At 45.9% G+C, this 144179-nt stretch overlaps 3 protein-coding genes and 1 long non-coding RNA gene across 5 annotated transcripts; 1 reads left to right on the top strand and 3 right to left on the bottom strand.

Annotated features, from left to right (window-relative positions):
* The first annotated feature begins 40638 nt into the window (after positions 1–40638).
* LOC125759568 (uncharacterized) lies at positions 40639–42469 on the top strand. Its single transcript, XM_049418537.1, is given in 3 exon segments — positions 40639–40682; positions 40751–41212; positions 41215–42469. Coding segments are annotated over 2 exon segments (1704 nt in total). The 5' UTR covers positions 40639–40682; positions 40751–40755; the 3' UTR covers positions 42462–42469.
* Positions 42470–49463: 6994 nt separating this feature from the next.
* Positions 49464–60790, bottom strand: LOC119402196 (uncharacterized). 2 transcript variants are annotated; one of them, XR_005185669.1, is made up of 3 exons: positions 60548–60790; positions 57286–57416; positions 49464–49564 (listed from the first exon to the last, which is right to left on the bottom strand). It is a non-coding gene; the product is annotated as an uncharacterized LOC119402196 (long non-coding RNA). The 2 variants fall into 2 exon arrangements; XR_005185670.1 differs by lacking the exon at positions 57286–57416 and adding an exon at positions 51777–51826 and having other exon boundaries at positions 49479–49564.
* A 34016-nt stretch (positions 60791–94806) lies between these two features.
* On the bottom strand, positions 94807–116631 carry LOC119402195 (uncharacterized). Its single transcript, XM_037669308.1, has 5 exons — positions 116409–116631; positions 111267–111469; positions 101335–101444; positions 99799–99900; positions 94807–95006 (listed from the first exon to the last, which is right to left on the bottom strand). Exons 1-5 carry the CDS (start codon positions 116514–116516, stop codon positions 94819–94821), a joined length of 711 nt encoding a protein of 236 aa, XP_037525236.1. The 5' UTR covers positions 116517–116631; the 3' UTR covers positions 94807–94818.
* A 19191-nt stretch (positions 116632–135822) lies between these two features.
* On the bottom strand, positions 135823–136612 carry LOC119403362 (zinc finger protein 2). The gene is made up of 2 exons (XM_049418294.1): positions 136587–136612; positions 135823–136186 (listed from the first exon to the last, which is right to left on the bottom strand). Exons 1-2 carry the CDS (start codon positions 136610–136612, stop codon positions 135823–135825), a joined length of 390 nt encoding a protein of 129 aa, XP_049274251.1.
* Between the last annotated feature and the right edge of the window lie 7567 nt (positions 136613–144179).

Genomic DNA, 144179 nt, shown 5'->3' with positions numbered 1-144179 from the left:
ACAATCGCTGTTTGTTCATGTCTACAGTCATGTAAATACCAACGAACTGTACAACTCAAGTTTAAAAGCTCACTGTGAGCCCATTTCAGTACAAGGAATTTAGTCGTGCTCTTTATAGCGAAGTGCAGGTGGCCCGGCTGAAATGTGAGGCAAGTTGGCATCTTTAAAAATGATGGAAAAGTTCGCTCTTCTAATTTATTTTCCAGAAAGATCAAAGTGGTATACGAACGGACATTTCTGGAAACTGATGTCATGGGGCCTCTTTTATTATTGCGGTATAACTCGTTACCACTCCAAGTTAAACAGAATGGCTGATTAACAAGCGCATGTAAAGCGGGATCAACAACCAGCTCAAAGTGGGATCCTATTTATTCTGTTACCCCGCTCGATCTGAACGCTGTCGAAAATTTTCAATATCGCACACTGTGAGCATTAGCAGAAGAAATTGTATGTGATGCATTCTATGTTCTCCAGGTAAACTGAAGGGAGAGATGCCAGTTGCCCTGACAATGATTACTATTTAAATTTGAAAAACGCCTATTTTAAACAACATCGCCGAAACCATCTAGTTTAGAGAAAAGAACCGGTATTTTGAAGAACTTCAACGGCTAACCATCACGAAATGAACGAAAACTGAAAGAAAAACGCACAGCCAAGGCTGATGTTCAACTGCGACTTGAGGTTTATTCAGAAGATGCGTTCTTTTAAATGTCACACACCGCTTGGCAGGAAGCAGCTAATATTTAATAAGGAGCGCGTGGAATTTGGGCTGTCTTGACAGCAATGCAGCGATGCATCATTCTCCGTCTTTTCTTCTCCTTATGTACATCCAAGAAAAAAAAAGCAAAGAAACGGCAGCTGTCAAGGTGCCAAGTTGTCCCACTTCGACAAAGGAAGTGCGATAAGCGCGGTCATGTTTTGTTGTGATAGGAGTTTCGGCGCTGGCGTGAGGTTCTGCATAAAGTAGAAATCAGTAAATTCACTCCGCCCGTTCTATAATCTCGGGGTGAGTGACAAGCCGTGACGCTTGTCGACGACTGCAGCTCAAGCAGGGAAGAAACGCGGAGGCGGTGCCCTTCGCGCGAAAGCCCCATAAAGGGGTCCGGGCGAGGTGATGCGAATATCCTCCAGGAACTGTGTAGTTTGGCTGGCTGGACGTGGTCATCTGCGGTGCGGGCGCCATATCTTCACATGGATCAGCAGTCGGCTCAAACACCTGTAAGTACATTGTTCTAATCGCAGTTTGCGTTCAAGCCAGAGACAGCACGCAGAACGATTTGCTCGCTGCAGCGACCTTGTTTCCTAACGCCAGCGTTTTGTTGAGTTAAGACAGGTCCCATGCTAGAGGAGTGAGCTGCTATTCTTACTTCGTATAACATGGCAATTTGTTCATATTGTATGAATTGCTTCGTCGATGTGGCGTAACTGTCGCTTCATTACGACATGTTGCGGACATGGAATCACAGAATTTGTTTCCCGATCGGAACCATTTGTTGTTGCGCTCCTTACCGCTGTCTCATTGCCAACCTTGTGTATGGACCCCTTAGCTGTTATCTCCCCGGAATATATATAGCGGAGGCGTAGTGCCCATATTAAGTGAGATGCGGAACTTACTTTGGGCCATTATGTCGACCCAGCGTCGGGCTGGTTCAGCATAGTTGTAGAGCTTTGTAGTTCTGACCCATCTCTGACACCCTGGTCAATAATATTGCACTTGATTGCGGCGGCGAAGAAGGTGTCAGTCAAACCGGTAAATACGAAGCTCATCACTAGGTGAATTAGCGCCAAAATTAAGTGACAATCCTGTGTTTCCTTCTTCGCTGTAGCTTCTTTTATTCGTGCTCAAACTGAGCTGCGTTATACGAATAGGATATCACAATGCACCAACTTGCCCAATCTGCAGTACATGTATAGATTACCGTTGGCTAAATAGGATGACTCGCAAAGACGTCTACCCGCTGCCTCGCATAGATGACGCACTCGACTGCTTGCAAGCTGCAGAGCACTACTCATCTTTATATGTTCGCTGCGGCTGTTGGCAAGGCCTGATGGCTGAAGGTGACTGCGAGAAAACAGTTGTTTTAACACCCGATGGCTCATACAAATTTACCGTATTGCACTTTGGGCTCTGCAATGCTCCCGCTACTTTCGAGCGCATCATGGACACCATTCTTCGCAACTACAAGTGGAAAACATGTCTGTGCTATCTTGACGACATCGCCGTGTTTCCATCAGACTGTTGGGCGCACCATGTTCGCTGGCGTGCGATACTGACCTGCCTCACCTCTGCCAACCTTCAGATCAACATCGCAATTACCGTTTCGCTGCCTGCAAGCTAAATATAATGGAACACGTCCTTTCCAATGATGGTGTGCTTCCTAACCCAGGCAAGCTTCGCGCCGACGCCGACGCCGAGTTTCCCAATTCCAAAACTCGTAAGCTGCTCCGCAGCTTTTTAGGCATCTGCTCATATTTTCGACGCTTTGTACGCAACTTTGCGACCATCATAGCACCACTGACGAATTTGCTTACGGCTAGCAACAACTCTGGTGAACATCGTGTGATGAAGCCTTCAAGCAACTACGTCGCCTATTTACTTCACCGCCTATCCTTCGACATTACAATCCCACAGTGCTTACAGAGATCGATACTGACGCTAGCGGAATCGGATTTGGCGCGGTCCTAGCTCAGCAGAAAGGCGGCTACGACGAGTACATCATCAGGTATGAGAGGTGCACTTTGAAGCAGGCTGAGACGAACTATTCTCTGACGAAAAGGAGTGCTTGGCCGTCATTTGGGCTCTCGGCAAATTTTGTCGATATCTATATGGTCGTATTTTCAACGTTTCTACCGACCACCATACCCTTTGCTGGCTTTCTTTGTGAAATATCTGTGAGGTCGCCTGAGCCGATGAGCACGTGGCTTACAAGAATATAACATTCGCTGTGTATGAAAATCGTGCAGGAACACTGTGATGTGCTTTCTGGATCGCCGATACCTTCCGATATAGCTTCCCTACCATATTTCTTCACATCCATGTTACGCGTCGACGGCACGGCAGCGAACGCCGCAAGGATCCCCTGTTTTCAACTATGCTCAACTTCCTGCAGGATCGATTGGCCACACCTTCTTCTAGAACACTTCGTCGTCAAGGCGCCCACTTTACTGTGCGCGACAAGATCCTTTACGGCAGGAATTATATGCCTGATGGACGCAAATGGCTGCTCGTATTACCACGGCACATGCGTTCTGACATCCGCGCTTACTTCGATGCTGCACCTCACCATAGCCACGCCGGCGTTCTAACACGTATACTCGGATAAGGCAACGTTTCTACTTGCATGGAATGCACCACTTTGTCTGTCAGTACGTTCGCGCTTGCACGATATACCAGCGGCGGACAGTTTACCAGCGCCCTTCCAGCGTGTTACAGCCGCCTTTCTACTTTTCTCGTCCCTTTGATCGCGTCCGCATAGAGCTATACGACCCACTTACCTGCAATTCCCTGGATAGCAGATGGATAATTGTCGGTGTCGTACATTGATCGTGCTATGCGCAGACTGCAGCACTCCCAGCCGCCACCGCTCGCAAGGTTGCATTATTCATTCTGCGGAATTCATTCTTCGACATGGAGCACCACGCGAACTGCTCAGCGACCGAGGGCGCGTGTTCGTGTCCGACGTCATACAAGCCCTTCTCGCTGCATGCAGTATGGATCACCGTAAGTATACATCATACCACACGTAAACGAACTGCTTGAAAGAGATGTTCAACCACGCCCGCGGTTAGGTAATAACTATCTACGTCGCGTCATACTACAGTAACTGCGGCGCTGTTTTGCCATTTGTTTCTTACGCCTTTAATACTGCCACACAAACTACCACAGGCTATTCGCCTTTTTGTCTGCTGTAATCTTGTACCATGGACACGTTGCTTCCATACCGACTTGACGCTTCCGAATGCTCGCCGGTGTCTGAAGGGGCGAGATAGGTAGATGACTGTAGGAAGCTCGCTCGCCAAACTGATAACCGCCGCTGAAGGTCGCGAAAAAATGCGACATGACAATGGTGCATTTGCAAAAAAACTACACCATTTCCCGCTAAAGGGGACCATGAGGCGATGCGAAGCCGGAGCACTTGCCCGTTCGCGTTCCGTTGGCGTTCGTTGGGCATGCTACCGACCTCGCTTCGTGGAACGCGAAGAGGAACGCTACGCGCGTCTTCTCTTCTCTCTAGACTGGCCGTTAATTGTCACAGGGCGAGCGAGAAACGCGGTCGACAGGCGCGCGAGTTGGGGCAACGTACGAGAGGAGATGGAGGGGGAGGGGACGCGCATGCGCTGGGGCTCATTGCGGCGTTGCGCAGGAGAGAATTTCGGCACGTCTAGCCCGCGTTTCATAGGAAGAGTGGAGAGGGGGGAGAGAGAAAGGAGAGAGAGAAAGGGGAGAGGGTAAGGAGATATGGGAAGTGGAGAGGAGGAAATAGAAGTGCGGGAGTGGAGAAGAGGAGTTGTGAGGGGAGTCGAGAGGAGTTGCGTGGAGAGGGTATGCGCATAGCATGCTCAGTAAGGGTGGTCACGCCGCACACCACCACCACAACCAGTTTGAATTCTGCTATAAGATGCTTCGCATCTAAAAAATTTCCCGACAGGTTCTCTCGTTTGGTTATGGATCCCGCCGCATAGCCCTGGCCTTTCAAACAAGTTTCTTGTGCGCTATGATTGTCATTACTGCATCAAAGCCCGCACTTCCTTTGGCATCTACATAGTATAACTCGGGACGCCGTCCCACGACCTAAAATATCGTGGTCGTGCCACGGTTCATGTGAGTCGAGAGAAACCGTATTATGAAAACTTGATAGTGCATATGCCTTAACAAGCCAGGATAGCTCATCTTCTCTCCCGGGGCCAATTCTAGAGAAGATGAGGGAATTTTACCAGTGGTTGGCAGCAAAAGTTGAACTTGCACATGCACTTTGGGAGAACAATGTGGGTGCTGTGGAATAGCTCTCATTGTGTAGGTCCCACGAAAAAAATACAATATTGACTACCCATGTGCCTGCTTACGTCATGATTACATTTGATGAAAGACTAAAGATCAGGTACCCAAAGCAGCCTTTTTGAGGATACGTAAAGTAATCAAAACGAAATTTGTTGCACCATAGATTGCTCTTTATTGAGTTCGGTTTTCACACAGCAATGGATCATAGACTTCAACAGGGTAGGGCGTGTAGCACGATTGCGTGAAGAATTCTACGCAAGGGTTTTGATCAGTCCATTCATCCCTGTCGGGCTTTTTACCGAGTTCCGTTAACACCAAAAGTTCACACCTTGTGTCAACTACAGCAAAACAAAGAGGTGCAATAGTAAAGCACTGGATTTTTGCGACTCATTATTATTGTTCCGTTGTCGCAAGTAATACAATATCAATGACTATCCACAGTGTCTGCGCTGCATTTATTTCAACTAGCAGAACGCACATACCACTCGAAGAGGATAAAAACGTAACACGATCGATTTGACTCCCTCTTCTTCCTTATCCAAGTTACCTACAAATACGTACATGCTGAAGACAAAGATGTTTATTCGACTATCCCGTACTGAAAGATACATGCGGTACTATCATTGCAAAAATCGTTAAGAAAACAACTGTGGTGCCCAGAGAAATGTAGTGCAGCGGATCAAGAACGTACACTGCATATTGACCTAATGTCGAATGCTGCCTTGATATCCAGAAAAATGGCAATTGGTATGTGTCCTTGGGTAAGTTCTTCTTCAATTGATGAGATGAAGGCTATCACATTGTCAATAGCTGACCGGTGTTGCCTAAATCCATTCATTTCTTGGGGGTACAGTTTCCTGCTTTCAAGTAGCCATGTTAGTCTTTTGTGTACCATTTTCTCCATGAGTTTTCCGATGCATCCTTGAAGCCCTGGTTGCCATCGGTCTTGGAGGAAGAGTATACACATGGATTGCGAACTATTTGCAAGGGCGGCAACTGTTCATGAGCACTGCAGAAGGCCATACTGCATACTACGCTATAAAGAAGGGTGTACCACAGGGTGCGATGCTTAGCCCTTTATTGTTCAACCTCGTTCTTATTCACCTCAAGAAACAGTTACCACGTGGTGTCCACATTACAATGTATGCAGACGATATCTGCATATGGAGCGCATCACGTTCTCGCTGTGTCACTCAGCAGAGGTTACAGAAAGCGCTGGCAAACACCTCCCTCTATTTGACACACAGAGGTCTGCACCTATCTCCGGAAAAGAGCGTCGTCATGGCCTTCTCCCGGAAGAGCATGAAATAGTCAGTGGACGCGCTCTTCCTTATGTGCGATGCCAAAGGTTTCTTGGCGTAATCATTGACAGAAGCCTGTCTTGGTCACCACAGGTGAACAAACTTTGTGCAAGGATCTCTGCATTCTCACAAGTGCTCCGCTACATGGCAGGAGCACAATGGGGTAGCGGCTGCCACTCGATGATACTTCTACACAAAGCTTACGTCGACGGTATTTTGCGCTACAGTCTGCCAGTACTACAGCGAATATCATTGACCAGCAAAAAGAAACTTGATGCCGCACGCAACAACTCTCTACGGATATGCCTTGGCCTACCAAAAGGATCTTCGTGCGTCGGAACGGTAGCGGAAGCAAGATGCTTACCTCTTGACGTCCTCGGTAGACAAGAAGTCTTACGCATTCATCTCCGACACATCACCCAAAATGGAAAACACTTCCTTGGCCGCATTGCTAAAAGCTGCGCTAACTCAAGCTTTGGACAAGCAGTCCGAGAAATAACTGCCCCCATTCCTGTAATGATGCGGGAGCTCATGCCCTTGACTTTTCCACCTTGGACACTGTCATCTATGCAAGTCTGTTCACACATCCCCGGTATCAACTCGAAAAAGAATATGCCACAAGCTGAGATTTTGCAAATCACCCTAGAATACATCGCCAAGAAATACTCCAGTTCGGCTCACATCTTTACCGACGGGTCTTGCTCTTCCCATAGTTCGGCAAGTGGTTTATACATATCTTCAACGGACCAATGTTTCTCTTACCGCCTTGAACGACTAACAACAAGCACGTCAGCCGAACTGTACGCGATAAAGGAAGCCATTCTTTACATCCAGCGGCAACCTCCTGGACGATGGGTCATTTTAACAGATTCGAAAGCAGCCCTACAGAGCATGAGCAACATCAACGCCACTGTCAACAACATCCGGTGACCCGCGACATTGGTTACATCCACCATATGGCCACTGTGTCTGGTCACACTGTCATGTTCCAGTGGATTCCCGGACACTGCGGCATATACGGAAATGAAAATGCGGATCTAGCTGCACGTAGAGGTATATGCTTAAGGAAAATTCGACGGACACACTTCACTAAGTCAGATGCATCAGCAATGGCAAAGAAGAACGCCCACCGAGAGAGGGATCAGTTATGGAATCTTTCGCCTCAAGACCTCTTTCTCCGCTCCATGGATGGATGGTGGAACTTTATTAAATATAGTCCTGAGAGACGCGACTAGCGCGCAGTGGGCTTCTCCCACGTTGGGACGGGCAGGCTTAGCCTGACCGCCGCATCGTGGGCTCTCTGGACGGCCCAAAGCTGATCCCCCTTGTTGGGGCTTCTGATGGCGGAGCTCCACTTGGCTGGGTCGGCTTGTTCACTGCCCAGTAACGAGGGGCATCGCCAGAGCATATGCTCTAAGTCAGCTATTTCCCCACAAAGGGGACACGAGCTGCTAGTGTAAGTATCCGGGTAAATTTTGTGAAATAGACCCTGACTTAAAAACAAGACTTCCGCATCACCTTCCTCGTCACCTTCGAGACACTCTATCATCGTCTTCGCCTCAACGCAGCATTCACCAATAGCTACATGTGCCGCCTTGGTTTGACCACTGACCCATACTGTGATAACTGTGGTGCTCTAGAAACAATAGAACATATTTTATTAGATTGCCAGGCATACAGAGATGAAAGAACTTGTCTCGAAAGTAGTATATGCTCAACTTCCCAAGCACCGCTAGATCTCAGGAATATACTCGGACCTACGTCTTCTCCTTCTCAGCAACGTAAAATTTTAAAATTTCTGTTCCGATTCCTCGAGGACATTCACCGAATTGATAAACTGTAAATTAACTTACATCAGCATCATTACGTTGGGACATGTACATACCACGAGCATATTATCTTCTTTTTTTTTCTCCTTCTCCTTTTCTGCCCTCCTCCTCCTAGGGCCTTTCTGTCCTCACTCCCCTCCCCTATACAGAGTAGCATGTAGGCGCCATTAGGTACGCCGGCAGAATTCTCTGTTTTTCATTAAAGAGCTTTCTCTCTCTCTCTCTCTCTCTATTGACCTAACTTCATTCGAGGGCAATCACGAATGCTTATGCGTAGTATGGAACATTTGCAAACTACTCGCCCTTGCTATGCGCATAAAATCAGATCATACATGGTTGCTCCCACCGACCGTATTAAAACAATTCATCAAAGGCAAGGTGTCGTGCGCATAGGTGTAAATTGTGAAGAGTGAGCTCTTCGTTTTAAATGCCCAAGGGCAAATGTTAAACCCACGCAGTGTAGATATATGTCCATGGTAAATGACGCCTTCTCACTGCACGGCAAAAAGCTTGACTGAAACTCTACAAAGAAATGGGACGCAGAAATCTGTTTCATAAACTTGTTCGCGCCCAATTTCAGGAATAAAATGGCGGCACTTCCTGCGTTTCTGTGACCGGGTGACAACCTCCATAAGTGATTGCTAGCCTAATGCGCCACGGTACTTATTATAACACATCCCTTAATATTATAACGGCATCTAGCACTCAGACAGTCGGCCATATGGTTGCTCAAAAAGAACCCAAAAGAAGTTTTCGCCTTTTGAACTATAAGGTGGCCTATTGCAATTAGAGTTGCAAGTGCCCACTAAACAATAATGTAAATTTTTGCAAATTAGCGATAGAACCAATGCACTCGACAACACTAAGTGCGCTTGCTCAACTGCAGACTTGTTTCATATAGTCGCTGCGGCTGATGATGATTATTAATTATGCGTGGGCGTTTTGTAAAGTGTGGGCCTTTAAATCACTTAGTCATTGTTATATTCAGATAGTGTGAGGTCTTGTTCAATTTTGCGATTCTGCTACGCCATATCCCTGCGCCATTTGACACCTGTTAACGCGCCTCCTCGCCCTAAATGACACCTGCATAAGTATTTTCTCCAACTGTTTTAAGCTGTGGCATAGCTCTGTGGTAGGACTCCTACTTTTCGCGCAGAAAATATAGAATGATTCGGGCTTGTATCCATAATTGTTATCATTTCCATGTTTCAGAAGTTTAACATCAGAGCAGCTTAATATCTAGGGTTTAACGTCCCGAAACCACGATATGATTATGAGAAACGCAGTAGTGGAGGGCTCCAGAAACTTCCACCACCTGGGGTTCTTTAACGTGCACCTAAATCTAAGTCATCATCATCATCATCATCAGCCTGTCTACGCCCACTGCAGGGCAAAGGCCTCTCCCATGTTCCGCCAATCAACCCGGTCCTGTGCTTTCTGCGGCCACCTTATACCTACAAACTTCTTAATCTCATCTACCCACCTAATTTTCTGTCTCCCCCTCACGTGTTTGCCATCTCTTGGAATCCAGTCAGTTACCCTTAATGACCACCGGTTATCCTGCCGACGTGCTACGTGCCCGGCCCATCTCCATTTCACCTACTTGATTTCAACTATGATATCCTTAACGCCCGTTTGTTCCCTGACCCACTCTGCTCTCTTCCTGTCTCTTAAGGTTACACCTATCATTTTCCTTTCCATCGCTCGCTGCGTCGTCCTCAATTTAAGTTGAACCCTCTTTGTAAGTCTCCAGGTTTCTGCTCCGTAGGTAAGTACCGGTAAGATGCAGCTGTTATATACCTTCCTCTTGAGGGATAGTGGTAGACTACCATTCATGATTTGATAATGCTTGCCGAATGAGTCCCAACCCATCCTTATTCTTCTAATTATTTCACTCTCATGGTTCGGCTCCGCGGTTACTACCTGTCCTAAGTAGACGTACTCCTTTACAACTTCCAGTGTCTCGCCACCTATCGCAAAGCGCTGTTCTCTGCCAAGATTGTTCCACATTACTTTAGTTTTATGCATATTAATTTTCACACCTACTCGTCTACTTTTCGTATCCGCGGAATACAACCAACCCCTATACATAGCCTTCATAGATTACGAGAAGGCATTTGATTCGGTGGAGACATGAGCAGTCATGCAGGCACTGCGGAATCAGGGCATCGACGAAGCCTATATAAACATAAGGGAAGAAATCTACAGCGCATCCACAGCCACTATAGTTCTTAATAAAGAAAGCGGCAGAATCCCAATAAAGAAGGGCGTACGGCAAGGAGACACGATCTCTCCAATGATATTCACCGCGTGTTTACAGGAGGTTTTCAGGGCCCTAGATTGGGAAGAATTAGGGATAAGAGTTAATGGAGAGTATCTCAGTAACCTGCGATTCGCTGATGACATTGCATTGATGAGTAACGCGGGAGACGAATTACAGCTCATGATTACTGAAATCTAAGTACACGGGCCTCAAACATTTTCGCCTCTATCGAAAATGCAGCCTCCGCGGCCGGAATTCGATCCCGCGATCTTCGGGTCAGCAGTCGAGCGCCATATCTACTACACCACCTTGGCGGGGATCAGAGCTGTTTAAGCTTGGCGATCTATTGTTTGAAATTAACGAAAACTTTCATCATCATTAACAGCGAGCGCGCGCAACGCAGTGACTTCGCCGGGGCGAGCTATCTTCGTCCTCGTCTTCATCTTAGGATTCAATATAAATAAGGTCAGTTGGCTCATGGCGACGTACATACGAGCAATTATGATAGTTATAGGAAGTTTTTCGGTATCGTCTAGTAATTTGGTGGATAATAAGGCCTATAGCCAGCACATCAATTGCTGTTGACACAACAGATGTGCAATGTAGGCGTTTTTTAATGCGTGTGCCTTCTGAAGGAAACAAAATGAAACATATGTCTATCCGAATTCAGCTAAACATAAATAAGCCAAGTTAGACATTGTCGAAAATAATTAGGTCCAGGCTAACTAAACTGAACCCAATTTACCGAAGTTAAGCATAGTCAAGCTTCCCTAAGCTAAGACTAATTGTCATTTCTTAGTCTGATTAAGGTTATTAAAGCAAAGGCTAATTCAGCCTAAATTAGTGAGCACTCATTCAGACAAATCAGCCTATCCAAACCAAGCAACGCCTTAGCAAAACCTAGAAGGTAAATCATTGCATAGTATGGTATAGCAAAGGTGTGGGAACGGAAGGGAAGGGGAGGAAGAGAGAACAGAGGAGCGTAAGGCCACCAGCTCCACTGATTCCTCAGTCTTCGCAACAGTAACCCGTAGCTGCACCAATTTTTTTTCGCCCCCGGACCACGCGGATTTTTCCCTCACAACCTACGACAATGACACTGACGCTGATGCCGGAATTTATCAGAAGCGAGCCATTTACCCTATCGTGTTAATGTTAGGATGAATGCATGACGAGCGAATCATAAAATGTTTGATATTTAAAAACCCCCTGATGCCATAATTGTAACCTCGAGATGTTTCTGTTGTTCGATTGTCATATATACGTGGGCTTGCACTTTGGCCGAGTATTTGTGGCGGACTTCAGCTTTAGGATATCTTAATTTGGTTTAAAATAAGCCTAAATGTTCATATGAGTTGGCAGCACCTCGCGACATCGCCACCTGGTATGACGTAGATCGAGGCCCCGTGCGACGTTCCACGATTAAAGCGCACAATACCACGACTGTCATCCGGCAAGGGCTCTTGTTCCCCACAACCCTCGCTCTTGTTGTCGGGTACTTCTGGCACCTTAGGGCAGAAATGTTTCTTCTTTTTCCGAAGGGGAGACGCGCTTGACAGGCTTAACAAATCAAAGCACCTACACTGTTTCACCACGCGCGGATTCCCAATTTCAAAACTGTGCTTTCAACGACACCAAAGTTTAGTAGTGAACGTAATCTTAGGCAATATTCCTCTGTGGGGCGCTAGTTTCTTGCGGTTTTAGGCGGCCATTTCGAAGTGAAGCAAATTTGATTGCATGTAATCACGCTAGCATCAATTATACGATACGTTAGAGCACTTCTGTTTTAATTTCGGGATTCCCAGACACAAAGCTACAAATCATCGTAATATAGTCACGAATAAAATTTTCGCTGTGAAATGTCCTTTGCTCCTCTTCTTGTGGAGTTATTACCGTTATCATTCAAGATATTAAAAAAAAAAACACGAAAAGGTGGAACAATGAAGCGCTGCTAAATCAGCAGGCAACGAGGGCTTGCGTTTATTATGAACTTGCAATTTGTCAATCCTGCAATCGATCCCGTAGAACAATAAGGAGTTCATTTTGAACCAACGATAACGAAAACATGTTAGTTTATTTACGTACACGCGTCAGAGAGAACGGTATTTGAACGCAAATGCCTTTTTGTCAAATTCCTGTGGTCATTTATACAATGCTAGCTCATGGCAAATGGTTGTCAGATTGCGACAAACTGATAGCCGAAGAATCTTGATGCATGGGAAAAAGGCAAAAGTGGCTGAATGGGCATGGTGGTAGTATTCCACGTTAGGTGCATAGGGTATCGTTACACATGAAGTTTAAAAAAATCCAGCGGAACCCACACATTCTGGGAATCAATTTTATGCGAAGCACTCAGCTCGATTTTGTTTTTATATGCGACGCATTTCTTAGCGAAATTCTGTGACTTTGAGCTTATCTATCTATCTATCTATCTATCTATCTATCTATCTATCTATCTATCTATCTATCTATCTATCTATCTATCTATCTATCTATCTATCTATCTATCTATCTATCTATCTGTCTGTCTGTCTGTCTGTCTGTCTGTCTATCTATCTATCTATCTATCTATCTATCTATCTATCTATCTATCTATCTATCTATCTATCTATCTATCTATCTATCTATCTATCTATACTTCTGTGAATGCGTGTACCATAATGTTTGTAGACTCTTTAAACCCACTCCAGTAAATATCACTGACGACAATGACAGGATGGATTTCTGAATATCAGGTGCACCTGCACAGCTAGGTTTCTTGTGTTCTCCCAGGTGCGACGTGCTTCCTCATCTGGGCAGGAGCTGGTGTAGTACATTGGCGTAGTACTTGGCCACTTTTACCAAAATGATGCTCACAACTGAACATGTACCCTTAGACTCTAAACGTGGCAACCGACAAATGTGATTTTGTGCACCCATAATAAGGGTTACTAAGTTAAGATTTTATGCACTCAAAGATAAGGAGCACTTACTTTAAAGGTGCAGAAAATCACATTTATCGGTCACTACGTTTAGAGTGTAGTCTCCAGCGACTCTGGAACACTAGACCGCATGAGCCATCAGAATTGCAATGCATCAGTTGGTGCTCATAATGACTGGACGTGAACAGGTACCCATTTGAGACTGAGCCTGACAACTTTTAACGCACCTGCTATGTGATGTAAAGCGATGCTAACAAGGCTGCTCAAAGAGTTAGCGGCCACTAAATATGATATTGTTGGCCGATGTACTTTTAACAGGATTGCGGAAGTGCGTAGAGTGCTTGCTAATTGGCCGTGTGTGTTACACTGAGACACCTTAGGAAAGATTGCGTGCAGCGCGGTTTACAAGGAACAAAACAAAGCGGTTACCATCGATAAATTGTGCAGCAATGATGGAAGAGTACCGGTCATCTTGATTAGACGAAATGTATCATATAACATGAAAGTAGCACAAGAGTGATCTAAATATTTCAGCGATCATGACAAGAAAGTGCTGAGGTTCTGTGAGGACGTTTCAGCAGCAATGCAAAAGGTGTGATCCCGATCGACTTTAATGGGCGATTTTATACGGTGAGAGGGTTCCTTACGTATTCACCTAAGATAAGGCAAAATGCATTCCCGCTTACTTCTCAGTCGATGTATTGATCCCCCCTTGCCCCCTCCGAAAGCTTTCTGCACATGATGTGGTTTTGCACTGCCTCCGTGATCTGTTCAACTTTGGCTGGCGATGATATCATGTGATCGCGATGTCATGTGACTTCACGTTACGTGGCGTCATACTGACGCCGTAAGGATGTCATGCTGAGGTCCCAAATTTTGGCGACTTCCAAGTCTGGTGACGTCATATGGTGAGATCATTGAGTGATGATGATTTTTGCACCACTCGTGTTAGCGCCGGCAGCGCGCTCAACGCCGACAGTCAATTTACGCGTTTGATGAGGCATCTAAGGCTATAGCGTTAAAATAAGGCTATAATGGAAACAGCAAGAAGTACAAGCTATTGGTAGCTATAGCAGTGACTCAAAGAACGGCACGTATAAATAGTGGTGTAACTCAATGAAAGAAATCACCTATGTAAAATGAGCACCTTAATTAGAAATCATGCAAATATAAACTGCAAACGTTAAAGGCCTAACATAGAAATAAAAAGATTATATACTATCCGGAAGAAGATAAATGTATTTTCCTAACGTACCACCAGTAGAGCCATTCGTAGTGAGAACTTGAAGCACCGAGCAGTTATCGTCGCAATATTTGAATTGCCATTTTGGATCAGGGAGATTGTAGCCAAATGCGTCTGCATGTACGAAAACATTTCGCCGTCATAAATACATCAGCGCAGCATATTCAACGGTCACACAAATAAGGAATTATTTCAGCTTTATTACTTTCATATTTATATGTTGTTATTTTACGACAGCTTAAAACAGCAAGAACCAGGAACCTAGCAATTGTAGCAGGAAGCCTTGTGGTTTCGTGCTCAAAACCGGTGGTTTTCAATTTTCCTTCCTACCCTTCCGCTACTTCCATCTGCTTGGAGTTATCGATGAATTCGGCCTCTGGCGTTAAATAGCACAATTCGCAGAAATTCCGGTGTCTGTGTCGGCGTCGTTGGTTGTGAGCGAAAAATCATCGTCTTGTCCACGACCGAAAAATCGAGAAAGCTGCAAATAAAAAAAATTGTTGGTTCATCCCTCCGTCATAGGAATCGGTATAACACGAAAGTGAAAAGTGTCGTCACAGAAGTAGTTTATTTTTTATAGTGCATTGGTATCTGAGAGCTTGTACAACGTCTACTGTTATTTGGCAGATATATCATCGCTTGATGTGGACGCATCGCACTCGAGTTGACGCCTAGTGGCACGTCTTCGTACCGACGACAAACGCCCATGACCATGATTTAACCTTTGCGGTAGCTGAAGCTCTTAACATATACGTGGACTCCGCATATGGTGAATCCCGTGCAAAAATGGCATCAACAAGCACATAATGAACACTAATGTTCGATATGCACTCCTTCAAAGCGTCGTGAAATGCGAAGAGAAACGCTACGCGCGTCGTGTCTTCCCTCTAGCGTGGCCGTTACTTCTCACAGGGCGAGCAGGGAACGCGGTGCGACAGCCAGGCGAGCGTCGGAGAGCTATTTGTCGATATGGATGGATGCTATGAGCGAGGCTTGCGCTAAAACCACCATTTCACAGTGTGTTAAAGCACTGACGAAATTAAACTTGTATTGGAAACGCGCGGAATGGGACGGCCGTTGTAACGGTGCGGTTTTTTTTCGTTTTGTTTTTTTTTTTCGAGCCTGGTGGCACAGATGTCACCGCCCCATTATAAAGGGGACGCTCATAACATCCATCCATTCAAAATCCCTCTGAGAGGCAAGTGTGAAAGATAAAAGGCGCGTTCATGTCGCCTCCGCAATGTGTCTAGCGGTAGCTCAACACATTGCGGAGGCGACATGTTTAGCGGTAGCTCCCAATAAAAAAAAAGTTTAGCGGTAGCTCATTCCACCTCCGGCTCTCGAGCGCATCGGACGCGGGATGTCTTGCTCCGTTGGAGCGGTGTTGGCGGCCCAGGCGGGTCGCGGTAACAGGATTTCTTCAGCAAAGGGTGAAGATTATCAGGTGATTTTGCCTTCTCTGCCGACAGGACGCATCGTAGCCAACACGGTGTTTATGCATGGTGACCCGAGGGCCAGACCTTTTCGCATCGAAGACTACAGGGATACGCTCGCTAAACTTGGTGCGCTCCCCGACGTTGTTGCGTTGGGGGCTTACCAGATGAACCACGAGTGGGCTGTTACGCTGAAAACTGCCGAGGCAACGAGTAAGCTCCTGGCTGCTAAGGATGTAAAAGTGAAAGACCGCCCATGTCTGCTCATCGACCCCGACAACCAGGGCCTGCGCATCAAGATTCATTGGGTGCTGCACGGCGTCTCTGATGAAGATGTGCGCGTTGCATTTTTGCCTTATGGAAGGGTGACCGAAGTCACGCGGGAAAAATGGCGTGCATATGGCGTCACTGAGAAAGCGTCCACGACGAGGACCGCGTCGCTGAAGCTGAAAAGCGGCTTTAAAATTGATGATATTCCGCATCAGCTGAAGATCGCGGGTGAGATGGCCTTGGTTGTCGTGCCCGGCAGGGCGCCTTTGTGTCTACGATGCAAGAACACAGGCCACATACGTCGAGACTGTCAAGTGCCACGTTGCAACCTGTGTCGCCGTTTCGGCCATGATGAGGCGCAGTGCACTAATTCAGTCGCATCATACGCCGCCGTGACAGCGCCTGCTAAAAACGATGACCTCGCAGAACACATGATGGACGAGGCTGACGCAGAGGAAACAGCGCGAGGGACCGGTAACCACGTTTCGACAATGACAAAACTAAGCCCTCCCTCGGATGAAGGTGAGCAGATCGTCAGTAAGGAGACCATGGGCGAAAGTTCTCCCAGTGGCGGCGACGCTTCGCGCGTTCCCACGACCACGGAGGCAGCGGGCAGCGCAAGTTCAGAAGAGAGGATGACAAGTTCCCACGAGACGCTATCTATGGACGTAACAGGGTCTGCGACTCCTAGTGCTGTCGTGAAGAGATCTCGGGAGGACAATTGCGACGCGCATGATGCTTTTGACGACGCCATAGGCGGCGAACCACCGGCGAAGACAGTGACGACGCGAAGGCTTCGTTATCGACCACGGCCGAACATCTCGGTCGAGGCCGAACGGAGTGCGGCGGATGAGACGCCGCCGCATACCTGATGTTCCGCTCAACTGGACGCTGACTGCCTTGTTGTTTTGTAAGGTAAGCGTCTTGCTCCCGGCCTCCCCTTTTTTAATCAGCCATGAATTTTAATAAGACGCTTCGTGTAGCTACTATAAACGTTAGAAGGCTAGCTGCAAAAATAAAACAGAATCAGTTGTACCGATTGGTCAGTGAATATGAACTAGATTTAATAGCGGTTCAAGAAACTAAGGTTGCTGGTAAAGCGGAGGCCGAGAGCATGGTGCGGCCGTTTCTAACTCGGTATCATGCTTTAGTTAATCATGCAGTTGGCACATCGGCTGGGTGCGTGTTATTTGTACGGCAGGCACTAAATGTTAAACTGCAGGCAGTGACCACCAGTGTGCCAGGACGGATCGTGGTATGTGATTTTGTGTTAGCGTCGCTTGAGTGGCGAGTTATCTGCGTTTACGCTCCCACTAGTGCAGAAGAAAGGCGCGAATTTTTTGATCAAATCAGACAACATTGTGTTAGTGAAAAACGAGTTATACTATTAGGGGACTTTAATTGTGTGTTGTCAGCACAAGATAAATCAAGTAAACGGCCCTTCAGAGACGCTAGTACGGCCGTTCTCAGTGAGATATTGGAGTTGAGCAACTTGGTAGACGTTGCTGATTGTCTTGGTGGTGGGCGCACACCCCGTTTCACTCATTTCCAGGGGAGCAGCCACGCCCGCTTGGATAGAGCCTATGTTGGGCCCGAGCTCATACCCCTGTGTCAAGAGTATCGTGTGGAGTGCGTGTCATTTAGCGATCACTGCTTAGTCAGTTTCTTCATTAATGGCCGCAAAGGAAAAAAGTTTGACTGGCACCAATGGAAATTAAATTCTAAATTGTTAAATGACGACATCTTTTCTGCGGATGTCGAAAACAGCTTTGAAAAAATGGAAAGTGATAGACCAAAAAGGTGGGGAGAAAAGTGGGAATTGTTTAAACAAGAAATTAAATTGAAAGCATTGGAGCGTTCGACCGCCATAAATCGAAAGGCAAGAGAAGAAGAATCACTCCTCAAGGCTAACTTGCAAAAATTGTTAATCGAAGAGAATGAAAGACCAGGCATGTTTGCTGATGACATCCGTGTAGTGAAACGAAAGCTGGAGCAGTTTGACATAAGCAGATATCGTGGTGCACTTGTGCGGGGAAGAATGGAACGCATAATGGCTGGTGAAACGCCGACAAAGAGAGCACTGGGCGTAGAAAAGTGGCATGCGCGACGCAATCAGATTACAGAAATCGAAATTCAGGGTGAAGTCACGGAGGAAGCCGATCAAATCGGGAATGCCTTCTATGAACACTATCGTGGATTGTTCGCAAGTTCTACTGTAGAAATGGCGCGATATGAAAAGAGTTTTTGCACATGATGCCGAGAGTTAGCGATGAAACTAAGGCAGTCTTAGAACATCAAATCTCTGTAGAAGAAGTTAAGTACTCAATAGAAAAAATGAATGCTGGGAAATCGCCTGGGCCGGATGGATTAACGGCAGAGTTTTACAAAACATTTAAGCATGCTATTGCTCCAGTTTTAGCGGAAGTTTACAATGAAGATTTTGGCCTTAACTGCTTGCCACCGTCGTTTTCAGGATCGCACACTATTCTAATTCCAAAATCAGAAGACCCGATGGTCCTCCGTAGAGTGACAGCATACCGCCCCATATGTTTAACAAACTGTGATTATAAAATTTTTATGAGAATTCTAGCGAAACGTCTCCAAACTGTCATTAAAGAATTAGTAGGGCCGCATCCAACATGTGGCATTAAAGGTCGATCAATTTTCACGAATATACATACAGCACGCAGTGTACTAGAGTGCTGCGACGTAATGGAAACCGCGGTGGCAATGCTGCAAATCGACTTAGAAAAGGCCTTTGACAAGGTCCCTCATGAAATACTTCTCTGTCTTCTAGATTTTGTCAATGTAGGAAAAGTAATTAGAGACGGAGTGGCTATGGCGTACCGCGATTGCTCAACACAACTGATTGTCAATAAGGTTGCCGGTGCGCCCATCAGTGTGCAGAGATCTGTGCGTCAAGGGTGCCCCTTATCTCCGCTGTTTTTTTGTTCATATATTGAACCATTTTGTCTCAGCGTTATAAACAGTGAATGTATACGTGGATTTAAACTGCATGAGGTCGAAGTGCAGCTTCTCGCCTATGCAGATGACATCGCCATTCTTTGCACTGACTATGAGAGCATTACACATGCGGTAGAAAAGGTTAAGCAATACTGTTCTGCAGCCGGAAGTACGGTGAACTGGGGAAAGTGCATAGGTTTCTGGCATGGTGAATGGTCCGCGAACACTGAAATTTTTGCTAATATCCCTTTCGTTAACAAACCCGTGAAATATCTCGGGGCGCCCTTAAATCACTAGAAGGACAGTGACCCATACTGGCAGGAACAGGCTGCTGAGTTGCGTGATCGGACGAACAAATGGAATGGATGGAAATGGTCAATATTTTCTAGAGCAACTGTATGTAACTTATTTTTGGTCAGTAAGATTTGGTATGTGCTTCAGGTTCTTCACGGCTCGAGAATTAACATCCAAAAATTTCACCGCGTTCTTGCAGTGTTCGTGTGGGGGTCAACATGGAAAAGGACAAGTCGGACTAATTTGTTCTTGCGAGTCAGAAATGGGGGGCTGGGATTGACACACCTCTTTTTGCGCCAGGTTGTAAATCGCTTTCTGTTCTTACGCAATGTACAGGACCCTTTTCTGCGCACTGTGTGCCAGCTTCGCCTGTGCAAACGGTTGCCGAACATTGTTGTATCCACGAAATATTTGCCTGGAAGCTTACATGGATTTTTAAAAGAAGTAGTTTTAGCTAGTGATTTTTTGTCCGCTCGCTTTTCTCTCGATTATCTTTCCACTGTGACACGGAAGAAATTGTACAAAGACCTTTGTGACGTTGTACTACCTGTACCGCTGTATAGAACCATGTACCCTGCGGGTCGATGGAGAAATGTACTAAAAAGGGTCAAAAGAATGATGGTACCTGCAGGAATGAAAACATTCTTCTTTCAACTACATTCAGGTACACTTCCTGTCAAACCTTGGCTGGAGGAAAAAGGCATGTTTGTGCCATGGGGAACCGATTGCTTAATATGCAGAAAAGTAGAAACAATAGACCACATGTTCCTCGACTACTGGGACGCTGTGTTTTTATGGGACGTACTGCAGCGTACCATCAAAAAAGATTTCCCCTTAGACCCCCCTGGAATTCGATATCTCTCTGTTGAAAGTGATGACGGGACACCTTTTGATCTGATAATGTTGATTACACTCCACAGCATATGGAAGTGCAGGATGGCCATACGGCACGCTGATGCGGACGCCCGTCCGGCGCGTCAATACTTCAAAGAAAGCGTAACCCGTTTTGTTGAAGAACAAAAACTTCTTGAAGATGTTCCTGATTGGTTAGATCGTGTAGAGCTTCTTTTGCAAATGAAGGAGGTTTAGAGCGTCCTCATTAGTCCCAGTATGGCCTTTCCTTTTTTTCCTGTCGATCCCTCTCCCTTTTTACGCAACCAGTGTTTGTATTGTAAATAGCGTTTCTTCTTGTTTTTGTTTGTTTCTTGTCAAAAGCAGGCAATAAAGAAAAAAAAATAGCGGTAGCTCAGTGGGCTAAACGCCCGCCAGCCGACGTCGCGGAACGAAAGGTCATGGGTTCGATTCCCGTCAACGGAACTTTTTCTTATGTTTTTTTTTCTTTGCCATCTGATGGCATTCATGTTGCTGACGTACTTCCGTGACGGAAATACGTCATGAAAGTCCTGGTGGACCCCGGCATAAAACACTTTCGTGTTAAAAAAATATTTGGTCCGAGTGAGAATCGAACCCAGGCCGTCTGTGTGGCAAGCAGGTTTTCAATCACACAGCCACGGCTCTTTCTCTTTTCTTTTAGGTGCGAAGTACCTCTTCTTCGGGGGTATGTAACCCAGCGTGGTCATCTGAACGCAGCGTTGTGGTCCGCATTCACACTATGCATGCGCACTCTCCTCGTTCCTTCTCTCCAACAGCTGCGCGTTACTCTCTCCACTTCTGTACCAGCACCTGCTTGCGCTTCTCCTGCGTTCCCACTTCTGCACTCACTGCGCATGCGCTACTCTCCTCCTCTAGTCTCCCCTCTTTCAAATGTTAATGCGCTGCGCGCGTTCAGTCCGGCACTTGCCTCGGTTGGCTCCCCTGAAATGCGGGCTGGACATGCCGAAATTCTCTCCTGCGCAGCGCCGCGATAAGGGCCAGCGCATGCGCGTCCCCTCCCTCTCTGTCTCCTCTTTCACGCTGCCTCTCTCTCGCGTGCCTGTCGACGTTCCCCTCACGCCCTGTGAGAATGAACGGCCAGGCTAGAGGGAAGACACGACGCGCGTAGTGTTCCTCTTCGCGTTCCACGACGCGAGGTTGGTAACATGCCCAGCGAACGCCAACGGAACGCGATTGTGCAAGTGCTCCGGCTTCGCATCGCCTCATGGTCCCCTTTAGCGGGAGATGGTGTAATGTTTTTGCCTAAATTTATTGCAGGGCTTCCGCATTCAACAGTGACAAGAAAGTACATTCTGTCTACAATTGTTTCATAAGCAACAGATTCCATGCGAAGTACCCAGTCGGGTACTTCGCATGGAAGTACCCGACTCCATGGCTGTACGTAACACTGATGTTGATGCTCGACACAGCCACGCCTCTGCTTGGAACTACCCTGAAAGTAACTTTTGTGCATCACAGACATACGCGTCCTGTATACAGGTGTCATAGTACGAGGTGTAATATCCCAGTAATGTTGCGTGGTGCAAGCGTACATTGCCATCGGGCGTCACACCATGTGAATAATATGACTTGGTGGTTTAAAGCCAGCCACTCCTTACAAGAGGCACACATATTACTGCGCGTATTCCCTGAAGACCACGCTGTGGGTGCATCGCAACTTCGAACAGGTTTCTCGCGCGTAATTCCTTCTGGTGTAAAGCATGCTACCCATTACACAGGCACACACCTCAGTGCGTGCGTTCTTTCACACACACGTAGCGGGTGCACTGATACTTAGAATAAAATGATGACCCGCGCAGAGGCATTCTCTAAAGCCGTGGTCTTGACACCCTTGCGATGGATTCTATGTCGTTTAAAAGTGTCGGCCACACTGCGGTTTCTTCCTCGTCGGCGAGTTCTGATGGGACATCAGTGTTTATTTTGTCAGTTACATTGCAGTAACGCACAATCTGAACTTCTCGAGTAGGAACATACAATAAGAAGTATGCCGTAAGTGGTCGAAATACGCACTGGGGGCAGGATATGGTTATCGCGTCGAACTCTTAAAGGCGAAGCTTAAGCTTCCCCCAATTTTTTGTCGTTGTGTTGCAATCCTTTGGAAGCCTAAGTCAACCTTCTCGCTATCAATCGCTATCGATCGACAGTGTTATCTTGTTGCTGGTTGGCTTTGCCGGTGATCTTGGAAACCTGCGGCTTAGTTGACCGATGTTGTTGAAAAATTAGTCTTATCGTGAAAGTTCTTCGGCTTGAGCAGCATACTTGCCTACGCCTTGCATAAAAGCAGTTTCGTAGCTAGTCACAGCCTTCGGAGCCGCCACCACCGGGGAATGCCCGGCCGGGGCTGGCGGAGGCTTCCCCGCCGTCAGGCCTGCCTCTCACCGAGGTCATTGCGAAGTTTTTACACAACCAGAGTCAGTGAAAGTATCAAACATTTTACCCAAAATGCTAAAATTTCTCCGTTGCTTTCATTACGGTTACGCACATATAACCACAACCTAATATAACAAAGTGATAGCCGTAACTGCAATCGGTTTAAATTATGCGACTATGAGGAGCCGATAACATGTAGCTTGACCTTTCCTTCAGACGATGATGTGATTTATTCCAGATTATCAAATATACAATATTCTAAAATGATTCCTACTCTGGCCCATGATGGTTGCGTGACTTTTCAAGAGCATAATGGCATCGATATATCTAGATATTGCGGATCCGCGAGCCTACATAAGATACATAATTTACCCTCGTGGATAATTCTCACCAGAATAAACGATAACCGAAGTCTCTTTCCTCTTCTGTGCGGTCCAAGAATGGTTGTTACTCTGACGGTTTATATGCAGCCCTCCTGCTTAGCTTTCGTAATTGCTATAATCTTCTAGCACATTCACTCACGGTAGGAATTGTGTATGAAGGTTAACTGCGCAGCAAAAATTAAAATAACGTCTCTAATAGAATAAGAAACTCTGTTCACACTTTGTGATGAATTGTAGTTGCACGGTGGTTTACTCCCTTTCTTGCTCTCCTTGATAAGAAAGCGAGGTATAAAGTTCCTATGTCATGTCCCTTCAGTGTTCGATCTTCGAATTTTGCTACTGTGCAGCGTGTAGCGAGGCTGCAGTATTCTGGAAACTGACGCATCATACTTGCGGCCACATTTGCTAGGCGCCGTATAGATTACCGTGGTTTTCGGCTTCATAGAGAACAATATCGCGCATTTAACTCTCCATTGGCACTTCGGTGCCTCTGTAAGACGTTTCCGCGGGCCACTTTGCGGCAAAAAAACATGGTCGGAACCCGCAATGCATTCAGAATAGTTTGTGCTGAGGCCAGTTGGAATATCTTAGTGAAATAAGCAGCGTCGCAGAGTAGCAAAATTCGAAGAGCGAACGGCGACGGCGGACAACTACACCATTACGCAACATATTAATACCTCCCTTTCTCATCAAGGAGAGCAAGACAGCGAGAGGTATGTACCCCCCCCCCCCTCCACGCACACGCTCGACGCCCGAGTGCGCCAAGGCGTGATTGCGATAGCAGCGAGCTGCTGCTCCTCGGCCGGGCGTTGCGACCTGGGGACATTTGACCACTCCTGCATATTTTGACTCGCCCTACGGGATTAGTCCCCTTAGGGTGCAATCTAACGTGCATAAGAGAGGCACGATGGAAGAAAAGAAATGTAATAGAACAAAGAGTTACGATTGCCGGATTGCGCAACCACCATCTTCACTCTTTTTGTCAAAACCATTTCGTCACAAATCACGGCAATAATAGCTCATGCTTCGTTGACGATAACAGTCAGTAAGAGTGGCCGACGTTCCTACAAATTTTCTTTCCTCGTTTCATTTTCTTTTCATATTTCGCGCGATAGTGGTTTCGCGCGTTAGCGGACAACTACCCCAGTGCTGTTGTGACCTGCTGACAGCTTTCGCTTTAACAGAAAGAACATAAATAATATTACCATTCGCGTTCCTGACTGTTTCGAGCATGCAACATGCCTATCATCCTTCTTGGTTGTGCAGAGCGACATGCCCGCGCTGCCAACGGGCGCAGGTCACTTCCTCTCGAGCGCATATAGGGAGCATTCCCGTTTAAAGCGGCCACTTGAAGAAAGTGTATATTTTTACAGACAGGCGTTTGATTCAGTAAACTACGTAATTTTGGCGCATCTGATCAGTTTGTTATTAAGCACCGTGGTTAGAGTGTACACGCAGTGCCAATCGGCCACATTTGGGGTTCGCTGGTTTCTGCTACGTGTTTCTTTTAGATGTAAAGCAGCTTTTGCGCTGGGCTTTTTCCGTAGTTCCATTTGCGACCGTTCGCTTTTTAAAACCTACCATAGCCATCTGTAACCTATTGAGCACGCGCTTGCACCAAGAAGAAGTCTTCTTCGTCTTGTTCTTCGACCGCCTTGATGATGATACGTGCAGAGCACTTTAGGGGTCTGGGCTGCCGTATGCTGTCCTAGATTGGCGTAACGCAGACAAAACCACATGTGCTGGCACGCGCTAGCGCGTTCGTGCCTGTGTAAGGGGCTTGGGAAGACGCTGTGGCTTCTCCCTCTTATACTCTCTCAGCAATCACGTGACGGCGTTGGGGAACGTGATTCTCCAGACGCGCGATGAACCCGCGTGGCGTGCTCCAACAAGAGTTCGGGACGAGTAACAGCAACAGCAACTACAGTGAATTCATGGCCGGGCACACGCGAACGTTATGCATTGCATGGTCTAAGGTATACTGCGCCAAGCTGAAGTGACACGTGCAAAGGGCTGGCTCTTAGTAAAGCTTAGCAATAAAAATAGAAAAACAGTTGAAGCGCTATTTTTTTTCACCAGTATGGATATAGATTGGCACTCCGGTCTTTTATTCGAGGTTGACACATACGGTACATTTCATTTATATTCCTTGGTATTACGTGCCAAATCTACGATATGATTACGAGGCACGCCGCAGTGGCACCGAATCAATTTCGACCACCTCGAGTTCTCTAACGTGCACCTAAATGTAAGTATATACACGGGTGTTCTTGCATTTCTCCCCCAACAAATTGCGGCTGCCGTGGCCGCGGGAATCGCACCCGTGTCCTAGGACTTAACAGCGAAACGGCTTAACCACTGAGCTATTACCGCGGGCAAAGCAACATTTCGATGCATGTACACACCGAATTTTCCGTCTGATCACCCGCTACAAAGCACACGGCATCATTAATAATCATCATCAACAACTAATATCCTCTAGCGGGCCCGGGTCGGACCTGGTCATGAACAAGCGCGCCCTGGATTAGTTTAGTAATGAACGCCCGGGCCCAGGCCGGGCACGGGCCGGGATCGGGTGGGTGCGGTCAAGTACGCCCAGGCCCGGGCATGGAACCACGGGCCCGGGCCGGGCTCGGGCTGGGTTCGGTCATGTACGCCCGGGCCCGGGCCGGTCCCGCGCTTGGAATCACGGGCCCGGGCTGGGCTCGGGCTTCATAAAGCGGGCCCGGGCCGGGCCCGGGCCGTAAAATCCGGCCCGTGCAGTGCTCTATACCACACTACAGGTTATAAAACTGGACATGTTGTCCCCTTTGTTTTCCTTGGCATTATTAGGGTAATTTGAATAGAATAGATGCTTTATGAGTTGCCGCAAAGAAGGCGAGGGGCGGGGGTGCTTATAATATTTAGAAAGGAAAACGGGACATCTCGCTATTCTTCTTAACCTCCGCTGCCCGACCCTGCACGAGCCTATGGAAAATCCTAGTGACTTCCTAATTCAATCATTTACAGTCGGTAGCTAAAAATAACTAGCAACCGAAATATACGTTTTCGAGAGGGGATGAGAAAATTGCACAACGTGTAAAAAAAGCGTAATCAACTACGTTGTTCCAGAAGCTGTTTAGAAATCGTTTGACGAAACAACTTATCGAGAAGTTAATGTCAACTCCTATTCACAAATACACACGACACGCAGCATTGAAAGTCAAAATATAGGACTATTTATTCAGCTTATTTCCACAATTAAAGTTTTCTTAATTACGTATGACTGACAGACGTAGTGTCCAACCAAGGTTACATATACTCATGAATAAAATGCAGGTTCTGCATAACGTGTCGTAAATTGTCGTCTTCAGTAGTATGTATCGAACTGTAATCCTCAAAAAAAACAGTCGACACAATATTTGTGTATGCGTATGAGTTGTTGGTGTCGAATTTTTAAGATATGGGCTAGATTTTATGAAATCAACAACCTATGGCAAATAACCGATTAAGAGTTTGGAGTTACATCGTTTATCGCTGCATTTTTCTGGGCACATAATTTTGGGTCATACACCGTTTGCACAGCTGTTGTGTTACAGGCTATATCGAAGTAACCCTCGCACATCCTCCGGTAGAGCGACGAGCTCTCCATTTCATTTTCACTGCTGACGGCGATCCATAGTTCACATTGTGGTTTCGGCACGACTCCACTACCGGGCACTCTAACTGAAAGAGAAAAAAGAAACTCAATGTGCGTTCGGAGGAGCTGTCATTCTTGGCCTCTAATATGTACAGTTTTCTCATTTGTACAGAAGTAACTATTGCTGAATGTATCGCAGTAATAGATCTACGTATTTCGCTGCACGGTCGTTTAGCGACTTGTCATCACTTTCGATTAGAAATTAAATTGGATGAGATATAGGTTGGAGAAATTGTGCTTCACTTTCCTTTGAAACAGGGATTTACTTATAGTCGTCAAATATTAATCTTCTGGTAATAAAACAAGTTGTGAGTATTCCGTGTATGTTCCGTGAGACAAATATTATCGCCAGTTTAAAAGCAGCATATTAAAATTCATTTCACTGTTCACATATGCCTTTCAGAGGTATTTATGATGGGATGATGCTTGTCCCGGCTTACTGCAATAATTGGTAAAATTGTTGACTTACTACGTTGCGATGGGCTGTGCCTCCATTTTCACAAAAAAATGGAACGTTTCAACTGCTATAAATGAGCGCTTTGAGAAACACAAGTTTCGAAGATAGCATGTTAACAGAAGGCCCCCAGCCAATCAGAAATAGAGTGATATGGCAGTTCATCACCTTTAAAGGGGCCCTGCAACACTTTTTGAGCAGGGTCAAAAAGTCGAGGCTCCCGAGAACACGCGAGCCAAATATTATAGCGAAGCGAGCAGCCTGGAATTTACAATAAACTCTCAAAGTCAGCTGAAAATCGCTTCCTCTTCTCTCGACAAATGATGTATTAGTCCGCAATATATGACGCGATTGTCGGCAGTTCCACCATTGGCTGATGTTATAATCACGATAACACCCTCATTATTACCTTTGTTGTTAATTTTGAGTTCAATAAGCAGATAATATGTATGTTTATATTGTGTTATGCCGTTAAAACACCGAACAAACAATAATATTAGCACTTCCGGTCTCACCGACAGCTCGTCTGCTCGTAGTTGCGTGGTTGCGTTTTCTTCACCATGTGCAGTGCCGAAATCGTGAATATGTCTGTGCTTTTGACCATCGCCGGTTGCCGTTAAGAGTGGCAGCCGTTCGAGTGTTGCCTCGTCAGCTGGAAACTGCATCGTTGACACGTTCTCACGACCGACCGAGGCAGCGGTGCAGCATTTCTCCGATAACAATGCTGGCGCCGGCTAGCTTAGGATACCTGTGTTCGCTGTCTATTCAGTATGTCGTCGAGCCGTACCTCGGCGTATCCTACCCGTGGTCTCAGGTTCCCGAGAAACCGCGACACAGCAACCAAGCAGACTCGCATTTTCACGGTAGCTGCAGACAGCCGGGGGATGGGTCCGCGCCGGCCCGATGCCTCACGATCCTTTCTTCTAGTCTTTAGTTCTTTGTTGTCAGCCCGCACTCGCTGTGCGCCCGCATTCGAAGAGCAAACAGCATCGATGTACCGCCACTGGGAGAAGGGTGCACGCAGCTTTGCCGTGTTGAATACGATTCAAGTGCGAGCAGTGCGACGAGGCGGTGTATCGGAGTCCCATCTCAGCTGTCATTCGTTCCAAACGCGCAGGCAAGTTTGCGTCCATGGTTGGCAGAGCGATGAAAACACTACGGCAGTTCGAGGTGCACACCCAACATTACCAAACCGACTCGCAGTTTTCAAGCACGCGCGATACACGGTGCCATGGGCTCCGCCGTTCGACGACGACCGCGCGAGCCGACCGGAAGTGGCGCCACAGACCACGTGGTTGCCCGAGACGCCAGAGAGAAAAAAACGAAGAAAAAAATGCCACCGGCGCTGACGTCGCCTCCTCGCACCTCCACCCTCCCTCCCTTCACGCCGCGCGCAGCATTCCGCGCGCTCGCTGCGTTGAGTTGAGGGAGAAAGCTGCGGAACGTGATCTCTATAATTTGGTAACACCACTTAGACTTGACGGATTCGAAAAATTTTGCGGCATATGACTCGTGAAGAGTCATACGTCAATAATGAGACTATTCCAATATATCTAAGAAAGGTGTTGCAGGGCCCCTTTAATAATACTGCTGAACGCCTGGCGACAAACCTAGTGTGATGTACTCCGGTGGAATAGTTGTGAGCTATATATGACAAGCTACTCCCGAAAGCTAAAGAAACGCTTCCATGGCTACTTTTTTTCCACATTTTATAAGCGATATCTCCGGTGTCACAGAAACAACTACGGGTGTGCAAGACAATCCAGGCCAAAGCCGTAGCACGATATGGCCATAGCTCCATCGGGAATGCTAAAATATGCGACAGTATCCTGCACCATGTGAATTCAAGGACATCTTCTCTAAACGATTTTAGCACTCTTTCGGGTCTTCTCGAAGCGTTATTATTATGGGTGAAAACGAATGTTATACCACCTGTGTTCTTTAGTGCAGCAGCAAGCTTACCAGGTGGAGTGTCTAATTATAGAGTGCTAACGCGGAAAACTCCCTGAAGCATTTTTTGACAGCGGAGCTGTTTATGCCAGCCGTTCATAGTAATTCGCGAACAAAAAAGTAGCATCATCATTAACCGGCAGGCGCCATCTTTGCACTCTTCATCTTCGCTCCCAGAACACGTGCGCCGTGCTGTGCGGCGCACGTCTGATTGTTGAGAAAACGAATGCAGAGAGAGAAAGAAAAAGAAAGAGGCAAATTCTTGGCGAAAAGAAAACCATGACGAGGCGGCATTCGAACCCGCATACCAAAGATTCGAAAGCGAGCATCGTGGATACTCGGTTATCCAGGCACGCTAGAAGCGCATAACGTAGCCTTGTATAGCATAGTATAACAAGGTGGTGGGAAAGGAGAGATTTGAGGGTGAGGAGGATGGAAAAGAGGAGAGGAGACAGTGAAACGTACCATAGAAAAAAGTGAAAAAGAGAAATAGAGAGAACGAAAGGGAAGGAAAAATTCACAGTTTCGCCGCAACGGCGAAACAATGAATGAGATAGCAACAAATTGGAATGTAACGCGAAGAACGGAAACCAGCTCGATATTTCCCGCGCGTCGCTAAAGCGCAAAGGACGCACGAAAAGAACACGCACAGGCCGAGCGCGGACTATGATGCGTCACAGCTCGACACTTGAAGCGCACTGCTCAAACATAAAGCAGGACGCACGAAACGAACGAACAGGTACACACAGGGCGAGCGCGAACTGTCACAGTTTTTACTTATTTCTGTTTGAACAGCGCGCTCCTTTCGCAAACGCGGACCGCTGCAGCGTGCGAAGTAACCTTCGAACGCTCTGTGACTTCAGCGCGGACATCGTGGGGAAAGCACATGACAGACAACCCCCCGCTCCACGCCCTCCCCCCACCCCCACCCGCCTTTTTGCTGGGATAGCGCACGAAAGCGACCACGTCTTTTTGGGCGAAGAGAAACGGCGTTCGCAGGAGCTGGCCCACGCCTTTAAGTGCGCCCGTTGCGCTCCTAGCGCCATCTCGCTGGTAGTGAAGAAACGCTTATAAGCGCCTGCCGTCTCTGAGTACAGCGGTAAAGGGTGTGTATATAACGCTCGCCGTTAGCCACCTGGACGATCTGCGCTATGTGGCATAATGGTTAGAGCCACGCGCTGCGGATCGAGAAGTCGCTGGTTCGATTGGGCGCTTCGGAATTTTCGAGATTGTTCTGATAGGTTGAGCGCGCAACGCGAACAGTACAGTTTATTCTAGAACTAACGCGAATAACAAGGATAACGGTGGAATCTTCATTGCCGCACGTGTTATATCCGACGCACCTGACTGCTAATCTCCTCACCGACGACCGACGTCTGTGCTTTGCCGATTACGCTGCTCTCTGAGTGCTACTTTTTCTTTACCGGGAACAAGTTGGCGCAATAATGAATTTCATCTGTTCCGGCTGATATTTGGTTTCTTCACACTCACAACCACATGACAATAAAGGCCGTTATGATGAGCCGGAATTACGGTGCGCCTGCGATAGTACTCCGATCGACTCATTTCTGCAGTAGCAAGTCTTCTATCTAGGGGATGTGACGTGCCGGTTTTTGTTACTTTCAAGCATAGTTTAAAATACAAATCCTACTCAAACAGACAGAAGCATATGTGCGATTTTGTCACTACATTTAACACTCTTCCTACTTTCACCAGCGTCTTGTGACACGCTCTAGCCGGTTGTAAGACCTTGTAATCTCCTAAGCAACTCTCCATTTGTGCTACATATTACTGCTATAGTTCGATGTCAGAAATTACCACTTGTCATGCTAGAAACGGGAAAGTGTTATAATTTCTGGTTCTTGTAGCAGAAGATGTAGTTTTGCGCCACTGTCTTTTAACAAAAAGCTTGAAGTTCAGTCCTCTTTAGACAACAGCTATTGATAGCAACCGATAACAAATGTGTACTCTAAAGTTTGCAGTTTTAATGACGATATATATGCCAGAAAAATTTGGATCTTTTTAGACGCAGGCAGGCAATAAACGACTACATTATTTATTTTTATTTATTTATTTAATCATACTGTTAACCCTCACTTGAGGGTCATTACAGGGAGGGTTGCACAAGATTACATAATATTTGAACAGCATTTGTAAGATAATTTCCGTAACGTATAGCACACTTGTACGAGACACACAGTTACATGGTTTTCACTTATAACATTTGCAACATAATATTTATGACTTATGGAACATTTGTAAGGAAACACATATGAACACTAATAATCTATACATTTTCAACAAAATACCTGTCAAGAGCAACCTCAAATTCACTCAAAGTACTTTTTTGCACCACATCATTCGGTAATTCATTCCACATTTTAATAGCATCAGGAAAGAAGGAAAATTGGAATAAATCTGTTCGAACGTGTATTGGTTGTATGAATGTACTGCGTGTTGTTCTTGGAAACCTTTTGTAAGAGCACGTCAAATAATCATCCCTGTTTATTTTTACCCCTGCATGTAAAATCTGGAAAAGCATTTTCAATCTCTGTGTCCGCCTTCTTAATTCTAGCGTTTCTAATTTACATACTTTCAACATTTCAGTTACACAGTCCCTTCTTCGATATTTCGAGCAGATAAAGCGAGCTGACATTCTCTGAATGCGTTCTAGTTTATTTTTTAAAACCTTTTGATGTGGACTCCACACAGCGCTAGCGTATTCCAACTTCGGACGGACATACGTTTTGTAGGCAAGCAGCTTGATATCTTTCGAGGTTCGGCCTAATTTCCTTCGTAGGAAGCACAACTTTGATATGCTGACTGACAAATGTTTTCGATATGAGTACGCCAGTTCAATTTATCTGTTATAGTTATACCCAAGTATTTAAAACTACATACTTTCACCAGCATATTATCACCTATGTTATACGCAAACGAAAGCACTTCCTTCTTTTTTGTAATGTGTGTGTAAGTGGATTTCTTCATGTTGATTTCCATACCCCATTTAGAACACCATAAGTTTAAGGTTTGTAAGCACTGATTGATTTTAAATTGATCTTCTCTGCATGATACCGGACAATAAATTAGGCAGTCATCTGCAAATAGCTTAATTTTTACTGGTGCTTGGACAACTGATGAAATATCATCTATGTATAACAGGAAGAGTAGGGGCCCCAATACAGACCCCTGAGGCACTCCCGAATACACCTCCCGATTTTCCGACATAGCATCTCCCACTCTAACTGCTTGTTGGCGATTGCGCAGATAAGCTCCGATCCAATTGAGAACATTCTCACCGATACCGACGTTGCGAAGCTTGAACAGTAGTTTACGGTGTGAAACTCTGTCGAACGCCTTTGAAAAATCTATACATATAACATCGATTTGCATACAGGCATCTACAGCAATACACAAGTCATGAATTGTTTCGATCAGTTGTGTGACAGTTGAAAGGCCACTGCGAAATACATGCTGAAAGGGGCATAATAATTCATTTTGTTCTACAAATTGTCGAATATATTTTGCCACTATATGTTCAATTAATTTGCAACACACTGACGTAAGTGAGACAGGCCTGTAATTGTTCAAGGTTGTTCTATCACCACCTTTAAAAATTGGTACAACAATTGCTCTACGCCAATCTTGAGGTAACGTGTGGCTTTTTAATGATTTCTTAAAAATAATCTCTAGGTAGTACGACAGCCACTCCGCAAACCGCCGCAAAAATTGATTCGGTATACCGTCAGGTCCACATGACTTTTTTGTATCTAAAAGAAGTAGTTGATTGAAGATTCCTTCTCGGGTAATATTTATGTCGTCTTCCTGAAGTGTCACTGTAGCACCCGATTCATATTCTTCGTTGTCGCCCTGGTCCTTACAGAAAACCGATTGGAAAAATTGATTGAGTCTTCCAGCTATATCTGACTTTTCTGTGGTTGCTTCTTTTCCATCTACTATAAGATCAATTCCCTCATTCGCTTCCTTGAAAAACAGCCAAAACTTACGAGGTGAGTTCTTTAGAAAGTTAGTGAGTGTGTTATTTAAAAAATGTTCCTTGGATTGCGCAATCTCTATTTTCAAGTTTTTCGTGACACATGACATTTCTGTCGAGGCCTTATCAGTCCTGCGCAACCTTTTTATTTTACGCTTCATGTGAATTATTTTCCTACTTATCCATGGATTTCTTCGTTTTATTTTTTTAACGCGAGTGGGTATGAAGTTATCTGAGCAGTACCTAATAATTTCTTTAAAACGTTTCCAGAGCTGTTCAACGGACTCGTGTTTTGATTCTATCTCAAACTCGCCAAGCGAAATTTCTAAAAAGTCTAGGATGGTCGTATCATCAGCACGACCGTAATCTTTGATATGTGCATACGCATGACGCTTCGCTCGAATGCCGGTGTCAAAAAACACGTCAACCACAACCATTTTGTGGTCTGATATGCCGTCTTCAACTGATACGGCATAATCAGTCACTTTACATGATATGAAAACCAAGTCCAACAATGCCTGTGACGTAGGGGTAATTCGTGTGCAATCTTTTACGATTTGTGTGAGGTTATGAGAAAACATCAGCTCTAATAACCCATCAGCACTACGGGTTCCCACATGACCAGTTGAAAAGCTTCCCCAATTTATATGCGGTAAATTAAAGTCACCAGCCATTATCAGTCTTGTGTTTTCATTTACATGATCACACAAAAACATATTTAATTCTTCTTTAATTATCTGATGATTGCAAAAAGTGAACAAATACAACTGCGCGATAGGATCGCGTTGCTCTGTGATTCTTCATATATAGCGTGAGGTGCAACATTAACCAAACATAGACAATGCACACGAAGCAAATAGCCATCTATGCTTCAATTGCTTTCAAACTTGCCGGAGATTACAGTCAAGATATGGTGCGCGGGACTATTGCTTCGAGAAGTTTTGAGGTGAGGGAAGTTCAGAGCAAAATAAGGTTCGAAGAGAGGCTAAGGAATATGAAAGGGAGTAGAAGGGCGGAGAAGGTGTTCTGGTATTCGTATAGGATGAGCATTCACTCAAAGTAGAGAAAAATTACTCGGATACTCAACAGCTAATATACGGCTGGCAGTGTAGAGGATACGACAACAAAGAATGCTAAACGAAAAGTAAGAGAGGTGGAGAGGATTTATTAGATAGCAGCGATGAAAAAAAGCCGGCCACGAATAACTACCGAAATGGCGCAAATGAAATAGGGATGGCGTCATTTTATGATAATTCAAGCTGAAGTGCTTTATTGTTCGAAGCGAGGTCGGGTTCCCTTAGAATGCGTAATTATAAAACGAGATTCAGTAAAGAAGAAGGAAAATGTACAGCCGTCATTTTTGGGAACGGGAACACGCGAGCGCATGGCGAACAGCCTCGTACCGCACATGTGGCGCAGCGCTGCGGCGAAATGCGAAAACTAAAAGAAGAGAGCGGTGCCGTTCCCTATGTTGCCAGCATCCCTTCCTGCAGATTTCCTTCTTTTTTATCGCTTTATTTTGTTGTGGAAGTTTGATCTGTGCCAAAATTTGTTTTGCTTTTCGTTTTTCCCTAATGCTTCCGAGGCTGTGATAGCAACAATCCTTATCGAAAGCAATCATTGTTCACTGAAATGGCCCAACAGAACATAAATATCAATAAGAAAGCTCAAAATAAAAACGCATTCGGGATGGGAGTGTAGGCAGTAGTCGGGAATGACACCACTCTTTCTTTTTATTTCCATATCTTGCCTCTGCACCACGCCACATGGGCGGCACGAGGCTATCTGCCACGCGCTTGCGTGTAGCCTTTCGTGAAAATATAATAATAATATCTGGGGTTTAACGTCCCAAAACCACGATATGATTATGAGAGACGCCGTAGTGGAAGGCTCCGGAAATTCCGACCACCTGGGGTTCTTTAACGTGCACCTAAATCTAAGTACACGGGCCTCAAACATTTTCGCCTCCATCGAAAATGCTGCCGCCAGGGCCGGGATTCGATCCCGCGACCTTCGGGTCAGCAGTCGAGTGCCATAACCACTAGACCACCGTGGCGGGGCTTTCGTGAAAATGACGGCTGTACATGCTGTGGGGAAGTTAAGGATACGACGGGACATGTTCTGATTGAATGTGGAGATATCCACCGAGGTGTGTGTTTGGGCACGAGCCTACATGAAGATTTGGATTTTAGGGAGAACAATAGGAAACTAAACATGCCAAAGAGAGAAATATGCAACAGACGGCTAGAGTATTGGCGGCAGAAAAGTAGAGAGAAAAGACAAAAATAAATAGTGCGGAAATTGAAGTCATTCTTACGTAAGGAGCAAAATTCTGGGCTGTGATTTTTTTTTCACGTGGTAATATAGAATTATTTGAAGTAGACAAGGTATTAGGCCAACTAAAAAAAAGAACAAAAATTTTGTTTTTCTTGTTTTTTTTTCTTTTTGCCGAGCCTGGTGGTGCACATCACCGCCCCGATATAAAGGGGACGGTTACAGCATCCGCCCTTCCAAGAAGTCACACCGGTCGCGAAGCAACAACGTCCACTCCCTAAAAGCATCTCATTATAGGAGACGACGCACTGTCTGTACGTTGGTTGTAAGCCATCTAAACAATTTAGACTACTCCAGGAAAAGTGAAACACGTAGAGGCGCATGAAAGTAGCAGTCAAAGGCGGTGTGCTTCTGTCAGGACCACTGTGAGGTCGTACTCGTGAGCGCTGAGGCTACAGCAATCGAGGTGTCCTGAAGGGTCGCTAATATTTACAAGTCAACAGAGAGAGTAGTGTTCAATTAAAACGTAAAAGGTCTACTGCAAAGATAGGACCGGTACTTCGTCATGACCCGTTAAGACCGGTACTTCGCCGAATGACCGGTTAAACATTCATTTTCAAGAGTGGGGTATTTATCTCCGCTTATCACACTGCGGCTCGCACCGGCGACCACACGTTCGGGGCCGTCTTACCACCGGACTGAAATAGCGCACTGGCGTCTTTGTGAACTGCTGTGTCGGCTTTGTCGTAGAAACGCGCTTTTATATGGCCAGAGACGGAAAATCGGCAACTTCCTGTTCGTAGCATGATGCCACAAGGAAATCCATACGGATTTCTAAGCATGAAAGCTTCCTTGCCGAAAAATTTTCGGGGTCCGGGGTTCGAACCCGGAACTAGGACTTTTTCCGGTGTGGTGGCTCTAGCAATTGAGCTAACCAGGAAGCAAGCAATGGGCAGCGCGAGGACGAATTCATCGACAACTCGAAGCACCTCGACACACATTTAAAATCAGCTCTGCAGAATCCCACAAGGTAGCCGAAGAATTCGGAAATGAAAATTGACGACCACTCGTTTGTAGCAGGAAGCCACAACGAAATCAATACGAATTTCCCAGAAATAAAGCTTCTTGGCTACCGAAAAATTTGTCCTGGTCCAGGGATCAAACCAAAGACCAGCGCCTTTCGGCGGTGGTCGCTCTCCCGACTACCAACTACTACAGGTCGCTTGTGGCTTCGTGCTTGGTTGCTGCCAATTTCCCTTTGTGTCCTCGCCTACCATATCGTGGACTTGACACTTGACGGCTGCTCTTTCTCGCGTCAGATAGTAATTGGGACCTCAGATAGATAGTGCACGAGTATTTTCTTCCAATTTGACGGGGCGCTTAGCAAGTGGCGCTGGCTGAGCCCTTGATGACCACGAGAAACAGTCCTTGTATTGCTCCGGAAGGCCTCATTGCTGTTGCTCGTGGAAAGCGGGACTATTTGTGCTGGCGTCGAAGGATGGCTAAGGTAGTGGGGTTCTCGCTTTAGCTTCACCAGGGTCTGAAAAGGCAAACGCACTGCTGAAAGCCATGATTACTTCTACGTATGTTTATGCTGTACACGTTTATAAACATAATTTTGATGTATTGGGGGTTCAGCCACAAAAGACTGCGACGCATTGCTTGGGAAGCGTCATGATTGCACGATATCATTCTGTTCGTGCAATGTCGCAAAAAGTAACGTTTTTTCGAAAGCTTACGCGAGCACCAGCAATAACTTAGAATAACAGAGAGCTGAGCTAGTTGGTACGTATTCATTCTAAAAAGAGACAGGGCGTGCAAACACGGACACAAGAAAGAGATCAGGACACCACAAACGCCGTTTGTGGTGTCCTGATCTCTTTCTTGTGTCCGTGTTTGCACGCCCTGTCTCTTTTTAGAATGAACCAGCAATAACGCTGGATGGTTCGGTGACTGATTTATAAAACACGACGCGCTCCACCGATCATCAGATTATCGACTGCCGACGCTCTGTTCGCCACTATCAGTGATTGTAGTTTGACTTTTCGTTTCCCGGACACAAGTCCGCCCAAATGAAAGGTTTTGTGTTGAACGTGCCAGCGGCTGGGTTCTTCAACGTCACGACCACGTGACATCTGGTGGCGGTGCTGCCGTTCATCTTCCGGACGCCACCGTCAGGCGGTGGACCTAGCCCACATCACGAAGAAGACACTGACATCATGAGCGACAGTCAAACCAGTCGCAGGCTACAAGGATTATCCGTACAAAATGGACTCCTACCAGACAGGACAAAAATCGCACCATCTCCCACCGAAACCTCAACACTGAAGATAGTGGTGGAAAACAGGCCGGTAAGTCATTCTCAGTGCGCCACAGCCATAGAACAGTCGCGAAACTGAATCACCCCGATACATGCGGATGTACACATTGATGGCTAGCAGACGAAACCACGAGCAATCGATAGTTAACGCGCTCCAAGTCCGCTCTATTTTGCAGGGTATTTTGCTTGAACATTCAGTACAAAGTGCTTTATGAACTTGCCCACTAATGTTGCAATTACTCGAGCAGGACCGACATGCCGGTAGCTTCGAGCAGCCTTCACGTAGCGAGCGCACGCGCGAAGGGCGGCACCCGAGTCCTCTCTATGACATCATGCGCGAGGGGCACCACTCAGAGATCTCGAGGCGAACAGCTTGCGTCGAGTCAGTGCGATTGATGTTCAGAAGCATACCCTTTCCAAACGCGACGCGACGGCCTCGCTCTCAAGCAGTATATCGAGCACAGTGCCTCTACCCATGTGTATATCTCCTAACCAGAGTAGTATGCCTTTGTTCCCAGGCCACCGGTACCTGGGTCCCGGGAATCCACAGCGCAACGGAGCTCCGGTGGACGAGGACGACGGCATAGCCAAGTCACACGACGAAGCCTACGAGCGGGCCACGAGCCACGAGGACGTCTTTGCTGCTGATCAGGCATCTGCGGCTCTCTTCTTGAACGACTTTAGACGCACGGGTAACTGGCACTCCGCATTAGGTGCAGTTGGTCTGGGCACGAAGAATATTGTGGAACAATACGTCTTGGGCCGTAGTCTCTATGGAATGCCAGGAGATAGACGGAAACGTGCACATAACGGGGAATCAGATACAGCAGACGCAAAGCGATACCAGCCTGACTCAACTACCGGCGACACCCAAGGTGCGCAGATGTCGCAGCAGATGCACTCAGACGCCCCCACCCGTCCAGGCGGAGCAGGAGTTGGAGGTGACGGTGAAAATTCGACAGAGCTCGTTCAGCAGATTTTGCGCGTACCTCGCGACCACGGAGTGGTCACAGTCTTCCGTGACAGCAAAATACTCACCACATGGGCCTACGCAATGCTGAAGACCAATTTAGTTTATGACACCGAGAAAACGTTTCCAGGAGTTCTGACTAGCCTGTCACGCTTGCCAGTGGACCTGGCCGTATCTTTACATTCCTCACGGCACCTACCTTAACCTACCAGCTCACACAAGAGCTGTTAGCTGCTCTGTCAAGGTAACCCCTCATGGTTTACGCACGCCATGGAAGACGGGCTCTTCGGTTGTCCAACCCGTCAACTCTGACATGCTAGTTTATGGCCTTAGCTCCGTCGGACTGAACCACTACTTGGATACCGGCATGTGTCGTGTGAAGAAAGGCGAGACAAACAACCCGATGAAGCCACAGTCTTATTTACCATTTCAGGAGAAGGACCACTCGGATCTGGCTAAGAGCTACTGGGGTCTAAAGATCACACCCGGAAACGAGGATGACGATGGCGATGACGAAAAGAGCATACCTGCGTGCATGGGTGTACCACGTCACAACTTTGCTTACGACTTTATTCACATTCACAAGGCAAGTCCCCGCTTGACCAAGTTCGTAAACCAGTTTCCGTTCAAAGGTCACGTGGGCACACCTATAGTCAACTATGAGTACCAGTTTGGAAGTGACGCATGGCTAAAGATGGGTCCAACTTATAACGCGGGAAACGAGTTGCTAACTCGTACACACCTTGGCCTGCCTGCTGACGTTGTATCCTACACCACTAGCAACATGTCAAACTACGAATCGTACGAGCAAAAGCCAGATACCAACATCACCATGCGGCTTCGACCCGACGATATGCACACGCGCCACGTGAAGTATTTGGACCCTATGGAAAATACTTACTTCACCCGAGGTTTAAAAACGATGGCGCACTCAACTATTCAACCAAGTTTGAGTTTTGGGGTATTGGCAGTAAGCAAGTCTAACAAGGACGACCCAGGCAGTACTGAAACCTTTCAAGACATTGCCGCCTTTTTTCAAATTGACACAGAACTGGTGGTTCACTCTGACGTAGACACCATAGTTGCCGACAGTGTTACTTTACCCTCGAACGTGGGGCCTTACTTGCGTCACTCCAACGAAAACATCAAAGCAAGTTACAACAGCCTCACACGTCACGGACGTCCAGTCAACCTCGCTCGCACGGAGTCCGAAGTTACCGAACACAAGGCAGAGCTGCAGAAGATTGCGCAAGCTCAAATTAATGCATCAAAAGAAGTTGCTTCAAGAACCCTACGCTCGGTGCCATTTTTCCCACAATAGATCGTTCTGTTTAATAAAAGCAAAATAAAAAAGCACAACTTTTGTTTCGTTTCTTATTTACTTCACAATGCTGCGCCGTTGTCGTTGTCGTCGAAGCCTAAGAAGAGATATATTTAAATATATATATATATACTTTTTCTGAGTGGAACTACAACGACAACGACATACAAAAAAAATTAAGCCATGTCGTTGTCGTTGTCGTCGAAGCCTAAGAAGAGATATATTTAAATATATATATATATATATATATACTTTTTCTGTGTGGAACTGCAACGACAACGACATACAAGGAAAACACGTGTTTAAAAAGCGCCTTTGTTGTAGAAGAAAAAAAAACTCATTTATATTCCACTGAGCGCCATGCAGGAGACGGAGAATAACTAACTAGTTGTCGCGCAATCGTAACTAGTTCTAGACGGGTTTTTACACTAATTATAAAGGGCTTCCAAGGCCGCCGCGAGGGGTATATAAAGAGGTGTGCAGCAGCTCAGAACTCACAGTCTTCAACAGGCTGTCCACTCAGGAGGACCTCAAGCGGACACTCAAGACGCCTTCGGTAAGACTTTTTTTTTTCGGTTAGCTATGCTATATTCTGAATTCTTGCATTTTTCTGCTTTTTAATAGAGACCATGGCAGAATCACGCAAACGTCAGCTTGACGATCAAGAAACAGAAGATGAGGTACCCCTATATTACCATTTGGAATTATTTTTTGGTGACGCCATCTATATTCCCAGGGACAAACTACAAAGTTTATTGGTTCGAGCGACGAGAACAGTACCTATGACATTAATGAAACCCTGGCGGCATTTGCGGAACCTGATCGAGGCGTGGGAGAAGTATCAGATCCAAACGTGTCCGAACCAGGAGCAGGGGTTGGAGGAGATGGAAAAAGTTTACAACCCCCTCCACGCTGGGCACTGCAGCTACAGTCAGTTCCAAAACGAAGAAAGCTTGTGCATGATGTGTTTCCCGCTCGAGACGACGGAGAAGCTGAGACAATTTGTCACGACATTATCAGAGGATTCGAGCAAGGGCCCACCCAGTACGGAATCGCTGCCGTCGCACTCCACACACGAGGAACTACACTCCCACACGTCCACGTCTTACACGACTGCAGCTGGAGCAATGGCACATGCCGATGTGTTATCTTCGCTGGCTTCGTCAGACGACCAAATCGCTCGTCAATTTGGTCTACAAGCGCCAGTGCATGGGACCTCTACCATCTCGTCAAGTATTTCAATAGTGAGCCCCGAGTATTGGAATACATTAAAATGGGAGGAAATGATTGGGGTCGCGACGTTAGAAATGAAGTTTTGGGACAACTCGAAGGTTCTGGACACGAGCCCGGGCGAGTTTTGGAAATACTGTACCCGAAACTTCCGCATTCAGTTGCATGTGACGACGCCCATGGAGGTCAGACGAGCGGTGGAGACACTGACGAGGTACGCGCAAGAACGGGTGCAAAGTGCCGAAAACGTTCAAAAGGAGCGTCGGAAGAATCCATCTACGACTGGCTACGCGAAAACCCCGTATCGCCGTTGACAAACATTGTGCGCACCCCCAAGTGGCTGGCAGACCCGGTGTTTCGGTTCATTCGCCTGGACGACAAGCGCCTCCAACGAGCTATCCAGGTGTTTAATGACGAAATGTGCTCGTACACCACCTTGGACTTTATTGAAATGTACCAGCACACCCAGCCTCTCTTTGATGCCCCACACGGTGACCTCGCTACCTTTTACATGGATGTGCCCGCGTCATTTGATGCCATGATGGAACTATTAAACTTTCAGTTTAATGGCATCCACGAGGAAGTGTCGGCCTTTGTAAACAACCTATATAGCCTGGTCGAGAAGGCGGTCCCCAAGAAAAACTGTATGGAGATTGTGTCCCCTCCGAGTGCAGGAAAAAACTTTTTTTTTGACCCCGTTCTTTCCTTTTACATTAACCGCGGTACGATCCGCAACTTTAACCGCTACACTAGCTTTCCGCTTCAGGACACCGTGGGCCGTCGCATCCTGGTGTGGAACGAGCCAAACTGTGAGTCGTCTGCTTTTGATACTGTTAAAAAAATTTTTGGCGGTGACGTAGATTCGGTGGCGGTCAAGTACTCGGCTGATCAGACCATTTCCAGGACGCCCGTCATTGTGCTCTCGAACAACGAGGTGTTTCCAGATGACGAGGCCTTCAACCACCGCATGTGGCGCTACAAGTGGCGAGCGTGTCCTCCACTAAAGAAATACGACAAGAAGATCCACCCGATGGCCCTGGTCCTCCTGTTTGATGCTTTTGTACTCGAAGAAACATACGTCGGCACGCGCCAGCTTGATCAATAAACAGCTTTCAACCTAACATCCTGAGTACTTGGTCAATGCTTTGCATTTTCCGACTACACCGACACCGACAAGCGCAAAAAAAGAAGCTTTCGGCTCAATCAGTCTGTTTTTTTATGTCAGTTCAGTCAGTCAGTCAGTCAGTCAGTCAGTCAGTTAGTCAGTCAGTCAGTCAGTCAGTCAGTCAGTCAGTCAGTCAGTCAGTCAGTCAGTCAGTCAGTCAGTCAGTCAGTCAGTCAGTCAGTCAGTCAGTCAGTCAGTCAGTCAGTCAGTCAGTCAGTCAGTCAGTCAGTCAGTCAGTCAGTCAGTCAGTCAGTCAGTCAGTCAGTCAGTCAGTCAGTCAGTCAGTCAGTTCAGTCAGTCAGTCAGTCAGTGAAGAAGCGCGACACCTTCCCCATCTACGTAACAAGAGCAAGTAGAGGATCGTCTACCGACAGTAGTCTTCGGCAGCCCCATGGGGACTACGAAACCACCAAGCGCATCTGCGTATGGACGCCTGTACGCCGAGGTGTACTTAGCGAGTAGCTACTCTGGAAATACTTTGTGCATAGAAGCTCGTCCAAAATTGTGGTGCACTGGACAAAGAGTTCGAGGTCGATGGCATAACAGGCTCACGGCGGCGCCGCGTACAACCAGGAGCCGTTCACACAGTGCGCCTAAGCCATTTGTGAAGGAGACAATGCAAGAAACCAGGGCACAAGGCACGAAGGCTCGTAACTATAAAGAAAGCACACACGCAATAATTTAAACGATCACTACACCAACGTGCTTTCACATCAATTACAAATTTTCGTGAATTTACATAGAGTAAGATATATTGATTGTATCGTTCTTTATTTTATTACTATAACATAAACTGGCTAAAACATCAAATTTCGCTATTATGCAGATGTATTCATGCTTACACATCTTATCCATTTATCGTATATGGGGCAGGCCTAAGTATTCGACATAGTAACATGATTTGCAAGAACAGGCATTTGCAAGAACATATGCAAAAACAGACATTTATAACTTATAGTCAAATCTTTTGCCTAACAGCATGGTGACAAATACGGTGAACGTCACCTCAAAAATGGAGGCGCATGTGTTAATATTCGTGTTTACCTTCCAGATACTTCACAAAGCATGTTTCTCCCACTACTCAGTAAATTAGAAAGTCAGGCCATCGTTACGCTGCACGATGCGGGGTACGCATTTGAAGATGCGCGATAACTGCAAAATACAGAGTCTAAGTTCATGGTATTCCCGACGCGGATCCTTTCTTACCAAATTGTTGTATTGAGGAAACGAAACAGGGACAAAAGAAGAGATGATGACACACAGAGCCCAAACTACCAACAAAAGTTTATTTTCTTGGGCACAAACGTTTTATACATCGCACAGGCGCCACCAGGCATGTACGCTTCTAAGAAGTTGATTGTTGTACATGCCTGGTAGTGCTTATGCGGTGTATAAATATTGTGTGCTCAAGGAAGTGAATGTTTGTTGTTAGTTTGCGCTCTGTGTGTTGTCGTCTCATCATTTAAGCCCTGTCCTATTTGCGCAATTCAGGACTTTGGAACATGAACCAACACGCCCAATTATCAGCCATTCTGGTGCTTTCTTCCCTGTGAGCTAAAATTCTCTAATGCCTTTATAAGTATTTTCCTGCTCAATAAAAATTTATTTGTAATTGCAAGCGTTGTCCTGTCCACTTTCCTTGTCTGCGTCTCCGGTGCCCTTCAAATTACAAATTTGATAATTAACTTCAACGAGCTAGCCCAACTCGGCATCCTGTTGCAACACATTTTCATTACGCAGAATTTCGCAGACCACCGTTTTGTCTGACTTGTCGCCGTAGGCTTCGCTATGTGTCGTTTGTGTATGTAATACGTTGGCATCTGCCACCCTCGTGATGTTTATAAAAATATTTAGCTTGTAATTTCGCGTAAAACGGAATTGCAAGGTGAAGCTTCACGCAAGGTGAAGACTGCTCAGCCTAAAAAAACTAGGCGTTAGGATAAGCAGTTTTTGTTGCTCTTATCTGTCAGGCAAACGAAGCCGATTAGCGATCGTGGGTCAGCTTGCAGAAAGAACGTGTCTGAGATATGTGCCGTGTTGAGATCCCGATTGACAAGGGCCACCTCAGTTATGATTTCACATTTATTTCGTGGATATTTCCACCTCGGCGTAGAGTTCGACTGGAAATATTACTGGCGTCTTAATGTCATAACTCTTTAAAAGAATAATGTGCACTGTGTAAAAATAAGACACTCTGTATGCCTAGATACATTACTTTGTGGAATGTCCTAATACCGTGCATCACTCTTGTTTTATATATTCCCGTAATAGTGGATATAGTTTTTATGTGTTGCAAAACAAATATCTTACCAGTTGTTTTGGGTCTCGCTTCGACAACGGCGCAATCCCCACGAGTATACCAGAATTTCCAAAATGGTGCGTCGAGAGGATATCCATCGTCACCTACATTGTTTGTATATTTGCGTTAATCATCGCATAATTTCAGTACGAATAGCATCTCATACAACGGTTCAAAAACGAATTTATCCTTGTTGACGCGCGTAAACAAAGAGGTCACATTCCTGAGGAATTGATCCCATGCTCATCGCGCTGTAAGCAATTCAATGAATGGTTCCCATTTAAAAAAAAGCTGACCTAATAATAGGTCTTGAAATTGACGCATTCAATATGACCATATAACATGTTTCAAAAACCTTCTGACAAACATAGAAAAGCTGATAAAAAAAAACAAGGAATCACTTTGCATATAGCGCCTAAAAGTAATAGTTGACATCTATTTCATTAGATACATTCGAAACAAGAAAAAAAAAAACCTGCTCTCGTAGAGTCGTTGCCGAATTTCTGAATGTATAAATAAATCCGATCATATTCCACGAAATAGAATGTATTGAAACAGCCGACCTCCGGTCGTCTTGAGTTTCTCTTTGATTTTCTGTGGTTTTGCGTGATTTTATGAGAATATGTCGGTTGTGTTGTGATTCCTGGTGTGATTTGCGGATTTTGTGTGCTTTACTGTGACTCATCAAACTTCCCTCTACGGCTGATCAGGTTTGGCTGCTTCCCGCCGCTGCCGTTTCGCTTGCAACTCCCGTGCTGGAAACATACAATTTGCGCGGAGTCGGCACTGCCGCTCTCGGGCGATCTTCCCCGGCCGACCGCGCCGTGCGAAGTCCACGGAGTTAAAAGGCACGCAGATCTAGAGGGAACGAGGACAACCCTATGGACAACCCTATCCTGCGAGACCAGAGCGCCTCTAGTGGTGAGGCGGGGAACCTGCTGCCCCTGCGTGCCACCCGATAGACACGCAGACGGCGCAGGTTCCACTTGGAACAGTTGCACTGTTAAAAACAGCCTTAATTTGCACAGTTTCACTGATGTTGTCTATCATCATCCATCAATCGGCCATCACGCCTTGCGAAATATATACTTTTTTTCCGTTCTAACAAGGTTGACGACCGTCACTAAAGCCTTCTAGCGGAAGTAACTCATACTCAGCAGCACACGAGGGCTCATAAGTTCCCAACTCAAGGGTGATGTAGCAGACCAGCGAATTGAAGCCGAAAGAGTTGATAGATCATTGCTCGAATGCGCGGTCCGCTGCCGCGAAAGGCCGCTACCCACATGACTTCGCAGATGCTACGAATGTTTTCGTTCGGCTCGGAAGTGGCTTGGGACATCACAAATTTCGACGCTCCGAGCTCCAAAATGCAGGTTGCACAACTCGTAGTGTGCTCCGACCACGCGCCAATGTTCAGTGTTTCCCGCAGAATGTCTGTCGCTGGTTCGAGGCCGTCAGTTTTGTAACATGAGCCTGACGGCATTGCTGCCTTCCTGCGGTGACTAACGGCTGCAACATTATTACTTGCCGACATTACAAGCGAAACGAGAGTTGGCGTATAAACACGCTGAGTATGACGTTAACCTGCACTCTGAAGAGAACGACGCGCCATAAGCCATATTATGCGAGATGTAATTCACGTGGCGATATCGCGTCGTTATTCCAGACCAGCAGTGTAGAAAGCTCTGAGAATCGCAAACTATTCCATCTCGTGGTGAAGCCAGAGAATTATCGTGCTTTTTAATGACGTCACCACTGCGAAGTTGTGGAATTTCGGTGCCCTCATAATAACACACTATAGTGAGTTTGTTCATAATAAGCTTTAGTGAGTTTTTTGTATTTTGCTTGACATATCTTGTTGTATTTACACTTACGCAGTTCATATGACAAGTTCTAATGAGGGCAGAAAAGTACAGTTAAGCGGATGCCACCAGCACAAGACAGGAATCTTTCATTGCACCGTCATTTCTAATAAATTACGCGAAAAATATGTCTTCCTTGTCCGTAAAGCATGGGACATACTACACCAATAACGTTGTGTGTAAGCTTTTGCAGTGTCTCTATACAAGGAATCGGGTTAGGAACTTAGTACGTACACGTTAAACACGTTGAGTTCACAAAATTATAGCCTGTGAGTCTTGGGTACTGTCGTAGAAACTCCGCACTTCCCCCATAAAATTGCATACTGAACACTGTTTGACGCCTAAAAGAGACAAAATGTGAAGCAAAATAATGTTAATATCATTGTCTTTTCAGTCAATGCAGAAAACGCGCTGCTGTTTACTCTATACGTGTATAATTTAGGGTATACCCAGAGATGTTGATTTCTTCAAGCAATCAGTAAATGGGCACTTGCTTTGCTCATCATTTAGCCTTCGTCAACACAGCCACGTTGATTTATTGAGGCTTGACTTAGAAAGGGGCAGTTATAGAATAGGTACGCCTGTACAATATCGAAAGCCTTTAAATGTGGACGGGTTTGGGAAAATCACAAAATATGGCTTGGCTAAGTTGGAATCATGTACTAAAGAAAACGTGGCTGATCTGGCACTGGCTATCGTGCAGTGCAGTGTTCCTGGTGTAAGAAGCATTTTGCACAGAAACACATTGATGCTTTCACACATCTACTGGTTCATGTTCCGAAGAAAACTTTCTCCGTTGATATTTCGTAACTTCGGAGTATCATCGTCAATTTACGGAACCTGAAGGTATCACGAACAGTCTTTCGTTCAAATGCGGCAGAGTGCACCATTATGAATGTTACAAATATCAGACATTTCTAACGAAATTTACAGAGCGATGCGCACGTTAACCTACACTTTACGTTCTTATCTCTCCCGTAATATCGAAAGTCGTTAGCGGGCCCGTGATGCCTAAAGTATTCAAACAAGGTTAAGGTAAAATTAGAGCACCGAGACAAATCTGAAAATCAAAATATTACGTTTTATTATAGAACACGTACTTGGACATTGCAATTGAGGAACACGTTTATACAAGAAAAAAAATATACCATTCAAGTTGATGACTTGTGCAGATTAGAAAAAGAAAGCATTCATTTGATGCAAAGAATGCAAAGATAAAGAAACCCGTCGTGGTCAGTGAGGAAAAACTAAGATGGTGAAATTTACGTGAAGCAAAATAGTTAAACCCAATAAACTCAAGAGAGGAATATTAGGAAAAATGAGCCTCGCTTGAATACGTACTAAGGGTCGGGAGGCTGCGAAATTACAATTGTGTTTATAAGCGCAAGAGGTCTTTGTATTGACTGGAGAAATCAACAAAATTAAGCTCCTGTATGCAGGGATTCATAAAGTAGTCTCACCCTCAAATAAAAATCAGGTGGTCGTCGCGCTTTCTTAAGGCTTGAAATCCATAGCTGCTGCAATGAAAAAGAAATAATGAAGGCAGCTTCGCCTCCAGTACAGTGGTGCCAAGCCTGAAGGAACAACGGAGCATCGGTCTTCTTTGTTTTTCTTTGTTTTTTTTTCTTTCTTTCTTCCTGTTTTTTTCTTTTTTTCTATTTGTCGCTATTTCTTCTATCGCGGTATCGCCTCTGTTTATTTGTATTTATTTCTTTCTCTTTCTGTCTATTTCTTTCTATCTCTTTCTCGCTCTCTCTATTTTTTTACTTTCTTCCATTTCCTTCTCCCTCTCACTCTATTTCTCGCTTCCTCTTTCTTTCAATTTCCGTCTATCTTTGTATTTATTTGTTTATCTTTCTTTGTTTCTCTCTCTTTATTTCTCTTTCTACCGTGCTCTCCGTTTTTCTCTCTCTCTCTTTTGTCTGTTTTTTTATCATCTTTTTGTCACTTTCTTCCCTTTCTTCCTCGCTATTTCTCTTTCTATATCGTTACATCCTTTTGTTTCTCTCTACTTCTCTCTCTCTGTACTCACTTTCTCGCCCATTCAAGTTATTGCATCCTATGCCGGAGAAATCGGCGCAACGGGATGTTCGGGGAGCGAAGCATAACACGAAGAAGAGGACGAAGAGAGCGCGCGCCGGTCGAGTTGTTGCGGTGCACGCGCTAGAATGGTAGATACCATTCATGATGGTGATAGTTTTTGCGAACGCGTCAAAGCATTCTAAAAAGCATGACAGCTCCGCTGTAAAACGTAAGGCACGCATACACACATACAGCATAAGAGAACCGCACCGCACAAAGGCCTATTCGTTTTTCCCGTGTGCACGCATCTTTTTTTTTTCATGACTTCTTCCTAACAACTAGCACAAATTTACGTCTTTCTAAGCCCATGACTCTCAGCTGCTGATCTTTAAAGCGTGGCAGTTCTGCTGTTTTGTCAGCGTACGAATGTACTATTTTTATTTTTGTAACCTATAGACCAACATACCGGCTCATAAACCTAAATAGTTACAAGCAACAGGACAGAGAGATAATACACACTATGAGAATTGGTCTCAAGCACGGATGAAACGCCGCAATTTCGGTTCGTGTGCATCCTGCTGGTTGCTTAAATTTGTTATAAATTACTAAAAAATGCACTCATTTGAAAGTTTCTTCAAATTGACATCTAAAATTTCACTCTCGAAATTGCTGACGAAAAGTTGTTACCATTCAGCAGTGGTAGAGCTCATGTTCCGGTATCTAAATGTCGTGTTCAGCACATGGTCGCTAACGGAAGGAGGCGGCGTAGGTAATGCCGTGACGCATAGTGAGTCGTTGGGCCCTGCAGGCACTACGTATGTCCTTTTAAGCATCCTATATGTCTTGTTTTGCGAGAAGAACTGCAGTAATAACAGAATAGTCTTGTCAACTGGAGAACAGTGGGACACGTTTTTGTGTAATTGCATGACGCTAGGTTCTGCTATCGGGAAAACATTTCAGGACAAGGGACTTGGGCAAGATTAATTTCCTACAGAACAAGGGCGCTCAGTGGAAATTCACGTTTACTCTTCCGGAATAATTCACCACATGGCAATAATGGAGTCGCAAACTGCTATGTGAGAACGACACAGAAGGCACTCGCTAACAACCACAGTTGATTGGCATTCAACTGCATTTGTAAGATTCATGATTCGTGTAGGTGTACCACATAGAACAAAAAATGACATGGTTGATTCCTCTATTAGAGGAATCGATATAACACGAACGTAAAGCGTGTCCTTACAGAAGTAGTTGAATGTTTACTGTACATTGATATAAGTGAGCTTGCACAATGTATATTGCTGTTTGGCAGCTGTAGCACCGTTTAACGTGGATTCACCCACGTTGACGCTTGGCGCTACATCTCCATCCTGACGACTAACGTCCATAATCAATGATTAGACAAGCCCTTGTGGCAGCTGTAGTTGTTAACGGGGAAAGCGCAGTCGAAGAAAGCGGTGGGACAGCCAGAAGAGCGTCGCTGATTGGACGCAGAACGTGAGCTAAGGTAACCATTCCGCGGCATGTTAAAGAGTTATTGAAAACCACGGCCGGACTAGAGGGGAACATGCGTCGTGTAGCCGGCCGCAATTTTTTGTCGGGGCGAGCGTAAGCGGGGAACGCAGTGTTATGGCCAGGCGAGGCAGGCGCATGTCGCAGAGCTATTTTTGTATGGATGAATGCTATGCGGGAGGCCGACGCTTGGGCTAAGATCACCACCTCGCGGTGTGTGAAAGCGTTGACAAAATTGCACTTCTCCTATTGAAAATGCGCCGAATGTGATGGAGGCGTAGCAACAACGCGTTGCAGGCGGTAACCGCAAAGGCAACGGCATCTTTAGCGCTCCCAGAGGGCGACACTGCCCCACCGACCAACAGCACTGTGACAGGCAACTGTAACACATAAATGACGCGTTTGTAAAGCCTCCGCAGTATGCGACCGTGGCGCTGTGGAGAGCGTACCCGGCATCTGTTGTCGCGGACCCAGAGGTCGTGGGCTCGACTCCCGTTGATGGAACTTTCTTTGTTTTCATGTTGATTTTTTCGACGTCACATGCGTGACAGAAATACGTCACTAAAGTCTTGGTGGACTCCGGCACAAAACATTTTAGCGTTAAAAAACCACTATGAATCCACATGTTTACCATGTGTGACACACAATAGCACGTAGGGTGTGAATTGGAAGGCGAGAGACCCGCTACAAAGAGAGAGAGAGAGGGATGTAGAAAAGAAATCATAAGAAATAGAAAAAAGAGAGAACGAAGGAAAGAAAGAGAGAGAAAGATAGAAAGAAATAGACAGAGAGGAAAAGAGATATAAAGCAACATGCACAAAAAAGAAGGTAGAAAAAACGGGAGAGAGCATAGCCATTTATAGTTCAGTACAGCAAGCATAGTGTATCATGTGGTGTAGAAAAAACTGTCATCTTCATGAACCGGTAAGCTCTCGCTTCGTTATCTTCTTCATATTCGTCCTCTTTTTCCTCTTCTTCTTCTAGTCACCAGCTATGCTGTGACTCAGCCTCGCACAAATTTGCGGAAGCTGCGCAAACTTCTTGTTTCTATCTTCATCTGTTTCTCTCCTTTTCTCTACTGTTTTCTGTATAATTCTAATTACTTATTTCTCCGTATATATATATATATATATATATATATATATATATATATATATATATATATATATATATATATATATATATATATATATATATGGTGGGGTGAAATTCAATGGATCCGGTGGAAAATGCGGTAGAAAAACAGGTCGACAAACGTGCGAAACACAGGTTTTACTAACGTTTCGGCAGGAGGGCCTGCCTTCGTCAGAGTGAATGGTTACAGATGCCACGCAGGGCACATTTATAAGCCGCTTCTTTGCGTATCACACGGCTAAGTCGTTATCAGTCGTTTTAGTTTAAGAAACAAGATTATACATCACCAAAGGCACGTGGCTGTAGAGTACATACAACTGAACACGCGTATCATTATACAGTAGTGAATTGGCACGTATTAGATACCTTAGAACTTGTGTGCAATGAACTAGGTCTACAAGATAAACTGCGCACGCAGTCGCTCACTTGGCCATAAATGCAGCGGGATAATCGCAGTCGAAAGAGATTCAGCAGGCCTTTAAAAAAGAAAAAAAAGTTAGAGAGATAAAAAGAAAATCAAAAAGCACGCAAAGCGAAATCGATGCGAGTAAAATCATGAAGCGATAAAGGCCACGGACATTATGTACGTAATAACTGACAATAGGTCAAGATGATGCAAAAAATAGACAAGAGCCAGTAACACAAAACGGCGATTTACTAAGGCAACATGGAAGTAAGCGTACCCGGGCTCTCGTTCATGCCGTCAGAAAGTGTTTTGAATTTATGAATTAGGAATGACTCTTTCACTTCGCGTTCATGGTGGGATTTAAAACTCGATTCCAGTATTGTAGCCATAATGTTACTGAAAGAATGACCTGCCTCAGTGACATGCCTTGAAATTGGTAAGTTAGGAAGGGCATGCACATGAGCTTTATGATTATTGAAACGATATCGAAAAGCAGTTTCGGTTTGACCTATGTATTGTACATGACAGATTGAGCATTCTAGTAAATATACTACATTTGCAGTATCACAAGTAAAATTGCCCTTAATCTTGAATTTGAAGTTAGTCGCAGTACTGACTGCCAGTGTTGTCGTGGTCATGTGCGCACACACTTTACAGCGGGGTTTTTTACAAGGATGGCAACCAACCGTCTGGATGTTATTGTTCTGTTTGATTTTGGAGGAAGTTAACAGATCCCGCAAATTTTTGCCTCGTCTGTAGACAACACGCGGTGGTTCTGGAAACGCTTTTGTAAGGCGTTCGCTCTGCATAAGTATGTTGTGGTGTTTACGTAGAATAAATGCCACGTTAGGCGCCGATGCGTTGTGGGTTAAAACCAAGTTAACCTGTGAATGACTTTTTGGGTTGTCTTTGGTGACGTAGAGTGCTGCACGGTCTTGTGCGTCGGCGCGCCTCACTGCGTCATCGACTAACTTGGCCGGATATTTCTGTTTAAGAAGTGCAGTGCGTAGTTGGTTACAGTTGCTATCGAAGTCGGATTGCTCAGAGCAAATTCGCTTAAAGCGTAAGGCCTGGCTGTAAGGTATGCTGGATTTGCAATGTTTTTTGTGGCTACTTTGAAAATGTAAATACCTCTGTCTGTCAGTCGGCTTGCGGTACAGCTTAGTGGTTAATTTCGCATCCTTCAGACATACTGTGACATCGAGAAAGTTAATGGTCTCTGGTGAATATGTGTGCGAAAAGGAAATGGAAGGGTGAGCATTATTAAAGTCCGAAATAAAAGACAACAGTTCCGCCTCTCCATGTGACCATATCATGAATATGTCATCAATAAATCTTTTATAGTAAAAAGGTTTTAGCGAACGACCCGACAAGAACTTGTTCTCAAGAGATCCCATAAATATATTCGCGTAGCTTGGCCCGATCATGGTACCCATAGACGTACCGCTTACTTGAACATAATGCACTCCATTGAATTCAAAGTTGTTGTACTGAAGAATCATTTCAAGTAATATAGCTATAGTCGAGCTATCAATGGACTTGTTGAGAGCGAAGTGATCGTAAGCCTCAACCACGGACTTTATACCATCCAAGTGTGGTATGTTTGTGTAGAGAGACGTAACATCGAGAGTGACAAGGAGAGAGTTGTTAGGTACACTAAGGTTGGTAATATCGGAAAGGAAGTCGTTAGTATCTCGCAGAAATGACTGGAACGTAGGGGGTATCTGGTTTATTAGGCTATCTACGTAACGCGATAAGTTTTCTGTCACGGTACCTATGCCGGAAACAATTGGGCGACCAGGGTTATTGCGTTTATGAATTTTCGGCAACAAATAGAACCTACCAGCTGCCGGACTAAGAGGGATCAGAGAAACTGCCTTGTCATTTAATTTTTTCTCCTTTATCAGTTTTCTTATTGTGCTGTCTAACGTTGCTTTATAATTCTCTGTCGGGTCGGCATCGAGTCGTTTGTAAAACGACCTATCATCAAGCTGACTGTTCGCTTCAGCGATATATTTGGTCGTGTCCATGACAACAATGGCACCCCCTTTGTCGGCAGGTTTGATTGTGATGTCAGTGCGTTCGCCAAGATTTGCTACGGCTTTTATTTCTAGGGTAGATAGATTTCGACGAAATGACTGGGGTTCGTTATAAGCTTGAATGATATCTCTCTGTACTGCTTTAATAAACATGTCCAAGTGTTTGTCACGTTGTGAAGCCGGTGTCCAACGTTTAGCCGAGGGTAAAGCGGTCGGATCATCGGCCGAAGCCGGCTGATCGAAGAAATATTCGCGCAGTCTCATATTTCGTGCGAAGTTGTCTAAATCCTTGTATAGCTGAAATTCATTATAGCTGCCGCTTGCTGGACAGAAGCTTAAACCACGGGATAAAAGGCTGAGCTCTTCTTCAGATAAGATAGCGCTTGAAATATTAATAATGTTGTCGGGTGCAGGTTTAGATGCTCTTTCCATGGCCGAAGACGGAGGTGTTGAGCTTCGAAGTTTTACACCATCTCTGAGCAACTTTTTGCATTTATGCGCGTTAAGTTCGGTACGTTTTCTTTGCTCATATGCTCCTAGGGACGATGATTCTTCGGGAGAAAGGCTCTACAGCCACGTGCCTTTGGTGATGTATAATCTTGTTTCTTAAACTAAAACGACTGATAACGACTTAGCCGTGTGATACGCAAAGAAGCGGCTTATAAATGTGCCCTGCGTGGCATCTGTAACCATTCACTCTGACGAAGGCAGGCCCTCCTGCCGAAACGTTAGTAAAACCTGTGTTTCGCACGTTTGTCGACCTGTTTTTCTACCGTATATATATATATATATATATATATATATATATAGGAAAAAGGTATACGCTTCTAAAAAACTGTTTATTTGTCGGCGTTTCGATCGGAGACCGATCTTCATCAGGATGAAATTTACCAGGCTTCGATGTGCTTTTATATCATCGTTCTCCGAGCCGAGAGAGAGAGAGAAAAATGTAAGAAAAAGTACATAGAGAAAAAAAAAGAGGAGAGAGAGCAGTAAGAAACCTGATGAAAAGAGTCGCGAATACGCTTGTGCACATACTTTGACTGACATAAGAACACGTGTTTCTTGAAAAAAAAAGAAAGAAGAAGAAAGTTGTCAACACCCCACGTGCACATATTTTGGCCTACGAAACACACGTGTTTCCTGAAAAAAGAAAAGAAAAGAAAGAAAACAAAAACTCCGCCGATATACAAAGATCGTCTAGGTGAGGTACATTCCTGTAGTCACTAGTCGAGTTCCAATGCTTTGAAGCCCCAACACAACATAGGTGCATTCCTCCAGCCCATTCTCACTCCTCACGTCTTCGGCTCCCCCCTCCACATTTGCTCCTGAAGCAAATGTGGAGGGGGGAGCCGAAGACGTGGGGAGTGACGCAACGTTTCCACGCCACATGTAAAACAAATTCTCTCTGCGTCCCTGTACTCGTTCTCTCGATCATACGGGCTAATGCCTCTCACGTCGGAGAAATACGCGCAGCGGCAGATCGCACGCGGGCTCACATGTTCGCGAAGTAAAGCTGAAGAGGAAGAACATGACGAAGAGAGGACGCACCGAACGAAAATACGTTTACGTTGCGTGTCAATACATTATGTGATGATGAGGTAAGTCATTGTGTCATTGCGAAGCACGACGATGATTTTGTTGGCATGAGTCTACCTCTAGATTAGCAGCTTCTCCACTGTTAAGCTGGGAATGATAAGGTCGGGATGCTAAGTCGTTTCACCTTCCTTTGTCCGCGAAGGATTTTCCCTTATCTTAAGCTCAACATCGTTCAAAATGCGTAATTTTCTATTCCACCATTCGCCATTTCACCTGAATAAGTGAACGGCAAGCTTCTCATAGCAACCGTCACTCAAAGTTGAGCACGTTATGTGGAGACGGTGTACATTTCAGTGTCGAATACTCTGTCACAACCTATGGCGCAACATCCGTTTACGATTTTTGGTGTAAACATTGGCCCTCCGCACATAAAAACTCTGCACGAGATGAACATGCTGCACGTACAACTTTCTTCAGAACACAAGAGAAGAACCCGTTTGTTATTGCAGTTTTCTTAGTAAGCGCACTCGACTCGATTAAGAATTGCACAACAAATTTAATACAACAATCAATGTAGTACAAGTCTTACTTCACTAAAGAATTTATGTAGTGTCTTATCTCTTTCGCTTCGCCACCGCATTTCAAGTTTCTCACATCTATGAGATGACATATTCATAAATTAGCAGCGCATTTTGCATCCCGGCCATGTTCCATATGTGTAATTCCTAATATCATTCCACTCAATTTGCCCACCAGCGTGTCTATGCGAAGATATGTTAATATTATCTTCTTAAGAAGCAACGGCTGAGCGGCATTGCCTTTCTGGGAATACTGCTATTGTCAACATCGAAAGTCGGTTTTCTATACTTGATATACTAACCTTTTTGTTGAAAATTGCTTTTTTGGTTCTAAATACATCGACAAGCGATGAACCAGTTATGCTCAAGTTCCGGCCTTATTATGTCTTTATGTCAAAGGTAATTGAATTATCTTTGCAATGTATTTACCTATCCTGATGTAAAGGAAATTATTAGTACAAAAAAGACAGTTTCGCCGCAAAGGCGAAGCAATGTATGCGATAGCAACGAATTACAAAGCCAGCAGCTGGATACTTGCAGTTAACAGCTGAATACTTGCGAAGACAACAGCTGGATACTTGCAGCGCGCCCATCAAGCGCAAAGGACCCACGAAAAGAGCACGCACAGGATGACCGCTAACTAACAACGGCAACAGCTCGACACTTGCAGCACGCTCCGCTTCTCAAACACAACGACGAATGCACGGAAAGAACGCACAGGTATACGCAGGGCGAGCGCGAACTAACAACTGTCCCTGTTACCGTCCGAACTAACAACTCTCCCATTCGTGCGCGAACTAACAACTGTCCAATTGGTGTTCGAGAGGCGGGCTACAACTCAACGCTCTTACATAGTTTTGTTTTCTTGAAAACTGCGGCACGTGGAGTGGCCCCTCCAGTATCCTGCCGCGCGGTGGCGTTCCACGCATTATTTCCACGCATCGCTAAAATATCTGGTACTAACAAAAGACGGGAAGCGTACCGCAACATCAACAACACTTACGTATCTGCACTTAAAGACGCAAAAAAAAATTTCTTCAGATTATCTTCCGAACACTCTTGCCACTGATCCCAAGAAGTTTTGGCGAGTCGGGAACCCCAGTCATCCCGATATCATCAGCCTAATAGACACTAACGGTTTCGTCATTCCAGATTCAGAATGCCCAAGTGTATTAAACTCCACCTTTTGCAGCCACTTGGTCCAATCCAACACCGTCACTTTTTCACAAACACTCACTTATGACTACCTCAGAATGGATCCTTTCATAATCGAACCTTATGGCATTGAGAAAATAATTGACTGGCTGAAGCCATGTTCTAGCCCAGGAGTGGACCTAATTAACACGAAAATTCTGTAAGGTGCTAAAACTTACAGTTCTGCTTTCTAAGATTTTTCAGCAGACCATTGACTGTGGTATTTTGCGTGCCGACTGTACGACTGGGAAGGTGGTCCCCATTCACAAATCAGGTAGCAAGACTTCGCCTCTCAATTCCCGGCCCATATCTTTAACAAACATTCCATGTAAGGTATTAGAGCACATATACTCGGGCATTGCGAACTTACAAGAAACGAATTCATTTTTTACTAACACACAGCAAGGCTTCCGTAAAGGCTTATCGTGCGAAACACAATAGCATCGTTCACACATAAGCTTCATGTCATTCTTGATCGTCGCTCCACTATTGACTGCCTCTTCCCCGATTTCGCGAAAGTCTTCAAAAAAGTATGCCACAAGTTACTACTCCTTAAGCTAAGCAAACTGAACTTTGGTTCTAATCTTTTTTCCTGGCTTCAATACTTCCTTTGCAAACGCTCCCAGTTCGTAATTGCTAACAATACTACTTCATCGCAAAGCCCTGTCCACTCTGGCGTGCCTCAGGGATCCGTATTAGGCCCCAATTTGTTCTTAATTTACATTAATGACTTACCCAGTTGCGTATCTTCTAACATACACTTATTCGCTGACGATTGCCTAATCTTTCGAGAAATTAATGACAATAACGACGTCTCTATTGTACAAAAGGATCTCACTTCACTCTCAGAATGGCGTAACTAATGACTAATGCAACTAAATTCATCCAAATGTAAAGTACTACGTGTTTCTCGCACATCATCATGTTTTCCTGGCACATATTTCCAAAATAGCAGTTTACTCTTACAAGTTGATTCATATCGCTACCTTGGTATTCATATCACTTCTTCCCTAACGTGGTCTCTTCATATCAGTACCATTATCAAGAGTGCTAACAGCATGTTGGGCTAGCGCCGTAATGTTTCCACCGCCCCTTCCTCTCTAAAACTAACATTATACAAAACGCTTGTTCGTAGTAAACTAGAATATGCATCAGCCATTTGGGACACCTGTTCTGCTAACCTAATCAATGCGCTTGAGCTCACTCAAAACAATGCAGCCGGTTTCATTCTAACGAACTACAGTCGTACCGCAAGTGATACTACCATGAAAGGCATGCTTAATATATCAAATCTAGCATCTCGTCGCAAAGTTTCCCGGTTGTGTTTGTTTCATAAACTTTTTTACCATTACCCCAATCTACATAATGAAATCATCCCTCTCCCATCCTTCGTCTCACACAGGCTAGACCATTCTCACAAAGTAGGCGTACCTTCATTTCAGACTAAATTTTGTTCACAGTCCTTCATTCCTCGCAACCACCTTCCGGGTTCGTCAGCCGGCATCGAGGACAACGCTTTCCGCAATAAATTAGCTAACATTGTATACCAAGGCTAGCAATAATTTGTTCATTTGCTGTGCGTACTACCTTCGTTATTTTTTTGTATAGGCTCACCGCATTATATATGCTTGTATAACCATGGAACATAACGCTTGTATTTGAACTCTGTTTTCCCGTATTGCATTGCTTATGAACACTCCCCTCTGTAATGCCTTTGGCCTTGAGGGCAACAATAAATAAATAAATAAATAAATAAAATAAATATTTGCCAGGCGTTATACACTGCGTGTGGCTACAGAAATGGGTCATTTTTCAGTGCGCGTCTCTGGGCCACTTTTCAAACAGAAGCAAAATCTAGGATTGTTGCTTTAAAGCAGACCCTGCGGGCAATCTCGCGGGTGATATAGCACACGCGAAAGCACATCCGACATCTGCATACCGCCAGCGTTAAATGATGTATATAAATAGCTCGCCGTTAGCATTCTACACAACCTGGCGGCGCGTGGCCGAGTTTAAAGCGGCGCGCTGAGGATTGACGGGTCGCAGGCTCGAATCCCGGTGGTGCATTTCGAATTCTTTTTTTCTTCTGGTTTATTTTTATTTGTTGGTTTTATTGCTATATACATGCATATATATATCCGAAACATGACGGCGACCGCAACTGTGCCGGTGACGGCAAAAACCAGCCGAGAGTGTCCATATAATTGCTATCGCAATAAAAGTGAAATTAGGTTTGTCCCGTGATTTTCCGACTTCAAAACAAGAACCTTTACAGTAATATTGAAAGTTGCGCGAGTTGGCACGGTGGCATGTTTGGGTACAGCGCGAGAACGACGAAGACGGAATAGAAGGTCCGTGCCCCTTCTGTTTTATTCCGTCTTCGTAGTTCTCGCGCTGTGCCAAACAAACCTTTAGAATGTCAGGCGCGTAAATCTATCAAATGTAGTGCAAACGAACCGCACCTTATGGAAAGTATTAGCATGCAAGGCGGTACATATACTTATAATAGACGACGCGCTGAATTATTGTTGGCTTATATTTAACAAAAAAACACGGGGTTACTACTAGGCCCACCGTAGTGGGGGACTCGGGATTAATTTCGACCATGTGGGGTTCTTAAATGTGCAGCTGTGTCTAAGTACACGGGTGTTCCTGCATTACCCCGCCATTTAAATTTGGCCACCGTCGCCGGGTATCGAACTCACGCCCTCAAGTTAGCAGTGTTGTACGTTCCCTGCTAAGCCACCACGGCGGGTCGAGAGCATGTGTACATAATTAGACACTGTCCAAAGTGTACATGGGAGTTTTCGTAGCTGCAAGTTTTATATGATACGAAACCCTTGTTTTTAAATCTCCTAATGCGATATGACTCCTAGTGAATAGTGAATTCAATGTATATGCACCACAGCTGAACAAAAAAAAAACAATATTTATGGACAGATTTGTTGACCCCACTGCAACGTTTCGAACTTGAAATTTCCCGTAGGAGAAGCCACAGCACGTCAGCTGGTGCGGTGGCGATTACCCAGCTGATTTGAGTTTTGCCTAAAACATTTCTTTTGATAAGAACTCCTTCTGATCAGTCCATAGTGGCGCAGCTGGTGTTTTACTCGTTATCTTAACGCCAACAAAAGACCCTTACGGTGCTAACCACTATGAAGGAAAATACCATCTATTTGACATTGTTAGGATTCTTCTCAGTCAGGTCCCGTAATTTTTGGCAGGTTCAGATGGTACACAGTCGCGCCAACACTTGCAAGATAATATTAAAACTGTTTAAAATATTGTAGATATCTCTTATCTATTTGCCGTTCAAATGTCTACGGTACTGAAAAATATAAGTACTCTTAAAAAAAACTATCTGCAGAGCATGTGAGAATTCATGTGGAAAAATATCTGTGCAAAATGTCACGTGTCATAAAAACAGGCAACTTTGCTTACCTCCCACCCTTGCACTGGCTTTGCAGCATGATTAGGAGTAAGGGCGTAATTACAAAGTAATACCAATAACAACATGTTGATCTCTTAATGTACTGTCAAACGTTTCAATTATTCAGAGTCTTTCTACGCCTGACCGACAGAGGTTGAAGCAGCTCCAAATCGTGTAGTCCCCTCCTGCACGCTTAATTAACACATGTGCTTGGTAACTCGGGCATTACATCTGACAAGGGTTCCGGCAGCCTCAGTGCCAGACTTTTAATCGGGGCTCGCTTTTTATAGACTGGGTTTACAAAAGCCGAAGTGGTGGCTTCTTTGTAGAAAGGGCATAGCGGAAAGTCCAATCAAATGTAAGGAATGCGCTACTCCGAGTGTCAGCGCTCTACTTCATAATGAAAGACACAATAAAAAAGAAAGCGGTGACATTTATACACAGCAAAATATCTATATTCCTTGGTCCCACATCAATAATATTGATGAGCGCGTACTGCAGATTTAATAAATTTTGAAGGTGAACTACGAATCAAGACGTCACCGCTTAATTGAAATGTCATAGCCTGCCTCTTCAATGCACCTGCCTAGGGATTGAAAGCCCGGAAGACTCAGAGAAATGGGGTGCGTGCATTCAAGCGAACCATGTGCCTACTTGAAACTTGGAGTATAAAATGAATTTCGCCTATGGCAATATCACTTAAACTATAAAATCAACGTAAAGAGCACTTTTATTTGCCTATATTTGCCTATAGTTATATTGCACCTATGAATTCCGGCTTCACAGTAATATAAGCAAGAAAGAGAAGCCGTACTTCACCCTCTTTGTTCAGGACATTAGCAATAAAATATACGCGAAAACGTCACAGTCTCGCCGCAAAGGCGAAGCGCGATTAATGAATGCGATAGCAACAAATTCGAATGGCATACGAAGTAAGACTAGCACCTAACCCTTTGGGAGCCAATCTGGCGTTACTCAAACAAACGTTGGCGTAAAGGAATACGGCCGCTCCTGGAAAAGAAGGTGTTTTCTTGCTTTCAGTCGTCTCAATGCGAAGTAAGCAGTAAAAGAACAGTACGTAGAAGGGTATACGAGCCGTCAGCTAATGCCTGTCGAGATATAGGGTGTGCCAGCGATCGCGACTGGCGTCTCTTAATGCTCCTTTGCCCGACGAAAGATGGACAGGGCTTTTCCTCTCTGAATGACGAGCCCGACGGCAGGTCTCGCACGCGCGGTGGTGTTGTAGCATTATTCAAATACCCATACACGGTCACCGGGTTGGTATTCCATGTGGCGTCGTTGAAGGTTGTAGCGGCGGCTGTCAGTCGTCTGCTGGTTCTTGATCCGTAGGCGGGCGAGCTGTCGTGCGTCTTCGGCGCGCTGTAGGTAGGTGGTCACGTCGATGGTTTCCTCGTCGGTCACGTTTGGTAACATGGCTTCGAGCGTCGTTGCCGGGCACCGTCCGTAGGCCAACTTGTATGGCGTCATCTGTATCGTTTCTTGTACGGCCGTGTTGTACGCGAAGGTCACGTACGGTAGGATGGCATCCCATGTCTTGTGTTCGACGTCGACGTACATGGCCAGCATGTCGGCGATGGTCTTATTTAGACGCTCGCTGAGGCCATTGGTCTGCGGGTGGTAGGCGGTGGTGCGGCGGTGGCTCGTCTCGCTGTATTTGAAGATCGCCTGAGTTAGGTCCGCAGTAAAGGTGGTACCTCTGTCTGTGATGAGGACCTCTGGGGCGCCATGACGCAAGACGATGTGCTCCACGAAGAACTTGGCTACCTCGGCGGCACTGCCTTTGGGCAAGGCCTTTGTCTCGGAGTAGCGTGTGAGGTAGTCAGTTGCCACGACGATCCATTTGTTTCCGGTATTGGACGTCGGGAAGGGCCCCAGTAAGTCCATCCCGATTTGCTGGAACGGCCGTCGAGGTGGCTCGATAGGCTGCAGAAGTCCGGCTGGCCTAGTGGGCGGTATCTTGCGTCGCCGACAGTCCCGGCAGGTCTTTACGTAACGGGTGACGTCGGCGGAAAGGCGCGGCCAGTAGTACTTCTCCTGTATTCTTGCTAGCGTGCGAGAAACACCCAGGTGTCCAGATGTCGGGTCGTCGTGGAGAGCCTGGAGGACCTCTGACCGCAATGTCGAGGGTACCACGAGAAGGCAATCGGCTCGAAGCGGTGAGAAGTTCTTCTTTAGGAGAACACCATTGCGCAAGAAAAACGACGTCAGTCCCGGCGTGAATACCTTCGGAACAACGGTGGTCCTGCCCTCGAGGTAATCCACAAGGCCCTTCAGTTCCGGGTCGGCTCGCTGTCGTTCGGCGAAGTCGTTGGCACTTATGGCTCCCAAGAAGCTGTCATCATCCGGGTCGTCGGGCGGTGGTGGGTCGACGGGGGCACGAGACAGGCAGTCGGCGTCGGAGTGTTTCCTTCCGGACTTGTACACGACGGTAATGTCAAACTCTTGAAGTCTTAGGCTCCACCGTGCGAGGCGACCTGAAGGGTCCTTCAAGTAGCTAGCCAACACACGGCGTGATGGTCGCTCACAACTTTGAAGGGCCTGCCGTAGAGGTAGGGGCGAAACTTTGACGTTGCCCAGATGATGGCGAGGCACTCCTTTTCTGTTGTGTCTAAGGCCTCTGCCTTAGACAGCGACCGGCTAGCATAACTGATAACCCTTTCCAGTCCACCCGTCCGGTGCACAAGGACGGCGCCGAGTCCTACGCTGCTTGCATCGGTGTGAATCTCCGTATCGCCGTATTCGTCGAAATGCGCAAGTATCGGAGGTGTCTGCAGCCGTCGTTTGAGTTCATAAAATGCTTCAACTTGCGCTGTTTGCCTCCTGAATTCCACGTCGGTCTTCGTGAGCTGCATTAGTGGCTCAGCTATCCGTGAAAAGTCTTTGACAAAGCGTCTGTAATAGGCGCACATGCCGAGAAATCGGCACACGGCCTTCTTGTCGGTGGGTGGCGGTAAAGCGGCGATGGCAGCTGCCTTCTGCGGGTCTGCGAGCACTCCAGTCTTGCTGACAAGAGCTCCTGGTATGCGAAGCGGCACTTTTCTGGATTCAGAGTGAGCCCGGAGTTCTTGATTGCTTGAAGTACGGCTTGAAGTCTCTGGAGGTGTTCGTCGAAGTTTGAGGAAAACACAACGACGTCGTCCAAGTAAACAAGGGAAGTCTGCCACTTCAAGCCAGCTAATACAGTATCCATGACTCATTGGAAAGTCGCAGGTGCCGAGGAAAGACCAAAGGGCATGACCTTTAACTCGAACAGGCCGTCCGGTGTTATGAAGGCAGTCTTTTCTCGGTCTCTCTCGTCGAATTCGATTTGCCAGTAGCCGGTCTTGAGGTCCATCGAAGAAAAGTACTTCGCGTTGTGGAGTCGATTTAGGGCGTCGTCTATACGTGTAGTGGGCACACGTCCTTTTTCGTGATTTTGCTCAGGCGACGATAATCGACGCAGAAACGTTGGGTCCCATCCTTCTTCACTAACACCACGGGTGACGCCCAAGGACTCTTTGAAGGCTGGATGATGGCGTCGCGTAGCATTTCGTCGACTTGTTTCTTTATGGTCTCACGTTCTCGCGTCGAAACTCTGTACGGGCTCTGACGAAGTGGCCTGGTACTTTCTTCTGTTATTATGCGATATCTTGCGATCGGTGTCTGCCGAAGTCTGGACGACGATGAAAAGCAGTCCTTGTATTGCAGGAGCAGGGTTTTGAGCTGGTCTTGCTTGACCTTCGGAAGGCTCGGGTTGACGTCGAAATCTGGCTCCGGACCTCGACTCGTCGAAGCAGGTTCGGGCCTCCCCGCAGTGGTAGCAGAGCGGGCGGTTGTCAGGGGCGCGCCAAACTTCGGTCTTCCTCGGCGTGTATCGCTGGCCGTCTGGCGGGCGGTATAACGTCGGTGCTGGAGGCGGTGGTGCCTGGTGGGGGAACTGCTGTGGCGGTGGGTGAGGAAGGGGGGGGGGCGTTGCGTCGGGCTGCACCAGCATAGCTCACTGCTTGGAGCTGCGGCGGTGCCGGCTGAGGAACACCCAGTGACTGTTGGATCTCCTCGCGTACAACGTCAGAAATCGACGTCACTTCGGGCGGTGCCAAAGGTGCGAGCTTTCGCAGCTCCTTCAGCACGATGGCTCGGATCGTTTCACGCAGGTCGTCGGAGCAGAGTGGTTGAACGTCTGCGTACGCTGGCGTTGAGCGGCGATTGAATTGTCGGGTGCGCATCTCCAGCGTCTTTCAATCGTCGTCGCTTCGGAGATGAATTCCTGGACAGTACTCGGTGGGTTCCGCATCTGACCCGCGAATAGCTCATGCGGTACTCCTCGCATGAGGAAGCGAACTTTCTTGTCTTCCGGCATTTCGGGGTCGGCGTGGCGGAAGAGTCTGGTCATTTCTTCTGTGAAGAGCACCACGTTTTCGTTTGGGAGCTGGACACCGGTTTCCATTAGAGCTTCGGCCCTCTCCTTGCGGACGACGCTTCTAAATGTGGCGAGGAACCTGGTGCGAAAAATGTCCCACGTTGTCAGTGTTCGCTCTTGGTTCTCGAACCAGGTCCGTGCGGCGTCTTCCAAGGCGAAGTATACGTGCCGTAGCTTGTCCTCACTGGTCCATTTATTCAAGACGGCGACGCGGTTGTACGCTTCTAGCCAGCTTTCCGGGTCTTCAAATGACGATCCGTGGAACGTTGGCGGCTTTCTGCGTTGTGGTACGACTGCCGCGGGCGATGGCACAGGGGCTGTCAGCGTTGCCGCCGTCGTGGTCATGGCCTGTGTCTTCCGGGTCTTATCAGGTAGAAGCCCGTACTCTGGTGCTAGACCTCGGTGTCTGCGGCTGGCTCTCTGGTCGGGGTTGGCGTCGACGTCTTCTTTGCGACTTGGACTGGGTTCACGGCTTGACGGGGGCGTCCGGAACATGAAGGAAAAGCACCTCCACCAGATGTCACGGGGTCGTGACGTGGACGAAGACCGGAGGCAACGTGTCCAAGATGAAAGTCTTCATTTGGCCGAACTTGTGGCCGGGAAAATGAAAGTCAAGCTACAGCAATAAACTGATAGCGGCGAACAGAGCATCGACCGTCGATGAACTGACAAGCGGTGAAGCGCGTCGGCATTTAAACATGTGCCGTCGAATATTCCAGCGTTATCGCTGGCTGTCATGCAAATTCTAGAATAAGCTCGAGTGTGCGGAAATGGCTACGTCCATATTGTATAATGCGAAGCCTGTTTTACCTACCACGCGGGCAGTCCTAGTATTACAACGGCTGCGGGATCGCCAAATATTTTGAGCTCATAAACAACAATAGCCTCATAAAAAATTGCGACCAATATACGACTCGCAGCTTTGCTGTGAAATCTGTCAAGAGCGGAAGGCTTTTATACAATGTCATATAGCGGTATAGAAGGGCTCCACGGAATCTAGCACTTTCTATAGTGGGTTCCACCAACACGCGCATTATCTACACCTAACAACACGTACACAAAACCTCCCGAGTTCAAGTCGAGAGTCAGACGCAAACCAGCCTGGTCGGGTAAAGACATGAGGACAGCTAAAGTGGACATCGACCGCCAAAAGAAGCATCAGAACAAGACCGTCTTGATCTTTTTATGCGAACTTTCATGGTCGCTGCCCATTTGAATTGTCCTGAAAACCATCCGTGAGCGAGCAATGAAAGATTACGATGTACTAGATGGACGTAACACACACGTACACACACGCACACACACAGACAGACACACACACACTCACACACAGATATACGCCCACACACATACACACACGCCTACACGCACACAGACATGCACACACAGACACAGGTCTACCCAAACACGCACGCACGCATGCACACTCGCATGCACACACGCGGGCGTGCGCGCGCGTACATCGCACAGCGAGTCATCGCCCGAGCTACACACGTTTAGCTTTACTCATTTGTTGGCAGACGCACGCATTAAATTAAAAAAAAATGTGCGCGTCTAACCAGTACAGATGTTGCATATTTGTTTTGTATCACAGCTGAATTCCATGACGTTCCTGATACAGCACACAATTATCAGGCTTTTGTCATCTCAGCACTGCGCTAAATAATTGCTTTACTGTGGTGTTCTGATGGCCACGGAGAAGGACTTTTACAGTTGTCATTGACTGGAGGAGATTATGTGCGTGCACTTAGTACTGAATCATATAGAACTTAATTGCCATGTCAGAGGAGTGGTTGGCTAAATCATCCAAGCCTTGCGCACGGGGCGAAGTGTGAGATGACGTCTGCTTTAGGCAGCATAAGACGCGTGTAATATTTTCTTAAAGATCTTCGTACATCGTTTAATATCGGAGCGTGTTCACTACGTATGAAATTGACTCCAAGGCGATGTTTGTAAGGCAGGTAGGCGCGGATAATTTCTTGTTGAAATTACCTAAAGATATGACCAGGATAATGATATGACCAGAAAGCCCTCAATGACATCTGCAGTCATCAGTCATTGGTTCTCTACTTCGATAATGGAAGTAATTCAAAGCAGAACTGTTGCCCTACGTGTGACATATTAAAAGACGTTCTAACTTGCAATTATGATAATAGATCTACACCCATACCCCTCGCCTGTATAGTTGACGCAATACAGCGCTTAGGGGCGTCATTACAAGCAATTTAAGATCGAATAGTCATATTGAAAACACCTGCTCAGCCGCGGAAAAAAAAAAAATGTCTTGCCTACGATTGAAATCGGAGCTTCCTAGAACTCCAGTTATGCTGGCATCGTACCTCACGCGTGTGCGAACTTTCGAATATGCAAACATTAAACGAGGCTCCTCCGAAATTAGGCTGATAAATATGTTAAATAGAGTGCAGAGAAGTATCGAAAGATTAATTCTTTCAAAATACTGCTCGACAGAGCAACTAAGAGAAATTCTACTTCTGCCAGAACTTCCCACTTTAGCAGAACGTAGACAACTGGCCGGTATTCAAACAATCGACTGGGAACAAAAAACGAAAATACGGCTTTCGCCTTCGATTCCCCTATAATGCTAAGCATTTTTACACCATTAAGGGTGTATCTCGGTTTGTCGCCAGACGGACACACTAAGGGTGTTACTGTTTAAACCTTTCAGTATGGGTCTTAATTTAGAGCCCTACACAAAGGGTGCCCAGAAAATATTTCACGGAGTGCTAGAGTGCTAGCCCTTATTAACACCGATATGTAAGATTGAGGGAACGGTGTGCGCTCTACATTTCGTATCGCGCTCTGGTCGAGCTTTAACTTCAGGTGTGCACAAAGACTTTCATGCATGTATTCCTGCGGATTTCATTATTTCGGGGCGTACTACCGAGCACGTTCCCTTTGCACAAAGGCGACTTGGTATTGGTTTATGGGGATCGTGTTATCATAAGGAAGGCTCGATTGAAAACACACCCCCATTTCCTGAAATCTGCAGTGATTCATGAGTAAGTGTAGGGCGTTCATCTGAATACTTTAAATATCCACACACTGCAAGCTGGGAATCCTGCACTTGTTTCACTTTTAGCGACCAGAGGACTTTTCACTGTTAGCAACCATAAAAAATTGCATGAATGTCCTTACAGATGTAGTCTACCTTCCATATTGCTTCCATACCTAAAACTGTGAGTCATGGTCAAGTGCGTTCCCCTGTGGTACGCTACACTACAAGAAATACATTTACTTTTTTTAACTTTCATTGCGCTAAGTAGATCGACCGTAAAAATAACTTGCTGTAGTTCTGCAGTTGGCAATCAGAGGCTGAGAAGGGTGGATCAACCGCTTGAAAAACGTGAAACAGCACCCGTCAGAGTCCATCATGATGCGTGTGTGTGTGTGTGTGTGGTGTGTGTGTGTGTGTGTGTGTGTGTGTGTGTGTGTGTGTGTGTGTGTGTGTGTGTGTGTGACGCGGCGCACGAAACATACCAATGCAAAGAAAACACGAAGTAACTACCAGCCCCAGCGAATGTTTTGTTTGTTTGTGCTTTCTTCTATTTGTCTTGTTCCGTTTGCTGCTTAACACAGGCGTTATGAATATTTGTTCGCATGTCGCCCACCTGCAGACCTTGCTGCGTGTATAACTTAGGCAGCTGTCCACGCGCACGATTTGAGATCTGGTAGACCTGAATCTACATCAGTGTATTATACACTTTGTGGTCGTGACAAAATGCCTGTACACAGTTGTCCACTGTTAAATGGAAGGTCGGAGCGCGTGATGGGCGCTCGGGGTCGCCGCCGGCCACAAAGACCTTTGCGCTGGTGCTCTTCCCTATGGGACGGCAAAACGACCGGCGGTAGCCGTGTAAGGCACGACCAACACGAAGGCCAGAAGGCGAATCCCGCTTTATTCATGCGAAACACGCTTCTTGTGCTGTTCCTAGCCAATCGAGTTCACGCAAAAAAAAGATCCCCGCTTTTTCTCTAATGTGAATCATGACGACTGGCGAAGCACTGGGTATCGTACCGGTATTTTACCGTACGCCACCCGTGCGCTGCCAATAGCTGCGAATGTACATTGAGTGACATAAAGTGTATATATATATGTACTAATGTATTTATTTCATTGCTCTTCAATGATTTTCTATTTTAATCATCTTGTTATAATTCGTACGTCGTCTTGAGTTCTGGATTCCCTTTTCCCTTCATTATTACTTGTTTGTGTTGTGTGAAATGGAGAGCCAGTGGCCAAACTGTCAGGCAGGACACCTTCCAAATCCCAATGTCCACATCCTTCAGAATTGTTATAGCCAGATTTGTTGATTTTGGTAACATGTTGGGTTTAATTATTATTCGATTGCATTTTCATTAAGATATTTCAGGAGTGTTTTCAGTGCTGCATATGACATTTATCTGAGACTTTATAACTGCAATCGTAATCAACACATACACGCACATGTGTTAAAGATGCGAGCAATGCGAGAAAAGCGAGCAATGGACGTTTAGTCAATGTTCAGCTTACGACGCTCGGCGCACTGGATACACGTGCAGGAACGCACGTGGGGACGCACGGCAGACATAACAGCGCAGGGAGCACCGCGCAGGCACACTTTCGTGTGCGAACGTTTCGCTCCGCGTGGACTCGACCAGCGGCCGGCGCGAGAGCACAGATTTGCAGACGACGAAATAGCACGAAGCACTGCTCACAGCGAATACCGCGCCAAGGCGAAGTTCGTCGTTGCCGGCGGTGGCGCCGTTCGGCCGACGCGCGCTTCGAACTTCCATTTAGTTGTGTACCACCCAGCACATACAACGCTAACGCCTTACCCAAAAACAAACGTCTACGAAAAACATGGGAAAGAAAAAACGAGAACTTGCCTTTAATATTTGTCATGACAAGCTCGCTGACCGAAAACAATGGCGCATAATACACCGCAATATCATGGGTGAACCTCGACGTATCCATTTCCGAGAGCGCACAACCGATTTCTCTCAGAAGAGGCATGGGTAACGCACAACGCACGGGCGACATCTTAGACCACGCCACGCACAAAAGCAGCCACGCGTATCAGTTAAGAAATCGCTACGCGCGAACAAGAACCACCATATACCGCACGATGCATCACAACCACAGCCAGCGAATCTAAAAGAGCAATGGCGCTGCTTCCGGCTTCCCGGCTTCTAGCGCGCCACGTGACCACACGTCATCTACCATGGAGTTCTTTCCTTCCTCCGTGTTAACCCCAGGCATTGAGGCAGGGTCATCACGTGGCTTTCGGTTGCTTTGTCACGGAGCGAGGGAGGGAGCGTCTAGCTCTCGCCCTCTCCCGCATTCCTCGTCGCCTGCTCTACGTGCTGGCGGCGGAGTGGGTGTTGCAGAGAGGGTCTCGTGCCCAGGGGCACAGGCAGAATTTTTTTTGGGGGGGAGGGGGGTACCAGCTTGATTTGAAGTGGAGATCGGGCAGGCAGATGTGGTGGTGTGTCATTTAGTGCTCTCTACCATGGGAAAAAATTTCGGGGGAGGGGGCGCACAAGCCCTGTGTACCCCCCCCCCTGGATACGCCACTGCTCGTGCCGTGTAATTATTTTAAGGCGAAAACCTTAGATTCCCCAGTAAACACGAAATTTTACCGTCGGCGTCCCGCGTCGGTGGTGACAACCCGATTGATGCAAAAAAATTGAAGTGGCTCATCTCGGCTGTGCCAGGATATTCGTAGCGTGAGGTAAGGTTCAGCTGATTAATCTTAGCTCTCCTGGTTGTCTAGGATTAGCTTGATTAGCATGTTCAATGCTGCTTCAATGACACCCACAAGGTATACGCATTATGTGACACATGTATACTTATTCTTTGCTTAACGTCATTTCTCTACTGGCACAAAGATGGATCCGTGGTCAGCGTAGTAACACGCTGCCGTCTCTATGTTCCCAACACCCGGCGAAGCGTGAGGCTTGGCTACTGCGCAACGGAGGCGTACAGCTGTGCACGCGCCAGTGCCAGTGCTTGCGCCGCGGCTGACATCTTTCCTATGCAGTGCGCAGACCCGTGAAGCCGGCGCGGCAGCAGCGGCGTCAGCTGTGCGCCGTGACGTCACTGCTCCTCGCGCATTCGCAGAACGTCTCTCGATAAGCCACGCGAAACTGCTTAACCTCGGCCAGCGTAGCTAACGCAACAAGATCATCATCCCATGTAGTCGTATGATGACATCATCATGTGATGATGACCACATGACATCGTCGCATTTTACTGCCTCAGTGATCGGTGTGTCGATCACGGAGGCCGTCCAAAAAACCAAGTGATGCGCAGAAAGCTTTAGGAGGGGCGGCTCATTACATCGACTAATGAAAAAGAAGCAGAAGATGCCTTTAGCCTTCGAGTCATCTTAGTCGATGGCATAAGGGACGCTGTTTGTTTACAGACTCACTGCGGCATTAGCAGGAGTACAGCGTATGTAGTGCATTTATTGTCATGCCTTGAACTTTACGAGCAACGAGCATGCATGGTCATGCGCGCGCTGAACAAATCTGATTAGCATGTGAGCCGACATGGAGATCGCGGCTTCCTAGGAACTCTCTCATCTTACGGGTTTGATAGATATGTGCTGGCATTAACGTCACTCATGCGCGGCCTTTAAAAACGTGACATTTGTTTCCGTAAGAAGTTTGCCATTTCCTTTTCCAAAAGGTTCTTCGGAAATAATTAACATGAGGAATGTTCTGTAGCCAATTTATGGCATATACTGAACCAGTAATGATTTTTCTGCAGGTTTCCCATGTTCGGATGTGCAGTATTAATTGCTTTGTTGAAGGGTTAGCTTCCGCATAATGTTTTAATTCGACCACAGTGAGCGAAAATGCATTACACAGATGCATTTTCCAATGTCCACGCGTAAGCGAGTGTGTCGTGAAACATTAGGCATCAATGTGTTGAACATTATTTTCTTGATTCCTGATTTCACACCCTTATGACAGGAAGCTCAGGCCTACATATTACAAAGTGGTGTATATAGGCAAAATGGGTGCTTAGAGGCGGTATAGAAGGGTGTAAATTTCAAAACACCCTTTTAGCACCCCCCACCCCCAAGGTGTGAAAATGTTTAGTGTGAGGTGAACGAATAAAGGCTCATGATAATTTTTAGGAATGACAGAAACTAGTTGCTGTAGAAACATGTAATATTATAAAAAGAAATTAAGCTGGTAACAGGACCCCTATGTTGGTAGCTGGAACCGTCAGTTGCGCCCTTCGTGACGATGTCTTCGTGACGAGTTCGTACCCTTCGCGTCATATGTTGAGAAGACATGCGGTTCTGTCAGCCTCGGAATTCTTTGACGCGTAGATAAATCTGTCTTCAATTTCACCTTCATTGAACAATGGCCACCATGCCCAGGATTGCAACCCACGTCACGTGAATAGCGTTAGGGATTGTGAAGAGCAACTTCTGAAACATTATATGGTAAACTAACGTTGTCTATATGAGACGCATGTCATGCCAATAGCCACAAGTGTCTATTTATGGCCGCTTGATATTTATTGCGTTTATTATGAAAACTCTGAACATTTCTCAAACAGTTGATGTTGTTCTGCTTGGTAACTCGCACCAATGTACTTTTTGCGCCACATTGTTACTCTTATAAGCCAACCCCAAGGTCATACTAACGCTCAATGCACAAGTTAACCACGTGGCTTCGATAAGTGAGATTTATTATGCTAAGAAAACAGCACGTACTCTGTTTTGGACATGCAAATGAGTTTCGAGTGAAATAAGTGCTAGACTTGATCGCGTTATCTTGGACAGGACGGTCCGTGTTTGTTTCGTATACATTTAGCTGTTATGTTTAGATCAGCTACCTACGATTGCAACGCCCCTCGACTTGCCCCTTTACATTGTGCGCTGCATTTTCTTGCATTTGATGGATACGCTCTCTTTTTGCTCACGAAGCGCCGCTTTCCTGCACGCATTGTCTGCTATCTGTTTACGTACAACGAGGTTACATTCAATCAGAGTAAATGCATCTAGCAATTTTCTTGGAGTGACCGGATCCAGTATTTGCGACACAACTCATTACGACAAAGTGTGGTACATAAAAGACTTATGAACTACGACGCATAAAACTTGTCGTATCACGTTCCAACCTTGCTAACCTTGCAGCCTTCCATCATCAGGTTAATTGATAAAATATATTCTTTTCATTTCTTTAAAAAGAAATTGCAGACGTACCTGATAACAAACCGAAGTTAACTTCACGCGATGTTCATTCGTTCTATTCTCACATACACGTACCATTCGGCTTTCTTGTTTTCCTTTTCAATGCATTCCAACGTTTTGTTTACTTGCACTTCATTCTGACTATGTTACGCGTATATAAAAACAGTTGAATATATTTTACCTCTAGTCGCATGTTTTTGTTTTTCTGACGTCGACGTCCATTTCTTTGATTTCATAATTGTTGAGGTGTTTGTAAAATGAGATAGATGAATAGAGGAGGCACAAAGTAAAACATTCTGAGCGTTTACGCCAGTTCCCTAGAAAAATAAATTCCCTTGAACACTTTTGCGCTCAGATAATTAAACGTCAAAGTGCCGTGTAAGATTTGTGGTATTGCGACAGCAGTTATAAGGACACTATCGGCGGGTTTTTGCCACCACCGTCGGCGTCGCAATCGCCGTCATGTTTCGTATAAAGTCAAAATCCATAACATCGCCCCGCCTATGGCATCTTCTACGCGCGAGCGCTAGCGACGAACTCGGCTGAAGCATAGACGCAGTGAGCCGACCCACTGCGTCGCGCCTAGGGCGCATGCTATAACACCAACGCACGTGCGAGTCCTGCAGTCGGGCTCGTCATGCAGCGAGCAAACGCCCTGTCCGTCTTTTGTCGGGCGAAGGACCATTAAAAAGGGCCCCTCACCAGGCCACATAGCAAATTTTAGTTAGACGCTGGAAGTTGTTGTGTGCCGAATGAAGAGCAGTATGCCGCAAGAATTTTTCAAATCGGTCCATTGGGAGCTGAGAAAAACAATAATTTGTAGCGGCGCGAAACCATGATGCGAGGAGGCTAGTTTCAAACCCTTGCCACTCGCCCGGTGTAGCCTTCGCAAGCCAAATCCCTTCCCTGCCCTCTTCACTTGCCACATACGCATGAACACGTCATGCGCATGCATGGTCACGTGCGCATGACGTGCCCGAGCCAGCCCGAGCAAGCGAGCGGCGTTGCACGGTCGCTACCTTTTTTTTTTTTTATGTAGCGGCCATGGGCGTTTTGTCGGCGTTCTCTGTGGTGTACTGCCTGTTTCTGCGGGACGGGCATGAAAGTTGAGACATTTGTACGGGCACGAGAGTGGCGGTATGATGAGCCAGTGCCGCATTAACGTTTACTTGGACGCGGTAGAATAAACGAGCATAATGAATGCTCGAACGCGCCAGAACATTACTTTCGTTTCCAGGGCTGGCGTCTGCTCGATGCGCTAACCGCGGGTTACTGCGGGGACACGAACGCATGGGAAAGGGAGGCACATTAGCCCCGCATCTCGCTGCAATTCACGAAAAAAAAATGAAAAAGACGCACACATTCCCTTTGCGTGTCTCATTATTTCTCTCAAGTTTTATTATTTTATTTAAGCAACAAATTACACAGACTACACATGTCGTGTCAAATAATTATCGCAGCGCCACGTGCTTCTGTTGGCGACGTCAGAGCGCATTCGTCTACGTAGAGGAGCGACGACACAGCACTACCATCTACGTAGGGCCATTTTCTCATGTACGTCATCCCCTCATTCTCTAAATCGCGTGCCCGCGAGAGGAAGGGCAAGCAGTGTTCACCTTGAAATTTGACCCATTTCCGTGGCGCGTAGCGTTGCAAATTTTGGCAGACGCGATCGTGAAAGCCCAGTGTATGCATTGCGCTCGTTAGCTCAAAATTGTCGAACCTGGTGAGGGGCCCTTTAAGGGACGCCAGTCGCAATCGCTGGCACGCCCTCTATCTCGACAAGCATCAGCAGACGGCTCGTATACCCTTCTACGTACTGCTTTTTCAGTGCTTACTTCGCAATGAGACAACAGGCAGCAAGAAAATGGCTTCTTTCCCCAGAGCGGCCGTAGTCCTTTACGCAAACTTTTGTTTGAGTAGCGCCAGATTGGCTCCGAAAGGGTTAGCTGCTAGTCTTACTTCGTATTCCATTTGAAGTTGTTGCTATCGCATTCATTTATTGTTGCGCCCTTGCGGTGAAACTGTGAATGTTTTGCGTGTAATTTATTGCTAATCTCCTGAATAAAGAGGGAGAAGTGCGGTTTCTCTTTCTTGCTGATATTACTGTGAAGCAGGAATTTATAGCTGCAATATAACTAGGCAAATATACGTGCTGTTTATGTTGCTCTTATAGTTTCAGTGATATTGTCATAAGCGAAATTCATTTTTATACGCCGCTTTTCAAGTAGGCACATGGTTCGCTTGAATGCACGCACCCCATTTATCTGCGTCTTCCAGGCTTTGAATTCCTAGGCAGGTGCATTGAAATGGCAGGCTATGACATTTAAATTAGGCGTCGACGTCTTGATGCGTAGGTTCCACTTCAATATTTATTATATATGCAGTACGTGTTCTTCAAGATTATTGATGTTGGACCAACGAATGTAGATATGTTTGTCGCATATAAATGTCACCGCTTTGCTTTTTATTGGGCATTTTATTAAGTAGAGCGCAGACTCTAGGAGTAGCGAATTCCTTACATTTGACTGGGCGTTCCGCTATCTTAAATTGTTCGTAATGAAGCCCCTAAGCGCTTTATTGCGTCAACTGTACAGGAGAGGGGGATGGGTATAGATCGATTAGCGTAATTGCAAATTAGAACGCCTTTTTTTATATGTCACACGTAGCGCAACGGTTCTGCTTTGATTTATTTCCATTATCGAAGTAGCGAACCAATGACTGATGACTGCAGATGTCATTGAGGGCTTTCTGGTCATATCATTATCACTAATAGAAAGGTAATTTCAACAAGAAATTTCCCGCGTCTACCTGCCTTACAAACGTCCCTATGGAGCCAATTGCATACGTAGTGAACACGCTCCTAAACTAAAAGATGTATGAAGATCTTTAAGAAAATATGACAAGCTTCTCATGCTGCCTAAAGCAGATGTCATCTCACACTTCGCCCTGTGCGGAAGGCTAAGATGATTTCTCCAACCACTCCTCTGGCATGCCAATTACGTTATTTATACGCAAGATTTAAAACTAAGCGCACGCACATAATCTCCGCCAGTCATTGACAACTGTGAAAGTGCTTCTCCGTGGCCATCAGAAAACCATAGGAAAGCAAATATTCAGCGCAGAGCTTAGATGACAGAGGCCTGATGAATGGGTTTTGTATGAGGAGCGTCATGGAATTCAGTTGTGGAAATAAAACGCATTTGCGACACCTATACTGGTTAGAGGCGCACAATTTTTAAAAATTTACTGCGTGCGTCAGCTAACTAATGGATAAAGCTCACCGCGTGAAGCTCGGGCGACGACTCCCCGAGCAATGTACGTGCGCGCACGCGCGCGTTTGTGTATGTGAGTGTGCGTGCTTGCGTGTTTGGGTTCACGTGTTTCTGTGTGTGCATGTGTGTGCGTGCGTGTAGGCGTGTGTGTCTGTGTGTGGGAGGGGGGACGTGTATCTGTGTGTGAGTGCGTGTGTGTATGTTGGTGTTTGTGCGTGTGTGTACGTGTGTATTTCTGTGTGTGTGTCTCTCTGTTTCCGTGTGTGTGACGTCCATCTAGTACTTCCTAATCTGTGAATTTCTCGCGCGCGGATGGTTTTCAGGACAATTCAAATGAACACCGACTATGAAAGTTCGCATAAAAAAATAAGACGGTCTTGTTCTCATGCTTACTTTCGTAGTCGATGTCCACATTAGCTGTCCTCATGTCTTTACCCGACTAGGCTGGTGTTCGCCGGACCCTCGACTTCACCTCGGGAGGTTTTGTGCACGTGTTGTTAGCTATAGACAATGCGCGTGTTGGTCCGCACCCAGTATAGAATGTGCTACATCGTGCATTGCCCTTCTATACCGCTATATTATATTGTATAAAAGCCTTCCGCTGCTGACAAATTTCACAGCAAAGCTGCGAGTCGTATATTGGTCGCAATTTTTCATGAGGCTGTCGTTGATTGTGAGCTCAAAATATTTGGCGATCCCGCAGCTGTTGTAATTCTGGGACTGTCCGCGTCGTCGGTAAAACAGGCTTCGCATTGTGCAGTACGAACCTAGCCATGTCCCGGTAATCAGAATATTGGTGGAAAAATGCACAATGACAGACACAGACGACAGAAAGTAAGTAACGGTAAGGGAAGAGCAGTTCGCAACTGTAAGTTTATTGACAAGAGGTTATGTTTATAGAATATATATATATATATATATATATATATATATATATATATATATATATATATATATATATATATATATATATATATATATATATATATATATATATATATATATCACGCCTGGTAAAGGAAGCGCTTCACCGACGAACCTTCGCCGATGGCAACATCAGACGCACTGCAGTTATGCATCTGCATGCTGCCGCAACACTCGTTCCGCAGAATTTGCAGGCGAGCTGAAAGGGTGAACAAAGGAACGCTACCCTTGAATCGGGACTTCCCCCTTTTATGCTGGGATTTCCCAGGCGTCTACATTGGCAAGTTCCTGCTATCGCCGGCATCGATCAGTTCCGGTGGGGGAGGCCGTGTGTATTCTCGGTACGTAGTTTTGTGGACGCTAGTGGGCACGCGTTTTCGCCAACCTCGTCAGGTAACGCTTTCGGGTCAGTGCATCGGAAAAGTAAAGAGACGATTTCCCCAATAGTGATGCGCCCGACAACACATCACTATTAAACCCTTGATTGTTGTGGTAAGGCAACGCTAGAATCAGTCAGCCTTGTAATCGTTTCCACAGAACTGCGGAGTCGTATACGACTAAAACTACTACTTTTAGGCCACACCCAGTACATCGGAGAGGCTCTATTAGGAATTCGTGCAGTAAATGGTTAGTGCGCTCCTTACACAGAGAAGTAACAGTTGTGACAGTTGTTAGTTCGCACTCGTCCTGTGTATGTTGTTTTCATGCGTACTTTGTGCTTTAAGTCACGCCGCAGAGTTTCCAGCTGGTTGCCGTTCTTCGCGTGACATTACAATTTGTTGCTATGGCATTCATTCCTTCGCCCTTGTGGCGAAACAATGCACAATAAACGCTCAACTACCCCTGCGAAGACAAGTTTCACTGTCGTGCTATACCGATTCCTATAAAAGCTGGATCTGTCATTTTTTTCTCCCTTCCTTGCCCTCCTTGATAAGAAAGCGAGCATCTTTCCATCTTCGAATTTTACTACAGTGCATCGTGTAGCGAAGCGGCAGTGTTCCTGAAACTGACACATAATGCTTGCGGCCACATTTGCTAGACGCCATATACATTACCGTGGTTTTCGGCTTCGTGGAGAGTAATTTCGCGCTTTTAACTTTCCGTTGGTACTGCGGTGCCTCTCTCAGACGTCTGCGCAGGCCAATTCGCTGCAGACAAACATGGCTGGAACCCGAAATGCATTCAGAATAGTTTGTGCTGGGGCTAGTTGCGATATCTTAGTGGAATAAGCAATGTTTCACAATAACGAAACTTAATAAAGTGGCTGACTGGGCTAGTTGGTTGTGCATACTTAAGGTTAACAGCGGGAAAAGAACACACGGCGGACAGGAAAAAGACGGGACAAGCGCTGACTTCCAACTGAATTTTTATTGACAAGAATGCATTGGGTGACGCCTGAGTGCTCTCGAGATCTGATCACAGCTTTCGGCGTAGTAGAAAGAACATAAATATTATTACCATTCGCGTTCCTGACTGTGCCGAGCATGCAGCATGCCCATCATCCTTCTTGGTTGTGCAGAGCGGCATGCCCGCGCTGCCTACAGGCGCACGTCGGTTCCTCTCGAGCGCATGCAGGGAGCATTCCCGTTTAAAGAGGCCGCTTGAAGAAAGTGTACATTATTACGAGAGGCATTTGATTCAGTACTCTGAATTATGACGCATCTGATCTTTTCGTTATTCAGCACCGTAATTAGAGTGTACACGCAGTGCCGATCGGCCACATTGGTGGTTCGCAGGTATCTGTTTAGTGTTTCTTTTTTTATTTCATGGAAAAAGAACCTAAGCGAGGTCATTCTGCAGTCGATGTTTTGCATAGAGCTGAACCCAAACATACAAAGTGAGCCCTCTGTAGCATCAGGTACGCCAACGTAATGCGGTCGATAAGCTGAGCTAATCATTGATCAGTGCGTTCATAAATTTAGTAAGCACTCTGATAATTGTGTGCTCTTGGCCCCACACGGATGAATACATGCTAGCCAGGACAAAAAGCACCATCAAGGCTTGGGAAAAAAGAAGGAGTAAACAGGAGAGAGAAGTATAAATGAAAAATCGTTCTCTTGCATGGGAGTTTTTTGGTGTTTTTGTTTTTTTAACTTCACATTGGCGAATGACACCAAATCGATGCTTTACCACCTTGCTCCCTCCTTTCACTTACATTATTTTGTGAGCAACAAAAATTGAGGACACATAAGTTTAACATCCAAGCGATTTTTATTAAATAAAGTATGGTCTTGTTGTAGGTAGTATTAAGGATAAGTGTAGCGCTTGAAAAGGTCATTTCGATTAATTTGCGTTTCCAGTGCAATTGAGCTTCAATAATCCCACCACTGATTCATTCTGTTTATGTCACAAATACCACACTGCAGAGTAAAAACCTGCACATATTGTCCCCCTTGTTTTCCTTGCCATTATTAGGTTAACTTGAGCGGAATAGATGCTTTGTGACTGGACGCAAAGAAGGCGAGGGGAGGCGGTGCGTATAGTATTTTGAAGGAAAAACGGGACATTTCGCTATTGTTCTTACCCTCCGCTACCCGACCCTGCACAAGCCTATAGCAAGTCATAGTGACTTCTCACTTGAATAATTTACAGTAGGGTAGCTAAAAATAACTAGCAACCCTAATATACGTTTTCGAGTGGGGATGTGAAAATTGCACAGCGTGGAAGAAAAGCGTAATGAACAACGTTCGAAAATCTGTTTAAAAATTGTTGGACAAAACAACTTATCGAGAAGTTAATGTCAACTCCTATCCACTAATACACAGGAAATGCAGCATTGTAAGTCAAAATATAGGACTATTTATTCAACTTATTTCCACAAATAAAGTTTGCTTAATTACGCGTGATTGGCTGACGTAGTGTCTAACCAAGGATGCATACACTCATGAATGCAATGGATATTCAACCTAACGTACCTACTTTGTCAGTCCAAACTGTCTTTTTCAGTAGCATGTATCGAATTGTAATGTTAAAAAAACAGTCGACACAACATTTGTCTATGCGTATGAGATGTTGTTGTCGAATTTTCAAAATATGGGCTAGATTTTATGAAATGACCAATCTATCACAAATAACCGACTAAGAGTTTAGAGTTACATCGTTTATCGTTGCATTTTCCTGGGCACATAATGTCGAGTTATACACCGTTTCCACGGTTGTTGTGTTACAGACTAGATCGAAGTAACTCTCGCACATCTGCCGGCGTAACGACGAGCCCATCATTTCTTCTTCACTGTTGACGGCGATCCACAGTTCACATTGTGGTTTCGGCACGACTCTACTACCGGGCACTCTAACTGAAAGAGAAAAAAGAAACTCAATGTGCGTTCGGAGGAGCTGTCATTCTTGGCGTCTAATGTGTACAGTTTTCTTACTTCTAGAGACGTAACTATTCGTGAAAGTATCACAGTCATAGATCTACGTATTTTGTTGCATGGTCGTTTAGCGACATGGCATCACTTTCCATTACAAATTAATTTGCGTAAGATTTGGGTTGAAGAAATTCTCCTTCACTTCCCCTTAAAACAGTGATTTATTCTACTCTTCAAATAAAAACCTTCATGGTAACAAAACATGTAAGTATTCAATATGTGTTCCCTAAGACAAATATTATCTCCAGTTTAAAAGCAGCATACTTAAATTTTTTTGACTGTTCGCATATGCCTTTCAGAGTTATTTATGACGGGATGATGCTTGTCCCGTCTTACTGCAATAAATGGTAAGATTGTTGACTTACTACGTTCCAACGGGGTGTGCCTCCATTCTCACAAAAATGCAATGTTTCAAACGCTCTAAAGGAGAGCGTTTAGAAAGGCAAGTTTGGAAGATATCCTGTTAACAAAAGGCCCCCAGCTAATCGGAAATAAAGTGCTACGGCTGCTGATCACCTTTGATAGTACCAGAGTCCTTCAATACATTTACTGGTAATGAAGCTTCGCCGTAACTCTATGGAGGAGCTTTGTGCGCTGCAAGCGGCGGCCACGGCACGGCGCTACGTCCCATCTGTTTGCATCGGGCAGACGGCAGCGAAGGCGGCTGCCTATGTCAGTGCAAAATATCTTAGCGAGTCGGGGCACAGTTTTCACCTTATGTCCTGTATTGTGCCCAGTGTGTTGTGCCTGAGTATCGGAAAGGATGCCGCGTACCTGCTGCGTACCCTGTATTCGATCAGGATACTAGGGAAATGACGAAAAGGTGCCGGTGCTCTGGCCGCGTAGAGACAGCGAACGGCGGGAAATGTGCAAGCGCGCCATACCACGACGAGAAACCGATGGTTTCGCATTTCACTCCCCGCATGTGCCTGTCTGTGAAAAGCACTTCGATGAGAGTGACGTTGTTCGCGCGCACCAATGGCTAGTCGGAGGTGGTGTTGTGACGTCGCAGCGCGACGTTCCGAAACTTTTGCGGACACTGTGCCGAGGATTTTCGACGGCCTCCCGGCGTATTTGTCTAGCGGAAAAACGTCCAGAGCTCGCCCGCCTACACAACCAAAACGTAAAAGATACACACGAGGTATGTGCTGTGCATGTGTATCAGAGCAAACATCTCAACTAAAAAAAATATTTGGTTCAGAGTGCCGGTATCAAGTTCTGAATTTGGTGGAGCAATGAAAAATTCCTAACCGTCGTGCAAAACAAGCCTGGTTCTGACACGCTAACAGTGGATGTAATCAGCACCTGATGAAGACCGCGACGCCTACGAATGCCGGAAACAAAGAAAAATAATTTAGTGGAAGTCGCAACTGAAGAGCGGAATAAACTCACAGGGTCACTTAAGCGTTCGCCTTAGACTAATCGAATGGTTGAGGCCATCTTCTTTTTTTTTTATTCAGACGATGTATTATCCTCCCCCGCCCCCCTTCGAAAGCTGTCTTCACCGAAGGTGATTTTGCACTGTCTCCAGGATAGGAGGCATTGCAAGATGTCTGCACCTCGCCTGTTTTTGCACTGCCTCCGTGAGTGGTCTAACGATCACGGAGGCAATGCAAAGCAACAATGTCATGTGGTGACTCCATCGGGTGACGCCGCGTTACGTGATGTCATGATATCGTAAATTTTGGCGATCGGCGACGTCATATGGTGACGTCATCGCGTGAGGATTGTTTGCATTACTCGTGTTGACGCCGCCGACGAGGGGCGCCTAAGGTCAATTTTCGCGTTTGATGAGGCATCTAAGGCTTCCGCCTTAAGAACAGTAAATAAGCACTGCGAAAACTACATAGTATTGCATGAGCGATCGAACTTTAAACGCGGCACGGCGCCGTAGTGATAAACCAACGCAAAAGAAAACACAAAACCAGGGAAAAACCACATAAATAATTCCTCGGTGCTCGTCAATTGCTAAATTGAAAGCACCGATTCATTCCAACTAACTGTTGGTTCGATAAATATGGTGCTACTTTAAGATATCTTCGTATACAAATACCAGCTGTATAGACTGGAAGATTTGATATGCGCGTTCAAGAGCTGCAGCCACTGTACTTCCGCGACGCATGAGGATCCGCCAGAGCCGTTGAAGGACTCTGGATCATCCGCAGATTTCCACTAGATGCGTTAAAGGAGTACTGACACGATTTTGAGACATGGCAAAAGGGACATTTTTCGTTTCCTCGGTATGCAGCATCAACGCTGTCCATTAGTGATGCAGAACTATCGGTAAATTGACTATCGATAGCATCGATAGTTTCTTCGAAACTATCGATAGTGTAAACAAACTATCGATAGTACTACTGTCGATAAACTATCGATAGTCGAATCGGTTGTACCATCGGTATTATTACTGGCGATATTACTGCCACGCGTTTTTATTGCTTTGTTTTTATGTATTCGGGTTTCACCCACAGACTGTGAGCAGCGTTTGACGCAGACCGCGCCACAATGTTTGAGAAGCTTCGCGATTGTTTGACATTTTATAATTACGCACCGGGCGCGAATATTCAAGTTTATTGGTGGGCTTACGTGAGCACCAGCGATAATGCTGGAAGGTTTGATGACTGATGTATAAAAGACGAAGCGTTGCACCGATTATAACATTACTCGACGGCGGGCGACTGTTCTCGCCGCTATCACTGCGCAGCGTGTATCGCTTGTATTCTGAGTTTTGAATTTCTGGGCACAAATTCGACCAAGAAAAGAGCTTCGTATTTCCTAGTCTTGCTGCAGCATGCTTCACCGTCATAACTACGTGAAAAACTATCCATAGTGGTACGAATAATGATGCTGTTGCTGGCTGGCCAAATCGCAAAATATTCGCAATAGCCTACTATCAGCTTCGCTTAATTTATGAGCAATTTATTGGGGAGAAAAATTATTTGCACAGTGAAATGGCGGCATATGTCCATGAATAAATTAATATTCAAAAGCAACCAACTACATCTTATAATTAACAAACTTAGTCCTTGATCATTTGTTTGTATTTTGAAATCATAAAATGCTACATAAATCTGAAGCCGCGCAATTCCACACCATGTAACGGCTTCCTTTCCGCTACAGCTGAATAGTTTGACTTTATGACCATGTGTGAGCGAAACACTCTGGTGAAGAACACAAGCATGTAAACTTTCTTGCCCTTCAGCCTGCTCCTCCGGCTCCACTATGCACCACACGCGCGGGGAACCAAGTTTATTCTGCAATGAGTTCGCGCTGTTGATTTTAAACTATCGATAGTACTTACTATCGATAGCGCTATCGATAGTATTTTTTACCATCGATAGTTCGATAGTGACTCCGCTATCGATAGTATCGATAGTACCATCGATAATTCTTCATCACTACTCTCCATACACCGGAGTCACTCTGGAGTGTGGAACACTCTCGAGTGTTCCACACTCGCCGCCATGGCTGCGAATGGCGCTGACTAACACTCCTTGGTTTAAATCAACATATATACCCCAGAAAATGGACGGGAGGATGACCGCCACCGTAGCTCAGTGGTAGAGCATCGGACGCGTTATTCGAAGGTCGCAGGTTCGGTTACTGCCGGCGGCAAGTCATCTTTTCGTCCACTTTACTTTCTTCACATTTATATTCTAAATACTACAGATAACACCCCTATACTTTCCTTTGCGTTATTGTATGTTAGTTCCCATTTTTAATGTAGCGGTCATTAAAATGTACGCGATGCATTCCCAGGCACCCCAATACTAATTTAGGTTTCGCGACACCAGTATCTTTATTTAGAGCAACAATCCGAAAATTTTTAAAATTTCTGTCAGTACTCCTTTAAGAAAATGGAAGAAACGTGCTTTTATAGCGGTAGTATATCGCACAGCGGACGCAGCATGCGTTTCTGCCGCCGACGAATTTCGTGCTGCAAGGCCTCATTCGACGCTAAATTGCACTGTCTTAGAGATTCCCCGAATGTACCTCAAGTAGTATTGCTATGAATATATAATCAACGTTCACGGGTACGTGCAATCACGTTTTGCGGTTCCGATGCGTGCCGTAGAACTGCAGCACCGGCTCCGCACCGAGGCCCCCACACGGGCGAGGGCGCCCCTAGCGGCTGCTCCTGTCCCTATATCAAACTTTCGCGGAAGCTTCATGACCGGTAAATGTATTGAAGGACTCTGGTAATACTGCTGAACGCCTGGCGACAAGCCTACCGTGAAGTACTGCGGTGGAATAGTTGCGAGCTATATATAGCAGGCTAATCCCGCAAGCTCAGCAAGCGCTTCCAGGGCTACTTTCTGTCCCCCTTTTAAAAGTGATACCTCCAGTTTCATAGGAGCAAGTGAGGGTGTGCCAAACCATCAAGTACAAAGCCGTAGCACGATATGGCATAGCACCATCGGGAATGCTAGCGACATACGACAGTATCCTGCAACGTCTGAATTGAAAGATATTTTCTCTAAACGATTTAGCACTCTTTCAGGGCTTCTTGGAGCGTTATTAATACGGGTGAAAACGAATGTTATACCACCTGTGTTCTTTGGTGCAGTAGCAAGCTTACCAATTGGAGTGCCTAATTATAGAGTGCTAACACGGAAAACTTTGTGAAGCATTTTTAACAGCGAAGTTGTTTATGCGAGCCGTCCTTAGTAATGCGCGAACAAAAAAGTATCATCATAATGAACCAGCACGCGCAATCTGTGCCCCCTTCTTCAACTTCCCGCCCAGAAAACGTGCGCCGAGCTGTGCGGCATGGGATGGAATGATTCTGATGGGTGGGAGAATGAATACGGAGAGAGAGATAAAAAAGAAAGGGTTAAATTCTTGGCGAAAAAATTCATGACAAGGCGGGATTTGAACCAGCGTAGCAACGGTTCGAAATCGAGCATCCTAAATGCTCCGCTATCTAGGCACGTTAGAAGCGCATACCATAGCCTTGTATAGTATAGTATAACAAGGTGGTGGGCAAGAAAAGAGGAGGGGAGGCAGTAAAGCATGCCATAGAAAAAAGTGAAAAAGAGGAATAGATACAAAGGGAAGAAAAACACAAAGAGAATTAAACAGAGAAAGTAAGAGAATCAAAGACAGAGATAAATATATTGTCACGTGATTTTGACGGTGAAAAGATGCAGCAACGCTGGAAAGTACGTAACACTTTATTTGGGCGAACTTGTGCCCGTAAAATGAAAACAAGCGATACACTGACAGCGGCGAGAACACTCGTGAGCCATCGAGAAATATGTTGTGCGGTGAAGTACATCGGCCTTTATATACATGCGCCGTCAAAAATACCACCATTGCCGCTGGTGGCCGCTGTAGTTCCAGAATAATCTCAACAGCTCATGTTTACGCTCTCAAAGGTAGCAAACGATTCTAAGATTGCCTGGAAGGCTTCCAGACATTCGGGCGTGGTTTGCGTAAGCAGTGGTTACACGTGTAACGGACCGGTTACATAAACATAGGAAAAAAAGCGCTCCTGGCTTTGCTCCCCCTCCCCCCCCCCCCTGTCGAAATGCATCGTCCCGATGCTTCTAACAGAACATGGAAACGGAAAAAAAGCGCATACACAAAGAAAGTACAATAACAGAGCAAAAAAAGTGGAGCCATCACGTTCACTAACACGTATAAAACGGCTTAAGACGCACGACATGGGCGATGTCAGGTCGTAAGGACGACTTCAGGTCTCTGAGAGGTCGTGATGCCACCCGGGATAACATCGTAGTCTGGAGCACCAAGACGCTGAAGCACCTTGTATGACCCGAAGTATCGCCGGTTGTTTCCTTAGAATCCGCGTTAGCGTATCGGCGTCCAGACCTCTTGATGTGCAGACGGGCGAGTTGTCTGGCTTTCTCGGCGTGCTGAAGGTAGGCGGTGACGTCAAGGATTTCGTCGTCGGTGACATTGCGTAGCATGTGCGGCGAGCGTCGGTGCCAGGCTTCTTCCGTAGATCAACTTGTTTGATGTCATCTCCGTCGTTTCTAGCCCGACCTTGTTGTACGTCTTATTTTCGACGTCGGCGTACATGAGACGACGGCGATTGTGTTCTCTTGACGCTCGGTGAGGCCATTGGTCTTCGGGTGGTAGTCTGTGGTCAGAAGGTGGCTTGTCTGGTTGCATCTGAAGATCACCTCAGTTAGGTCGGCAGTAAACTAGGATGAGGATCACCATTTACTACCGACCTTACTGCTGATTATTGCCGACCTTGTTGGTGATGAGGATCTCTGGGGCGCCTTGAGGCAGGATGACGTCCACAACAAAGAACTTGGCTACCTCAGCGGCACTGCCTTTGGGCAGGTGCCATGTCTCGGCGTAGCGGGTGAGGTAGTCGTTAGCTATGAAGATCCATTTATTTCCAGAAGTCGATGTCGGGAACGGCACTAGTAAGTGCATCCCGATTTGCTGAAACAGCCGGTGAGAAGTTTAGATGGTATGCAGTAATCCGGGTCGCATATTTGGTGGAGTCTTCCATCGTTGCCAATGTCGGCAAGTCCTTACGTAATGGGTGACTTCGGCAGTGAGGCGAGGCCAGTAGTACTTTTCTTGTTACCTTGTGAGCAGGCGGGTAAATCCAACATGTCCAGTCATTCGGGTCGTCTTGTGAAACTTCCAGAACCTCTATACGCAATGCTGAAGATATATCGAGAAGGTAGTTGGCTGCAAGTTGCGAGAAGTTCTTCAGGAGAACGCCGCTTCGCAAGAAAAATCACGCCGTCCTTGCTTTAATACCTTCGGCACAGCAGCGGTCCTGCCCTAGCGGTACTCCACAAGGCGCCTAAGTTCCGGACCGACTCGCTGTCGTTCAGCGAAGTTGTCGGTACTTATGGTTCCTAGGAAGCACATCGTCCTGGTTATCCTGTGGTGGCGGGTAGCCGGGGGCACGGGACATGCAGTCTCCGTCAAAGTGGTTTTGTACGGACTTGAAAACGACGGTAATGTCCAATTCTTGAAGTCGCAGACTCGACCGCGCGAGACGACTTGAAGGGTGCTTCAATTTAGCTAGCCAACTCAAGGCGTGGTGGTCGCTCACAACTTTGAAGGGCCTGCCGTAAAAGTCAGGCGAAGCTTTGATATAGCGCAGCTGATGGCACGGCACTCATTTTTTGTTGTGGAATAAACTTCCGCCTTGGATACCGACCGGATGGCATAACTGACAACCCTTTTTAGTCCGTTAATCATCTGCATAAGGACGGCCCCAAGTCTTACGCTGCTTGCGTCTATGTGAATTTCTGTATCGGCGTTTTCGTGGAAATGTGCAAGTATCGGAGGCGTCTGCGGGTGCCGTATCAGTTCCTGAAATGCCTCGAGTTGCGCCGTTTGCCACGTGATTTCCACGTCGTTCTTCGATCTTCTGTGGAGAAGCACACCCAAACTTTATGGAACACTTTCCGAGCCTAGTTCTTTTTTTTTTTTGTTTTCATGTAAGAGACCCATTACACGTCTAGCCACTGCCTTGAACGCGGTACGACAGAATGTCGAATGTTCGAGATGATTTGAGATTGTTCTGTTAAGGTTGAGCGCTCAACGCGGGCAGTTAAGTTTATTCTGGAGCTACCGCGACCACCAACATTAACACTGGAATCCTCAATACCACAGGTATAAATACCGACGCACCTGAGAGGTAATCTTATTACCGACGACCGACGTGTGTGCTTTGCCGAATTCGCTGCTCTTTGAGTTCAACTTTTTTAGGGGCGAAGCTCCTTAGGGTGTAGATCGTTCCGTCCACTGTAGTAGTAGTAGTAGTAGTAGTAGTAGTAGTAGTAGTAGTAGTATTGTCACGTAGTCGTGACGTCGACGAAGACAGCAGTCAGCAGGTCCGAGGTGAAACTGTTTATTTGGCCGAACTTGTGGCCGGGAAAATGAGAACCAGAACTACAGCAATACACGCTGTACAATGATAGCGGCGAACAGGGCGTCGTCCGTCGATCAACTGACAAGCGGTCAAACGCGTCGGCTTTTATACAGGCGCTATGGAACTTTCCAGCAATATCGCTGGTGGCGGCGTTATCTCTCGACAAAGCTGGAACATTTGCGTGCGGCGCGCAATCTTAACAAAACGATCTACCAAAATCGTGAAGCTTCTCGAACACTGCTTCGGGGCCAGCGTCGAGCGTTGATAACCGTCCTTGCTGGTCAAACTCGAACACATCAAAATAAAAGAAGAAGAGGGCGTGGCATTGCCCCCCTCTGAAAAAGCATCGTCCCGATGCTTGCGACAGAACATGGAAAGGAAAAAACAAGTGCATACACAAATAAATTACAATAACAAAGGAAAAAGTGGAGTCCCCAGGTTCGCTAACGCGCAAAAAACGGCTTAAGGCGCACGACATGGACGACTTCAGGTCGTGCGCGGCGTCGCTGGTAGTTCGTAATGCCGTCCGGGACGACCTCGTAGTCAAGAGCGCCGTGACGTCGAAGCACCTTGTATGGACCGAAGTATCGCCGAAGAAGTTTTTCACTGAGCCCACGTCGGCGTATCGGCGTCCAGACCCACACACGGTCGCCGGGTTTGTACTCCATGTGGCGTCGTCGAAGATTATAGTGCCCAAACCAACAATAAACAAAATCGTGTGCCAGCTCTACTGCTGGGAATCCTGAGGTGGGGCGCGGCACGGGCCGCCGGTGATTCCCGTTCGTCAAGTTCCCACTGCTCCGTTCACCAATTCGTACGTGACGCCATTGTTTGAGATAAGCACGCAGGGTTTGCCTGGCACGTGTAGAATCTTGTTAGGGAGATTCACAATTTGGATGTGCTACACTGCCCAACGTTTTCTGCGCATTATTGACTTCCTGCTTGTTACGACAGTTGCGATACGCGTGGTCTGCAGCAAGTTCCATCAGGTTGTTTCCGCCTTCTAATATAGCGTTGATAGCGTGCAGCGCTGGCGAAGCGCAAGGGTAGGGGCATTCGCTCGCTCGGCGAGGCGGTGGCGGCTCTCTTTCGCGGCTGCGGAGTCAGCCGCAGTTATCCGAAACGTTTTTAGAGATTATAATTTAATTATACGGATTATTTCTTCGTCATTACTGTTACTTATATCACTTTAGACCATGTTCTTTCATTTTAACCCAGTTTTGAGTGTTGCCAGCCTTGTTACGGCCTGTGTTAAGTGCTTCACTGTGAGCGTGATCACGCCATATGAGATGCATGGATGGACGACGAGCGGGGCCCATAAAGTGCTCTGCGCTCAAAAAATAGGCATTGCGTATTTTCTGTCTTGTGCGAGGGGAACCGTACCACGTGCCTAATGTGAGGCTATATGTTTTTGTGTGGTTTGTCACTAAATTTGTAGTCGTGACTTGCGGTAGAATTGTGGTTGCTTCCTTTTTTTCCTCCATGTCTGTGTGACTTTTCCTACAAAGCTGAACACGTACCGATCAGCTTAAGAGCGCGTTTTGCTACGGCAGTGCCCACTTTTAGAATGCACGATTACATTGTGTGCGCGCTTCTAAGCGGTCGACATCGACGCTTGATAACTACACGCCATTACGTGTCGTTCTTTCGCACCTGCATATGTATGATCGGTATACTGGGACCACATGCGTACAAGAAACACGAGGAAGAAGTACAACACAGACAAGGGGAGAAAGAAGACTACGTGTATTGGGAAGCGTGGATTGTGCAATGCAAAACTATACTTCATTATACTACGCAATTGCTATTTATTACCCTACGCGAAGAGGAACACCGCTATCACTGCAAAAAGCCCGAGCGCAATAAAGCCACAAGAAACAGAAGAAGGACGAACAAACATCCTGCTACGCACATGTTCCATCATTCCCATTCAAGTGGATTGCAGAGCGCAAGTGAAACGCTACGCCGCACCCAGCCGTCTGTGCCGAAATTCTCCTCGAGATCTTTAAGTGACGCCCTCTCGCGTGTGGCGTCAGAGATGGGACTCGGGTGCCGCTCTTCGCGCGGGCACTCGCGACGTGAAGGCTGCTCGACGCTACCGGCCAGACCGTCCCTATCTAGGTATTGAAACATTAGGGGGCAAGTTCATGAAGCAATTTGTACTGAATGCTCAAGCAAAATGCCCATCGAAAACGAGCGGAGTTGACATCAGGGGCACGTTCAGTGTCGATTACTCCTGGTGTCGTCTGTTAGCGATCAATGTGTACATATGCATGTATGACGAGGATTTCTTTTCCCGTCTTTTCTATGACTGTGGCGCACTCAAAGTGCATTTTCGGCCTATTTTCGATCACTGATTTCAGCACTCGGACTTCGGCTACCGTGTCTGCGTTAAAGTACAATATACGTATACTGCGTGCTGCGCGTGTTCGATTGCCAAGCCTGCTCCTTCGATTCACTTCCTTTGTTCGGAGTTTTAAGCGCATGAGAAGCGACGTGTGATTTCATTCAAATAGGTTAAATGTTCGTTACGGGCAATAACCTTTTATTAAAACCAAGTTTTCAGCAGCTTCCGTGTAAGCGCTTCGTAAGTAGTTGAAGTTTAAACAAGAAATAAAAAGGTTAAGATCACGTGTCAAAAAGGGATGCACGACGGTGATATGAAATATTTTCTAGGTTGTGCGGCGTTGATTTTTCTTGCAGCATAATATAATCCCTACGTTAATAAATCAATGTTTCAAACGACTCGTTCCCGGTCGTTTGAAAGTATGCTGAACACAATTAGTGTAATCATACCATCGTATATAAATAATGAGCTTTCGCGTCGAAAGTCCTAGTAACATGTACTTGCAATAAAATAGTGTCATTCACTCTCAACGGTCCACTTCTGATAGGGCGTGATACAGTCACTGCTCAAAAAGACTCGCAGGTTCCCTTATGCATTTGTCTAAGATCACTCCAAGGCGAAATTCATCATCTTCTTTTTGTTCAGTCGATGTATTGTTTCTTCCCCGCCCCCTTCCAAATGCTTTTTGGACGTAACGTGGTTTTGCACTGCCTCCTGGATCGGAGGCATTGCAAGCTTTCTACACATTAGCAGGTTTTGCATTCCCCCTGTGATCGACCCATCGATCACGGAGGCAATGCAAGCCAACGATGTCATGTGGTGCCGTCATCATGAGACGTCACGTTATGACATCACAAATTTCGGCTGTATGTGATGTCATGAGGCCGTCATAAGGTGACGTCATCGTGTGATGTTTTTTTTGCACGACTCGTGTTGACGCTGCCGACTTGGGACGCCGACGGTGAATTTGCGCGTTCGATCAGGAATCCACAACTTTTACCGTAGAATATTCAATCTTGTTACGGCGTGGTAAAGTATAGCAATAACCAGCCAAAGGGGCCAAAAGAATGGTGGGAAAGAGCTCTCTTTCTCCACTTCCTGGACATCTTCGCCGATTTTTCCTACTGTTTACCAAGCTGTATTATAGGTGACAAATGATACACGAACAGCAGAACGCATTCCCGAAGCATTAGGAACTGTATAATGCGCGCCGTACTGTCATCACCATTGACAGGCACGCACACCTGATTAGGCAACGCTGCGCAATCGAAAGCCTGAATCTGGCTCACGAGCGGCAAACCGCAAGAGCATGCCTATCTCTAATCATCAGGGAGCAAACTGTACCACGTGCACCACTGCTGGCGTTTCATTCGCAGCCGATAGTACGTGTAAGAAGTGTTAACGTGCATCCAACTCACCCAATCTATGCTAGTTGTCCGCAATAACCCGCTGGTCGATGAAATTGTCAATTTTAGATTGTCGGCAAATGTTTTGTGTACATGACTACAATTGGGAGTGGAATGTGAGGTTTCGTTCTAGTCTGTTTACATAGCGCTAACTTTTGCGAATAAGCCATAAAATTGATCGCGCATCGCTTCCAAAGCAGCGTAGACTCTCTTTAACTCGCTTGACTGGACGTTCGCGCTTTCATGTAAATTATTTCAGCGCCATCCCGCCCAGTGAGCGACGCTACGAACTCGGTGGCATGATCCTGACTGCGATGGCTCTGTGTGTATAGAAGATACCATGAATGTTGACATTTCTTAACCTGCTGTAATGCTAGCAGCCATCTGAAGAACTATCATTACGAGAAAATACAGCTAGTTGAGGAACGCCGTGCGACGCGAGAGAAATATAATGAAAATGCTGCTGTTCTAGCCATAGCCGAGCAGACGACAAACGCCGAATCTCCGCCTTTGCGTCAACGGAGCGCCGTTCGCAGTGCCGCCATCGGTGGTGCACGAGGCGATTAGGCGAGCACCGGCGGCAATTTAGTGAAGACGCACCTGTTCTCGCACAAAAAGTGTGGAAGCATAAAGCAAGGCAAGGCGAAGCACTTCTCCGCCTAAAGTGAATCGGAATCGTCAGTACCGACAAGACACCAAATTATTCCGCGATACCATTCATGATGGCGTCCAACTGCTTCACGAATCCATCATCTAAGCATGAGTGTCAGTAATTCTTACTTCTGAACGTTTTCTCAACCAATGCGGTCACTGTTGAAAGTATGTGCACACATTATTCATCTTACATAGCAATGAGCGCAGCCGTTACCATTATCTGCGGCAACAGTGTATTCCTTTATATTGTGACAAAATAACGGAATGATATTGCTTATAGTGTGTCGTAACCACATAGATGTTCAAGGGAAGATTGTTGAAGTGATGAGACATCGACGAACAAGGGGCGTCACTAGAGGCAATATTACAGAGGGCTGCTTCTCTTAATCACTACCGAAAGTTCTTTTTCAACAGTGTCTTTACGCACGACATACTCACTCCTCATTACTCTCAATGTGGCAGGAGAAGAAAACTATGCAGGTTCGGATCAAAAATTTGGGCTACGCAGCAGACTGAAAGGAGGGAGCGATGACTGTGGTTCGAGGCTTTATAACAGGTCGATAAGAAAAAGGAAAGACTAGCGTTGAGCATCTAAAAAATATGTGCATGTAAGCCGTGAATTACAAGTCTTTTCTGGTGTGTAAACGCTGAAAATCAAAGATGCGTGACCTTTATAAAAATAAACGCCGTAGCTTGAACTGACTCTGAATGGCTCTTTTTCACAAAGCGAGCAAAGAAGGGAAAGTCGTGTGGCCGGGAGAATGGCACACGCCTGAACCGATGAATATTAGGCTGGTTGTGACAGCAAAGCGCAGTTAACTTTTAGTATGCCTCACTATAACAGCGTGAAAATAGGAAAAATAACCGAGTGATTTGCAGTATACAAAGAAACGGGCTTCTGGAGATTTCGATAACGAGTGGTGGGGCATGTAGGTTATCTCCCTTGCAGTGCAATAAAACTCAATTCAAACAAAAAATTTTCTTCACAACGCACAAAGTTGCGTTGAAACGTCCCCTTGCAAGAATTCTGTAAGCTAACAGTTTGATGGTGGCCAGGAGCGGCCAATGATCACTGACAATGACAATGTGGAAAGCGTTCACGGAGGTATTGATTCCTAGCAAACTGGATAACAAGTAATATACATAATATACATTCAATACATCCTAATACACACCACATATTGTAATAATACATGCTGACAGTATGGAATAACTAATAAATGCATAACATCAATCGACGGAGGATAACTTCGAAAAGTAACTGAGCGTGTGTAATCTAATAGATAGACATTTCATAGGGGGTGTCAGCTGAACGCCCAACACGGCATAACGGTACTGCCGAGCCAGCGCCGGCTGAATGGATATCTCCTTCAGGAGATTATGGAATTTTATGAATTGTCTGATCAACTTTTCAGGGAAAGCTGCGATTTCAAGTACTGCAATCCTGTGCTGCCTCACGTCACTTTTTTATGAAGGATAAATTGTGGATTCTTCTTTATTAGTATGTCTAATTGTTGAACAAAATAATGGGTCTGAAGCTAACGTGAAATATTCCTAAATAAATGTGTGGTCACAATCAAAAATGTCGTTTTGTGCGTGAGTAAATGCATACCCTTGCATAACATAACACATTTCTTTGTGAAGCTTCTACTACAAATTTGTGCAATTACCTGATCCATTAAATCTCATCTTATGTACATGTACTTACTTTTACACTAATCACCCTTGTTTCAATGGCCTGATTTTCCTTGAGAGGTCTTCAGACACTTAACAGTAGTAAAATAGTGCTCCTCGAAGTATATTTATTTCTGCTTGGATTTTTCAAATACAGGTCCACATATTGTAGAGTTATACACTTGCTCCTCGTATTCGTTGTCGCACTTCCTCTTCATGAGGGCGTCGCATATAAACCAATTTCTTTTGTGGTCGAACTCAGGGTCAGTGTTTGTTTTGTTCACGCTGACCCAAAGCTCACAGTGCGGCTTCACAGCTATGAGTTGAAATGAAAAGAAAATTATACATATGTGAATATTACTTGTAACAGCCGCTATTTAAGCTCTCTACAATGTAAAAACAGCGCTATGTAAACCATGTATATATTATTCTTATTCTTATTCTTATTATTATTATTATTATTTTTTTTTATTACCTGCTTAGGAGACGTTCCCCACTTTAACATAGGATGGCACCACAATCGTAAATTAGATGTGTTCTTATCTGCCCCGAAAAGTACTACATTCACAAGCATCTGCATCAGTTGCGTGTGCAGAAATTTTTTTCGGGGGGGGGGGGGGGGCACGCCCTTGATCTGACGTGGGGTCCGGGCAAGTAAAAGTGGTCGAGTGTCATTTCGTGCTCTGTAACAAATGGCAGAAAAAAATTCGGGGGGGGGGGGGCATGGGCCCGGTGTGCCCCCCCCCCCCCTGGCTATGCCACTGGTCTGCATACGTCTATTGGTACTGCATAAAACAACACACCGAAGCGTACGCCTAGCAACATGTGTTGCGGCGATATGTGTAGACAGCTAGAAAGCGTTTAAGGCCCTCGATAAGCTGCGAGCTCAGAGACGAACAGTTTAGTTAGTTCTGGCATTCTCGCCATCCCTCATTCCACACACAAATTCACGCCACTACCTGATGCGTCACTTTAGGCTGAAACAATTTTAGCGCAGCTATATGAATAAAGAGTGAAGAGGGTACAAAAGCCAGGAGCATGTTCTTATTATCCCCGTGGGGACGCCATACAAACGAAGCACTAGTGCGAAGAATGATTTGGTGCAAACAACAGAAAAACCGGCATGAATTGCGCCTTGTTAATTTATGCACACAACGTCACCATAACCCACCCCCTCAATCCCTCGCCTTAGAAGGCCCGCTCTCTCTCATATCATTTCTCGCCAGTGTTCAAAATTTACCCCGACCATCGCTTCACCATTTGTAAGAGAGGGTAGGTTAGTAATGGCAAGGACCCCTAATGATCATCTCAGTGCTCGACCTCAGGTGACTGTGTTTAATCGCTCCCGACACTGAAGCGCGGAGACACATTTCATTTCTAAAGACGCTTCGTACCCGCTTCGTACTAAGTGTCGCGTCTTTGGGCATTAATGAAAACAAACAGCCAAGGAAGATATAGCAGCCATTAACTGTGCTTTTTAACTGTATTGTAGTAGTTACGTTATAAATGTCAAGAAAGTAAAGTTGACGAATAGGCAACTTGCCCCTGACAGAGACCGAACCTGGAGCCTTCGGATAACGCGCCCGATGCTCTACTAATTGAGCTACGGCGGCGGTCGTAACGCGCTGGATGCTCTACTAACTGAGCTACGGCGGTGGTCGTCATCTCGATGACATTAACGGGTATTTATGTACATGAAAACTTGGGAGTCCGCGCCGCCCGCAGCGCTGAAAGTAAGTGTGGAACAATTTTTTGCCAGCTGATGTCACGTAGCACGGGATCTTTTCAAAAAGCGGACAGCTTAATAATAAGCCCTAATATACTACGTGAAGGCCTCAAGTCTGCCAGAAGATGACCCTCGCTATGAAAGAACGAAAAAGGGAAATTGTAAGCGGTCGCCCCTTTATTTGATACAACGTTAATAAAAACAAACAGATAATGAAGCCAATGAAGGTATAGGGGACGCTAAATAGACTTGTTTAACAGCATTGTAGTAACTACGCATTGTAGTAACAGGCACACTGCCCTCCTAATACAGACCTCCCATCTATTCCCCTTTCACCTCAACCCCTAAGTACACTCCGTGCCCGTAAAAATGTTCTCCGGCAGGATACACGCGCTCCTATCCCACCGTGTGTCTGCTCTCTCCCCCTTCACCTTACTAGGGCGGAGGAAGTCGTGCTTAGGAGGCTTCGGGCAGGGGTGCTCCTTACACCAGCTGTTATCTCAACATGGAACTGGTCGCATTTACCAGTTGATGCTACGTGCCCGTACTGTTCCGTTCCGGTGATGCAAGCAGATGCATACCACCTTATATGGGCATGCCAACGATTACAGTCGGAACGCTCCCGTCATCTCCTGCAAGCTGGTCTTCGCTACAGTGACAAAAACAGTTATGACCGATGGATACATGACAACACATTCCACACGACACTTCTTCACTTCATACACAACACCGGATTAACGGAGCACATTTAACACAAATAAACACGACAAACATTATGCCTTAAGGGCAAGTTTATGTCGCAAAGAAAAAAAGAGAGAGGCGGAACAGTGACCTGCTCCTCTGTTACATTAAATGCATAGTGACTGATTCTCCGATCTGGCGGTAAGGCATTTTCTGTCGAAAGCGCTAACGACTGGGATCATAAGTGAATGACGGCGCCGTGTTTATTTATGATATTCATTTCAAAATGACGTCCCTCGACCAATGCTCTAGCATCACAAAGCACACTGAATAAGTCGGCCGCGGCGGCGGTGGTTTTTGGTGGGGGAACTGCAGCGGTGCGGTGTCTTGACGTGGGCGCGGAGGGGGGGGGGGGGGGGGAGTCGTTACGGCGGACTACATAGGCATAGCTCATAGCTTGCGGCTGAGGATGTGGTGGTTAAGCAATCTCCACTGACTTCTGGATTCGAGAACCACGTCGGCCATTGCTCCACCTGATGTTGCGATCCGGGGAGCATCTTCCGCTTCTCACGCACGAGTGATCCGATGGTCTCACGCAGGTCGTTGGTTCCCAGCGCTTGAACATCCGCGTAGTTCATCGTGGGCAAGCGGCGTTTGTTTGCGTGGCGCGGAACTCCGATACAGAGTTCGGCGGGTTCACGCAAGCCCGGTGGAAATTTCTTCCTTCATTCTTTTCAAGAGAAAGCGAACGCCGGACATCTCAGCGTCGGTGTGGCGGAGAACCCGCGTCGTCTGATGCATAATTATGGTAACGCTTGAGTTCGGGAGCTGCGCCCGTGTTTCCAGCAAAATGTGGCCCTTTCCATATCTAACGACGTTCATAACCGTTGCTAGGAAGCTGGTTGCCATGGTGGACTCCCTTTTCTCCGACCATGTCCTGGCGCTGTCTTCCAATGCGAAGTACAAAAAGCGCAATTTCTCGTCGAGGTCTCAGTTGTTCAAGACCGCAGTCCTCTTGTGCGACTAGAGCCACGTTTCTGGATCGTCACATGATGATCGCCGGAAGATCTGCGGCTCTTTTGGCTGATGCATGACGATCGCGGGCGGTGTAACAGTGGCTGTCATCGTTGCCGCAGTTGTGGTCATGGCCTTCGTCTTCCGGGTCTCATCGGGTATAGGTCGGTACACAGATGGTAGACTTTGTTGCTGCGGCTAGCTCGCTGGTCCGCGTTGGCGTGGATGCCTTCATAGCGACTTCGGCGGGGTTCACGGCTTGACGGGGGCATCCGAAATATGAACGCGCAGTAGCTCCACAAGACGACGGCAGTCGGCGTGTTTAGGACGAAACTCTATTCGGGTGAACTTGCACCCTGGGAACGAAAAGTTAAAGTACAAGCATTACACGCTGTACACTGATAGCGGCAAGACATGTTGTCGATGGTCAGTAACCTGATCTGTGGTAAGACGCGTCGGCATTTGCTTTCGTTGCATCGAAGATTTCCGCGTTATCGGTTGTGGCCACGTTAGTTCCAGAATAAACTCGACTGTTCTCGCTATGCGCTGAAGCTTATCACAATATTTTAAAACTATCTAAGATTCCCAGACACTCGGGCACGGTTTGCGCAAGGCACTGGCTATACGTGTAACGGACCAGATACATAAAAATATAAAAAGAGGCACGCGTGGCAGTATCATGTAGGCGCTGTTACATAGTCGGGCAGAATTATCTGTACTCCTGTAAAGACATTTCACTCTCCCTCGCTCTCCCTTTTTCTCTAGAGAGCATTAAATGCTTGAGGTGCGCGCCAGACATGCGCAGTCCGTAGCCAAACAGGAACACGGTGACGACATCGAACCGTACCGCGATTGTCCGTGTTATTCCCGTCGTGTGAAACTACAATAGACAGTTTTAGTTTCACGTACGTAGGGGACTTAACGTACGCAAACGTGAAAAGTCCACGTATGTTACGTGCACGCCATCTGAAACGCTTTTAGCTACACGTACGCGACGGGGGCCAAGAGGGACCACGTAGCTCCATCTATCGCGAGATGACGAACAAGATATTGCTTCATGTTGAAGCACAAAGCTTATAAGCACACATAAAACGAGGACCGAAGATATAAGAACTTGACAGGACATCTTCGGTCCTCGTTTTATGTGCGCTTATAAGCTTTGTGCTTCAACATGAATGTTCACCAACTAGCCCATCTCACCGTCTTGCTGAAGATATTGCTTGTTCGTCATCTCGCGAAAACTCAGCGCGAAGCTGTCTACGTGCGCAAGAAACGCGCGCAAAGAATCGAATCTCAAGTACGTGCGTGAGACAAGCTCGCGGCAGCAATGTTCTGCGCATGCGCACTGCTTTCACGTAGAAGCTCTACGTAAGCAAAGCCTCTACGTATGCGGAACTGAAGGTGTCTAATGAGAGAATGGCAGGTACCGACACTGACATGGGGCGATGTTTATCTTCCATTGGCATTACCACATATGACTAGTGACGTGAAATTCAAGGCACACTTTTTATTTTGTTATTATTTGTTAGAACACTTTAAAGTTTTAACATTCTCGTTTGGACATTGCATTCATTTTACAGCTTTTAGGTTGTTTGACGACCTATTTTGCGGGAGTGATTATAATTTACAGAAAAATTTTCACTTCCGAGTTACCAAATGGTGTTTAAAAAGATTACAGCAAACTTACGGGGTAGACGATGAGTAAGCGGCGGGAGAGTCACCACGGCGCAGCGTCTGTTACTGTAAAGGAAATTCCACTCTGGTTCCGGAAGGGCGTATCCAAAAGCAGCTAGGAGTGGGATGGTGACATAAATAAACTTTGCAAGTTAGTAAATGCACTGTGGGGAATTGCAATGTGCTTTTTATCCCTTTAAGTATGTTTTATTGAAGTCGTTAGGAACTTTACTGCTAAGGTGGAAAATCGTCACAGATTCACGCTTGGGGACATGTCCCCAAGCGTGAATCTGTGACAATTTTCGTGAATCTGTGACTAACCTACCGCACATTGCAATGTGCGGTAGGTTTAGGGCTGCGGTGTAATCATTTAAACGTAACATCATTTTTTTACCCAAGTTCTGCCATATTAATTATCGCCACATTTCCGGATAATAGCAAGCTCTTCTGTTTATGGCATGTATTGTGTTCACAAACTATCGGAGAAGCGAACGGCGACACCACCACGATCCACACGACGTGCCGGTGGCGCAAGGACGAGAGAGAAAGCATGCGACGGCATGTGGTAGTTTCTACTGGGTCCGCGCAGCGTCCTCCTAATGACACCGCTCTGTCTACCAAATGCATGCGGGAAGAGCGCTTCCGTGAGTATAAGCCAAAAAGTTTCTGAGGTAGAAGCCAACTTCTTGGGGCGTTCCCCGCTGCCCGACGTTCGATTTACCAAATTTTCCGGCTGTTACTGAGCAAAACAGTGGGTGTAGCAGTACTGAGTAAAATTTGTTGGTGGCCAGACTTGCAAAACTAAAAATAAAAAAAAACTGCAATGTGGAACTTGGCGAATAATAGAAATCTTACGTTTGAAGTCGTCACCATAACATATTCATATTATCTGGGGTTTAACGTCCCAAAACCACGATATGATTATCAGAGGCGCCGTAGTGGAGCGCTCCAGAAATTTCGACCACCTGGGGTTCTTTACCGTGCGCCTAAATCTAAGTACACGGGCTTCAAACATTCTCGCCTCAATCGAAAATGCAGCCGCCGCGGCCGGGATTCGCTCACGCTACCTTAGGATCAGCAGTCGAGCGCCATAACCAATAGACCACCATGGCGGTTGCCGTCATCATAACTGGGCACAAAGATCGGTACGCATAGGTAAATGTAAAAAATACATAACTCTACTCGGCAAGCAATTATATGCCAGGTGTGCTAAAACGTCGCTTACAATTGCTATGCTCCTATGGCTGTTTCAGTAAAATAGGTCAAAAATAGCGCTTATGTGACACGACTTTCATTGACTATATGGTAGTCTCAAAACAGTGATAGCTGACGTCATGTTATCACCTTGACATCAACAAAATTAGTCAACGTGAGAAATAGTTCTAATGGAGCAATTGATAATTTTATTTAGTCCTGAGACCGAGTAATGGCTAACGTTGCGTGTGGTTAACGTTGCGACTGGCAAGCAAGGCATGAGTTCTTGCAACGGGTGGCATTTTGTTTCTTTTTGTTCCCACTCGAAATGTACGATTCGCAGAATGGTACTCACTCGTCAAATGAGTGGAATTTACATAGTTGTACCCTTGTTTCGTCATTAGGTGTGTGAATCGCCTCTTGTCCTGAGAAACATAAAACTGCATCAGAAATTTGGCGACAGGCCTGAAATGAGAAAAGAAATCAAATTATCGTTTACTTTTCATCACTCATCACAATTTGCTATGCTAATAACAGACCCACCCATTTTGTATTACTTACTGGCGCTCTCATTGAAAAAAAAAACACTCAGTGACTTGTCAGTGATCTTACTGCTAATATAAGTACCTTACAATAAATACACTTTCGTGTACCGTTAACCTAGTTCTTTATTAGCGCAGTACCAGTAAAACAAGACAAGAAGAAACACGCAGACACATTCAACGCTCCTGATGTTGGTCTGTGTTTGTTTCCTCTGGTCTTGCTTTATTCGCTCTGCACTTTTGAACAGCTATGAACCAACTAGCCCGAATCAGTCTTACTACTTGTTAACCTACTGTATGACATTTTGAGAGCCAATCAAAGTCTTTAGTACCACCACAAGTCGTAGTGTTACTCCAGCAAATCGGGTCATTACGCGCCAATGTAATTGTTTTAACAACGGAAATTTAAACGTAAAAGAAGACAGCAAATTTCATTCGCGCTGTTTTACTTGCCTGTATATTAGCTAATAATACTTAATGTTTCCCAACGTATGTAGGTTGTTTTGGTCTGAGTTAATTAAGTCGTTTCCTGAACCCATCAGGAAAGCACCACACTTCGTTTTTAAACATGCACGTCCATCAAGTAGGCCCTGTGTGAAGGTGGTTGCAAGCGAAGCATTTCTTCAGTTATGTTACAGTTTTTACCGGAATATTTCGTCCCAATGAAAACGTTATTGTAGGTATCGGTAAATTTCTTTACAGTTTGCACAACTTGCGGCTACTCTTCCTCGACTCTGATTAGCTCTATCGCTTCTGTGGCATTTGTCTAATAGTTATGTTCCTTGAGTAAAAAAAAAAAAAAGCTATTTCTTTGGTAAACATGCTTTACACATGTTTTGGATGCCCGACATCCCAAACAAGAAAAAATAAAAGAAGGCTTGCTCACTGAATGCGCTTTTTATATATCCAATTTGCAAAGAAGGCCATTCCAGAACAATGAGTATATTCGTGTGGTACCGATCTCCGGCACATAACTCATGCCGTCCACCAAAAGACTCAAATAGACGGGCTCATAATTTGCGACATACTTTCTTAAACTGCGCGAAAAGACGAGGACACAAGTAAGGAAACATTCATAACACCACGAGCGCAGACTGCCAACTGTTTATTTTCTGGAAAGCAAGGGACAGATATTTCAAGCAGGAACCTGTACACGTGACCGATCTTTTCAATCTCTCCTGTGCCGACAAATTTACTATCATTGCTGAATAAGAGCGTAGCCCAAGATAGCGGCCAAACGCACATCGGAAAAAACGTGGCCCCAATCTCGCTGAACTTTGCGCATGTGAAAAACAATCATATGAAAATGCATGTGAAAAGCAAATCAAGCAAAACAAAAAGGCGGTTGTGACATAAAAAATAACCTGAACAAAGGAGAAACGACGATGACGTAACACGCTTGATGAAAACAAAGGAAACAATGCAGGGGGTACTTTGGCGCAACATTGTAACAGATGTACGGGAAAAGATGAGGGTGGACAAAACACTTCATGCAGACGTATTCTTGAAAACACCAAGTTCATGTTTAAATTGAGGGACCAGACTGAAAGGGAGATTGTTGAAGCGTATCACATCATTAAAACTGGCGAAAAATGTATTAGCGCGCCGTCTCTTTCATTATCGCTAGATGAAGTTGCTTTTCTGGAGAGTGCCCTGTAAAAAGCCGCTTGTTAGGGGTTTTTCCGTTGTTTGTTTTGTGGTTTTTCATGCAAAACTAGGGTGAGCGCCAGATGCGCGGATTGGTCTTAGTGTTTCACTTGAGGGCTTTTAATTTTGTCGCCCTCACCTTTACTCCTGTTATTTGTTGTATCTCATTGTGCCATACTTTTAGGTGTTCGGGGATGGTTTTACTTATACACTTGTTGCGCGTTAAATCCTTTGTTTTCATCAAGCGTTGTTACGCCATCGTCGTTTCTCCTTTGTTCAGGTTATTTGTTATGTCACAACCGCCTTTTTGTTTTGCTTGTTTTGCTTTTCACATGCATTTTCGTATGATTGTTTTTCACATGCGCAAAGTTCAGCGAGGTTGGGGCCACGTTTTTTCCGATGTGCGTTTGGCCGCTATCTTGGGCTACGCTCTTATTCAGCAATGATAGTAAATTTGTCGGCACAGGAGAGATTGAAAAGATTGGTCACGTGTAGAGGTTCCAGCTTGAAATATCTGTCTCTTGCTTTCCAGAAAATAAACAGTTGGCAGTCTGCGCTCGTGGCCTTCTGAATGTTTCTTTACTTGTGTGCTTGTCTTTTCGCGCAGTTTAAGAAAGTTTATCGCAATGAACCAACTAGCCTGGCAGAACGTATTACTCAAGTTCATAATTTGCCACTATAGGACATTCAGAACGCCGATTACCCTTTCAGTTAAATACTGTGAGAGCTTCCGCTCAAGATGTTATTTTGAGACTGCAAACGTTTTTCGCTTCATGCACTATGCCACTTGGCTTTCAAAAGTGGTAGCACTTCTTCGACTTGGATTATTCCGACACTCAAACACGTCCAAAAACGACCACGACGGGCAATGCCGGAGCCGACACCGACTCCGAACGCCAGACCCAAACAACCACTCACGTCAGCAGGCACAACGGCGAGGGCTGGATTACGGCGCTCACTCTCCGCCAAAAAAATCAACAGGCGAGGGAACGCCGCCAAGCGCCGAGGAACGACCCTCCCAAGTCAAACGCATAGAGGCCAAATTTTCACCGCAGGTCCAGAAAATTTCGAAAACTGCCGCCGCTGCCGCGCGACGACTTCAAGGTGATTATACGACCACACCAAGGCCTACCGATGGGGGTCCTGACAAGCCCCACGCTGGCCGACGCGCTCATCGAGGCATGCCAACGGAAAGTCTCAGGTGATCAGTTCTTGCTACGCATCAAGCCTGGCTCAAACATCGCTATAGTGTCTACCCCCGACCAAGAAGTGGCAGAGCATGTGCGCAAACTCACATCCATTGTGATAAATGGCAGGCAACACGCGGTAAACGCGTACGTTGCAACAGGTTATGGAGCAGTCCGCGGGGTCATTCACGGGTTGCCACCGCACACGCCTTCAGAAACTCAAGAGAAACCTTCGCGTCCGCACACAAAACGTCGAAATTATTCAAGCCAGAGTGCTTGGAGACTCTAAAAGTGCGGTCATTACCTTCTACGGAACGTTTGTTCCACGATACGTGTATTATCAAGGTGGTGAACCCGCTTGTTACCCGTATCGAAACACGACACAAGTATGCAAGATCTGCCAGCAAGTCGGACACCGGACCGACGTGTGTCCACAACCTGACTTTCCAGTCTGCAAAATATGCGGCACCCAAGAACCAATGGTCGGACATGAGTGCAGACCTCGGTGTGCCACATGCGGTGAAGGACATGTGACCGGGGACCGCAGCTGCAGAAAACGACTAAAGGCACCTCGCCGGTATCTGTTGAATAAATCTAAGAACAAGAAGACAGAAGACAACGCGTCCGGACCTCAGAAAAGTCATTATAGGTGGTTCGAGTCCGAGGAAGAAAAATTGCAATTAAGCGCCAAAAAAGGACTTCCGAAAGAACGAGGAAGGGAACAATCAAGATCCCACTCCAGGTCCAAATCGAGATCCCGCTCCAGATCAAAAACAAGATATCAAGACCTTGGAAAGAACACCAAGACTACATCCCACCCCAAATCCATCCTGCAAAACAACCCACAGTCCACGGGACCTGCTGGCCAACCAGTCCCGACTGCACAACTGCCGGTAAGCTGGGCTGCCACCGTATCTCCTACTGCCACACCGATAACTCAAAATCAAGAATATCAGAGAGTCATTGAGGAAAACCGCCTCCTAAAAGCTAGCATGGCCGAGATTAAGGGAGAGATGGCCGCTCTTAAGCAATCTAAACAATCAGAGTTAGCTGAGAACAGATCAATCCCAAACACACCGGAACTGCCGGCACCAACCGACATTAGCGAACAACTTGCCGATTTAAGACACCAGATCCAACTCATGTTGCAGAAATACATACGCTGAAACGACAAGTACGCGAATCGATAAACGCATCAAAAACAGCTGTCCGAAAGTGCAGTAGCGACAGTCCGGGATCTCCGACCCGCCGTCCCAAAGCTATGAAGACGACGGATAGCGAAAGCACTAATCATGGCTAGTCACGGAAACAGATTACCCGACAACCTCGAAGTGTGGCAATGGAATAGCCGCACACTGAAAAATAAACATGCACTTCTAACACAGATACATAGAATCTGCGCCAGTCCCGCCAGATATTATCTGCATCCAAGAAATTGGCAGTAAGATATTGAATCTATGGTTTACGATACACACTGGAACCCCATTTTCCCGCAAATTGCTACTTTTGCCAAAAAGGATGTTGCGATAAGTGTTAAGTACAGCCGCCCATTTTTTTAACCTGAACGCGCGAGCGCCGACCTCCCATTCGATAAGCGCCGTTTACGGAGCACAGCAGTGAAATGAACGAAAATACGCGCATGCGCATGATGGACAGCCCTGTGCAGCTGTCTTCTGCTAGGCTGTTCCGAGAACCGGACGTCGGGACGCCGAGAACCGGCGCTTATCGACTGGGTGGTCGACGCTCGCGCGTTCAGGTTAAAAAAATGGGCGGCTATACATTCCTGACTGTGAGGTACAACATCAGATGATCACGATATGTCCGCATAAAAGAAACTGCACAAAAACACTCATAACGAATGTATGCAGTCCACCTAGGGATAAACGAGTAGACTTCCGCCGCCTTGTCGATTTTACGGCACAGAAAGCTTTGAGGGGGGACCAAATAATAATACTAGGTGATTTCAATGCACCACACTCGCACTGGGGCTACCCGAACGACACGTGTAAAGGGAAGTCTCTACTAGAATGTACGGAAGAAAGGGGTCTAGAATTAATAACTCTCCCAGGAATGCCGACGCGCATGGGCAATAGCGTAGCAAGGGACACGACACCAGACGTAGCATTCACCAACGACCCGAATCGAACGAGGTGGACAAACACAGGAGAAAATTTAGGCAGCGATCACTGTATCATAGCATTAGCAATTAATTCTCCCAAAATAAGAAGGCAAATGGGCTCCGCCATATTAACGGACTGGACAGCCTTTAGGGAACAGCAAGATAGACCTCATGGGGAAGAAAACGCGAAGTCCTGGGCAGTATACATTAGGGACATACATGGCAAAACAACAAAAAAACTTACACTCACAACTGAAACACCGGCAGTGGACGGACATCTTTTACACTTATGGGAGGCTCGACGCAGTCTAATTAAGCGATGGAAGAGACAACGACACAACAGAAGGCTAAAAGTACGCATCGCAGAGCTTGCGCAGAAAGCCAGTGAGTACGCTGAAACGTTATACCATACCAACTGGAGGCAGTTCTGCGACTCGATGCAGGGAACTCTACACACGAAGAAGACGTGGGCAATCTTTCGTAGCATGATGGACCCTACAACGACGCGAACTGCTACAGACAGAGCACTCTAACTTCTCGAAAACGAATATACGGGAACAGACGCCCAGCTAACAGACACGCTGAAAGCAATCTACCTTGGCGCAGCAGTGCCCCAACCACATGGTAAAACGGTCTACGAAGGGCCACCAAATCCAGAACTAGACCAACCTATAACGGTAGCAGAAGTGCACGCAGCCGCCCAATCGTTTAAGAAAAATACAGCCCCGGGAGCCGATGGCATCAGGAATGCGATGATTCGCAACCTAAACGACAATACCCTCACACAGCTAACCAAATTTTTCAACGAACAGGTCTGGGTGGAGGGAGGCGCCGTTCCGCAAGAGTGGAAAGAGGCAAATATTATATTAATACCGAAACCTGGAAAACCAAGACACCTTCAGAACTTGCGCCCCATTTCACTCACTTCGTGCATGGGTAAGCTGTTTGAGAAGGTAATACAAACACGATTAACAAACCACATAGAAAAGCACAGACTTTTTCCTGATTCAATGTTCGCATTCCGACCACATGTGTCAGCGCAAGACGTTTTCCTCCTTTTAAAGGAAGAAGCACTAAATCCCCCGAACGGCAGTGATGACAAAATAGTCCTAGCACTAGACAAAAAGCAGGCCTTTGATACAATAGCACATAGCCTAATCCTAGAAGAACTTCAGAATATTCAATGTGGTGAGCGAGTATATCAATACATACGCTCTTTCTTGAGCAATAGAACGGCAACCATAGGCCTGGGATCAACTAGATCACAACCATTTAGCATGCCAAACAGGGGAACGCCCCAGGGTTCAATTCTTTCGCCGCTACTTTTCAACATAGGAATGAGAAAGCTAGCGATAGTGCTAGGAGAAGAAAGGGACCTAGGGTATGCGATTTACGCGGACGATATTACGATCTGGGCACATAAAGGTTCATACGGAAACAAACAGGATTCCCTACAGAGAGCTATCTCTAAAGTCGAGAAATTCAACGAAGACGCAGGAATGGAATGCTCACAAGAAAAGTCCGAATTTATACGTCTCAGGGCCCCGTACTCGAGAAAGTAGCAACGACCACACATAGAGCTACACCTAAACGGCTGGCCTATAAAAGAAGTGAAAACACTGCGCATATTAGGTCTCTGGATCCAGGAAAACGGCAAGGTAGATCACACCTTAGCCAACCTAAGGAAAACCACGACAAGCGTCGCGCGCATGACCTACCGAGTAACCAGAAATAAGAAAGGTTTCACCGAAGAGGAAACAACCAGGCTAGTGCAGGCTTTTGTCATAACTCGCGTAACTTACGGCCTTCCGTTTCAAAATCTATCAAACAGAGAGACCTACCAGGTAAATGCTTTAATACGCACAGCATACAAGACAGCCCTAGGACTTCCACACAATACAAGTACTGAAAAATTTGAAGACCTGGGGATTCATAACACATTTGAAGAGCTTGCAACGTCAGTTATTCTCGCGCAGCGGGAAAGACTCAACTCAACAGAGCAAGGCAGAGCCTTACTACAAAAGCTAGGGTATCCCTTGAGACCGCAACATTGCGGAGAACAAACATGTCTTCTACCCCATGAGGTGAGAGAACACATAATGGCATCTCCCGTTCCCAAAAACATGAGTGCAAAATATCACGCAGGCAGGCGAGAGGCCAGGGCCAGGGCATTGCAAAAGCAGTTTGGTCACAATCGGGACGTGTACTACACTGACGCCTGCAGAATAGCCAAAGACAAATACACTATTGTAGCCACAAGTCAAAAAAGCACGATCACAGCTACCGTACGAACCACCTCAGTTAGCACGACAGAGTCAACAGCAATAGCATTGGCCATACGAGATGCCGAATACAAGACCCAAGACGCCCTAGTCATCTCGGACTCGCTGTCAGCATGTCGACAATACACGACCGGAGTTGTATCAAAAATTACTGCGAAAATCTTAGGAACGCACATGCAACAATATCACGCTATCATTTGGTGTCCTGCACACGCGGGGCTGGAGGGTAACGAGAGGGCAGACGGTATAGCTCGCGCAATCAGTATCCGGGCACCGATCGAGACTCTCGACGAACCTCCAGTCACCCCACGCGACATCCTGGAGGCACAAAGGAAAGAAAGGCAAAAATTCAGCCCACCACACCCCAAACTCGATATCGGGCACGCTAGGGACTGGCGCCGGTTACAAACTAACACGTACCCCAATCTGTTAATTCTCAACAAAATCCACCCAACGCAGTACCCGGACACATGTCCTTGGTGCAGGGAGCGGCCATCTCTCACCCACATAACGTGGACGTGTACACTCAGGCCACCCGAAATCAATTCGCCCTTATTAGATAGAAACCCATTCGAGAGGCAGTGGGAGGTCTGGCTTGCGAGCAATGATCGGGAGAGCCAAGTAGCTCTACTCGATCAGGCCCAGCGAGCCGCAAAGGCCAGTGGGGCCCTGGACTAGGGGACCCACCCACCTTCGCCCTAATTCCCTTCAGTTCAATAAAGTTTGTACTACTACTACTACTCTTCGACTTGTGTTTTGGGGAAGTTCACAATATCAACCACATCGTACGACGCTTGGAACAGATTACTTCCTCCCTCGAGTAACCTTATGTGACGGTTAGCCAAATTACTTATTCTTGTCTCATTGCTTCATGCGCTGCCCAAATAACCAGTAGAACAGCCGCCAGACCGACGCTTCAACTCACCAAGAGATCCCACATTCATTACGCACTACATAAGTCGACCTATGTTTAACCTGCTCGCCGAACACTTAACACTATGGCAAGCATTAACTCGTTTCTGACGATTTGCAGACTATAATGTGGGCGATACACATAGGTCAACTGCAGTAAGTTCCGAGAAATATGGTTTTTCCTCGTACTTTACTTAATTGCACCAACGGTGTTTCTAGGCTAAGTTGGCGAAAGCGCGTACCCAAATGGTATGCGCAAAATCTGCGCACGGAAAGCGCATGACCTCTGCCACCGGAAGTGGCACCCATTTGACATCGGCGCGCGCTGGGCCATGACGCATCATCCCCCACGGCCATTTTCCTCTCCTGTCCTCTTTCACGCCTCAGCCGTGCCATGTGAGTGGGGATCTCAGCAGCTGAAGGGAAAAGCCCGACTCCAAGCGAAAAAGGAAGCACATGAGAACAGTCGGCTCAAAGCGTAAGCGCGCTGTCGTCTGCACGATGTAGCCGCCGACGTAGCATTTACAAATGGGGCGTGCTCAAGTCGGCCGCATCAGTTGTCCTTGAACACAACTCGGCAGCACGGCTTTGTAGCAACCCCGTAACAATACACCAGCCCAAAGAACCGCTTTCTTGTCCTCATCGCATAAGAATATACTGAAAGGGGTCATGAACCCCTTTTACAAGTAATGATCTAATAACCTTATTATCGGAGTTTACTGCCTCCGGAACCGATTGCCACGAAAATTTCTCGAATCCGTCAAGAACGAGCGGAGTTACGGGAGTTTGGCGCCCGCTCTCAGCGCTTTCTCTCCTTTGTCGTCCCGACGAGCGCACTGGAAGCTAGACAGGGAGCGATGGCGCGGGGAAAAGAAGTTGCGTCAGCACGCGACATGAAAAGCGATCGCTCTCCCCATGTGATTCGCGTGCGCGAGTGTGTCTATCGTGTAGAGTTAGCAGACTGAGGAGTGCGGCGCTGGCAAGTGGCGGAACCCCGTGGCAAGAAGCGCATCTGATCCTAACGCCGCTCTCGATGTATGTCGACTATCGGCCAATGAGGATGCTATGTCTTTTGCGACGCGGAGAAAGAGATACGCGACGTCAACTGAGAGCGCCCCGCCCATCGATGAGTGAGAACCGGCCTCTGTATGAAAAGAGGGCGCCAGAGAAAACAGGAGCTTCGCGCTCCGCTTGTAGCCTTTACGCGGCGTGCATAACTGCAATATTTGGCTGAGCAGTTCATAGCCGTGTCAGCTTTCCGCAGGATGTGTTTTTTTTCAACAAGTCCAAGGGGTGCTTTATGACCCCTTTAAGGTACCTCTGCAATGTTTCATTCTCTTACGCTCTGCTTTACTGCTAATGCATATGGCTGTAGCAAAATGACGAACACGGTTTGTTGGTGAGAAAGACACACATGATTGCAGAATATAATTCAATTTCGGTATTGAAAAACGTAAGAAATAGGAGAACATTATTCTGCAGAGCCGCGTTACTAAAGCGATGGGGAGCTTCAACTCACAAAAATACTCATACACAATAACGAAATGTTTTGAAAAATAAGAATACTAATCAATGACGGGAAAAAATAGGAAGCTTACCAACGAGGAGCAGACGTATTGTTCACTGGGTCAATTTTGTGTGTCGAGCTAATATTACGGTAAGTGAACGTCTTCTCCAGTTTGTGTTCGTCTGTATACACTTTCGGCGAGAACGGTGCCTGGACACACATTGCATTTTGACTCCCTCCGGGGACAGCGTACGTCCGCCTCAGCAGGTAGTATTTCATATGCCGTTTAAAGAACTGCAAGATGACAATATCACATGCGTAATTTATAAGCCGCATTTAGATACAGCATTTTTTACAGTGCGCTGCAACCAACATTTCTTCTAGGGGTCTGCGAATAGTGAAATTTCACCTCGAATCGAATTCGAATTGAATAGTGCCGAATGGTGGCCAAGAATATCGAATATCGAATCGAATATCCAATAGTATATTTACATGAAATGTGTACCCCCAGTTACGGCAAGACAAAGGAAAAATCAGAGACGCTACGGCGTGCGGACACTTTTAATACGCACTTGTTCGAGAGTGGCTTTTGTTTCAGTTATTATGGGCGCGCAAGCATATTGATAGAAAGCCGCCATTCCAGTCAGCAGCGCCACTCCTAAACTCCTCACAGAGGGGGGTACGGTAGCTAGTTTTCTTTCCCCATGGTCGCGCAATACGGATCATCTGACGACGGTAATGTTGTGCTTCATCGCCACGGGTTCTCCGGGCCCAAAAATCTTCAGGCGCCCGTTCACAGCAGCGTTTTACCTGCGTGCCGAAACGATGGAAGTTTCTGAACGAGTGGTTCGGTGCGGCAGTGGCGACTGCCCAGCGTGAACAAATTTTTACATGCAAAGCCAATGACCGAGGGTTTCGCAGGCCAAAGTCAGGACGTTTTACGGCGCTTGCGGCATACGCGACCGAACTACGCAAGAAGTCCGTGCCTTCGTTTCGCGAACAAAGTTGTGAAGGGCTTGACAGTTTTCTCATGTGTTTTTCTACTTGCGGAAATGACATAATCTCCTTAAAGATCAGCATGCACTCGCTTTTGAACCAGGATGTCAGTCAAAGTTTTAACGAAATGCCTACTGTAACGGCCTTAGCGTTAGTTTTTGCCACCCCACCCTAAGTTGCACCATTGGCCTTTATCGCGTTTTAGATATTCGCCCTGTCGAATTATTCGAAACTTCGAATACTAGCCATTCGAAAGTCGAATCGAATTATTCGGTTAGGTACTATTCGATTCGAATTCGAAACTCGAATATTCGCACATCCCTAATTTCTTCACGATGGAACGTTCGGACAAACTTTAACCGGAACTGGGTAGCTTCATGTCTACGTTCATTAGGGTGGCTTGTTGGGCAAGTTGGTACATAGTTCTTCGTAAGGAAATACGTCTTCATCGAAATAAAGTCAGTTGTTAGTCCAGCATCCTACCTGTTCCTGTCTCTTTTTCCTGGCTCAGTTTCTTCTCTTTTCTTTAGTGCTGCTGGCATTTCCTTACGAAGAATGTCTACGTTCAGTTCAGCGTACAAAATCTGACGTATCCAATACATTGTCTCTTTTGCATTGTCCCGCGTAGCGTGCCCGTTCCTGTGTTATGAACGCAGCCAGGCCAATCACTTTTGAGTGATTGAATGAGCCAATTCACTTTGGACATATTGTCGTGATAACTGGTGCGGAAGCCTGACGAGACGCCTACTGACGACACTGATTGAAAACAATTTTGCCACGCTTATAATGGTGTGTGCCTTTGCGCAAGTACGTGCAGCTTCATTCTCCCAGGAGAAATGTAGCGATTTCACGCCTTGAACACTCTGAAGTATCCCAAACCGGACTGCACATGCACTGCACACAACTTCCCTCGTGAGCATTCACACCGTCATAATATGCAATATAATACCAAACATTGTAATTGTAAACTTATCTCACACTTAGGGAACAATAGTCAATGAGTAAGAAATAGCATTCTTTATTATCCCATTACCTCGATTATGGGCCCTTGTTGAAAGCGTACGCCAAATATTATTGCGATAGTAATTATATGGACAGTCTCGGCTGATTTTTGGCGTCGCCGCCGTCATGCACCGTACATGTATATGTCTATATATCTATATCAAAGCCGCAAAGAAAAATAATTCAGAAAAACGTTCCGACGCGCGGAATCGAACGGGCGACATCCCGCTTTCCAGCGCGCGGCGTTAGACGGTTAGGCCTCCAAGAGCACCGTCTTTCAGCCCGCCAACGGCGAGCTATTTATAACACCACTTACATCAGCATGCTTTCTTAGTTACCACATAGATGACGCGATGTGCACGCGTGGCGCGCTTTAAAGATCGTCGCCCCGTTCCTGCGAACGCCATTGCTCTTCGACCTACAGGGCGTGGTCGCCTTCGTGCGCGTATCTCGAGGAAAGAAGGGGGCGGCTGGCGGGGGGGGGGGGAGGGGGGTTGTATGTCTTGTGCTTTCCCCGCGATGTCCGCGCTGAAGTCACAGAGCGTACGAAGGTTGCTTCGTTCGCTCTATTTTTAATTTAATACATTGACCCATGCTCTAGTTTCGCGCTACTACCGTTGTAAATAGTAAAGTATTAGTTTTAAGCAAGTCCGATATTGCTTGCCGCTGTGCTCAACCACTGCAAAAAAGAATAGCTCAATTTCAGCTTTATTTTAATGAAACTCGCCTAAACAACACACCTTTTCCAGCGGAGTAATCTAAAAAGCGCGAAAACATTGTGTGTGATTTCCAGGTAAGCAGTTGAGGCATTCTTTATTTACGTGCTTGTATGAGCATAGCCAACTAAATGTGTGACTGTGATTGGCATATTGCCATATGGTGCAAAAAAAACTGCAGAAATCGGCATCATGCTTTCATATTTATTCCTAATGTTTCTGAGTAAATCAAAAAGTGGTGACGGCTGGAGGCATCACATTTGTGACAAAGTAATGTCGTCGTGCCTGTTCAGCGTGAGCAGCCATGGATAATTGCACCTGAAATGGAGAACGTGATATTATGATAAGAAAACGGAATTGCAGTAACAATTTGCAAAACCTGCACAATAAGTGATTTACGCAGATATAATGAAGGCTCACAACAACAGAACAAATGCAAACAGGCATGGTAAAGAACCAAGTTTTTTGCCGTTACCGTGTAAAACACAACTTGTAAATCGCACCTTTTGTAACACGTCACTGGGCGACACACTTGCAGCACAAGATGATATGAGCCTCTTTTAAACAACAAACGAACTTGGTTTACGCTCCTTTGCGTAGGTGCGACTCTCCTCTTTCCCTACTTCGTGTTATCCAACAAAATGAAATGTAGGACGGACTGTCTCGTTGACAGGGCGAACGCCGTTGTTGATTTTCGCCTCACGAGTGGTGAGGCGCCAGACGATAGCGACGCCTTCGTTTCCTCGAGTTTAGCTGTCAATTGGAGTGACGAGGCCGGAGAAGCGATCCAGGATTCTGGTAATAAGGAACACACATACATTGATTATTTGTATTTATAACCTCCCTTTGTTCAACACACCGTTACTGTACACACATCTGAAACGTCTGTTTCATTTTAAATAATTTCGCAACGAAAACAAATTTTTACGTAAAAGGCAGCGCGAACCTCGTTTCGCAATAGGCACTGGCTCTGCACGAATGAAAGCACTTCTTTTCTGAGAAATCGTTTCAGAATTTGCTTTGAAAATAAGCCCGGCTTTGAGTCGGCATATTCCAACACCCAAGCGCATCCTTCGGCAGTCAGGGGCACGTCGTGAGCGGCTACTGACCGCCTCTTTTACAAACGCAACCCGTCCTTAAATACTCAGATAAACACATGCGAGTACGAGCGCCCAAACGACACCCAGCGCGCATGAACGCCGTCTATGTCGAGACGTGTCATACGCTGGAATTGCCGCACACAGCTCTCACAGTCACCTACACTCACTCGATTCTGTTACAACGTCAAACGTCATCACCGACGTAGGCAAACCACGAAAACAGCAAACCGAATTGAGGGAAAAGAGTGCACGGCGGCGGCTGCAACAACGCGCGCCGTCGAAAGTCTCGAGCTTTTCAGCCTAAACGGCGAGGCGCGTTTAAAGTCTCGAGCTTTTCACCTTAACGGCGAGGCGTGGTAGTCACTTAAGTGACTACCGCGTACCCGCTGGAAACGTCGTACTATGTTTCCATCTTAAACAACCGTCTTTAAGCCAACAAAAACCATCATATATGGCGCGTCTAAGTCTTCTGTACAGACTTTTTTTTTGCACGTTTACACGCGCGGAAGCGTGCTGCACACTCAGTGTCGAAGGAAATGTTACCATGAAGTAGACTGAAGCGCATCTCAAAACGGCGTCTTGCACCTTCAGCAGTGCAGACTCAATGTGCGATCAGCAAACAATGACCCTTGATAATTATTTGCATCGCTCATTTTATGGGAGCTTGTACGTCAATGCGCATAACGGTGTCAACTCGTTAACTGAGAAGTTTTAGTTGGGCATCCGCAAGAGCCCCGCGGACGCAGGCTGCTGTTGGAAATGGCTGCCAGCCTACTTCCGCAGAGCTGCTGCAGACGCCCAGCTAAAGCTGTATAATTAGTACCTACGAAAGCAGTACACTCACCCTTAACAGGCGCATGTTGTCCATGTCCGCCGCTCCATGAATATTCCGCCCTCCAAGCGTCACTTCGAGCACGGAACCTGGCGTCAACGCCATCGACAATGCGCATGTTTGCTCGAACTCAAAACTTCAAGACACGCAACCTACGCAACGCATTCCAATATACCGAGAAGACTGAGAGAGGAGGCAGCGCGCCACCCCGGCTCCGTCGGCGAGCGAGGCGTGCCACCGCGTCAGAACGGCGCCGGACGGCTAACGAGCGATATGTATGGCGTATACGACGGCACCTTCATCAAAGAAGCCAATCGAAACGCGCTTCAGGGGAGTCCAATGACTTCTGACGAAATGCTAGCTCTTTTTTTCTGCTTCTACCTTCCAAAAGGGGTCAAATTGACACCCGAAGAAGGTCACGGTGCCGTGACCCTCTCTTGACTTTTTTTTCTTAGATTGTATATTCTGTATAATCTATGGATATCGCCTCCATCGAAATACTGCAGCGATGCCCGGGAATAAAAAAAACAAGTTTTAAAACGCTCGGCGTGACAAAATTACAAATATTGTATTACTCATTGACTTACGTGCCACCCATCCATCCGTTCTCTATAACTAGATTTCTGGCCGCCAGAAAACGTGGTTTCTGCTGCATTTGCAAGAACGATGGTAGATAGTAAAACTAGTATTAGCATGGTTTCCTCCTAGTGTTGCAAACAAGGCGACTGCCGTAAAGTCGAATACCCACTTGTGTAAACCTACAAAGTAAAGGGAATCATTGTGTGAAGAAACACCTAGCACGACTCAGCTCTGGTGGTGGAAAAAAATAGTAACATTGTTCGCCTTGCTGCGTAAGGGTGTGCATGTTCGTTGTTTGTCGTCATGAACAATGGAAATAAGCTGTCGCAGGCAACGGCAATGGAGCTGTAATTCCATTGTTAAAACAAGAATAGCACTTCTGTGTAAGAAGCAGCACTTCTACCTCACCTGAAATAGCTCTTTCTAAAATTTTTGTTTCATGTTCTATACCTTAGAGAAAATAGCCTTCTTTCGCCATGGCAAGTTCGAGTGCAGGCTATTTCACATTATAAGACGTGTAGTACCTCCTAGATATTTAACTATATAACTTGAGCGCCAGCCGTCACTAAGTTTCCTAGAAAACACACCCTTTCGATTCAGCAGTGTCAGTATAGAATGTCGCCATTCTTCGAAATCCTGCAGGTACGCGGATTCTGTGGTCAGTATACCTGTTAGCACTTGGTGTTATAAACGGCTAGTTGTGCTATTTATTATTTTCTGGAAGGCTGAAAACTAGAGGACTGCGCCAATGATTCCGTAAGCTTTTGAACAAAACGAAACAAAGGGTCATCTTTAATGTACATAGGACAGCGTTCCAGAGGGGATTGGGGTTCGCTCCGAACCCCACATCTAAGTAAGTACTTGGTAAGTATTAGGTAAGTATCAGAGTAACGCCACCGTCACCTTCCTATTCGCAATGCCCATAGACTGTCGCGCCGCCAAGCGGAATTCAGGAGCGTCCTCTCGAGGAGGGTTAGTAGACGATAAAATGGCAGCACTACGCAGTCGGTCCCTTGTTCGGCTGTGCTGACCTCAGTATTAACGCGTTGGCAAGGAAGGAACATTACGACTTTGCATGTTCCCTGCATCAGTGAACAAACCGGGCCCTCCGTGACACGAGAAATGTGATTCGCTCTTACGAGACGCGAAGTTTTCGTGAAAATACGTGCCAACTCGCGCTTTCAATGCCAGCCCACAGCGTACGCATACTACCAGCTTCGCGAGGCTTTCTGTAGCCACGTAGGCTAGTTAAATGTTATCGTCTGACATAATCAGTTGAAGCTCACCCTGTTTTACTTGCATATATCATTGGTCAGTGTTTCTTGAAGTGCATGACTCCCATAACACTGTACGCGGGAGGTCGCGCAGGCTCGCGATGTGCTCTTGTAAAACTGAGCGATCTGAAGTTGTCGATACATTAAAATAGGGCCTCTATCCTTTGTCAGCAAAGCGCTGTTACTAATCGTGCGAGCGACGTTTCAATCATTTGAGGACGCGTCTACTCCACGCCTTTCCCCGTGGAGCGAACGCTTTCCACACCGTCCTTCGCCAGTGTGTTGGTTTCATAGCCAGCGCTGCGCCGCTTGTTTTTGTACGTTTGTTGATAGGTGGCAGCACACTGCAAGCGATTTGCTCGTTGACAGATCTGAGAGCGAAATGTTCTTCGCACCCAGACGTGACGGAAGACGTCTCTCTAACTGTAAACGTGGTGACGCGGAGTGGTCGAAGTCGTTCGGCGGAGGAAATTCTTCAGATTGCTTTCAGCAGTGATGTTGAAAGAAACCATCTTGACGACGAGGATTTTTCACTGGACGTAGAAGACTGTGAAAGCACCGAGAGTGACAGCGACGATGAACGATCAGCTGCTAACTCACGAGGAGCGAGTTCCATGTACTTCACGTCCCCTCGTGCGTTAATGTTCTTTCACGCTCGTAAGTCACTTTTATTGTATTTAATGTATAATATCCTTGAGCGAGATCAGAATAAAAGCATAGTTCCTCTTGTGCATTGCATGTATCACAATTATTGTGGATATTATGGAGCGCCGCATCGCCAACACGCTCGAGCTCGACCAGCGAAGCGAAATGGTTAGAGCGATGGAACGCGCAGTCACGGCCAGAATCCACGCCTCTCGTCTAACTTCTTCGACGTTGCGAAAAGGATACGTGTGCATTCTTTTCGAAATTCATGTTTCGATCGTGCTGATCGAGCCTGCAACATGCGAGTGAAGTGAATCGCACACGGCTAGAGTCTCAGCATGGCTGTGACACAAGCGCTACTGAATGGGATGTTAAATGCTTGTGTTCCGTTGAAGACGTAACTCCGCGTTTTCGACTGCGCAAGTAATGACGACGGGGTATTATGTTTGCAAACCATCACCACGTTAAACGTGCGGTCCCGTGCTGCAGCGATGACGCTACTCGCTGGCGGCCTACTACTGCGGCAAATCGTCAGGCAGGCTCGGTACGTACTACCTCGGAGTGCCGTTCAGCTCATACGTCAATTTTAGTTCATGCAGTTTTATGTAGCACGCGCAGGATTTCGCAAAACATCGTTATGCACGGTAACGGAGCTGAAATATAACCTTTCACACCGCAGCAAATAATTAGGTGGCGAGTACTTTGCACTTTCCATAGTTTGGGAAAGTATTTTAGTCTCATATCGAATTCAGCGCGGCTCATGACTTCATCCGGTGAAAGTGGTACGGGCCGTGCATCCGCACGTACTATCTGTTCCTATGCTAACAAACGGGTTGACCCTCCTCCTGGCGCCATCTTGAAAAGCACGGCGCGCCACCTATAGTTCGTGGGCATTGCGAATATCTTTCGCCCCTTCTTGAGTGGTCAAAGCTATGAGCGTTTGTATACCCGATGTTGGTGCTCTCACGTGTCGTTGTTTCGCCAAAAGAGCCTTCGATTTCAACTGTCTTTAGAGTGACTTTGCACATCCACGTTTCGGCTTTTTCATCGTCCTAGGAAGGGCGCTTAACCTCCATGCAGTGCAGTGAGTGTAATAAACACAGGAATGTAACATCGTAAGGCCGTAACTGTATGTAATATATTTAGTCCGATATTGAGGTTACTCATATTCGTAATTACTTCTATAGAAAATCACCTGAACATGTGCAACAGTGCTGTGCTTTATGCACCACAACAATTATGTAATTTAAGACGGACAAAGCAAATTCACATACCAGGGGCTAATGTTACAGAGCAGCGCTTCGGAGAGCATGCATAACGCCACTTTTGTCTTCAATATCTCAATATTTACACTACAAACTGCCTTGAATTGTCATTTTTATTGCTTCTTCATCGTAGATGGGTGCTATTTGTGATCAGCCAAAACTCTCCTTGTTCATTTTTGAATGACAGCTAAGAATCCGGTATTAGAAACTCTCGGTTGCATATCCCCGCACCATACACAGTTTGTATAGCGCTAGTGTCGCACCCTCTTTTGAAGAACGCCTTGCAAAATTGTTCTTTTGTTTTGCTGTAAGTTTCTTGTGTGGCGAGTGTCTTCCCGACGCCTATGCTGATCCACAGTTCACACCGTCGCTTGCGCGGCGACGTCTTCTTCGCTGCATCTGCATGGAAAAAGGCAAATTAATGAGACATAATTATCATTCATCATACTGCAGGACGGATCAGAAGAAGCGCGATTGAGTTGTATCTAGAAAACTCATTGAATGAGCTACTGACCTTCGCTGACTTAAACTGATGGGAAAACATACCAGTTGCGATAACGCAGAACCATAATAAGGTGAGATAGTTTGCATTTTACGCCGCTAGCTCTCAGCCGGATAAGGCTATAGTGGAGAGGTTCACATCTCGTGACGCTAAAATAGCGCCATGAAAGGTGGGATGAAAGTGTGAGAAATAAAGAGAAATCATTAAAAAAACGGTAGTGATGGCTCTGGTTGATGACTGAATATCATATATTGGTTATTCAGAATTAAACGAAGTAAAGAAGGTTTTGTGAGCCCCTAATAGTTAATTAAAACCCAATTAAAGGGGCTACTTACACAAGCGAAGCACAAAAATGTGTCTATAGGTCCGCTGTCACTGAACACAGGAAAGTGACGCTCAGTGCGTGTGTAGTACACAAGCATTGGGGTAGGAAGAGATGTACTTATCATGTTTAATACCTAATTAAGAATAATTTACAGTCTAATTGGACTGTATACGGATCTAGGCAGATGGGGTTTGGCGTGTAGTTACTCCTACATCCCTAGCCCCACTACTTTCCTCTCGTTCGGCGCTCGTTTGCGCCTACGCGTTCAGACACGTCAGCGATCGCCGGGCCGATTCCCGTAGGAGTAAGACATATGCACACTGGCGCTGGCTTGCGCTCAATCCGTTCGCGCAGAGGTGCTCTAGACGACTCTAGACGACAGTCAACAACTAAGTCCTAGGACACTGTATGCGATCACACAGTCCATAACTTCACATAAAGAGTCCTCAACGTTTACTGAGACTGCATTTCTCACAGGTGGAAAAGATCAAGAAAAGAACTATATATACCGATATTTTGTAAACTAAAACAGACACACTAAGAAATTTATTTTTACTAAGATAGATTCCAATTCTTTAGCGCAGCTTTTTGCTGCGAAGTTTTATGTGTACGTTTCCGTATATATTTCATGTGCCTCAACAAATGCTCCCAGAAATTCACGAATAAAACTTGATCGGCGTGACTGCACTTGAACCCAGGATTTTACGCTGCAAAGGGGGGTCTCAACCACAGAGAGCGTTCTTTTTAATTCTTTCTTACTTCCTCTTTCTTCCCTTTCTTTCTTTCTTCCTTCCTTTCTCTCTCTCTCACTCTATTTCTGGCTTGCATTTTTTTTTCTATCTTGTTCCCTTCCTGGCTACATATGCCTATCTTTCTTTGATTCTCTCTCTTTCTTTCTGTGCTATGATTAACTCCTTCCCCTTCTCTTCTTCTTCCCCTTTACCCTCACATATTCTTATGCTCGCTTCTCTTTCCCACACCTTGCTAGGCTATGTTGAGCTCTGCTAGCCTGCATGGACAGCCGAGTGGTTACGACGCTCGCCTCGGATTGAATCCCGCCTCATGAAGAAATTTTTTTCGGCAAGAATATTTCTCTTTCACTTTCTTCCAATCTCTTTCTCTCTCTCTACTCGTTCTGTCACGCATAAGAGTTAATACATTCCACGCCAGACAAATCGGCGCACGTGTCCTGGGAGCGAACTCAAGTGTGTCTCGTTTTAGAAAAACAAGTAAAGCTACTTTTCCTGCGTCCTTGAAACATACATTTATTTTGCTATGAACGTGAAAGTTATGTAATTTTGTATATTTGTATAACTTTGTAAAATTGTTGAACTCGAACAATGTACACTTTGTGTAATTTTTGTCGCACTGTGTTTTTATTGTTCATTTTGTTTGTATAGGCTGTGCAATGGAGCATTTTACTTATTTTCTCTGGTTTTGCTCCTGGCTGTCCGACGTGTGAGTTCGGGGTGAAGGCCCCGTCAAGAGACATACGAGTTTCCTTTCGCCTTGCCTCGTGGACATATTTCGTGTTGAGCTATGTCCGAAATAACTGAAACTGAAACTGAGGCTAAAGTAGAAGATGAATAATATGACGAGGAGGAAGAGGAGGACAAAGATAGCGCGTGCCGGTTCATATTCTGTCGACGCAAAACGGCATAAGGAAAAGTTTAACACACAGCTCTGAAAAACAAGTAGGAGAACGTCTCTACCCCTAACAACAAGCAACATTGATTTTTGCTGAAGATAACTCTGCATTCATTAAAACAAACTTGCACTGTAAACTGGGAAAACCTTTAAGTGGTAGAACTATGCTACATGATTTAGACATTGTTGAGGCATGATACAAACTGCAATGAACTTTGTCAACTTACCAGCAGTTAAACGCGTTAAATGGAGGACCTCTACAACGGCACAGCGGCAGTTGCAATACATGAAACGCCAAAATGGTGGGGAGAGGGCGTATCCATAATCGCCTGCATATAAGACAGCTCACATTCGTGAACCCTTTGTGTGTCTTAGAAGCGCGTATATGCAAATGAAAAAGCAGAAAACAAATAAGTATGCCTAATAGGCAGCACTGCACAAATACACAAAGAGATCGATGCCATTCTGCTGAATTTTATTTGGAAGTTTAATTAGAGAGAACAGTTGTTTCATTTTACAATGACCTGACACACACACACACACACACACACACACACACACACATATATATATATATGCTTGTGTGTATGTGTTGCCCCACGGCGACAAGGATTATATTACTAACTGTATTTTTAATACTTCTACATATTTAACTCGTCTTGCTGATAAAGGTTCTGCATGATTAGAGTTTGCAATATATGAATCGGTGCTGAAAAACCGGTTTTTTGTTCGGCAATGTAATACAAATATACTTCCCAATATCACCGCTTTGTGATTGGTGTTCCCCGTTAGGGCAATTTTCACTGGCAAGCCATTCGCATAGAACCAACATTGCCCAGTTTGTGAAAGAGCTGGGTGTTAAAAGACATTGCTAGTGCTACGGTTCAATATGCAATATAACTGCGTGCTAACACTTACTCGTGAGAGTCGTGGGATTGACAAAATCAAGACGTCTCTTTCCGACTTGTATTTCCGCTTCAGCTTGCGCACATGAAAATTCATCTGAAATATCGCAATGGGCCTGAAAGAAAATGTTTCCGGTTTTAACAAACGAATCAGTTCAAACGTTCGTGCTTCATTGTAGCCTTTTTTTCAACTTGCTCGTTCAGTCCTCATGACTTCATGTGTTTCTTCAAAAACTATTTTGTTTCTATTTACTTTCTGGTAATCCAGAGATAACGTTCTTTTTCTCCTACAAAGATATCTTTTATCAACCGGCAGTAAGAGAAAAATATCTGTTTAGCAATGTAAATGCGCTGAATGAAGCACAGACGACAAACGTAACAAGGGACAGGACTAGTGGCGCATTTACATTGCTATGCCGTACCAACTAGCCCAAATTGAAGCTTTGCTGAAAAATATCTGATTTTTTTACTACATAATTGTTGGCCGTCCCCATGGCGTGAGGCCGTCCTGACGCTGGCGAACGCTAGAAAGAATATGAAAAATGCCATCACTATGCTGCAGAAAAAATACATTCTAAGAAAGGCTGGAACCTACAATACAGCGTTACACTTGCGCATCACTTAGAGCACTGCCAGAGGAGATTTCGCGTGGATTTTTTTCCCTTTTGCGCGAAGCCTAGTCGCATTGTTTCATAACTGAGCAAATAAAAGGGAACTGGATTTTGCCGTTTGGACCCCGAATAAGCTCAGTAAAAGAACATTAGATAAATGCTCTGATCAAGTTAGCATATTTCGATTACACAGATATTTGTTTACTGCAAGTAGACTCATTTAAAGGAACCCCGTCTGATTACGGTGCTCGGCTGCTGACCCCAAAGTTGCAGATTGGCTCCTTGCCGCCGCGGTCAAATTTCGATGGAGGCGAAATATTAGAGCCCTGTGTACTGTGCAATGTCAAAACACGTTAAATAACACGAGATGTACGAAATATCCGCACCTTTTCGCTACAGCATGGCTTATAAAGATATCGAGGTTTTCACGCGTGGAAACACTATTATTATTATTATTATTATTATTATTATTATTATTATTATTATTATTATTATTATTATTATTATTTAAATGACTTATACTCTCGTTCGTGCGTCTCACGCGCTTTTTGAACCTTCGCAGAGCAATTCACTATTCTGAAATGCGACTGCGTTCTGCACGACCTTGTGTGCATCAGTATCAATAGTCCGCCTGGGCTTCAAGAGCACGTGGATCAACGCAACCGAGGATATATAGCGGAAATTTCTGCTTGCACACAAATGTTTTGGTTTGTGTATCTTAAAAGCTTCACCTGTCTAGGGCGCACTCGCCGTCACCAAGATTGCGCTAATGCAATATGATCCCCATTTCCATGCTCGTGCATTCAACCTCTTTGAATAGGAATAACGTCTTTTTTTCACTGTGGGAAGTATATACCAGGTGTTTCAAGAAATGTGTGCAAAATCCTTAAAATCAGGAAAATGCGATATTTACCCGCTGCCTTCACAAGTGCCTTTGCTGTAGCGGCAGGCATCTTAAGATGGTTAAAGACATCATTTGGGGCAGTAAATAAGAAAGTTTAATTAATTACCTTTTTAAATGGTGGAGTTAGGCGGTTATGTCAAATATAAGAACTGAAATTCTTTATGCGAAGAACCCATCGCAGCTTTGAGATATAGAAAACGCCGCCTCAGTAATTATTGTGGTGTAATCAAATTCAACCAAATTCAACGGCGAAACCGACACCGAAGCACCGACCACCAGAATGACGTGATTGTTCAAGACAACGGTTACAGACGTGTGAGATGCTCACTCATTCTGGACCTCTCAGAAGAATATGTGAGTAGCGCTCTTCCGCATATTCGGTTTCGTTTTCGCCGCTGAATTTGCGCGACATTCATTACTTCGCAATTATTACTAGAGGCCGCTTTTTCGAAATCTGAATGCTGCAACGGGTTCACCGCATGAAGGACTTCAATTCTCTCAAATCACATGACGGCCTAACTCGACTAATTGGAAACCTATTTAATTTGGCTTTCTTAATTACTGCTCCAAATGATGTCTTTGACCATCTTAATATGCCTGCGGCTGCAGCAGAAGGAACTGTGAAGGCATCGAACAAAGCGAAGGCGAAGCGATAAACACGAATGATTGCAGTGAAAGGCCTTGCGTTCGAATTCCTTTCCTTTTGTCACCGCGTGATTCCTGCCCACACCTCAGTGCCCTGCTGTGCTTTAAATAATGCGAAACTTCACGTCCTGCCCGAGTAAGCAAATTAAACGCTCATTTCTTTCTTACCTTCGTTCGCCTCATTTCTCTCTCTCATATTTTGTTTCCGTTCCTCAATGCCTCAGCGTAGGGCAACCAACCAGACGCCCCTCAGGTTAAGCTCCCGCGTTCCACCATTGTGTTTGCTCCTTTCCATTTTTTTTTAGATGCGAAGCATCTTATGGCGGAGTTCAAACCGGTGTGTACGGCGTGACCACCCTTACTGCGCATGCGCAGACTCTCTCCACTCACTTCCTCTGCACACCCCCTCTCCCTCTCCACTTCCCTCTCCCCTATCCGCTCGCCCTCTCCCCACTCATATCCCCACTTCACTTCCCTCTCCCCGCTCTCCTCCGCACTTCCCCTTCCCACTTTCCTGCCCCTCTCCACTTCACCTCCCTCTCCCCTCTCCACCTCCTTTCTCTACTACCCGTCTGAAACTCGGGCTCGACATGCCGAAACGCTGCTTCGCATCGCCTCATGGTTCCCTTTAGCGGGAGATGGTGTGATTTTTTTCGAATGGGGCGCTCGCTACATATTGCAATAACTTCTTGTACGAGTTTTTACCTTAAAATTAAAATACAAATATGGACGGCACTATACTGAGCATAACCTGTAACACTAATAATGTCTCTTGAATAATGACTTATGTAGTCCGAAAGATCGCCTTACCAATAAGAAGCATTGTCATTGATTTTCTGAGGATACATCTTGTGAGTGGAGCTCAGGTTGCGATAAGTGAACGTCGTGTTCAGTACACGTTGCCTCCTATCTATGCTGGGCGAAAGGGGAATCATCACACAGATTGAATCGTTGAGCCCACCCCAGACATTGTGTGTCCTCTTCAGCATCATAAAGTGCTTCTCACGTGCGAGAAACTGCAGCAACATACCGATTAGTTATTGGAGATATGTTATGCAGTTGGTATGAAAACACACTTGTGACGACTAACTTAGCAGGCATCGAAATGCCCGATGCATTGTCTTCGCAAACATTGCTAAACAATATCGTTTGGCGTTTATCGGTCCTACTTATATCACATAAATTGCCACAAATGCCTTATCCGCAATAACAAAGCGGTGTAGGAAGAACGCGTTTTTTTGTCATTTGTATTGAGGCATTCTTCTGCACAGCTTACTGTAACGAGACACTATATTGTTGCGAGGAACAGATACTCAAAATACTACATACGAGTACATCAATTTGTGGTTTCCTATTGATAATCATATAGCTGAACTCAATGTTTACTGTTTTTTTCGCGTGTGTTTAGCTTATTAACACCTTCAGGCCCACCTCTCGACCTTTCTGTAAATAAACCTCTCTCTCTCTGCCATTCACCTGAAAAAATTTTTTATTATTCTTAAAAAACGCCAGGCCTGCGCTGAAACCGCAGCACAGTCACAGCGAAAGCTGGAAGAGCGGCGTTTCTAGGGCCCGTTGTAAGCTCTCTTGGGGCTACAATACAAGTACACTAGAAAGGTACCCACTACGCCATAAATAACAATTTTGTGAAGTTGGGAAGCACCTACTAAGCCATTATTCGTCATTCTGTGGAGAAGCGAGGCACCAGCTACACGTCTGTAAGGAATTATGTGCACTTTGTTGACGCGACGACTGATGACGATGAAGAATTATGGCTCAGCCCTTTGTAATGGGTTAGAATCTTTAAACGGCCCACCAGGTATGTAATTTGCATTGAGTGACGCCCGGTCGCTATTTCCCTCTCCCTTCATGCTGTATAACATACGTTGACGTGGGAGAGAGACGGGGGGGGGGCGCGAAGAACTTTACTGAGACCCTGAGGAAAAGGATCATGCGCTTATGGGCTTCCTTGGCAACCAATACAAGTGCACTTGCGAGGAACCCACTACGCTATAAATCATTGTAATTCTACCGAGACCCCGAGGAAGTGGTCATGCGCTTATGGGCTTCCTTGGCAACCAATACAAGTGCACTTGCGAGGTACCCACTACGCTATAAATCATTGTAATTTTACTGAGACCCCGAGGAATTGGATCATGCGCTTATGGGCTTCCTTGGCAACCAATACAAGTGTACTTGCGAGGAACCCACTACGCTATAAATAATTGTAACTTTTGAGAAGTAGGGCGGCAGGCACTGTGCCATTTTTCGTCATTCTACGGAGAGCGTTGGTACCTGCTAAACGCATGTAAGTCATTATGCGCACTTTGTTGATGCTGTGCCTCATGACGATGAAGAATTATGGCAGAGCCCTTTGTAATGGGTTGGAAGCATTCAACAACCTACTCGTTGCGCAATTCGCATTGTGTGACGCCTGGTTACAGAATTCGCGTTGTGCGACGCTTGGTGCTTATTTTACTCTTCTACCACGCTATATTGCATATGCTAATGTGGTTCCTTCCCGACATGAAGCCTGTATAGGACCTTTTTGCAAAGCAGTTTCAAGCACGGGCATGGCTCAGAGGTTGAATACTGGGCTCCCACGCAGAGGGCCCAGGTTCGAACCTCGTTCCATCCTGGAATTCTTTTCTTATTTATGTTTTTTTTTTCTTATTTCAAGCGATACTGGTTACGGACACCGGCGGCGGCGGCGGCGGACAACTACGGCCAGTGAAATGATCTCATAACAGCTTTCGCTGTAAAAGCAGTCTCGGCTGTCTCTTTTATTGAAAGGCCTTCGATTGAAATTCCTCGATGGAAATACCGAGGTGTTATTTATCTTATCTAGGCATTATGCAAACGTTGGCTACCTTAATAAAGCAGACTAAACTAATGCTGCGAGAAAAACCAAATTAAGCGAAGGCACGAATGGCAGATTGCTTTTAACACAACTTTAAGGGGCACTTAAAGGCCATAGTTGAAAAGACGAAGGTCAAGTGTACAGGCATTTTTACCGTTCCAGTAATTGAATTAAACTCTTGTCGGCAGCTGCACTAGAACTGCAATCTTGAGAATTTTCGCCACAAAGGTAATATAAATAATCTAAATATTTTTGTATCTTGCCCAACTAAAATACGGCCGCCGTGCATTGAGATCCAATTGGCCGCCCTTGCCCTTAGTATCGCATCTCGATAGCCGCTTAGCTACTTGAGCGGAGAATGTCACTATTGAAGAAGTTACTTACACAGCTATATATTACGGCGACAACATGGAGTTTTGCATTTACTTCGACAATATTCTGCCATAGTGAAGATAAAAAACTTGGTGGACGCTTGGGCTTCGCCTTTATGAGTAGAAAACGATAGCATGATGGGCCCGGTGCGCATCGCCTCCTCAATCGCTAGCCTGCGTCGCTTCTCAGTGAACACCTCAACCGTGCCGTGAGGAAACAAACGGCTGTGCACGTAACACTGGCCATTTCAAACTATGCTAGAATGCCTACTGCAAGTACAGTTGCGAAGTGCCCACTACGACATAACTTTTCCTTTTGCGAGTTTGCGAGATACCCACTCAGCGTCCGTAAGAAAGCACACGCACATGTATCTGCACACGTTGTTGCTGCTATTGTTGATAATGATACTTAATTGTACCTGCGGGCTTCGTAGTTTGTGTGTTTTTAAACAAACCATTCTTTGCGCAATTCACATGTTCTGACGCCTGATGTTATTCTACACTTCTGCCCCACAATATTACATACGCTTAGGAGACTCTTCCCACTACATCAGGTTCATACAGTGTCTTTTTTTTTCGAAGCAGTTTGAACCAAGGGCGTGGATTTGTGGTAGAACACCTGCTCGCAACGCAGAAGGCCTGGGTTAAATTTTCGCTGAAACCGAAATTTTTATTATATATTTGAATCCTCCTCAATTTTTCGCTCACAGACAACGCTCATTTTTGCTTACAACCAACCATTGTGACACCTAAGCCGGAAATTCTGCGAAACAAGCTGTTTAACGCTATCGCGTTAAAATCATACTTATACTGTAGTGTGCTCCTTACAGTTTGACGGCCGTCTTACTTTGAAGAATTTATAAGATAGGGGCGATCGTGCCGGGCTTTCCGAGTGCGGCCGCATACTTGTAGCAACAGCTTTATTGACGACCTGAGTGCGTTGCCTCTTGTTTTCCAGTACAGGTCGCTCCTAGAACACCTATTTCGAAGGCTAAATGTTCACGCCGACTATTGAAGTCATACTCCTCGCCCCGGCATGGGAGATATACATGCAGCCTTGTCAAGGGATGCTGCGTAAAACTTTCCCAGCTTCAAGCGTCGGTGAGTCATCTTAATAGTCCAGGTTGGAAGAAAAAAACAGCGCTCAGAAAATGACCACAAGAAAGAGGCGAAAGATTGTCTTCCCTCTCTTTCTTGTCTTCATTCTTTTTTTTTGTGCGCTGTTTTCATTGAGAAGATATATACGCACCAACTCGCCCAACTTGGCCTTTTGTCCAGGTTTGAGAATATACCCCTAGGAGGTTACATATTATTTATATTTACAGTCAAGTGCAACATACTTCATTGTGATCTGGCAGGCTTGTGGAATGCAAAAAAAGTATTTCCCACTATATCTGCAACACCTGCATATATTATCCTGATTCCTCTAGAAACATTGCGACCTGAGTTTCATACTAAAATGATGTTAGGTTCTACAGATGTTGTTAAAAGTGAAAATTCCACGAACGCTTCACACTTCATTTTCATTCATTCGCATACAAGGCACACGGCAGCGTGTACCATTGCTTTGTGTCGTTGAATAAAGAGCTGTTCTTTGCACTCTCCGATCACCATTTGCACGCACGCCTCCTATGTGCCCCAGCAAACGCCGTTATCAGCAGTATTTTTTTGAATCCGACTCATTCAGCAATCACGCGAAAACACATCGCCGATATTTCAAAAGAATTTATGGGATGCAAGTCGGCGATTACAGTTTTACTTCTCTTGGCTAGTGAAGTGCTTGCAAGCACGGTTTATATTGCCATAGCAATTATATGGACAGTCGCGGCTGGATTTTGCCGTCGCCGTCATGCACCGTACTTGCATAAGTATATATATATATATATATATATATATATATATATATATATATATATATATATATATATATATAAAAGCCCCAAAGAAGCATAATTCAGAAAAATGCTTCCGAAGCGCGGAATCGAACCGGGGACTTCTTGCTACGCAGCAAGTGGCGCTAACCGCTACGCCACGAAACGCCGATCCTCCACGTAGCTAACGGCGAGCCTTATATACACACCCTTTACCGCTGGACAGGACTCAGATACGGCCGGCGCTTATAAGCGTTTCTTCATTACCAGCGAGATGGCGCTAGGAGAGCGACGGGCGCATTTAAAAGTCGTAGGCGAGCTCGCTCGCTTCTTCTTATATTTGCGCAAGGAGAAGCTTGCCCTTTCGCTGTCTGCTCGCGCGGTTTTCTCGTGATGAGGGAAAGAGGGATGTTTGACGCTTTTACCGTGATGTCCGCGCTCATGTTACGGAGCATACGAAAGTCACTCGAGCTCAATATGCCGCTAAACGAACAAACAGAAGATGAGCGCGAACTATCGAGTGTCACAGCTCGACACTTTAAGCACGCTAGTTTCCTTCGCTGCTTCGGCCGCCTTTGTAACAGGAGCGCTGTTCAAACTGAGAGTATCCATTGGCGAGCCTCACTTCGTATAGCATTAGTTTCTTGCTATCGCATTCATTGCTTCGCCCTTGCGGCGAAACTGGGACTTTTTTCTGTTAGTGTCAGTGGGCACACAAAGGTTTCCAGCATACCCCCGAACTCGAATATTGCTCATCAATGCGCACTGTTTATATACATGCTTTTGTCAACGGTGAAGCCCAGAATGCCGAGGAGACCCCAGAACTTCGAAAGGCTCCGTTGTGCGTCACTTATGACGATAATGGTCATCGTCAGCGTAGCGCCATAAACGCACATGTAAGCAAGACTGGCACATGCTGAAAACAATTTCTAGCACTCAAGTGCCGTCACTACACAACAAACTACATGCAGTGGGATAAGCGTACGTTCTGGAAACAAAAAAAGGCCAGCTGCGCACTAGTGCTGTGCAGAAAGAGGAAACAGCGGATATGCTGGCGCTCCCCTCGCCCTTTCCCTCCTAGTCACCCTCACTTCTTTTTCCCACCGCCTTGTAATAATATACTATGCATAGCTATGCCATGCTTTACTATATCGCATCCTCATTTCCCTCTTTATTCTTTCCCTTTCCTATCCTCTTGCTATAGTATTGTATACAACGGTATGCAATGATTTACCCTCTTCCCTCCTCCTTTTCTTTATTTTCTATCTCGGTATTCATCTCTCTATTTCTATTGCTTTCTTTCTCTCTCTGTGTACTCGTTCTCTCGCCCATTCGAGTTATTGCATCCCACGGCCGGCGCAGCGGGCAAGCGCGCACCGGGCGCACACGTAGTGCAAGCTGTCCAATTTCGTGTTAAGGCCAAGCTGCCTTACCAAGAACTTAAACAAATCCGCTGTTAAAGGTGTGGCGGATATCAGATTTCGCGAGTGAACGCGGAGATGTCGAGCAGAGCCTGTTGTGCGTGAGGATGCATATGCACAACGTACGTAGCTGTCGTTACTACCAGTGTTGCGGTCATTAACCGAATGCCTGAGAAAAATAAAAAAAAAAGCGCACGGATTTCACAGAAGTGCCTTGCTTTTTTGGAAATCGCTACTAGTCAAGGCTAAGACGGAATATGAGAATCTGCGCATCATGTATCGTTTTTCGGTTCGGTCGCGGCCTTGTTTTGACATAAGTGCTTGTACAACTTTGGACAGCTTGTTCTGGTTTATGCACTTATCGTGAATGATATAGTGTGCGCGATTACACTTAGTAATACCATACGATATTGATAGCCACGCTTCAACATCACATCGATACGTTCAATTTATGCCAGCTTTTAGAGACGCTTGCTGGACGATACAGTAAAATCATATATAAGCTAATGATATACACGTGTACTTGCTTTCTCAAGCTCCAAGTAGAGGGATCGCCAGACTGCCTGCACCAAGACACTCAATAGTTGCAGGCAGCAGAGGCGGCGCCAGAGGCGGGCATCAGAGGTCAGTTGCCCGACCCCCTCCACCCCCTGCCTCTAGTTTTCAAAACGCGAAACATATGCAAAACCAAACGCAAAAGTTCGCCGCCTCTCTCAAGGAACTCACTTCTCGGAGGTACGCCCGCTACTCCCCCCCCCCCCCCCCCCGAGTAAGAAAATTATAGCAGCTTTACACTAGTGGTGCCAAGCATGAAGGAAGAGCGTAGCTGCGTGGCTTTCCTTGTTTCTTTGTTTTTTTATTTCTTCTATTTATTTTTCTGTCTCTTTCCTGTATCTTTTTTTCGTATCTGTTTCTTTCTATTTCCTTCTTTGTCTCTCTATCTCTTTATCGCTCTCGATCTTTCTATCTTTATTTCTTTGTTCACTTTCTTTCTCTCTCCGCGCTTTCTTCTTTCTGTTTTTTTTCTTTCTTTGTCTCTTGCGCTCCGTTCTTTCTAAAATCTTTTTCGTGTCTTTTTCACTCTATCTCTCTTTGCGTCTTTGTCTGTCTTCTTATCTTTTTATGGATTCATTCTCTTTCATTCTCATTATTTTTCTGTACGACTTTCTTGCTATCAATTTCTTTAACTCTCTCTTTCTCTCTGTTTCATATATCTTTCTTTCTTTCTCTCTCTCTCTTTGTCGCGTATGTTTTCGTTTGACACTCGCACGTGCTTTACGCGGAAGTGGTGCTTGCCCAATTCCTGTGGCGCATAACCACCTGAGGAGTTTTGTACGATGGAGCACAAGTTAGCGACAGCTTAACGATCTTCACTTCGAAAAGAACAACGATCGCACGTTCAGGTATACCCAGAGAGTGCGTGTCGGTTACATGATTGCAATTTTTTGCGACGGATAACAAGTTAGCTACAGCTTAAACAGCTTCATTGGTAAAAATCCTGGCGCCGTCCCCGTTGGGCATGCGAGCTCCGCGATTGCTAACCCAGCAGGTACACTCGATTATTCACGCTCTCAGTTTAACATTAATAGTTTTTATCGTAAGCAGCACGACCTTTCGCTTGCATATATCCAGTGCGCCACGAGTAACTTACCGCCTTCAAATTTTGTTGTCATGTAATTACTTTCCTATAGTTTGTATATCATTACGCTTACTTGTCTACGCACAATGAGCAAATCTGAGTGCCGAGTCTGAACTACTCAATAGAAGTCCCTGCTGTCACCTAACGAAGCACTCAGGTGGGACTTTTACTTCTCAACGCAGACATTCGGTCCACTCGGGGATAATTAAACTTATATATCTCAACAAGAGCGACGCAACAGTCACAAAACGAAGGAACACGTCGAGCCCCCGTCTTGTTTAGGTGTTTCTTTCTTCTGGGACTGTTGGATTGCATTTGTTTTGATGTTAAGGAGTTTAGTTTTACCTCCTCCGGTATATGCACAAAATTGCACTATAAGGGAAGTCGAAATGAAAGAACACAGGCAACTGCTCTACACATTGCTACGGGGCGCCAGAGATAAACACAGTACGGCAGAAGTAACAGAACACAGTACAGAGTCACTTCTCGTGCAGACTGGGCTACATCTTGTATCTCTGCCTCCAGGTGCTGTACCACTGCCTCCTTTACTAGATGCCCGAGCAGTGGCTCGAGCTCCCAGCGGTACCAGCATGTCTTGAGTACTGAACAAAGGGCGTGAGGTATCACTCGCGGCCGACACAATCATGACGTCATCTCATAGGCATTTCTTGCCCGATGCCCATAGGGGCGCGCCAATCGAGAGATCGAGATAGGCAATAGTGCGTGGCCGTTTCTGGGGTTGTGCGAGGTGCCGGAACTATTGGAGCGGCCCCCACATGAGGCGCTAGAGACCGACACTAGTGGAAAGGATGGAAAAATTGGGGGACTCTTAAGCTTGGCCTTTAAGAGTTGAACGCGACAGCGATATCTGGTTCCATTCTCATCGCGCTCTGTTTCGCTTGTCGTTATGTTCAGTCGTCCAGCCAGCCACCCACACAAAGTTAAAGGTTTCTGCCCTCTTCAACAGCACTTTTATGACAACAGTGTACCCACAACGTGCGTCTAAGAGAATGCACACTAATGTATATTATCACGTGGTCGTGACATCGACTAAGGCAGCAGCCAGCACGTCAGAGATGAAACTCTTTATTTGGCCTAACTGGTGGCCGAAAAACTGAAAGTCAAACTGCAGCAGTACACTGAAGCGGCGAACAGAGCGCGACCTTCGATGAATTGACAAACAGTGAAGCGCGCCAGCATTTAAACATGTGCCGTCGAATATTCCAGCGTTATCGCTGGCTGTCGCGCAAATTCTAGAATAACCTCGAGTGTGCGCGTCTTACGCGAAATCTTAACAAAACGATCTACAATGATCGCGAAGCTTCTCGAACAATGAGGCGCGGTTCGCGCTGAGCGTTGCTGACAGTCTTTGTGGGCGAAAACTGAATACAGCAAAACTGATAATGAGAAACGCACGTGGCAATATGCCCTTTGTAATAGGGGACATGCTTTCAGCCAGCAGCAATTACGCGCGTGATATTTTTCCAAGTGGCGATGCCCCCACTACGGTTTGTAAGGGAATACGCACAATAATGTGTGTGCCTTTTGTAATGCGCGGCCGGCTTTAAACCACCAACTCGTTATGCAATTCACATGGTGTGATTCCCGATTGCAATGTACGCTTGTACCCCGTTTTACTGCGATGTTACACCTCGTACTGTGACACCTGTACACAGGACGCGTATGTTTGTGAAGCATGAAATTTAATTTCAGTGCAATTCCAAGCAATGGCTTAGCTCTGTGTATTGCTTATGTAAAAAAAAAATGGCTTAGCTCTGTGTTAGAACACCTACTTGCCACGTACACGGACTGGGTTCGATTCCAGCTCTAACCGAATATTTTAATTTTTGATTTTATTTGCGTCTTTCTTGATTTTCCGGTCTCGAACAAGACGACGAGTTTTCTCTAACAACCAACAACGCCGACACCGACGACGAAATTTCTGCGAAACGAGCTCTTTAAAGCTATCGCAATAAAATGAGATGATTTGGCAGCTGGTGTCTCGTTCATGAGACAAGAATCTAGTCTAGCATGCAATGACTTCGCATAGGTTTCAACACATTGAACAACTTTTTTCCCCGCAACAGAAACTCACAGGATCCCTTATGCATTCAGCTAAGACGACTCGAAGGTGAAAGCCATCCTATTTTTCTTCTCTGACGATTGCAATGATTATGCATTGCCTTCTGCATCGGAGGCACCTCACCTGTTTTTACACTCCGTCCGTGATCGGCCAACCGTTGACCAAGCTACGATGACATGTGATGATATGTGACGTCACATCACGTGACGTCACGATGTGGTCATATGTTGAAAGTCATCACGTGATTTTTTCGCATCACTCCTGTTCACGCCGCCGACGTGGGACGCCTGTCAATTTTTGCCTTTGTTGAGGCAAATAAGGCTTTCACCTTAACGCAATCATGAACCGATCGGCCCAAATGCGCAACCTTCTATTTCCTCCAGCCAGATTTAGTTGCAGCTGTTTTATTTTTTTTTCTTGTTCTTGAACTGGTAAAACACGCTACGCTGGACAGTCACTCTACGCCGTGAGAGTTCTTCTCGTGCCTCCTGGCACTCACGCGCTGGGTGAACACGTCGCCGCAGACGCGACACGCGTAGGGCCTCTCCCCGGTGTGCGAGAGCATGTGCCGCTGCATCACGTCCTTCCTGGCGAAGCCCGCCCAGCACTCGGGGCACACGAACCACTCCGAGTCCTCGAGGTGGACCCTCCGGTGACGAGACAGGTGGGACGAGTTCGAGAAGCGGCGGCCGCAGTCCGTGCACTCGTAGCCCGTCCGGGCGTGGATCCTCACGTGCGAAGTGCGCGCGTTCTTCCGGGCGAAACTCCGGTTGCAGACGTCGCAGATGAAGGGTGGTTTCTCCCGATTGTCGTCCTGACTGGACAAAGAAGCGCATAAGGTGGTTTAGTTTAACGAAACAGTGAGGATCAACATCAACATTACCCAAACTGAACAAACGCATTCTTGCGCACAGAAATAGGCTCGTCCAGTGCAGAGTCAACGCTGTACAGTACTCACCGATTCAAACGCGACATCAAATTTTTAGAATAACGACTTGTATGCGTAATTGCTCGAGATAACCACGTCATGTCGCGACGAATCTGGTCTCTAAAAATCATGTTAGGTCTGATCTACGCGTTCGAATCGAAATTACGCCGATATCACCCGAACTGACGACGGTAGAAACGATATCATATGCATTACTTAGCCCTAAATTGTCCTATTTCAATCCGTGATTACTGTACATCGCGTGCACAACGTTGTACATTGCGCGTTACCTTGCGGTAAAATCTAAACAGGTCATGCGGGAACTTGCCTCAATTGCAGACTAAATGAGCGCAGGTTCAACGTAGAAAAATATACACAAGGCAATATAGTCGATCACGGTATCGGTGCGGGTGCCTTCCGATGTTTGCCAAGCGTGAGTCGTCCCCCGAAGCTGGGATCTGCTTACACGTGACAGTATGCAAGCTGGCCTCAGAAGCCTAGTGATCAGTGTGTGAGAAATCGTTGAATATTTATTATTGACAAAGAAAACGAATTTCTGCGGATGATGTAATTCTGAGTTCCTTGTGATCTATTGTCTATAAAGGGTATGTTTCGGAAAAAAAAAACAGAAGTCGGTGCTCGTATGTCTCTGCGTACGTGCGTTGTTTACGCGCAGTTTTTGCGATCTTCATAAATAAAATAAATGTTAATGAAGATTCTTAGTTCACACTGAATTGTTCCCTCATGACATTAAGCCCTCGAAAAGTGGGCCTTCTTTGTATAATAAATATATATGTAAATAAATAAATAAATAAATAAATAAATAAATAAATAAATAAATAAATAAATAAATACCCACATCACTTGTGTCGCGATGTAGGCCGGGTTCTCGTGGGAATAGTGGCAGGTAGTACGTTACTGTCGTAGCAATAAAAACTTGGCTTTGCCTAAAAGAAACATGAAAGAAACGCCACACAGCGGAGAGCATCGCTTTCGGCGCACTCAAAAACCGTCATGCCTTGACTGCTGCTGAGCGAATCTCTGCTTTCATCCGGCGTCACCGTAGCGCTAAAAGTTTGCTCCGGCTGGCACTATCGTGCGCGTGCGCTTATCATCTGCCAGTCATGTCTGCCACTCGGTACGCACACGCAGAACCATAGCGCCCGCCGGAACAAGATTCTAGCGCACAGGCGCTATTCGTGTGAGCTATTTAAAGGAAGCAGCGCCTACATCGACCAATTCTCGGTGAAACACGAAGGGGATCATAGACCAGATATTGGTTATTTTCCCAAAAACACAGCATATGGGATTTAGGCTTTTAGCAGTATGTGTTGCGGCTCCATATCACCCAGGTAATACAATGAGAATGCCCAGGTAGGCGCCCACACTTTCCTGCCACAATACCGTAGTCTCACTGTGTGACGACTAACCCGCACTCATGTAGGCAGCGCACATTTGAAAGGCAAAAAACTACGCGCAGGGAAACAAGCCGACTGGACAAACGCTAAGCATTTTCAGTAGCGCTTGTCCAGCCTACTTGGATTCCTGTGTAAATAAATGTTTTGAGCGCGTCTGGTATTCCGGTATACGCAGATGGGTTTAGAAAATAACCGCGTTACCGTACGGCGGAATCGACATCTTGTGGCGCGTCGTGGAACCAGAATTAGAGACACGTTGGTTTGTTTTCGCCTACTGTTATTGGGGAAAAAAGAAGATTCCATGCGCAACTCATTCGAAATTACGCTGCTGCAAGGAACTTACACTAGCAAAGTAGAGTGCATTAGATTTCTGCAACAATAGCTCTGTGCTGTCCTGGTTCACTTTGACCCCGCCAGGTGGCACCGCCTATCCTGGCTATCAGGATAGGCGGTTGACACAAGCGTTGACACGCAGTGGAGAAAGAGAACTAGGAGGCTCACCAGTAAATATACGGCTAGCAGTGCGGGCGATATGGCAACAGGGAGCATTAAGCGGAAGGTCAGGGAGGCGGAGAGGACTTATTGGATGACAGCGATGGAAAAGAAGCCGGCTCTGAGTAACTACCGAAAGGGAAAAAACGAAATAAGGAGGGAAAGGTTTTATGATAATGCAAGGGGAAGCGCTTTACTGTTTGAAGCAAGGTCGGGCTGCCTTAGAACGCGAAGTTATAAAGCGAGATGCAGTAACGAAGACGAACACTGTACATGCTGCGGGGACACTAAGGAAACGACGGAACATGTACTGATTGAATGTGGCGATATTCACCCAGGTATACTTGTGGGCACGAGTCTACAGGAAGCCTTGGGTTTTAGGGACAACAATGGAAAGCTGAACACGTCCGCGATAGAAATAAGTAAGAAACGGTTAGAGTATTGGTGGCAGAAGAGTAGAGATAAAGTACAAAAATAAATAATGGGGGGGGGGGAAATAAGGTCATTCTGCCTTAAGAGGCAGAGAGATAGACCATACGTGAATTTATAAATTTTTTTGGTATAATAAGATAGATTTAATCAATGTAGACAAGGTATTAGGCCAGCATGAAACAAGGAAGTTTTTTTTTTCTTTTTTCTTCGAGCATGGTGGCAGACATGTCACCGCCCCGTTATAAAGGGGACGCTCATAGCATCCATCCATCAGTGGTGTGCATGAGGGCAGAGGTGCAATCGGGAATGGATATAAATCAAAGGACTGCGGGACGCCTCGCGTTGGGCGCTCACGGGAAGACGACAAATGAGGCTGTAAAGGGCGATATGGGATGGGCAGGTTTTGAGGCGAGGGAGGCTCAGAGCAAAATAGGTTCGAAGAGAGGCTAAGGAATATGAAGGAGAGTAGATGGGCAGAAAAGGTGTTCCGTTATTTGTATAGGAAGAGCTTGGACACACAGTGGAGAAAAAGAACTAGGAGGCTCACTAGTAAATATACGACTGGTAGTGTAAGCAATATGTCAACAAAGTGCGTTAAGCGAAAAGGCGGAGAGGACTTACTGGACGGCAGCTATGGAGAAAAAAGAGGCTTTGAGTAACTACTGTAAGGGCAAAAATGAAATAAGGAGGGAGGCGTTTTACGATAATTCAAGGGGAAGCGCTTTACTGTTTGAAGCGAGATCGTGTTGCCTTACAACGGGTAATTACAAAGCGAGATTCAGTAAGACGAAGAACAATGCACGTTCTGCGGCGAAGATAAGGAAATGACGGATGTTCTGATTGAATGTGGAGATAGCCACCCAGGTGTACGTTTGGGTACGAGCCTATATGACTTGGGTTTTAGAGACAATGGAAAGCTGAACACACCCACGATTTAAATAAGTAAGAGACGGTTAGAGTATTGATGGCAGAAAATTAGAGAGAGGACAAAAATAAATATAGAAAAAAACGGACATTCTGCCGTAAAGGACAGAGAACGGAGCTGAAAATTTAAGTGTTTTTTTTTTCTTTCTGGAGTAAGATAGTTTTAATTGAAGTAAATACACTGGGCCAACACTGAGAAAAAAGAAGAGTAAAGGGTTGTTTTTTTTTGTCGGGCCTGGTGGCACACTTGTCACCGCCCCGTTATAAAGGGGACGCTCATAGCATCCATCCATCCATCCATCCATCCATCCATCCATCCATCCATCCATCCATCCATCCATCCATCCATCCATCCATCCATCCATCCATCCATCCATCCATCCATCCATCCATCACGTTTACGGCTATGGTAACCCGGTATAAAGTTCAAGTAAAAACTTTGCCGACGAGCTAAACACCCATAATTCAGTGGTTCTCAGCCATGAATGTTTAGTGGACCCCTTGTGGACTGGTGGAAGTGATGAGGGACCCCTTGTTGTGAGAAAAAAAAAGGGGGGGGGGTAATAAATTAACGCGATATGCAGCGTGAGATAGGTGCCATTTATTTCTCCCTGGCAAAGAATGGTCAAAGTAAAGGACAACGCCAATTCGATCTCAACAGCTAGTGAATAAGTTGTGCGGTCTGCAGCCACAGTCCACCTGTTTGTAGGTACGTTTGCTTTTCAAATATGCAAGCCTGGAAAAAGCATGCTCACGTGCATATGTCGCTGAAAACTACAACAAAGGCATTACAGCCATCTCATGAAGAAAGGGATAACTTTAGTTAGCTCCACCGCAATACTACTATGCTTTTCCGCGAAGCATACCAAAATTCAGAAGGGGCCTCGGCCACGGGAGATATTGTTCCTCCTAAAAACGCGTTTTTTAATTTTTTTTTCAAGGATGGGTTTCGCGGACCTCCAGAAATAGCTTCCCCGACCCAGGCTTGAGAACCACTGCCCTAATGTCTTCAATTCTGCGCGAAAGGTGAGATTCAGCAACCGATGAGCCCGCCACAGCGCTTTGACGTCTTACCCGTTTTGCTTTCCTTTTTGACCCCTCCGTGAGTGGCCGTAGCGCTGGTGCCTCATCAGGAAGTCGTACGTTGAAAAAGAAGCGGAGCACATGTCGCAGTCGAACGCCGTGGTGGAAGTGCTTGGCGCGACTTCCTCACCTGCAATGAAGTAATGCAGCGACAACCGCGCCACAGTTAACGTTGATGAGTGCATTCGTAGCATCAACAGTCACGCGGTGTACAGGGTCGCCCATATCTAAGGGAAACACGCTAGTTGTATTCAAGACCTCGCGGAAGCTCATGCTTAATACATGATTGCGAAAACTGTTAGTGCGATTTTCAACACCATGATTATACGTTATACGACGCACATTTCTGCCGTTAAGGAAAATTAACGCTATTGTTTCACCGGTTTGAATAGTAATGAGGTGTTCACCATACACGTGGTCGACACTACGCCTTTGCTTACACGTGCAAAGCAAGATATCCTAACAATCCGCTATAACTAATAGCCATGGTATCTTTGTTCGCGCGACAAAATGACCATTTTTTTATGACGCATACCACAATGGCGGACTTGGAATGGATTTCGGTGGGATGAATTTCCTAAATTTCTAGCAAAATCCACCCATATAAAAGAGCGTTTTTTTATTGTTATTGTTGTTGTGGCGCGCGCGCCAGAATGCTGCTGCCGCACCTGGGTCTAAACCCGCGACCTCAAATTGACGACTGAATGCTGCACACTAATGTGGGGGTGATTTAAATAATAATTATGGCGATTTTAACTCCCAAAACATCGATATCATTACGAGGGATACCGCAGTGGAGAACCCCGGAAATTTTGTCCACGTGTGCTTTTTAAAAGTGCACCTAAATCTATGTACAGGGGCCTCAAGCATTACGCCTCCATTGACATGCGGCCGCCACGGCCGGGATTCGAACCCGCGATCATCAGGTGAGGAGTCGGCACCATAACCACCAGACCAGCGTAGCGGGTCAGCGGATGATTACACATATTTCAGTGAAATGGTTTTTTACATGAACCATTTGTTGATTTTTATTTTATTATATATTTTTGCGAGGAATATTTAGGTTCGGTGAGAATGGACGAACCGCCATTATCACCGAGTGATAGCGCCTCAACCAAACACTGCGTGACGTTTTTGGAGGCAATATTCTGCGGGGCTCTGAATTATTTCCAACTACGTGTGCATCGCGAATGCATCGTAAAGTACAATTTGCGGTGTGCTTTTACACTTTGCACCTCTGTGGCTGCTAATTAAAGTCACAACTTCGGGCTTTGTTGTTAAAAACCATTTAGACCAAATAATCGCGGCAGTAGTGGTTATTCCCCTTTTTTCGTGGGCAAACCTAACACTGTTTGGCCGACTGCACTTCACAGCGAATATCATTCGCTCACTGCCACACGATAACGCTCAGTGACACTCGCTGCAAAACGCAGTTGACGCTGAGGGCGTTCACCAAAGTCAATTCGCTTCGCAAAAGTGCGTAAGTTCCATAGCAGTGGTTCGAAAATAAATCAACACATAAAGCCGACGTCATGGCATTGCTAAACCATCATTTTCGTTATGAGTAGTAGGGCTACGTATCAAAACATGCTATTCTATAAAAGTGTAGCTTGCGATTCTCACTCGCAGGCAGTTTGCGGCCACAGCCGCCAAGAGCATGCCACCATACATACCGTGAAAGACCGCTTCCGCAGCGTTTGTACTTAAAATACACGGTGTTTCAAGAAATGTGTCTAAAATCCTCAAAAATCAGGGAAAGGCGATATTTGTTTTGTGCCTTCACAATTCCTTCTTCTGCAGCCACAGGCATCTTAAGATGGCTAAAGACAGAATTTGAGACTCTAATTAAGGAAGTTAAATTAATTACATTTTAATTTGTGCAGCTAGGTGGTTATCTCAAGTGGGAGCATTCAAGTCCTTCATGTGAAGAACCCATTGTAAATTTGAGATTTTGAAAAGGCCGCTTCTAGTACTAACTACGAATTAGTGAAATTAAACCAAATTCAGCGGCCAAGCCGAAAGTGATACACGTAAGAGCGCCATATTCTTCTTAGACGTCCAGAATGAGTGAGCGCCGTTATATCAAACGTAAACCGACTTCGGTGTGTGGGTGTACGGGCAGCGCTTGCAATTATAGCACGCATGGCGCACACACGTAACGAACGCGGAAGAACTACGCCTCCGGAATAGTTACCTTCAACAGCGGTGCCATTCCGGTTGTCTGCTTGGTGCGCTGGTCGGTACTTTGGTGTCGGTTTCGCTATTTAATTTGGTTGAATTATATCACGCCACAATGATTACTATAGGCCACTATTTCTATATACCAAAGCTGCGATGGGTTCTTCGCATGAAAGACTTCAATTCTCCCATTTGAAATAACCGCCTTACTTTACTAATTAAAAATGAAAATTAACTTATTTTTCTTAATTAATGTCCTAAATGATGTAATTAACCATCTTAATGTGCCTGCCGCTACAGAAAAAGCAATTTTGAAGGCAGAGAGAAAATGTCGCGTTTTCCAGATTTTTTTTAGTGTTTTAAAACATTTCTTGAAAACCGGGTATATTCTAAGGTTTGTTTTACCACTAGGACATTATGTCATTCAACAAACGCTATGTACAATAAGAAATATATGTACTGCTACTGGCCTACTCGCCGCCATTACTATCATTCCAAAAGTTGTTGTCTTTCTCGTGTAGCAGCTTCCCACCAAAGCGACGCTTTGTGAGCGTAAGTGCACTCACTCAAAATGACACTAATTTTGCCAGCGTGACATGAGTGCAAGAGTGTTAAGGACATTGAATAGTGCTACCTGTGTCAGTACTTTACACAGCATAGCCTGTGCAGTTTCGTCTTATCACAGTTTCTCTAACCACCGTTTTTCTTCGGTACATTCCTTGTATTTCCACGCGGGCGTAATAATATATAAATGACCAAAAGAAAAAAAAGTATTCTTCCGTTACGAATAAAGACAAATTGCGACAACAGCAGGCGCCGAATCCAATAAACGTCATTTTCTTAATTGCGTTTTCCGATTGGCCAGCCGGCTTCGCTAATGGATGTCCCGTATCGTGATTTGCTGAAATATTATCTTAGAAAAATTTGAGCATAAAGCGTTTTTGTCAATACAAATGCAGTTCTCACCAGTGATGCACTGCGTTCAAGAAGGTAACGAGAAGCTGGTGTTTTGTTGTCGTTAAATGTAACTATATAATTGTTATTGTGAAAATTATTTATCCAGAGTTGCTGGTAAATTACAATTTTAACACGAAGTTCTTATCAGGGGAATAGGCTACAGTAAATGCGACTCGCTTCTGGCAAACCAATAGATCCGTGGGAAAGAACGCCCTATATCACTCACCATTAGCTAAAGATGTATTTGAATGAGTTAACTAAGCGCTGTTCTTTTTTATTTCTCACATGCTCGTTCCAGAAGCCACGCTAGGATAATAAATCGACTGCAAAACGCTTTAGTAGCCAAAGGCTTCCAGTCTAAAGCTAGCGGCAAATTACCTTGTAGCGAAGGGCTGGATA

The sequence above is a fragment of the Rhipicephalus sanguineus genome, chromosome 8 (assembly GCF_013339695.2).
Source record: "Rhipicephalus sanguineus isolate Rsan-2018 chromosome 8, BIME_Rsan_1.4, whole genome shotgun sequence".
Lineage (NCBI taxonomy): Eukaryota > Metazoa > Arthropoda > Arachnida > Ixodida > Ixodidae > Rhipicephalus > Rhipicephalus sanguineus.
The sequence above is the reverse complement of the archived record's forward strand: the minus strand, read 5'-3'. Positions and strand labels throughout refer to the sequence as shown.

Coding starts and splice junctions, on each gene's coding strand:
- LOC119403362 (XM_049418294.1), bottom strand. CDS start 136,612: ATGACCTGTTTAGATTTTACCGCAAG. Junction 136,187..136,586: donor TGTTTAGATTTTACCGCAAG/GTAACGCGCAAT, acceptor TTCTTTGTCCAG/TCAGGACGACAATCGGGAGA.
- LOC119402195 (XM_037669308.1), bottom strand. CDS start 116,516: ATGCTAATACTAGTTTTACTATCTACCATCGTTCTTGCAAATGCAGCA. Junction 111,470..116,408: donor AACGGATGGATGGGTGGCAC/GTAAGTCAATGA, acceptor GTCATCTTGCAG/TTCTTTAAACGGCATATGAA. Junction 99,901..101,334: donor AAATTCCACTCATTTGACGA/GTGAGTACCATT, acceptor TCCCACTCCTAG/CTGCTTTTGGATACGCCCTT.